Here is a 137,129-nt window from a genome sequence, read left to right as displayed (position 1 = left end):
CAGTATGTAACATTTCGGACTATACTGTTGCCATCAATGCAAAACATGCTCGCAATGACCAGCTGGAAACAGAAAATGCTATTAGTTAGGCCTGTTACAATAATCACTATAACGACTTATCGTTCAATAAATAACACATAATCAATACATTTTTGTGCTCGATATTTATCGTCTGTACATTTATTAGCATTTCCCCCCATATTTTGTTTTTGTAAATCTTTAAGCAAATTCAGTTACATTATATTTCATGTTTATTACAACTTGTGTGGTATTTTAGGATGTGATGATGCACTTTTAGAACAAAGGTTTACTGTCATTGCTATGCCTAAGAGTTGACTAGTAGTGTCTAGTATCGTCATTGTCAATAACATCATTTATCGCGATACTTTCCTGCCTCAATATATCGAACTTCAAATGTGTTACCGTGACAGGCCTACTATATATGGGTGGTCAAAGAAGGAATTTGGATGAGGCCCTGATTAAATCTGAAATCCTTTTGACTTTAGCCTTCGTACATGAAGGAGGTATTTTTAAATGATGAAAATATCTGTCATAAAATAAATGCTTGTATTTCAGTTTTATTTATTGGGCGAAATGTTACGCTGTGCAGCTTTAACATAGTCTTATAATTGTGCAACAAAACCTCCCCGATGCAAGGTACAAGCCTGTGGGTTTGGCTCCTCGCCTGCGTGCATGTTCTCATGTGTCGGAGTGGACCAGACAAACACAATTTAGGCAAATTCTCCTGCGGGATGCTCCTTCCTGCTTCATTTGATCGGTGCAGCTTCAGGACCCACCCTCATCACGACCCGCAATAAAGATATTTATTTCAATTAAAAATTCAAATGTATAAATGTTCTGTTGATTCGAGCCTTGATCATATAAAGGCAGAGTATCATTTTTTGGCAAAGGCTCATGACCTCGTGAAAATAGTTTTGCCTGCCTCCCACTTTTAGGCCCCATTTGAGTGAGTCTAGCACAAAAACACCTCTATCTATAGTGAATCTGCTGTATATTAGAAAGTAGACGCGCTCCTGTGTGCTTTGGTGAGTTTGTTGCTACTTTAGCTTGAAGGAGGCTGCAATGGAAATGTTTGTTTGGATTTGCACGCTGTAACCCGACGCTGCTATGAATAAGTCATGCAGGAAGAAACTGTACTCGAACGCATGCCAAAGGACTCTGCGGGTTACTCTCATTCATACATTTATCCGCTACAGACTGAGAAATACGAGCGATTCAACACAGTATTCGCTGTAGGTTTATGACGTGGTAGAGTTCCATGTCATAACTTCGGATGAAGAGAAAAGGGGCATGTGTACTATGACGGGAACGCAGCCTAATGAAGTTGATTGTACGGGTTGTATTGGATCTATGTATGGAAACTAAAGGAGAGAAATGAGACGATACAGGATATGCAATCGCTTTTACTGCAGAAGTTTGTTAAGTTCATTCACCTTGGTTTGTCACACAGCAGGTGCTAAAATATCTGTTGATGTGTAACTGTGAGAAGTGCTGGCTCTGATAAACGGCGAAGTGAGGGAATGGCTCATGTGTTATCCAGTTACAAGTCAAAGGGCCCCGTGTTATGCTAAATGTACGTTTTTGAGCTTTCAGCCCATGTCTCACCTGCAGCGCAACACACTTCTCCACCTGCTGATGTCACGAGGTGGTGCTCCTCTTCTTCCCCTCGCTGAGTCATCTGTAAGGCGTTTCTCATTCAAGCCTGCATCAAGCACAGTGGAGGAACTTTACACAAAAACTACAAATACAAATAGTTTCACTTAACGCCTACGCAGCTGAAAGCCACACTGCATAACATTTCACCCGAATCGTAACTTCATTCAGCGAAAATGTTAGATCTTGTTAGATGACATCACAACAGCAGAACTATAGAGGGAATGCACATTATGAAGCTAAACAGAACCTTCAGCAATGGACTTTCCACTCAATTTGCTGCTGTTGCCACAAAGGGAATATAATGCTAACTTCCATGCTGTTTCTTTGTTAGGACATGACATCACACACACATCCTCTGGGCAGGTAAGCATTCCCGTGATAGTAACTATGGTGACTGTCAAAATGTAGAGAACTTTCGTCTTGGTTTTTGACAATACTGGAACAATTCATATGATACAACCATGGTCAAAACGCTCAGCATCTCCTCTCTCTTCATTATTTTTGCATAAAGGTGTCCAAAAGTGCTGAATATTCGCATGATATTGGTCAGATGAAAGGAGTTTTAGTCAAAAGTTTAATATGCCAGGTTCATGAATCCAATTACGACCAATGTAATGATCAATTTCAACATTTGTCAATTTTCTTTTTGGAGATTTCCTTCAAAAACGTTCCAAAAAATCGCTTTGTTCACCGCTCTCCATCTGAGATTATGGCGTCGCATTCTAGAACGTGAACTAACATTGGGTTCAAAATCTCCATGCTTGTTGTGAGCAGCTACAGCAATGTCCTTGATGATTTACAGTAGCCAAACAGTCTGGTTCAACCCCTGGAAACAAAGTATAAAGTGCAATGTTCTGCAATGAGGCTGTAGATTTAAAGTTGCATTATGGAACTTTTTTTTTATGTGGGTCACTACTTGACCTTGTAGTGTCCCGGCGGCTATATGAGTGCTTCGCTTTGCGCCTTTACTTGCCGTCCTGGTGGTCTCTAGGATGCTCCGGGATCAGTTGTTATTTAGGGTTTCTGGTAGGTTTTCACTGCTGAATATACATATGCATAACCATGGACATGCTGTTTCCATCAACGGTGAAAACCAACCTTTTTTTTTTGTGCGTGAAAAGTTCCATACTGTACCTTTAAGTACTTCTGTATCTCCCATGGTATTGATATTGATAATAGTTTCTGGTCACGGCACTTGTCAGATCAGCTCATACATTTGGGGAATGTGTGCAAACGTAATAGCCTCATTGAGCTTCTCTGAAATATGGGCCATATGCAAAACGGGTATAGCTCGTGCCAACAGGGAGCATGACAGCACTTTGTAAGCGCTTCACTCTCTTTTGTGTGTGTCCACCAGGGTGATCGCGCGGTCCGGACGGCCGTCATCCATCTCCCGCTCCGGAGCCGAATTAGGGGAAAGAATGAATATTTAAATGGGAGCTGCTCCATCAGGATAAAAACTAATCTGCGCGGCTCGCTTAAAGGTCTCCTGCCAATTTGCCCCCGCCGCGTTTGTGCGAGGGTATGTGTGTGCTGCTGCGGCGGCCGTCCTGTAGAAATATGATGCATGTGGAACCTTGCTCTGGCGTCACCATGGCAACCCCCGTCACGCTGGCAAGTACCACTAAACCCCCCATCTCCCTCTCTCACTCTCTCCAACTCTCGTCCCCTTCTATCAGACTTGTAATGAGAGACTGAGAGGGTTGGCAGCGTGCCAGGACCATTACCCCCCCCCCCCCCCACACACACACACACACAGTCACACACACTCCAACACACACTCACACACACCTCCCCCATTTCCCGGCTAGAACATTCTGAGATGGACAACGGGGGTGGGGGCAGCGACAATTGGACATTTCTTTTGAATTAGGTGGAATAATGCAAGAAGAAGAAGGCAACGCTGCACACATTTAAAAATAGGATTGAACTTGATAATGGACTCGAGAGTCAAATTGGACCCCATTAACCCTTTGGCGCACAACGGCATAGCTTCACTCCAGGCTCCACACAGCCTTTTTATTTTGTACCGTTGTTTTACATATGGGCTGTGCATTGAGTATTTAAACTTGCATAACACTCCTCTCTCTCTCTGTCTGTCGGTCTGTCCTTCTCCCTCTCCCCCCCTTCCCATCACATCGTTCTCCTCTTTGTCATTCACACGTTAGAATCACACTAGCACACGCGCTCCAGCTCGGCGAGGGGTCTCTTGGCCTAACAAAAGACCAGCAGTTCCATGTGGGATGATGGAGGGGACGGGGGTATAGGGCGGGGGGCAGCTTTTCTTGCACTTCTGGAAAAATACAACCCACGCCTTTTACACCCATCCAGTGGCTGTGTCCTGTTAATGTATAATATTCTCAGCTACTTCCCTGGTAAAGTCATTAGGGAAGTAGGTCACTTTGTGTTGAAGTTTTGGAGACTTGACACCGAACACCTAAATAGTTTAGTTCTCAGGCAGTGATTCAAGGAGCGTTTTGGGCAAGTGGAACATGTCGGTGTTGGGAAGGCATTAACCTTTCCAAGTGAATCTTTGTTTTGCCTGGAAAGTCCCACTGAAATTCATAGTCACTTTCCCAGGGGAGGCCAGGACCGACATGGACCGCTGTTGTACATGTTTTTTATCAGTATAAGCCCATAGACACGAGGACACCATGCCCAGGGCTTTCTTGCTTTGAGGACAGACTGCTAACCGCAACGCCACTGTGTTGCCCAGGTGTTTGCCTACCCATTTCCCCAAAACATTAACACACTGATCTTCAAGGCTATTTGTGCGCCAAGGGTTTCCTAGTTAGAAATGTTGTCTTTTGTTGACTTCCTTATTGGAAATGAGAGCACATTATGTGACATGTGAACAGGTGACGGTCTCCTGCAAAATGTTTTAAATATCAAAATCAAACATTACAATTTGCACTTTACTTTTTGCTCATTCATACAGTTTTAATGAAATTCCCTGTTCTCAAGCTGTGACTAATACTGACCAGCGGCATTACCCTGTCAAACTGATTAAGAATTGGAAAACTATAAACCTGTCACATTCAATTTAGCACGTTATTTTTTATTTCCCCGCTTTTGGAAAATCCTGTATTGAATTCTTCTTGTCCTTTGACGTCTGAGTTTAGGGGGGAAAATCCAGACAAAGGCAGTATTTGAAGAACTAACTTATTAGGTTGATTTTGTGTAGATTTATTTTCCCCCATGGCAACAGAAAGTGCCCATTTCAATACAATAAGTATGGACTTTGTGAATTGTGCCTATACCTGTAGAATGGTGCGTGCTCAATGTAGCGTTTTCCCTCATTTACGGTGTTTGGAATCCCTGCCATATTATTCAACTAAGTATCAATGATTTTGCCACAGAAGGTCGCAGTCTGGATAAATGGATCAAATCTAATCTCAAAACTGCTGAAGCTAACAGACACGATGCTGTACGCAGAGGCCAATAAGGAAGTGTATAAACCTGCTCTATAGGTTTTTATGCGGCTGTTCAAAAACTGCCCTCTACCTCGACAAACTTGGCAGGGCGCTCTCTTTTTTACGACGAGGAGAGCTTCAGCGTTTCATGTAAACAGCTGAGTTGCTCTATTCAAGGCCAGATATGAGTGAAACGCAGCCAAGTCAGAACAGCTCTCTCTCTCTGCAAACATGCCTCTCTCAAATGCTCCACTGTCAGGGTTTGCAGGGAGAGAATTCCTGTCGCAATTTGCACCAAATCTTGTTCTTTTTTTCCGTATTGTTAATTGCCTTTCAGTTTAGCATTAAAAGTGCCTAAAAGGTATCGCCTTCGTGCACTGGTTTGCAGTTTGGAGATAATTTCTTTTGCTGTTTTTTTAGCTTGTACAACTGTGGCTGAAGGCACAAAATGGTTCATGTTGTGACTTGCACTTGAAGGCCCCGGTCGTGGAATGAAATGAGTTTTGTCCTTCAGTAACTTGTAAAAGCAGACAGTGGTGAGCGTCTAATTAGAAAGCCTTTTTATCGGTGGTGAACTAATAGCTAGTTGTTGTTGTTGTTGCTCCCTGAAAGTTGTGAAACGTGTATGAACTCATCACCGTGAAGAATTGGGATGTTAATAATGTGTTTTGAAATTTCGGAATAAGTAAAGAAATAACAGAAATGTACTTGCTGTTTGTTTGTAACCAAAAATCAGGGATAGAATCTTTAATGTGTAAAAACGTGGCTCTGTTTCATTAGGTTTTTGGCTAACTTCCTGTTGGCAAAAGACGACTTCCTGTCCACATTTTAACATAAATTAACAATACAAAAATATTTCAAAAACAGAATTAAACTTAAATCAACGTCAAACCAAGTGTGTTCCATAAAAATGAGTTGAGATTGTGGTGCTATTTTAATATTTGTTAAATTAACGTTAGCCTTTAGCTTCAAGGCTAAAACACAAGTATAAACATGGAGTCTGGTGAAGTATGTACATCCTGAGTAAAGTTTTGAACATGTTTTCAGTAGAGATGGGTCTCACAGTGATGTAAAATGAGGTTTGTTGCTGCCAGAGCAATTAAGAAGTCAAAACAATATATTTTGTCTTTTGGATGGTGAAACGTTCTCAAAATGGCATCCAATGAAATCCATCTATACAGTATTTATATCATGCAGTGAAGCAAAGGAATTACACAATTGCATTCTACATTGTACAGTGAGAACCAGATGTTTACATACACTTCATAAAGAGACATATTTTCATTTTTTTCTCACTGTCAGACAGGAAACCAGATTAACTTTTTTTTTTGTGGGTTAATTAGACTTTTGAAAATTATTTCTATTTGTCAAATGCCAGAAGAATGAGAGATACAATTTTCTACACCTTTTTTTTTAATGACTTTTTACTAAACCAAATGTTTACATACATTTCATTAATATTTGGTAGCTTTGCCTTTAAACAGTATAATTTGGGTCAAACTTTTTGGATTTGCTTCCACAAGCTTCTCACAATAGTTGGCAGGAGTTTTGATCCATTCGGCCAAACAGAACTGGTGTAAATGAGCCACATTTCTAGGCCACCTTGTGTGCACATGCCTTTTCAGCTCTGCCCATTCTTTTTCAACTGGATTGAGATCAGGACTGTGATGGTCACTTCAAAACATTGACTTTGTTATCCTTACGGCACTTTGTAACCAGTACTGGCCATATGCTTTGGGTCATTGTCCATTTGAAAGACCCATCTGAGCCCAAGCTTTAACTTCCTGGCTGATGTCTTGAGATGTTGGGCCAATTTTTCCACATAGTGTTCTTTCTTCATGATATCATCTATGTTGTGAAGTGCACCAGTCCCTCCCACAGCAAAACAACCCCACAGCATGATGCTGCCACCCTCGTATTTCACAGTTGGGATGGTGTTCTCAGGTTTGCAAGATTCTCCCTTTTTCCTCCCTTTTTCCTCCCTTTTTCCTTTGGTCATTATGGCCAAAAAAGCATTCTTTTTTTTCCGTCAGACCATAGGATATGTTTCCAAGTCTTTATCCTTTTTTTATTTGAAAACTCCAAACGGAATAAGAGCTTCTTCCTGGCAGAGTTCCCTCTCAGCCCATGTCGGTACAGGACTTGTTTCGCTCTGAATAATGATGAACTCTCACCAGGTCCTTTGCATTTGATCTTAGGTTGATATTCACATTTCAGACACAGCACATTCATCTCTGGGACACAGAACCCACCTTCTTTCTGATCTGTATGATGGCTGATCATTTCCATCATTGTTTTAACCAATGAACGTGGCACCTTCAAGTGTCTTGAAATTGCACCAAAGGATGAACCAGACTTGTGCTTCTAAGGTCACGACAGCATCATCTGGGCTTTCCCAAATTGTTAAAGGTATAGTAATATTAGTGTATGTAAACTTTTGGTTTTGTAAAAAGAAATAAAACATTGGGTAGAAAATTCTATCTCTCATTTTTCTGGAATTTGAAAATTCTAATTGACTTAAGAAAAATAAAAGTTAATTCTGGTTTCATGTCAGACACTGAGAGAAAAAAATGCAAATGTGTCTTTTTATGAAGCGTATGTAAACATATGGTTCCTACTGTATATTTAAAGTACTCATTCATATTAATCTTACAGGAAATTGCCTTTAGAGGATATTAGTGTATGTGAGTATGTGTATGTGAGTTACCTATGAAACATGTCAACAACATCATAATTACTGGTACTGTTCACGTCCATCCTGCACCATCACAACAGCTCTGTCTGTGCTGCTATTCTTCTAGGAAGTTTCTACTCACTTCATGTCTACTCTGTCCTCCCACTCAATAAACAGACCCGACAAAGCCCGCCGTGCTAGTATCTGTGTTCATTGGCCAACCCAGTGTCACCTTTCTGCGCAGTACATCCGTGGATGAATGACATAAAGAGCAGCCAATCACACTGACCTGTGACCACCGATCTGCATGGGTTCCCTGGGTAATAAAGCAGCGGGGCCAGCGTCGGATTGCAAGAATGAATATAAATGGGGGGGAATTTGAATAAAAGGCTCACATCTGAATATGTTAGGGTGGGAGACTTTATCAGGGTGTCTGCATATTCAAAGCCTTGTGATGGATGGTGTGGGCAAAATGAAAAGATCACACAGGCAACACAGATCTGCCAGCTAGTGCTGTTGAGAAGCATGCTCTAAAATGGGAATGAAAGTGAAAGAGGCTATTGCCAGAAGTGGGTAGAGAAGCCAAAATATTTACGCAAGCGGCATTCTTTCAACATGTCAACTAAAACGAGTACTTATATTACGTGAGTACTGTGAAACGGTGAGTGAGAAACTGATCTGTGTTTTGGTCCTTCGACAGACAAAAATATTAACACCAAAATACGCAAAAATATTCAGACAATAGTTATGGGTTTTGTTATAGGATGCAAAATTGTGATGGCGTTGTGATCAGTAGTCCTCTCAAATGCAAAGCAAATGCAAATGAAGTTCAACTAAGGATGCCTCAGAACCAGTGCCAGGCCCATGTGACTCATGGGATTATCTTTTTTTTTATGGGCTGTTTGCTCCTCTCCATCTTTATTTAGTCGAAATATATTTGCACATAATTCAGCATTTATTTAAGTAATGGTGGCAGAGTAGTTCTTTTCCTTCTTTGTTTTCCCCCTCTGTAGCTTCAAGCATGACCATATATGGGCGACTCCAGAGACGTCGTCTGTATATAAAATACGTCACGAGCAGCAAAACTGTTACAAACCTAAACGTGTCAGTATTCGGCAAACACTCCTAATGATGTGGAGACAAACCTACAAAATAAAGCATTTGGGAGTGGACTTGTGTATGCTGTGTTACCGGCAGCATCTCAAAATGGAGACCGGCTGGTGATGTCCCTTCCAGCAAAGTTACTCGGAGAGGTGACCCCGGCGTTCACAGACAAACTTTTTTTTATTGAGTGAAATGTTATGCAGTGTGGCTTTAATGTCTCCCCGGGTGCATTGTGCAGTTGGACAGATTGATTGCGCCACAGAGGACTGTAGAGTGGAGAGGGAGCGGGTTAAAAAATGACTTGGAATGGAGAGGGGGAAGCGACTATAAGAGAGTGATGTATGACAAAGATCACACTCGAAGAAGGCAATGTCAGACTTATTTTTGGTGTTTGCGACGGGCAGCTTGCATGGACATAAAGGACTAAGGCCCAGCAGTAGCCTACGATGTGCACTGCAGCTTAGTCGTTCGCCCGTATTTGTACTCTGGACAAGCCTATTACTACTTGACATGCAAATCTCCTCCCTGACCTTCTTCTGTCTGTCAGTCTGTGTGTCTTCCACATTCACTCTCTCTCTCGCTCCCTGCCCGGCTACATAATCTTGAAGTTCACCTGGCGAAGTTTGTAGCCGCTGTTCCTTGCCTGCTCATTTGCACTCTCTAAGCTTTGGACATTTCAAACCAGCTTTTCCCATGCAGACCTTTTCTTTTTTCTGCTTCGATTCTCATGCTTCTGAAAATAGCTTTTAGTCCTTGCTTTAGCATGGGTTCTCAAGCTGTGGGAAGTGGGCTTACTATGGTGCAGCCAGTCTTTTGAAGTTCATGATTTGGTCCATTAAAAATATTGTATTACGATTTTTTTTTGAGTAGCAATACTAAATATTTGTGCCTTGTGTTTTAAAATCAAGATTCAGTTCAGAGTTCAGTTCAAAGGGATATTTCAGGATTTTTGACATAGGGCCTCATTTCCTTATTATCTAGAGTGTTGCTGGTACCTGGAGATATTTTTTTTTATAATTCATGCAGTTCTTATGTTTGAAGAGTTTCGTGGCGCTAGGCTAATGCAAGGCTAGTGCATTTCTATGGTATCAGCTAGCCTGCATTAAAAACAGTCCGACCCGCTCCACAGTGCACCTGAGGCAAATCACTTATAACACCAGACTAACCATATAAATGTCTGTGTCGATAGAATAATTTTTGGAATACATCACATCACTAACCTGGCTAACGCCAGGCTGCTGTGTGCGCTCGAATCATTTCGAACTGCACAACAGCCTGGGGACCATGGCCGGAATTTTCGTATGGATTTGGGAACCAATCACAGAACGAAGAGGGACGGCAAGATGATGACGAGCTATTCGATATACGGAAGCTTGTAGTTTATTTACCATGGATCTTATGGATAAAAATGAAAAAGTTTATTCACGGATCCAACATGACAGCAGCAGACGCGAGGGTATTTTTCGATCAAGCTTTAGACCTTGTTCTACAGCGGGTACGTCATACGTCATCTTATACGATGATACGATTGGCTATAGCTTCGTGCAGACGCATGATAGACATTCGTAGCACCCAATAAACGACTATGGACGATCGTAAACCACACCTCTCCTACGAGAAAATTAATTGGTGGTCCCCAGACTACATATCACTTGTGATAGTCTGGTGTTAGCCAGGCTATCACATCACATGAATGATCGCATTTTGAGGGACAATTTTCAAGCAGATCGCTCCGCCGCTGCGTAGCTTATACAACCACGAAGCAGATGCTGCTCAAATATAAGGTCTTTTAAATGCAAAATGGTTAAAATTATTCTATCGACACAGACATTTATATGGTTAGTCTGGCGTTATAAGTGATTTGCCTCAGGTCACTGTGGAGCGGGTCAGACTGTTTTTAATGCAGGCTAGCTGATACCATAGACATGCACTAGCCTTGCAATAGCCTAGCGCCACGTAGCTCTCCAAACATAAGAACTGCATGAATTACAAAAAAAAAATATCTCCAGGTACCAGCAACACTCTGGATAACTAGGAAATGAGGCCCTATGTCAAAAATCCTGAAATATCCTTTTAAGACTAAAATATGAACAACTTATCTATAGAATCAAATGTGTTTCAGTAGAGGCTTGGGATTTGGGATTTGGAAGCTAAGCAGGGAAGTGCCTGGTTGGTACTTGGATGGGACATTGATTGGGAACACCAGGAAGCCTAGGGAATGTAGTGATTGAGTGGTTGGTGGTGGTCAGAGGGGCCGATGGCGCAGACTGGCTGCCTCGCTTCCGTCAGTCTACCCCAGGGCAGCTGTGGCTACAATAGTAGCTTACCATCACCAAGTATGAATAGTGCAATGTAAAGCGTCTTTGAGTGTCCAATATAAAACCGATGCATTATTATTATTAGTATTATTATGTAGGATGCACTCTTCGTGATTAAAAAGAACTGAACTTGCCATAAGCTGAAAATGAACACAAGCACAAGTTTTCGCTGTGTGTGAACAGGCTATGTATTTGAAGCTTGCGCTGGCACTAATCATAGGATTTTGGGAGTCGGAGAGAGTCCCTGTATGTTCATTTCCAAACTGGTTTTGGCCAATAAAAAGAAGAAACTGTGTATGTAAAACTTCAAAGAAAATAAATAACTCGACATAACAATTGTTGCTAGTAAAACCATGGTTGGATTTGAAAAAGTGTAACTCTGGGGACACAAGTCATGTTTATCAAATCATTAAAGAAAATCTCACATTACCATTAATAAGATATTTGGAGATCTAAGTACAGTATCTTCAGAGAAAAGAGTATCACTCCCTCGCTATAGCATTAATTTGCCGCTATTCATGTATCAAGTCGCATAATGTTACCGCAGCTTGTGCTTTGTCAGTATGTTCCGATGTGTGTGTCTGTGTGAATGATTAAACAGTGGAGCTGCCCATCAAGGTGACTGCTGTGTTGGAGCAAACTCTGTGACTTCGACACCCTGCTTTTTTTTTTTTTTTTCCATTAAGACCACATACTCTTTACATATTTACGAAACAGGTTCACTTTGAACTTCACATAGGAAAAGGAAAAAGTAGTAGGGGTGAATGTCAAAGCGTCCCATACGTGTAGTTGCCGGTGTATCTTTGAAGACATTGGGGCATTAGAAAACAAAACTGATATATGGAAGCAGACTTTGATGAGACATTTTACAGTTTGATGTACATTGAAGTTGTTTTTTAATCACTCATAGCAGGCTTATTGTTTTTGCTTCTGTTATGAGGCCTTTAACCATAATTCAAGTCGAAACATCTGTTAAAAGGCAAATTCTTCCCTGAAATTCTAGCCTGTTCGCCAAATCAATTTCTGACTCATTGGATAAAATGACATTTAAATGCGACTACACTTTTTTAGTGAATTTGTCCTGTGTGGCTCGTGTGTGCCAAGAGCAATCTAATCCAGTAATACTGACTGCACATGAACTCTGCCTTATGTGCCATTTTCCTCCTTCACTGTCAACACACACACACACACTGATAAGAGAGGTAATTTGTACTCGAGGTAGGGAGCTGTCTTTGCCAGTGGCCGGTCAATGGTCACCGCTACAAAGAGGTGGCCACCCACACACACGCACACAAACACACACACAGACTGGTGCAGGTCTCTGTGGCAGCAGCAGCAGCAGCAGCAGCAGCAGCAGCCTTTTGTCTCTGGTGAAACGTTGGCAGATTCCACACTGTTTGCTTCTCTGCTTGCACTATCAGACCTGCATGCATAGGCCTACATACATACATTTAAAGGACCTGTACTGGATTTTGTGTATGTGTTTACAAACAATGAAGCAGGCAGAGGACATATTTCGAATTGTTAGTTGTGGTTCAAACTCATTCCAGTCTCTCCAAGCATTGTTAATATCTCAATTCTTCACAGGAATCCTACTTTATTAGCACTTTTTACAGCTTTCAGGGAGCAACAGATTTGTCATGGACCCGGTAGTAAACAACAACTACTCCACAATCGATAAGGCCTTATAAATAGATGCACAGCGCCGAATTTAGCCAAATGAAGGACAACCCCAAAATGTTAACACTGTTAAAAGTCGTATGCCCATTTTGTTATTGTAACATAAGAGTGTAGTTTGTTTTCACATGACAATGATCGTTTTAAATGTTTAACTTATGTCAGTAAGTTCAAAGGTGAAAAACTCTTTGAGGTGTGTTGAAGTAACATTTCTACATGAACTTGACTTAGTTTGGTAAGTTTTAGAAACAGACCGGATCTTGTAACCCCACAACCATATTACTGCGCCACACATATAGTGCTAGAAAATAGTATAAAATAATATTCAGCTTTTTTGAGAGTGAATACGTATTTTTAATAATAACTCTTACTGTAACAGCTTAAGAAATGATGTTGGTAAAAATCAATCTGGACAAAACTGGCGGAAGAATACGATCCACATCAGTCCGTCCTATGGTACATTTCAACAGTTTTTTTTTTCAAATGGAGTGGACGTTTCTTCGCTGAGGATCGCGCTAAAGTAAGGAAACAATCTTTCACTTGTGTTTTAGCCAAATATAATATATGTTCAATATCATCCTAAGCAATGTCCTGCCCATATATGGATATATGGATTTTTTTTTTTTTGTAAAGTAAGCCATGCGGTGCTAAAGCTAGCTTCAAAAGGGGTGGGCTATTTGAAGAAAGTTGTCTTAGAGTGGGGTTTTTAATTTGCTCTAAAAGCTTCATCGTGGTCATATTTTCTCGTGTAGCCCAGCAGGCAGCAGGCGAAGTCCAGGCCAGTCTCCCAGAAAGCAGAGAGACGAGGAGAGAGACAAGGAAGAGGGAGCTACTGAGCTAGTGATGCCACAGGTTTCATCCGAGTTCGTGTCTGTGCAAAGGTAAACTACTAAGGCTGTTATATAACTGTTTAGCAAGTACTTTAACCGCTCAAGCAATGACTTTGCTACCGATAATTTCCGCATTACGTTATTGTTTGTGTTGTACAACGCTGCGCGCCACTTTTCTCTGATTTGTGGAGCGGCGGTGCTAAGCTAAGCTAGCAGGGGTGCTAAGCTAAGCTAACACGGGTGCTAAGCTAGCGCAGTTCAAGCCCAAGAACAGGCCGCGCTCTGTGGTCACTGCAAGTGTCTCTGGCCGCAGACCCGTCTCGGTCACTGGGCTGGAAAAGCCCCGTGCTCCGTACGGAGGTTTGAACGTGACCAAGTGATTCTTCCACTGTCAGTGTGGTCTGCGTTTTGGACCAGTTTTACATTAAATGCTCGTCAAACGTCTGTGCGTCACTGTTAAAATGAAATTATTATTCTGTTGTCATTCTGAGTAAATGCTCAGTGTGTGTTTATGATACGTGCGTGTCTCCGTGAACATGAGGTGGAGACAACACGCGTTCACGAAGGTCTGGAAATGCAGTACTATAATAATTATAGATTCACGTTCACTTGCATTGTCAGGGGAGGATGAGAGAGGGGGGGGCACTAGTGCAGTAAAGGCAGAAAGAGGAAATGTGTTTTAATATGTATTTTTATACTAATACATTGTATACATACTTACTGCTTTTAAATACATCTGGTGTGCTTCAAAATGCCTAATAAAGTATGGGAATGAAATTGAGGGAGTAACCCTTGGTTTTATTTATTGGCACATGACAAAAAGTAATTACTTTAATGTGTTAGCATATAAACTTGGATTATAAAATTCCACAACTTGGGTCAACCTGGATATGTAGCAAACGTATTAGTTTCGATTGTGTGCTTTTTATGCCGTATGTTTGAGATTAATGTCAGGTCTTATCTTAACATATTTCAAAAGGAGCCTCAAGAAGTGACTGTGAAGAAGAAATGGAGGAAAACTGGAAGAATATGGAGAGAAATTCGTAAAAACAACCCCATTCATGACAAAACCAATGCTGGGCCCAGTGGAAGAGAGAGCTTGTCAGTGATGAGGTGGTGTAACTGTTTACTGTTTATTGTTTTGTTTTTTTGCGCACTTGCTAATATACATTATTTGTATTTTGTTCTCAGATAAAAGCTGAATTTCAATGAGTGGCTGTAACTGAACTGCTGGCTTCATTTCTGGACGGCCTTGAGGAAGTTTTCCCAGACTGCTAGAGCTTCAATAATGTTCTAGCAATTCCTGGAAGGTGTTTCTCCTTGTGTCATGTAAAAAATGTAAGTATAGTGGGAAATTAAGTTATCCTTTATTAATCTCTGTAGAGTAATCTCAATCCTTAAAACTCTGGAACTTCTAAATGCAGTAGATGCCATTTTATTCCTCAGTGTCTAGTGCTCATAAACAACATTTGTCAGTTTTTGCAGAACACAAGAGGAACAGGACTGCTGCTAAGGTGGTGGGATCAGCACTGCCTCCGAGAAGATCCATCCAGTGTTTTTTGAATGTGTGCGGTGAGTACACTAAATTTGATCTAAAATTAAAATATTAACAACAAAAATAATTACATGCATATTTGTTAGTTCCTGGCTTTCATCGTGAAACATGTTCGTTAAAGGTACACACTAACAATTTCATGGACACATTTCCCCCCAATTACATTCTGCTGCGGTGTTATCAAATGTGTGGTATCGTACAGTATTGTTCTGTCATTCATGTGTCCATGCGTTTGTCCCAACACAATATATCGTCCTGTTTTTCCAGTCGCTATTTTTATTTTCACACGTATCCTTCTGGTTATTGATTTATTGTCTATGGGTAGGATTTACAGGGTGTTTCCTCTAATTTTGGAGCTTATTTAAATATTTAGTAAATCAGCCCTACTAGCTCTGAGAGATGTTGAATGGTCAAGTAAAAAAGTAATGTAGAACAATGTATTGCAAAGGTTAATGGTAAACACTTTAAATTACACTATATTAATCCCAGACATAAATAATTCACACATCATCATGAAAGGTAAAGACGCTTTGATGTTTTGACACTTATAGTATGATTTTTCTTTCTTAAGGACCATTCAAACCATCTGGATGAAGCGAATGGAACTTGGACTGCTTAATATCTATGAAGAGGAGCAGGATGCTGTTGCACATCAGGACTTTGTAGCAGGTGTGGTCACAGAAAGCCTAGTGCTTCACCGTGAGAAAATCAACGTCACGTTTCTGCTAAAGGTCATCATGAAAATCAAACTAGAACAGGCTCCGCTGGAGTACATGGACTGTGCAGGTACAAGATACAAACCATTACCATAGGCAAATGCTGTTGTATTTTTTTTTTCATCCTCGCTCACTCTTCTGAACCATTTTTGATATGTAACAGGCCTGTTTAATTGGCCACTTTTAGAAGTAATTTTAAAATGAGTTATTTTTGTTAACACCAACATTACAGTTTTTGTCAGAGTGGCATCAGAGGCACTGCCATGCCTCCAGTTTGTCTACAACACAAGTGTCGGCCTGTCACAATCACAAAATAACCACTAAAACAAAATCTCAGTAAGCAGTTGTTCTGAAAGTACATGTTAAGAGATCTTCAACACGAGTTGCAATTAACATTTAATTAGGTAAAATGCTAAATTATTGTAGATTTATATGAAGTAGATATATGAACTTTTGTGACAGGCCTACACAAGAAAAAATATACATGTATTTGCTTAAATGTGTAAACAAAATGTGTAAGTTTCATCAGATTTTAACATTTGTAACTTTATAAGCACTTGTATATTTTTTTTTACTGGAAAATTAAAATGCCTTGACTATAATTGTCTCTTGTCACTTGTATCTATCTGTTAACAGGAATTATAAGTAGATGTTCTGTTAACTTAGTAGTGTTTGTGAAGTTTCTGCCATAAACATTTGAGTTCTTTTAACATTAGACTGTAAGTGGTACCATTGTTTAAAAACATAGTATTTTGTGTTATAGTAGCAAATATATTTGGTTTCATTCAACTACAGTGAATGAGTTGAAATCTGTTAATAACTTAACCTGATATGTTCATAGAGGTCAAAACATTGTTTTCTTTTGACATTCAATTATAAGTCAAAGATGTTTTTACCTTAGCCTCGTGAGTTTAAAAAACACACACACTTGCGTTAATATGAAGAAGCAATTCAAGTTTATGGTTGGCACAACAAAACATGTTGGTTTGTTAAAACTGAAACTGTTAAGTTGAAACAATTTATAGCAATGCTTTATGAACCATTTATAACTTACTGGTTTTACTTGATTGAAACAATATCGGTTCCTTCAATGAGCTCAAATCTTTATGGCAGAAAGTTAACATAGAATTTTAAGTTGAACTGCTATATTATTTATTACAGTAATCCACTGCTAGAGAAAAACATTTTAAAAATAATAATCAGAGATCGGGCTTTTATTATTATTATTATTATTATTATTATTATTATTATTATTATTATTATTATTATTATTGTTTTGCTGTTTTATGCATCTGTGAATTGTTGTTTCAGTGGAATTGTGTTCTATGTGCAGGGCTTGTACGACGTCATTGTATGTCTGCGACTTGGGCAGAAATATATTGTACAGATTTATATGATCTAGTAAAAGTAACTACAGCCACTCGCCTAGTTTTTAGTTCGTTTTGTGTGCCACCAGAGGAAGTGGTGAATGTGTTTCCTGCTCCGTCTCTCCTTTCAAACAGTAACCCAGTGGTGTGAAAGCACTTGCAGTGAGAGAGAGGAGGGGAAAGCAGAGCTCCAGCAAAGAAGGTCTGGTCAAATGCGAATGAAGAAAATGGCGATCATGCAGGACGAATGCCTCCCTTCATAGATGCTGCAAAAGCGTTCAAAAAGTCTTTTAGCCTTACAGCCAGCTTTCTATTCCACTCTGTTGCACTTTATACTTCAAAGAGGTGAGTTGGCTTTGCGCTGATCGTGGAAATGTGAGATATCGGTGTCGAGCTTGTGTGCGGGTGTCTCGGAGTCGGAGACCGGAGTGCATCAACTCCTCTCCCGTTGTTTAGTTAGCCATAACCGGGGAAGCAAATTGTGCACATTGTTCCACATAATGAAGCAATCATTCGATGCATGGATAGCACCCAGTCATTGTTCCTTCATTAAGAGAGGCAGAAGCAAACGTGTTGGGGATTTGGTGTGTTTATTGGCGACTAATCTTGTGCTAACGCTAACCACTCGAACGCAAGTTAACCTGCTTAGCCAGCTGTGCGGAATTTGTTCCCAAATGGTTTCTAATCACACAATGTGCAGAACAGCATTAAGTTGGTTTAATGCATGTCCTTATATTGTCGTCGACAACATTTCATTGCTTGTAATAAAATCGGTTGTACATACAATGTAGATGGCACTAGTTTGGTAACTAGCTAGCTTTGTAACGCTAGCCTTGAGCTAATATTAGCACAAATGCTAATTTGACTGCGCAGATTCAATATCGACAACTTTCCTGCATTTATACTGTTATGTAAATCGTTTTTGAAAGCTAGAGGTTGATATAGGTTTAGTCCCAGTGAAATGAAGGTGCATATTTGCGGTGCTGTTTGTTTGGTGTTGATTTTCACCGAGTTAAATATTGCATGTACGAGTTTAACGCCCTCTGTTGACAATGGGCGGTAGTCTTTACTACGGTTTACCAAGTCGTGTGTCTCAACGCTCTAACGAGGCACATTCACACCAAACCACATGCACAGACGGCTTGTTCGTGCATTTCTCATGTGATGAATGCACACGACCACTGGCTCATACATTAAACCTGTGATTGTGAAATTCAGGGATACAGAAGCCATGTTGGTTAAGCTGCAAGTCTGGCAACAGCTGAGATAATGGCCGATCAGAGCCGTGCCTCTGACCTGCACGGGCCGTGTTTGTGTCTTTATCTGTCCTTCTCACATTAGCACTTTCTCAAGGCACTGCGTAAGGCTTGAACTTCAGGGGCTGATAATGTACGTCAGGCAGCTCAACCTGCGCTTCCACACAGGCTGCTCCAAATTCCTTTCTTACAGCTCTTACTGGAAGTCTTTCTGTTTAGAAATGTCCCTGCATAAACTTTGAGGGTGAGGCTAGCAATGTTTTAATCTGTGCGTTAAGATCTTTTGCCCAAGTCATTATAGGAGAGATCTGCTTGTGTTGTGTGTTTGTGTCTGCGTGTCAGTAAACTATAAAACTGACTTTTTAAATTAAGTCATTACAGCATTTTCATTTAACATCTCTATCTTTGTTTTCTTTTTTTCTTAGAGATTCGGAATTGAAAGCTGTTGCCACCAAAGAAACTAAAGCATCTTGACAGGTGAGTAATCATGATGCTCTTTTGTTATAGCTGAACAGTTCTGGTGATATTCTACAGAGCACTTAATCTCTGGAGTATGGAATTATAGAGTCTGGAATAAATGCTATAAATGAAAAAAAAAAAAAAGAATCTGAATCTGAAGGTCACGGCCAAAAGTCACCATTTTGTTGGAACATTGGATAAAACAGTATTAAACGACTCTATCAACTGTCGGGTCAGTGAATAAATGCATGTAACACTAATTCCCTGTACATGATCGATACACCGCATTAATGTTATATGTTTTTTTTTTAAATTACTTAAATTATTCTATTCTTTTTGCGTCCTGAGTTGAACATTCATCCCGTCTGTGGTTAGTAGCACATGGGTCAGAAGGACAGGACCGGCCGCTTCTGTTTATGCAAGCACACGCAGTTCCGTTTGAAATGAATTGGAGGGTCTGGTCGGGCTCGCGCCGGTTGTGCTGAGTAAGCGGTGCTGTTTTAAAATCACTAAATGAGACTCCGGTGCCCTAGTGTTTTGTGCGCGGAGAGGTGTTTGTGTAGCACATTGTGTCCGATACAGTGGCTCTACATGCAGAGAGACAATAGCGCGCTTGATCGCAACCAACTCCAGCGCCCCAGAGTTTTTTTCCACCCTCCTCACATGCTGCACACGGTAAAGGCTCTATATATTATTAGCAACAAGCTTTGGCATTGCTGGTCGATCCCACATATGACACTGAGGATATAATGCAGTGGCGCCTCGGTTTTAGTAGTAAATTGGCACAGTTCAGGAGGAAGAGCCTAGATTTCCAAAGTAACATGATTCTTGCGCACTTCTTAGCTTAATGTCGCCGGAGACTATTCTGTGGCTGCTTCGGCTGACAGTTCACGCTTCACTGTGATTGGCTGAATCTGCTTTTCACTCACTCTGAGCATGTTGTGCTCTGACCAATGGGGGGGCGGGACAGAAAACAGAAGCACTGAATCATGACAAACTGGGAGATGTTTTGAAAGGTGTAGCCATTTTGTTTAGGTTCTTCTGTAAAAATGTGTCTGTAGCAAGATGTAGCTTTCCCTTTTTCTGGCTATTGAGAAGTTGCTTCAGCCAAAGTTAAGATTGTGAGACACTGCTGAAGTTTACAACTCGAGACGCCACTCTTCTGGCAACGTACATTCACAATTCTTTCACTTCCTTTGACACAAGGGATTAAACATAACCACAACAGTCGCCATGAACGAGTTCCGGCTCTATCCTGTATTTTTACTGTCCCCTCTGATTTAAAAGGGCATTCGAGACCCTCCACATGCAATCCCTTTTGAACATATTTTCATTCATCCCTCTCTGCGCGGCTTCTGTCTTAAAATGGAAAAAGTAAGTACATGACTAATAGCGGAATTAACTGTCCAGATCGGTGGTGGTGTGTTTTTCTTTTTCTCTTCACACAGCTCCATATTTAGACTGAAGATATTTTCGAGCAGTATTGTCTTTGAAGGCTGGCAGATGTCGCACACGGTACAGCAGCACCAGCCGGGCCACTCGCCTTTTGTCAAAGCCAAGTATAGGCCCTCTTTTATTTGTTTGAAATGCTCACACGCTGGTGCGGCTCCAAGTTTAGTTGCCTTTAGTTTGTCGTAAATGCCGGACACGGGTCAAACCGCACTTTTGGTCGCGTGTGTTTGTTTTCATTTTCATTTCTGCGACAGTACGTTCCTCTACTTGCTTCGTGTCATTGGGCAAAGCGATAGAACCTTTCCGCTCCTCTGTCGCTCGTGCATTCTGTGACGTGGGTGCGCCCCCCCCCTCCCCGTGTCAGCTGTAGGTGTCGGGGGAGGGGGCGACTGTCGAGCCATTCACAAACAGATGCTGCCCTCTGCGCGCTGCGTGCTCTGTTGTTGTTGAACCCGGAGCCATCTGCTGAAGCACTTGATGGTTGAAGTCGCGGAGGAGGGTTGAGAGCAGGGGAAGTGCGGGAGGCCCCCCCTGACTGGTGCTGCTGACACTCGCGTTACCGCTGACGTACAACTGCGTTATCAGTTGAGCGCTGTTCTCGTAGACGACTATGGAAATGTACAGGTTGAGGTTACAGATTAATACACGCGATATTGAACAGATAGAGTCCAATTGTAGCATTACAAAAAGTGGACAGAAAGCCAGAACGAGCCCAGAGCGTCTGGTCTAAAGGCAAGTGACTATATAGGTGAGCTAAACCTCAGAAAAGGCTGGTCCGAATCCTAAAAGTCTAAAGTCCCAGCACGTCATTGGGCCACACTTTTAGTCAGGGATCTTCGCCATGCTAAACTGATTCTGAATATGTGAGATTTTGAATGTTTGAGTGTAAATGCTGCATATTTCGGCTGTCTCCCTTCTCACAAAACAATGAAATTGCCATCACTGTGCAATGCGTGTCTAATAAGTAGCCCGATAGCGTTTGTTTCGCCAACAATTATTACTGTGCCAGTATATTCTGTACGCACACAAATCTGGGCCAGAGTTACTTTTTGCTTTTCATATTTTTCAATTTGCGCTTCTGAAAATAAAATGAGCCGGTGTCACCCTGGCCAAAAGCGGTTCAGTTCATACCGACAGACACGCATTGTTTTATCATCTTGTGGTTGTCTGCATTTAGCCCGGGACTAGGTGATGCCTGTGGTGTAATCCCATTATCGGATTAGAACACAGCTTTCTCCTGCTAAATGGCGCACCGTCAGACACACACGGGGAGCGCACGTCTGTCTGTTGCGCGTCTCCCCCTCGCTTTATGGTCGTAAGCGCAGCCAGTTTTTTTTTTTTTTTCCCTTCGATTTGAATCCAGTAGCGCAGCAGTAATGTTAGGCCTGCCTTTGCCCGCAGGAAATCCGCCTACAGAACGATCAACTTTGAATGGAAGACGGCGTCACGAGGAAGGCCCAGGTACAGGACAGGACAAAAGGTAAGACTAGGCTCTCTAAACAACCAGCATAACTTCCCCTACAGTTTCTCTTTTATTCCCCAAAGTCCAAACTCCAAACACCATGCCGATAACCGAGACCGACCAAAGATTTAATCAGTTTCCTTAGAACCTGATTAATTGCACAGACTTAGAAATTGGCCAAGATTTGTGAAGGGATTTGTAGATAAAAAAAGAAAGAAAAAGGATCATTGCTTCAACGTGCCTTGAATTCTTTTAGGCGATCATATTGTAGCAGCAGGAAAGGAGGCGACAAAAAAGCAGGATCAGTGCAAGTCAAGGTTGTGAGCGGTTGTTTTGGGTCAATCTGACTCTTGAGTGGACGCCCGGCATAAGCCCCGCCCCCTGAGGCTGGATGTCACGAGCGACCCTGTGCTTATCTGTGCGCGCACTCACCGCTGTTCCAATCTCTCCAGCCGCACACTGCTGTCAGCAACATCCACGGTCCCCTCCAGCCCACTCCTACTTTCACACATGTGCGCTGATGATGTTTTGCGCTGGCTACTCTGTCTTAATATCAATGTGCTGCTGTTAAAAGTTTTTTGAGGAGAATTGGTGAGAAATAACATGACTTCGTTGCATATTGAACCGCGGAGTACGGCACTTTTCCTTCCATGTTTTCATTGTTGCTCCAGGTACTGGATAGGGGGGTGAGTTGGCTCTTTGGCCGCTCTGCGTGTTGGAAACTGCATGTGCATTCCTCCGTCGGGAACTCCGTGGCGTCGCGCTGTTGCTCTACCGCTCCTGTCTACTGTTACATCTGACATCTGCCTCCACTCGTACCCTGAATGTTCACATTTGTAAAGCGTCGGAGTCCGTAGTCCACATCGCTGGTCCCTCCCCCCCGGTCCCTTAACTTTGTAAGACGATAGCAGCCAACTCCAGGGCTCTTTTTTGAAGGCCATTCACAGACGGTTGTGGGGAAAGAACAGTCTGTACTCTGTGCTCTGAAGCTAACCTGTTTTTGATTTGGAGCAATACAGACGGCTCTGTTGAATGTATGCAGCCGGTCAACGGTCCTAAACTTGGTCATGTGCAGAGTCTGTAAAGGCACCAGTTGTGTGGAGAGCGTTGCCATTTGAACTGATTTTGGTTTGGCTGTAATAACTAATCAATTAAATTGAAACATATTTAGTAATGGATCTTTGTCTATTCCATTCACAGACCAAAGTCAGCATCGCAAATAAATCCAAATGACAAAGAATATAAACATTTAGTGATTTTAAGAAAATAAACTTTTAAAATAGTTTTTTGTAAATATTTCTCAAGACCACCTCAGTTGGCATATTTTATATCTGCCTTGAATACAATGTACTATGGATCAGAAAAGTGCAATAATAAGTACACTTTCACCACGGTTAGTGACAGTCCCAATATTTAGGCGCTGCGGCACACAGTAAGAGATTCAAAGACCTGTGCCAGGAAAAGGAGGTTAAAAAAGGTTTCTCGTCCCTGCTCCTTGAAGCATGTTTAAAACCGTTCACGTCATCCTCGCCTCTACCTCGTATGTGGTAAAATAGTACTATTGTCACAGCAGAAGGATATTAAACCGTCTTGAAGGGGCTGTGCCTGCCAGTGCTAAGTTCAAACATTGTTTAATATATCGAATTAAATACTTCTTTATTGCCTGAATATCGGTACAGTTGTCTTACCATGCCCCTTGTTTTTCCCCCTTTCTTTTTGCTTGCAGTGCCAGAGCAACCCAAGTCCAGGCAGCCCTGAGCAGAGCCACGCAGGCCCTTTGCACTCAACACCTGAACACACAAACACTTGAAGACACAGTTGAGTTCAGGTCTTGCGATGCCCAGAAGGCCTGATCAGCCCGCTGCCTGCTCTGCACAGCTCTGCCCCACAGAGGCCTGAGACTGGCCCCTGAACACCTTTGGCCTCCTGCACGTCCACCTGGGAATCACAGCTCACCTGTTTTCTCCCCTGCACAGGGGCAGCCTCCTGAGCAGCACGGAGGTGCATTTACCGACCGCGTTCACAGGTAATGGACAAACACAGGGCAGTGTGAGCTATCGATACAAAACCTCATAGATGTAGCATTTAAGCCTCTTGGTCCTGTCATCTATGCATGTTTTACTTCAAATCATTCTCTAAATTCATCTTCTTTTGCATGCCTGTCACTTTCTAACTGAACCTGAGGTCTTCTGCCTCTCCTGCCTGTTTATACTGTGTCTCCGCTCCAAGTCAGTTTGACAGACTTGCTGTCTCTGTTTTCAGACATGGCTCCCATACGGGACTCCGTCAGCCACTCTCCTAATCAAACAGGTGAACACACAGAGCCTCTTTTAACACGCTTCACTTTCTACTTCTCAATCTGTCTTGGATGTAATGCATTTTGCTGTACAAGTGATAAGCAAATACGTTGTGGTGTTGCTTTGTATTTCTATCTTCTCAGACCAACATTAGACCGAGTTTCTCTCTTCCTGGTGTGTGCTAGTTGTTTCTGTGCGCTGTGAACATTTCTGACTGAAATGTGTTGTTGCAGGTCTGGAGCATGCAGGTTTGGACACGCAGTATGAGCCTTCTTCCTGGTCGTCTGGCTCTCCATGCAGCACTGACGGCAACCCCAACTGGAGCAAAGTCCTAGTGGACGGAAGTATTGACAAATCCAACAGCTCCTCTGTTTGGCCTCCCTCTTCCTCTTCATTTTCCTGCTCTTCATCCTCCTCCTCCTCTGGATGTGGGTCAGGGTCCGACCCGGAGCTAGCGTCAGAATGCATGGACGCTGACTGCAGTTCGTCGCTCGGCTCAGATAAGTCTGCAGATGTGTCGACAGTGAAGATGATGTCGGCGAGTACCTCCTCTGTGTCCTCTACAGGCTCCGCTCCACCTCCCTCCTCCACAGCCTCCACCATGATGATGAGCGTCTCCGTCAACGGTGATCCCAATGGTAACAAGCTGGTGTCCATTAGTGGTGGAAGCGGTGCAAATGATACTCACTACTCTTTGGCTGGGCCCAACAGTATTGGCAGCAATAATATGGGTAACCACAACAAGCTCATCAATACCAGTGGTGTGTGGGGCAGCCAATCAGACAGCAATGTAACCACCCCCTGCATCAATGGAGGGTTAACCCCAAACATGATGAAAATCAATGCCAATCATGGTGCCTGGCCACAGGCATCGCAGGACCAGCGCACCCCTCAGGCCAAACAAGGCCCTCTGCTGGGATGGGGCGGCATGGCAGCTCCAGACAAGATGGAAAGCACTGAGGTAAATACTGGTACAACAAGCACCAAGGTGTTAGGCAGCAGCAGCGGAAATGGTCAGTCTGCCAACCTCAACACTGAACTGAACGGACCAAATAACACTATCATGATGAATACTACTTCAACTACTAGCACCACATTGACCTCGACGCTACCAAACTCTATCGCTTGTTCCTGGGGTTCCATTGGAGGAGGGAATGGGGGTCCGCTGGCCAATGGGAACCACACCCAGCCAACTCAAGGAGACCTGGGTGGTCCAGCGGGCTTTGGCACACCTTGGGGTGCAACTACCTATTCTGGAGACAAACACGTAGACACTGTGAACCACCAACACCCTGCCTTAATGCAGGCCGGAAACCCTCAGATCTCTTCTGCTGCTTTTAAGAGTAATAATAACCACAATAACACTGGGGCCTCACGCTGGGACCAGGGGCCGGCCAGTAACCCCACCCAGTCCTGGGGAGGGGGGCCTAATCAAATCCCTGGCTCTGCCGGTCAATCAGGAAATGGAAACCAAACTACAATGGGCCCTCCTGCTGGCATGCCTCGGCCATGGGGCAGCAGCGGGTCATCCTCTTCCTCCAGCTCTTCATCCTCTTCACTGTCCAAGACGTCTCATGGAGAGTGGGGAACAGCAGCTCCAGCTAACGCCCCCGCTGATGGTACCAGTCAGAAAGGAAGCTCCAACAACGGCTGGAAAAGCCTGGAAGACGATGCCATGGGCATGAGCAGTGGAGGAGGAGAGCATGGCACAGGAGGGTGGGGGCGTTCAGGAGGCAGTGAAGGAAGCGCTGAAAGCTCTGGAGGTCGATCTAGTTCTGACAGAGACAACAGCCTCAAAGGGGGAAACCGTCGAAAGCCCTCTCCCACTGCATCCATAACGTCAGCCGTGACCAGCTCCAATGTGGACCCAAGGGTGTTGTCCAATGCTGGCTGGGGTCAGACCCCAGTACGGCAAAACACGGCCTGGGATGTCAATTCTGCTCAAAATCACCAAAAGGGCCCTCGAGATGGTCCAAAGCATCCTGGCTGGGGCACTGCCCCACCAGCGCCCAGCCAGACCTCCACAGGTACATTCTTACCAACACATCCCTCTGCTGGTTTTCTGTCCAGTGTCTAATGTGATGTCTGTCCACAGGCTGGGGCAGTGCTGCCCCTGAAGGCTGGAGGGAGCAAAGGGCCATGTCAACATGGGAAAACAAACCTTCAGGAAGTGGAGGAAGTCAGAACACCTGGGACGATGGCTCAAACAGCAGCAACACATGGAGCAACAGCATGAGCAAAGATGAAGGGTAAGTGTCATCACATGGAGCTAGTGCCTGACCGTGTGTGTGTGTGTGTGTGTGTGTGTGTGTGTGTCAGTGTCAGTGTGTGTGTTTGATATTCAAAACCTCTCTTATATCAATAAATGCATTTGAATGGGTAAGACACATGAACATAGTTGGAAGCAGTCTGTTATTTTCACTGTGGCCTTGTACCAGACAGCCCAGAGTTCTGGGCCGCGGCCTACAGTTTTGGAACCCCTTCTGTAAAGGATCCACTTGCATATATACACAGTAGTAGGTTTAGAGCATAAATGACCTGTGAATTATGTTTTTAGGTCAAACATGTGGAGTAATACACCCAAGCCTCAGCAGAGCTGGAATGGCAGCACTAGTGAAAGCTGGGGGAACAATGGAGAAGCTTCGAGAGCAGGGGCCAACAATCAATGGGGGGATCCTGCAAAAGGAGCTGGCTCTATGGGCTGGGACAGGGACAGTGACAGTGACCGGTCTGGCTCTGGGTGTTGGACTGAACCGGGCCGCACCAACACCAGCAGCAGCAACACCTGGATTGGGAACGGAGGATCAAATACTGCAGATCAGAGCGCTCCAAATCCTGGCTCCAACTGGGGCGAACCATCCCACAAGCCCAATCCTCTGAGTAAAAACCAAGGCTGGGGAGAACCTATGAAGAACAACTCCGGCATGCAGAACTGGGGAGAACCCACATCTAAACCTGGCAATCCCCCCAACGAGTGGGGCAAGGGCCCAGAGTCCAGCACATCTAGAGGTGTACAAGGCCCCAACAAGCCCTCAGGTACCTATTGTGTGTGTTTTATCTATCATGACTCGGTTTGTTAATACCACAAGGTTAAGTATGAGGAAACTTGATCTTAGGCTGGCTGGGCGGTCCAATGCCTGCTGTGGGTCCAAAAGAAGAAATATCCACCGGATGGGAGGAGCCATCTCCAGAATCGATTCGCAGAAGAATGGAAATTGATGATGGAACTGCTGCCTGGGGAGATCCAGGTAATTATCAAAGTGCAATAAATTGTGAAAAGGATTAAAAGCAAGTTCACCTTTTAAATGCATTCTATGTTATAGGTAAAGGCGGTGGCTCTGTGAACATGTGGAACAAGTCTGGCCAGACTGATCAGGATGGCCCCTCCATTCAACATCCCAGCCATAGCTCCATGAATCCCCCAAAGCCCATGCAGCCTCAGGAGAAGTCCTCTGGGACAGGTACAGCGCTTCTTACATTATTGTAAATAGCGAAACCTTGAATCTCATGTATTGGTCTCGGTACACTTCAGTGTGTATCACTTTGAGAGGTTTGTTCTTGAAATATATAAAAGTAAACTTGAGCTTGTCTTTTCTGCTCATTCATCACTTACATTTAAATGATCAGCTCTCAATGACCCTTTAATTATTTGATTTCTTTTTACAGGATGGGGTGACCCTTATCATCCTCAAAAGGAGTCCTCCACATGGGGAGAGCCGGCTCCTCCTCCTGTGGCCGTGGATAATGGGACATCTGCCTGGGAGAAGCCTGTCAACACCTCTGGGCGGGAGGATTCGAACAGAGATAGTAGGGATAGTAGAGATGGCAGAGATGGTAGAGATGGCAGAGATGGTAGAGATGGCAGAGAGGGACCAGCATGGGGTGGCCCACATAAGCCTGGTATGTTGAATGCAAAAGCTCAACAGAGCAGCTCATGGAAATAGACAAACTGCCGTGCATTGTTCCAGTGCACTTTGTCCATAAATGTTGTGTTTTTCAGCCCACAAGCCCATGGGGACATGGGGAGGAGAGGAGAGCAACAGCTGGGACCAGGAAGAGGAGGTAGAGATTGGAATGTGGAATGACAACCAGCAAGACACTCGGTCACATGACCAGAACACCTGGAATTACAAACAGAAAAACTCTAAGGTTAGATCTGATGCACCATTTCCATTAAACTGACGTTTACTTAATGTGTTACTAACGTTACTGACTTGCGTAGATGAGTAAACCTGTTCCAAAACCAGACGACCCGTGGATGAAACCCTTCATCAACCAGTTCAACCACATGAACTTCTCTGTGAGTAAAATCCTATGGTGATCTCAGTGAAATGACTGAAATGTTTGTCTTAACCATGAGTGTGACCACAGAGGGACTCGTGCGATGACTCCATGAAGCCAGGGGGGATGTTGGATAAGCGCATGGACATGGGCAGCATGAGCGACCTGAACGGAGTCATGGGCAAGAACCTCGGGTCACGCCATCCGCTTCACAAGGACGCTATGGACCGGGGCCCTTACTTTGACAAGGTTTGTGAATGCTTGTTTAACTAACATCAAGGTCACATTGAGGAAAGATAGTGGTTCTGTAGTGCCCCTCAGTGGAGGCTTCAACACACTGCATCTGGATTATGCGTTTCTGCTCAGCTCTCACTAAGGCTGCTGTTGTAGCTAAAGCTCTTTCCCGATTGCTACAAATTATTTTAAGATGAAGATTCCTCAGCTTCAGTGCTTGTTCCTTTTACCTTGTTTCCTTTCTATCTGCATCTTCTGCAAAGTAACCGTTTGATTCTCTCCTCTTCTCTGCTGTGCTTCCCGCCCTCTCTGCACTCACGCTTCTGCTTTGCGCTGGGCCTGGCTTCTGCAGCCGTCTGTTTCACCATCAGCTTACACTAGCCCAGCTTCTGATGAGCAGTCCATGAGCTTTTCTAGCACCAAGTGTGTTCAGTCTGTCCCCTCTCTCGACCACGGCTCCTCTCCTGCCCACTCTAATCCTGGCGCTGCCCGACAGGTAGGAGCCCCTTTTAGGATCTTTCCTGTTGTACTTGGTTGCACTCTAAAAAATAACTGATGTTTAGTGATCTGGGAGCAAAATGTGTGCCTCTAATCTTCTGTGGAAGCTGGTCTTAAAAATGTTAGATGAATGTGTCTGTGTCTACAGACTGTAAAGCCCATGGGGGGTGGCAGCAGCGTAGCACAGGGCAGAGGCGGTCCTCAGTCCCAAGTCCCTCCCCAACACAACCTCCGTAACCAAGTGCCTCCATCCATCCTCCCCTCTCAGGTAGCACACTGCCCCAAAATACAGCTGGATTACCTTTTATATTTTTGTTAAACTGTATTTTCCACCATACCATATAAAATAAATAACAAATATTGATCAATCTCAATTTGTCTGATGTTTCAAATAAACATCAGCTCATACAAACAATGAACACTTTCCACTCCAGTTTTGTTCCTTCAAACAACCCAGTTTCTGTTATTGCCACAGAGATGGTCATAGACTGATAAATAATACAAACATGATAATACACGATTAAAAAGCCTCATGACAAGGATAGAGCTGTTATGATTGTCCCTTCACTCGTGCGTTGTTTCGATGGTCAGGTTATGTGTTGATTGATGAAAGCTTGTCTGGCATAACCAGACTCCCAACTGCATCAGTGTGGAGTCTGGCAGTGCTTCATTTAAACATGTGGAGTCGATGTCTTTTAATCTGTGACTTTAGATCAGCAGCACACATGGCCCTCGCACGGCAACACTAAACACACAAGTTATTGACCGTTTGAACTGGTCTGAGTGCAGATGTTCTTGGTCGTCATTATCTGCACCATCTTCATTGTCTTTCTTTTTTTGGGACAAGGAACATTGTCTAAGGAGCTTTTTCTCCTCTGTGTGAGGCATCATACAAACCATGCGTCACTGCTAAAGTATCTGATTGGCCAACACCGATTGAGGGAAATAGTTGAGAACAACTACAGGACCTGTCTGAATACAGGAGTGTCACCTGGGTAGCCAGGCTTTATGACTCTGTTATTGTAGCTCAGGTTGCTCAGGTCTGTTTTGTGTTTGTAGGTCCCTCCGTCTCTGCTGAAGTACCCGGGAGGTAATGGAGCCTTGAACCCTTTGTTTGGCCCTCAGCAGGTGGCAATGCTCAACCAGCTGTCCCAGCTCAACCAAATGAACCAAATCAACCAGTTACAGGTAAAAGATCAAGTAGACGATATGCACGAACACCTTAATATTCCATCTTTTCCTGACGTACCTGTGTTGTCTTCACAGCGTCTCCTCCTCCAGCAGCAGCAGCAGCAGCAGCAGCAGCAGCAGCAGAAAGCTCAGAGTCAGAGAGCCATGGCTGTGGGGCGACAGTCTGAACAGGTGTGCACCTTTTATCTGTTAACATAATGGACATTTTCTCAATGAAAAACAATGTTAAACAAGTCTTCTGTCAATGCTTAGACACGTCCGATTGGCTCATCACCTTTGATGATGCAGCCTCCGCGACACCTCGACCCCTCTTTGATGAAACAGCCCCAGCCAGCCAAGCTGTACTTGGACAATTACTTTTCCCACAATAACCCCGAGATGCAGAAGGAGGCAGCTTCCCTTGGACCCTTCGGCAACTTCCCTTTAAGTACGTCCCTTAGTTTAGGCCTGTTTTGTTTTCAGCTGTGACCAATACAAATGCATTCATGTCTGACTCTTGTTTTTTCATCAGGTGTGAACTCAAACCTGAATGTATCCATGGACCTAGGCATGGGCAGTGGCAGTGGATCTCTGAACTACAAAGAGCCTCCCCAGTCCCGCCTGAGGAAACTATGGGCCGCTGATCCTCTGGAGCAGAACAGCAAACCTGGTACAGTCTTCTATGTTAGACATTAAACACTAGTTTGACTTGTTTTTACATAAATGTCCATCCATGTGGTGCTAAAATGCTCGTTTGTTGTTGAACCACATCAGGTGCTATGTCTTCTGGGTTGCGTCTGGACGACTCGCCCTTCTATGACTTCCTGTCTCCCGGCCCGTCCCCGCTGAGTCCTCCTGGCCAATCCTTGGGCTCAGTGGGCGATGGCTGGCCTCCTCGTGCCAACTCTCCCCCGCCCCATGGAAACACTGGCACATGGCCACCAGGTACGGCAGTCACACTGAAATCAAGCTGAATAATAAGAAACAGGATCTTTGAACATGGGCTCTGTGGTTGCAGAGTTTCGGCCCGGCGAGCCGTGGAAAGGTTACCCCAACATTGACCCTCAGAGTGACCCTCATTTGACCCCTGGGAGTGTCATCAACAATCTTTCCATCAACACCGTCCGCGACACAGACCACCTCAGGGACAGGAACAACGGTAGGTCACAAACAAAGCTTCCATGGTGAAAGTGTAGCGAGTCAGACCTTCTACAGCCAGTGCACAGCTATTCCACTGCTCTCAAATATACCTTTTGAACACTTGAATTAATGTATGTTTTGCGGTCAATTCCATTCATTGCCCATGAGAAAGAAAGACAGTGTTTAGAAGAGCCCGAGTGTAGATTAATGAACAAAAATAACTTTCATTTTCAATTCACTTTTTTTCAATACACTAGACTGAAAGGAATGTCATCTACTATATATCCTTTAAGGACATACAGGATAGTTGTTTTTTTTTACTTTTTGTTGTTTTACCCCCTACGCCAACCCCCTGGTTGTACCGGCATTCATTGTATTTGGGAGTGTCTTTGTGTCTTACAGCTTATGTTCTGTTTCTGTAGGAACAGTATATTAGAGAAATTGTGGTGCAGGAATACATGTGTGCTCTCCACTACCCCGCAGCAATGTCGCGAATATTGGCAGGAATTTCTTTGCCTCAACCCCTTTGCTAAAGACCTGGAAGCACAATATCAGCCATGAAAGCCATACATGTTCCTTAAAAATAAGCAAGAACTGATTCTAGAATTCTTTTTAATGTAGGTCGTGTTTGTTCCTTTTATTGTAAAACTTTAACAGTCCTTGTGTATTTTAGGGCCATCCTCATCACTGAACACCACGATGCCTTCGAATAGTGCCTGGCCATCCATTCGTGCCTCCAGCAGCTCCCTCTCCAGTACAGCACAAAGCACTTCAGGTGTGTGTCGTAGGTCACGTGTGATCATAGTCATAAGATGACCAATGGTTGGGTAACATACGTTTGTCCTTACAGCCAGATCCGCTGACTCTAAATGGTCACCCGGTGGCAGTTCTGTGTCCAACTCGTCTCTTGCCCATGAGCTGTGGAAGGTGCCCCTGCCCTCTAAAGGCCTGTCTGTGGCAGCGCCCTCCAGACCCCCTCCTGGTCTCACCACCCAGAAGCCCAGTGCCAGCTCTTCGGGCTGGGACAGCTCCTCTCTGAGGCTGGGAGGATGGAGCCCCACTGAGTCCAGATTCACTCCTGGTCAGAGCAAATCTCCCACTACTTCATCCCTAACATTTCCCTCTGGACAAACTGAGTAACTGACTGTGTGTGTTCTGGCAGGTTCCAGCTGGAGTGACAGCAGCTCAGGAAGAACCCAGTGGCTTGTTCTGAAAAATCTCACTCCTCAGGTATGTAGGTTTAGGAGGGTACTACTGAAACGGTCACTTGCACTGTTCTAACTCTTAACTGTCTTAACTGTGTTCCAAAAGATTGATGGCTCTACCCTGAAGACTCTCTGCATGCAGCATGGCCCATTGGACACATTTCACCTCAATCTGCCACATGGTAACGCTGTGGTCTGTTACCGCTCGAAGGAGGAGGCTGCGAAGGCTCAGAAGAGTCTGCACATGTAAGACTTTTAAGCTTCTGTGAGGGCTGCCTTCACCTCTGAACAACTTTAAGTAACATCTGTTTTTTCTAGGTGTGTTTTGGGGAACACTACAATTCTGGCTGACATAGCCACAGAGGAGGAAATCAAAGGTTTCTTTGCACAAGGGCAGACGATGGCCACTCCCTCCTCCAGCTGGCAGACGATTGGCTCCTCACAGAGCAGGATGGAGCAGTCCTTTCCTCGCCGCACTTCTGAATCAAACCAATGGAACAGTGGCGATCTCCACAGCTCCTCCCTTTGGGGAGGACCAAACTACTCCAGCAGCCTGTGGGGGAGCACCTCTAGCACCGAGACAGGAAGGATGAGCAGTCCTTCTCCAATCAGCTCCTTCCTCCCGGTGGATCACCTCACAGGTGCTGGAGATTCCATGTGAGCCACCTGCCAATCAAACAATCTGGGGAAGGGTCAGTACAAATTATCAAGAATCACCTGAAGAAATCTACTTAAATGTAGTTCGAAATGCAATGGCACTAGTCGAACTCTTACAAGTTATTCAACAAAACGGGGTTTCCCCTGTGGAAAACAAGTTACGTTTCTCTCTGCACATAAGTCCACTTTGTTTTAGCCCAAAAACATATCAGTCGAAATACTTGAATCATGCAGGCCAATTCTATAATGTGAATGGATGGATATTTGCTTCCAGGTAGTGCTCTTTCAGACCGAAAAAAGCTTCAATCGAGCTCATTATTATATATTTTTGTTTGTCATGTTTATTACAATTCCAATTCTTTTATTTTAAATTTTCTTTTTATTTTATTTTTTGCATTTGTTTGCCGACAATGTTGGAGTATGAGCTTTTTAACTTTGCACTGAATGTGTGTTTTTCTTGGTATATATAATCTGCAATATAGAGGGAGCAGCCAGTTTTTTCCAGTGTAGCTGTTTACTCATTGAGGTCCTTACCATATGTATGTACGTAAGTGTGTGTGTGCACACAAGTGTGTGTGCGAGTACGCTCCTCTCTGCCTTGGCACGCCTACCTTACTGCGTCGTCGTGGAGTTCAACATCAACAGATAGTTCAAAGAAGATTAAACGCTGACTCAGAAGAATTATCTGCTGATAGTTTAAGTGACATTAAAAAGTATTGCACCAATTTTGTTTTAATTAAAGAACGTGGAGCTCTGCAGTGCAAAGGACTGTAGCCGCAGCTGGGACTAGCAAGCCCTGCTTTCCTAATGTAGGGGGCGGGGCCTATCTAGCAAGCCCCTTGGCCTCTAAGTGGCAGGGGAACAGCACTTTCAGAATAGGCTTTCAATGTTTTGGAGGTGCCACACCGCAACCTCTTGTTTACAAGACTTAGGAGGCGAAAAGTGTGTTCATTCTTCATTCATTTTGATGAAACATGAAAAAAAAAAATACAAAAAATGATACAAAAATGTAAAAAAAAAAAAGGAAAAAAAATATAAAAATAATAAAATACAAAAAAAAATGTTGAGGATGAAGACAATGCTTTGTAACTCTGGGAATTCGGATCAGTGTTTTGGCCATGGCGTTGGTTATTTGAACTATTCCTCTCTGTCTGCTAAATAACCAGCAGTGGTTCTCAGGAAATTAAGCCAGTTTTCCCCCTTTGTAGTTGAACAAAAACTACTACTCCTTGTAGGAAAGGAAAATCCAACTTCTAGCACTGAAAAACTATGTATAGGTCTAAGTTTTTTTTTCCTTCTGCCAAATAACTGCTTTAAGCTGGAGAAGCTCATCACATGCTTTTAAATATGCTGTCTGACGGAGGCCTCTACTTTCGCTCCACTGAGACGAGAATCACGAGTGGGCAGTGTTTGTGTTGTGTGCGTGTGTGACTGTCAGTGGAATCGTTTTGTCTTGTTGGACTTGTAAACCAAGAGAAAGGCAAATCTCTATCTATGCATACTGTAACCTCTCGTAAACCCTAGAGAGACGCGCTCTCTCCATATCTCACAATGTTTAATAATTTCATTGAGTACAACAAAAATGTTTGTTTTTATTGCTCTCATTGCCACAAATGGTGTTTTGAAAAAGTAACATTTAAAAAAGTAAAAAAGAAAAAAAAAAAAAGAAAAAAAAAATCCTTGATTAATGATAATATTTTAACAGTGCAAAAGTCGTCCACATTTCATTGCCTTGATCCTAACTGTGTCCGAAGATGCAACAAGTCAAGTGGCTTCTACCTGTTTACAAATAGATTATGATTGTATTGTACTGTTCATTTCCTCTTTTGGTGGGGGGGGGGGGGAGGGAGGGGCGGGGTTTATTCATCTGAAGTTCCTGTTGCGCGTCTGTGTGAATGCGTTACACTGCTGAAGAGTGTGTGTGTGTGTGTGTGTGTGTGTGTGAGACGATGTTGTGAATGTAATCCCAATAGTGTTCATTCTTTTTTCCCCTTTACTGACAAAAGTACGATTGCGAATACGCGAAATTCGCTCGGCCTCCGGTGATTTCTTGAGTTACTACAATGCACAATTTTGTGGACGGGGACGAACCGAACCTTCAGAGTGCACGAATATACGATACGTCAGCATTAGCAAAGCCGTGGACCTTAATTTTTAATGTGCACACTTCACTTCAAAACAAAACAACAAAAAAAGTTTTGATTTCAACAAATACTGCAGCTTTTAGCCTTTGTTGTGTTTTTAAGTTGAGCCTTTGTCAATTAATTTAAATGAGATGTAGTGAGACGAACCCGTAAGTATTAGCCAGATCTGACGTCGGTGCGTGCCAGTATTGAGCTGCTTTCTACCAAATACTTAAATCCTACAAAATGAATAGTTTACTTAATTCCAGACTTTTTTTTGCTTAAACTATATTTCGTATGTTAATGTTTTCTTGTTGTTTTATCAAGCAGAACAGTCAAACCTTATGTTGAGTATCTTAGTTGACAAACCGAACTGAGAAGCCTTGGATTTTTTGCACTTGGTTGGGTGGAAGGAAAAGAAGCGGCGTTTGCGAGTGTGTCCGTTGTATGGCGAGCCGAGAGTCCCAATACTCATCACTTCTCCGATTTGCAAGTGATGCGTTCTTGGCGGGGGCGGCGATGGCCTGCCATACCGCTTGCCAGTGTTTGCCGTGACTGTGAGACGGCGGTGCTTCGTTTGGTCCCTGTTGGTTTACCCTCTGTTTACGGGCCGGCCGGTCCGCAGCGACCTCGCGGCTTGAACTTGGCCAGAATGTAGCTGCAAAAAAAAACAACGGTTAATCGATTACCAAGCCTTGATCAGCCTCCGTTTATAAAACATTAGATAAAGCAACTACTGCTGAATGTTTTCCTCTTAAGTATTGGACTACTGTATTGAATCCGTCTGGTTGTGGCGACAGCTCGCGGCCTGAGATTGACTGAATGAGGGGATGGTTGCTGTTGACTCGCGAGGTGATGTTTTATGGCTGCTTTATCCTGGCGTCTTCAGGGACTTACACTTGTTTTCTAGCTTCAGGCCTCCTTTTCCAAAACCCTAAGCTAACTACTGAAGAGGAGCCACGTAACTGACAGGGCCAAGTCAACCTGTAAAGTCATTATTCCTCTTTGGCTTTCACTGAAATTATTGTTCACTTTATTGATTGGGTTTCTGGCAGTACATCTCTAAAGGAAATGGTCTGGGTGCATGTTTTGGCCTCATCCTTTGTAAGCATTAGAGGGCCAACGAGCGCCCTGGTGAGACGCTCAGGAAGCAGTGTTGGCCCGCTGTTGGAGAAGGGACAAGCAGCATCTGAAACACTTGGATGTTACTGTTTATATTCCCAGTACGTGTTTTGTCTGTTTTGTGTGTGTGCGTGCGTGGAAGTAATCAGTTTTGTGTGTGAATGCTGATCATATGCCAAAATCAAGGAGTGAAGGTGACAGGGAAGGAAAGGGATTGCGTTTTTACTTGTCGTTTTTGTGCGTGTTTCTGTATTTAAAAAGCTGGACAATGCTAATGCTTGAAGAAATGAGAAATTTGCGAAAGATGGTGTGAGGAAAAAACACCATGAGCAATGTACAATCCCCAGGGCTGCCAAGCAGCTTCCCGACAGGGCCTGACGAGGGGGGGCAAGAGGGTACAGGGAAGCTGGCTGGTGACACTCTACTACTTTGAATATTTAAGAAAAATGTGACTTTCCTCCAAACTTTCCTGTGAGCATATATCATTACTTGTACACCTGACTGCTCCTACTGTTGAACAAAAGTGCTAAGGCTATTTTTTGACTTTACACAAAAGAAAAAAAAAAAATACAAAAACAGAAAAAAAATCTTAGAAAAACTGTGATAATCTGCTGTTTTTTTCCCCCCTCACCTTTAGTATGTACACACAAACCCTGAAAAGCTTTAGTCTAACCAGCACAAAGACTTGGGGGTGGGTGGGATTTCGGGGGGGGGGTCAAGATGGGGTTGGGGTGGGTGTTGCTCAGAGAGACTATGCAGTGGAGTGTTAAACCCAAGATTCCATATCTCCCTTGGGTTTTGCTTTCTTGTCTCAAAATATTTCCCCATAAATTTGAGAAAGCAGTTGGGGTCCCCAACAATATTCCTCAAACATGTGCCATTATTGAATTGTGCTACTAGTACCACAGCTAATAATAAACTGAAAAACCTTTATTACTTAGCAGCCATTGGGCCAGTTGTAGCAGAGGTGAGGAGAGGTTAGGTCTATTTCTTTACTTTCACAGCTTGTCCTCTCCGCGTCGAGAGGAATGAGGCCGGTGAAACTGCAGATTTTACACAAGTACATTTTTATAGAGATTCTATTAACTGTGTAGTTTGATCACCTGTAAACCTATTATGCACATAGCTTTGGGAGACTGTTGAAACTCTAATATATATGAATATAAACATGTCTATAATCAATGAAAGGAAGTCTTTCCTTCAAGCGGAAAGTAACTTTTATTTTCAAATGTCTTCCTTGGGTCATCAACAGATTTTATCTTAAACTTTAGGGGAACTGCACTTTTTGAAGGACAATCTTATTTGTATGGGTAAAATTTGACAAATTAAGAAGTGACATATACAAGGTATAGAAACCAACTCCAGTGTGCTCAAATAATGAATGTCTACTCTGATGCTGTCTTTTTGTTTCATTTAAATCTTTTTATTCTCCTTTTGTTGCTTGGTTTGTTCTGTATTATTTTTTTTTCCTGGATTTTATTGCTCTTAAGAGAATCTGTACTTAAGTGTAAACTAGTAGGTTGTAGGTCTTCTGTTGACTGTACTCTGTACACTGATTACTGTTTGTAACCCTCTGGCTACTGCAGCCAGCATACAAAGCTGTATAACCTGGGTACAACCCTCAATAAAAGACTAACATTATACAACAATGCGGACGTTTCTCTTTGTATTACACCAGTGAACTTGAAATTGAGAATATTAAGTGACATGGCAACCTTCCAGTTTAGTTTTCGGCCTCACATTGAGAGCCAAAAGTCAAAGGTTTTTTTTTAAATTGTGTTAAAAAAAATAAAAGTGAAATAAATGATCAAAAACTTAATCTCACATCTGGACATTTTACTTTTTTTTAGGAGCGTGTTTGACAAAGCAGAGCGGCTTCCCATGATCAAAACAGTTGAGATTTTAACGTTTCTGTTTTTCAATGGTTAAAATCGGTCGTCTGAGAACCAGGCTGTGTAAATGCACACGCGATAATGAGCGAAAGAGATCGATAACACGGTGTTTCTAAACGTGTCAACAATGTTGTCCTTGAAAGGAATATATTTAGGCATTTGCCTCTTCCCATAACGCCAGTGTCCAAAGATTATAGAGAGGAGTTAGTCAGAAACGAGTGTTTTATTAAACACCAATTACACACTAAAAACACTTGTGATTTTGATCAAATGTAGCCTTTGTTTGTCTCAGATTTCCCAGTTTTCACCCACGGAGAGCTCAGAGATTCGTCTTTCAAACGAGCCACAGCACGTGTCTATAGCTAGAATATGCAGAGCCGCTACTGGTCTGGATTGTTGGCCCTCCACAGCTACAGTGCCTCTCAAAGTATTCATACACCTTGAACTTTTGCACATTTTGTCATGTTTACAACCCTAAACATAAAGATTTTATTTTGATTTTGTTTTACTGAACGTTCACACACAAGTAACAGACAACTGTGAAGTGAAAGCGAAATGATACATGATTCTGTTATTTAAAAAAAAAATAGAAAAGTGAAAAGTGGGGCGTGCATAAGTATTCATACAGCATGCATGAATACTTTGTGGAACCCCCTTTTGCTGCAATAACAGCACAAGTCTTTTGGGGTCTGACTCTACAAGATTTGCACATGTAGAGACTGACATTTTAGCCCATTACTCTTTACAAAACAACTCCAGCTCTGTCACATTAGAAGGAGAACGTTTGTGAACAGCAGTTTTCACATTATTCCACAGATTTTCAATAGGATTTAGGTCAGGACTTTGACTGGGCCATTCTAACACATTAATATGTTTTTATTGAACCATTCCATTGTGGATTTATCTTTGTGTTTCGGGTCATTGTCCTGCTGAAGGTGAATCTCCGCCCCAGCCTCAGTTCTCTTGCTGACTCCAGCAGGTTTTCCTCCAAAATGTTTCTGTATTTGACTCCATCCATCTTCCCAACTATTCTTACAATCTCCCCAGTCCCCGCTGAGGAAAAGCAGCCCCACAGCATGATGCTCCCCCCGTATATTTGACACTGGGGATGGCGCACTCAGGACGATGAGCAGTGTCAGGTTTGCTCCATACATAACGTTTTGCATTTGGGCCAAAAAGTTACATTTTTCTCTCATCTGACCAAAGCTCCTTCTTCCACATGGAGCTGTGTCCTCCATATGACTTCTAGCAAACTTCAAACGGGATTTCTTATGGCCTCCTTTCAATAATGGCTTTCTTCTTCCACTCGTTCATGAAGGCGGCAGGACTTCACAGCTCCTCCAGAGTTATCTTGGGGCACTTGGTTGTATTTCTTACCAGTGTCCTCCTTGTTCAGTTTGTAAGTTTACGTGAACGGCCGTGTCTTGGTAAGTTGGCAGTGGTGCTTTACTCTTTCCATTTCTGAATGATGGATTGAACAGTGCTCCGGGAGATGTTTAAATCTTGGGAAATCTTTGTATAACTTAATGCTGCTTTAAACTTCTCCACAGCTTTATCCCTGACCTCTCTGGTGCTCCTTGACCTTCATGATGTTTAGTGACCAACACACTCCAACCACAGCTCTGAGGGCCTAAAAGAACAGCTGAAATTATACTGAGAGTAGATTACACACAGGTGGCCTCTATTTAATGGTTAGGCCAAGGTGTGAACATTCTGGAGTCATTAGGAATGTTTTAAAGGCAATTTAATGCACTCAGAAAATGCTGTATGAATACTTATGCATGCCCCACTTTTCACTTTTCCATTTTTTGAAAAATAACAGAATCATGTATCATTTCGCTTTCACTTCACAGCTGTCTGTTACTTGTGTGTGAACGTTCAGTAAAGAAATCTAAATAAAATCTTTGTTTAAGGTTGTAAACATGACAAAATGTGCAAATTCTCAAGGTGTATGAATACTTACGAGAGGCACTGTAAATCCCCAAAACAGCGCGTTAAAATGGCTCCATAGAAAACTAGGTAATATCCCTTCTAAAACTTAACCTGTGATATGCACAAGATTTACCAGAACAATGGCAAAAGCAGACATGGAAATTCCCAGCATCTAGGATTGAAATGAATGCAAAAACATCTACAAAGTTAAATTGAAAGGTGTCTTTATTGATCTGAGAAATAACATGTGATAGACGTGTTCACCTGTAGATTCAACTAATAGAACTTCGATAGCATGTTTAGCCAATGGTGGTCGTACAGGACAAGAGTTGTAGAGCTGTGATATTGTTCTATTCACTTAAAGTGGTTTGTCTTTATGTCGAATCACAAAGTTGTCCTTCCATAAATCTGTATAACCCAACAAACATTAGCATAGGGTTTAATGGCAGAACACACAGGACAGACTTGCTTTAAACAACAGCATACATTATTCATAAACATCTTTCTTGTCTGCAATATACTGTACAATCTCATCAGGACTCATCAATTTCTCCGCTTCTGCATCTGGAATCTCAAAACCTAAAATGATAATCCAGAATTAGCTCATCACATTTACAAACACTGATTTATTGCACTTAGTGGGAACCACTCACCAAACTCATCTTCCATGGCCATGATGATTTCAACTTGATCTAAGCTGTCCAGACCAAGGTCTTTCATAAAGTGGGACGATACCTGCAACTAAAAGGTAAAACACAAAATGTTTAGTTCTTTTGAGAAGCATTTACCCACTTAAGTCCAAAATCTGTTACAATAAAGCAACCATTTTTCTGTACCAAAATGTATTAAGACTCATTGTAGAATATGTAACTTTTTGTGTAAAAAGAAAAAAAAATAAGTTGATATTGGTGCCTTTACTTTCCATCCCAGTGGCCTGTAAGATGCTCCAGGTCCAAGTGTTTATTAGGCTTCTGGTAGGTTTTCACCGCTCCATAGTTTCATATACATTCAAGGGATTCAACAGATTTAACGGTCGATTCATGAGAATTCCGTTCAGAAAACCTACCAGAAACCCTAAAAAAAAACAGAATGGCCCTTATGATGCTTTTTTTTGTTTAAAGTTGCACAGTGCACCATTAAAGCAGTACTAAGTAACTCTTCCCCCTAGAGGCCATAAGCGCAACTGCAGTTGCAAGCTACGATTTTTTAATTTATTAATTGTCTTGGAGAGTAAATACTACACTGACAGAAAAGGCGAAGGGAGAGAGGGTCACTGTGCATCCAATTATACAATGGAAATATTTTTTTTCCACACAAACTTGGCTGTAAATACTGTTTAAAGTGACGTTAGCCCGCAGTTAGCTTTGCCCGTTAGCATGTTAGCTTCTTCTTCGTGATTCCATTAGTGTGTATTGCTTTCTCCGGACCGGTGGCAGTCAAGTTGCAAACATGGTTTTCTGGCCAGAGACACCAGGGGGAGATGAAAGACCCTCCAATCATCCCATAAACACTTGTATCACCCCCACAGGGACTACGAAACGGATTTATTAAGGTAAACACGTTACTTAGTACTGCTTTAACATAAAAGGACAATGACTAGACACTAGGGGGGGTCATTCATCACAATAACAGGTGTTAAACCGCAAGTGCAACCTGGAAAATAGCATGTTGCACCACATTTTACATTTGCAGTTCTGATATGAAAACGAGAGAACCCTGTAAATGGTAAATGATCCCCTTGACGACGATGGGAAAATTATGCTGGGGTTTGAGCTGCCAGAGGAGATGTCGACAATGGTTTAAAGCGGACATAAAGTTGGTACTAAACTGTTAAACTGTTAAATGATGTTTTAAAGACATATCGCTCACCTTCTCTGGATTGATCTTGTCGTAGAGTTTGAGCACATACATAACCCGCTCTTGAATGCCGCCTAAGGTAAGAGGAGGCAGGTCCCCGTACTGTCGACACGAGACACTCAGCGAAGAGATCTGGGGGAAAGAAGGTCGTCGTTAGAACATTGCACATGTGTTTATTGTATATATTGTTACTGTTCTTGTATAGCACTTTGGTCGACTATAGTTGTTTTTAAATGTGCTTTAGAAATAAAATTGACATTGCACGGAGCAAAGTAAACACAAGTTTGAAGTGAACTGCAAAGTGAAGGGAATGAAATTCAAGTCCCAACTGAGTGAAGAACAGCTTCATCCACCTTCCCTCCCTCTGCTGCCCCCTATTGTGCACAGAGGCATTTCATTTTGCTCTGTATACAGCGTTACCTTACACACCAAGGGTTTGAGAGCTACACACGATGCTTTACATGTGCGTTAAGTGTAATAGAATTAACTGCAAAAGCTCATTTCATTTGATTTAAATATATAGGGCCTTATTTCATCTAGAGATAAACAGCACTTTACGCAACACAGGGGCACAGTTAATAAATAATAATGTAATACTTGCCGACGTTGTATTACGGTGTTAATTCATTGTAATGTATTTGACCAATTGTAAAACAGCTGTGTGATCCCGGAGAGAAAACCTTGTGAACTTTGCTAGCAAGCTAATGAACCACCCAAAACACGAGTGCTCTTCAAAATCTAGATGACAACGCGTTACGTTAATCTCAACAATGACTTCACACGTGCATCTTCGTCTCCGCATCTAAACCTAACGACGAGCACGCGATCGTGAAGCGTGGCCGGCGGAGTTTTTTGCAGACAGGTTTGAAAGACGTCGCTAGGTCACAGCCTCAGCGCCAGGCCGAGGGTGCTCAATGTTACCCCCTCACTCACCCGGGTCTGGTCGAGCCACCGCGTCCGCGCGCTGTCCCCGGCGAAGGAGAGGCTCCGATGGGGCGCCGTGCTGGAGACTGCCGCGGCTCTGACCGTCAGGTTAGCCGAACACAACCGGAGCGAAGGCCGGGCAAGAGAGCGGACACACTGCATCAGGACACGGGCCGCCATGACGGATTACAGCGACTACTCCCAGCATGCACCGCAAAACAAGAAACAGAGGTCTGGGCAGGACACAAGCTGCGCATGCGTAATTTATTTGTTTACTTTTTCCCTAACATGTTTCTTAAATGACGCCTTTTCCACGCCGTAAGTCTTGTTACACTTTACAATGATATAAACTATGGGCATGCACTGAAACAATATGTTTCTAAATGACACACTTTGTGCCGTTATGCCCTGGCTCGAGGCCAAAGTAATCGATTGCCGGCAACATAGAGCCTACAGTACATCATCACATTCAAATGTCTTTGTTAGATCACCACGTTCGCCACACCATCAAGCCAAAGGCAAAGCAGACGACATAAAGGGCCCATACGTTAAACATCAACAGTCAGTTCTTTTTTTTTTACTTCACAGTTTTAGTGCAAATGTGTGACGTGCTGGTCTGTTATGATGTAGCGATCCGATCCACTCGATTCGTTCAGTCTAGGAAAAGCAAACCCAAAGATTGAAGAATCTGTACGCCGACATCGGAGCAGATAAATGTGTTTGATATTCTAATCGGAAACGTGTGCTGTCTTAGTTTCCGACCATGGAGTTGTCCGAAATATTGTACAATAAAGCGGAATACATTGAAACGGTAATATGTGTGGAGCTCCAGCTGCTAGCTAGCTTGTCAATGCTAACGTTAGCTGCTCGGCTTTGGGCGTTGCTATCCTTCGTGCACTTTTTATTGTTACTTATCGAAATGTCTTTACGTTTATGTTCACACTTTTGTCTCTTAAGGCGTCTGGCAATAAAGTGAGCAGACAGTCCGTGCTATGTGGCAGCCAGAATATCGTTTTAAATGGCAAAGTAAGCTAACCTTACGCAGACTGCTTCCAAAGTGCACTGTTTAACAACTGTTCTTCTCTTGCAGGTGATTGTCATGAATGACTGTATTATCAGAGGCGACCTGGCAAATGTCAGGGTCGGCAGACACTGTGTGGTGAAAAGCAGAAGCGTTATCCGACCACCGTTTAAAAAATTCAGCAAAGGGTACGTTTTCACTCTATAGCCATGAAGAAGTCAGAATATTACTCTTAAGTTGGCTAATTGCACAGGATAACATATGTGTCTTTGTTATTACAATGGAATACAATAGACCGATGTTTCTCAAACTTTTCACACAAGGCAAAAAAAATACCTCTAACTACTGCCAATAACTGTTGAAGCTGAAGTTCCACCACTTGTACACATGCCACAGTTTGAGAATCACTGTAATATAAGGTTTATTACAGGATATGGCAATGGAGAGTCTGTGTTGGTTATCAGCCTTCGTACCGTCTCACATTGGAAATGGTATCTAAACCCTCATCTCTTTTTGTTTGCCTGTAGGGTGGCCTTTTTCCCGCTGCACATTGGGGACCATGTATTTATAGAAGAAGACTGTGTGGTCAATGCGGCACAGATCGGGTCATATGTTCACATTGGGAAGAACTGTGTTATAGTGAGTTGAAATCTTTGCCTTGCTTTTAGTCACATGCTCATCAGGCTCGAGTCACCCAGAAGAGAAAGGCTGTTTGTTGCTAGGCTTAGAGCGTCCAGGCTTGTTTTGAAGACGTGTAAGATCTACTGTAGCCTGTATTACAAAGTGATAATCCATCTACAATACAGAAAAAAGTCAACGTTGTCATAGAAGTCCGACATTTTCCTGGCAATGATGTTTATAGATTAATGTTAGCGTTTACGTTTTAAAAATCTACATTGGTTTATTATAGAATGCGCCAGAATCCCCCAAATTTGAGCGGTTTTGACTATGTAATCCTGAGCTCGATTGGGTGTAACACGGTTTGTCTTGCAGGGGCGACGCTGCGTGCTCAAAGATTGTTGCAAGATCTTAGACAATACTGTACTTCCACCGGAGACAGTGGTTCCCCCATTCACGGTCTTCTCTGGCTGTCCTGGTCAGTCAAACGCACACTATGACACTCGCAGTGAAACATTTCTTACTTTGTCCACACGTCATTTTGACCTGTTTCCTTTTCCAGGTTTGTTTTCAGGGGAGTTACCGGAGTGCACACAGGACTTGATGATCGATGTGACCAAGAGTTATTACCAGAAGTTTTTGCCCCTCAGTCAAATTTAAGTGACACTGACTGCGGACCCCATGCAGCTCAAGCCGTGTACGCAGCACTTAGGGTCAGTTCCACACAGAATAAAGCTGACAAAATGTTTTATAGATACATAAACGTCTGGACTTTACTTAGGACTATTTTAATACTGTCTGTCAGATGTTGAAACTAGTTAAGATACTGCTTTATTGGTAAAGGTATGTAACATGGAGTTTATTAGTACTCCCAAAATGTTGGACCAAACCCAAATATTGTTTTTTTGTTTTGTTATTTATTGCTCGCCTTCAAATTTCATTCAGTACTGGGTAGCCAAATATGCTGGACCATATTAAACATACATTACAGAAATAAAATGTATTTTCTTTTACTAGAGCTGAGGTCTTCACCATGGGGATCTTGGACACACATTAGAGTCACCATATTGTGATATATTTACTGATAATTCAGAGCCCCCTTGCTAAAACTTGAGCTTCGTTCTGACTCCAGGCACATATGTCATTGATATTAGTTGTGCTCACGGCCTATACCTGTGTTTTTTTTAATAGTAGAATTTAATGCATTTATCCACCTTTAGTATATTCGTAACACAGAGATTGGGTAAAATACTGTGGATTCTAAAATATTTGTATCAAATTCATGACCCTGCAGATTATTTTTTGTTAGCATTTCTGTAACCGTGATGCTGAAAGTTCTGAAACTTACAACTTCTTCCTTGTGAAGAATCGGTAGTTTGGATGCAACAATTTCATTTACCTTTTCCCTCTTTCATTGTTTCTAAAAAAAAAAAAAAAAATCAGGTACAAGGCCTTTAAGGACAGCAGAGCTGATCAAATTCACCAATTTATAACTCATTTTGGTGATTTGTTTTTGTCAGTTCAGTCCGTTGCAGACCCCTGCCTAAAATGGTTTCAGATTATCCTGCTGAAGCAAAACAAATTGAGTGAAAAAAAAAGTGTCTCTAGTTCACCTCCTGGTCAGTTTGGAGCCTTGGCCTCACATGTTGAAGGGACTCCTGTGTGGATCAACATTGTAAAGCGCTGTGTTCGCCTTTATCTCTGACGGACTCCTCCGTTAATGATGTCATTTCACAAGGAAACACTCAATAAAATGACAAGTAGAATTTGATGGTTCAAAGAATCTGGTCACCTTTTGGCACCATCTTGTGGTATACATGAAAATGCATCTGCAAATACATTTGTGAACAACTGAAGAAGAAAAAGTCAGTCACACCAATCTCAAACTCAGGTCTCAAACGTTTTATTTTACAAACTGAACCTCACATCAATTAAATGTTAACTTCTGAGATTAGCCATTTTTTTTTCCTTTTCAACAATTTCCATAAACCAGATACATGTGGCACAACTCCAGCCTGGCAAGACCAGAGTGATACCCCTCTGTATTTTCTTTATACAGAGGGGTATCAATCGCTGGTACAGCGGTGAGTCTGGTTTCCAGGCACGCACAACTCAGCCTTTTGAAGGAAAGGCTGACAAATGGCTTAGACACACAAACCTTTCAGTCAAGGACAGCATGGCAGGTCTGTTTGTGGTTTTCAAACATGGTAGTTAAGTTTGTTTTGGTTTATTCTTGCTAAAAATAATAATAAAAACTAAATAAATGTGATCGGTATTCAAGCCAATAATTGTGATTTTTTCCATTTTTGAAATGCTTTTCAAAGTATTTCTCTTTATTTCTCCATAGTGGTAATTTTAGACACACTAAGATAAACTTTACTCATACAGGGCTGCAACAACTCAAGTACCTCAAATAGTTGATTTCTGAAATGAATAATACACTTCCTGTGGTTTTCAGATTGAATCATAGTTTTTGTTACCATAACTGAACAGGAAAAATGAAAACGTAGACATTACGTCTTAACCTAGTGCACCATCTGTCTTGAAATGCACTCACTGCTTTGAAATATTCCAAAAATCCAAAATCAACGCGTGAACACTTAAAACATTCCGCTATCTGGCCCAAGCAGAGTAGGTGGACAAAAGCAGTAATTACTAAATATTTGCCATATTACCATGTGATTAGTTCTTTACTTCACTGACAGGGGCGGCCGGAGTGCCCAGTATGTTTATCATTTTGATTGTGTATCAGCTGAATCGATACACTCATGTACTGCTGTTTTTCCAAGTCAACCTTTACACTTAAAGAAATGTTTCACATCAAAGCGATCCATTAAAGATTTTAATTTACTGCTTAAAAATTAATTGTGTTGATCAAGTGGTATCGTATTGTTGCTTAGCCTGGTGTAAATGTTGATTTTTCAAGCAGCCTGATACCGGTATCCAAACAAAGAACCTTTGTTACTCAATCCTATGAAATGAACATGGTTATAAATTATTACCACTCTTTATCACATGCATTAGAAATGGAATAAACCGCCAAAATAAATTAAATTTGACTAAAACATAACAAATTAAAAACCAGCATGTTTTACCAAACTTAAAGTTCAAGTTGAAGAACAAGTCGATTAATATTAAGGGAACATCGTCACAACATTGCCAATTGTAGAAAAGTTGACCTCTGTTAACTCTAGCTTTCTTGATATAATGAAAGCATACTTCATGACCAAAAAAAAGGAAGAAAGAGCGAAATTTCACTCTACAAATCATACACCAAACTTATGTTGTACCTGGCTCATAGAAAAACAAGCACTTTTTATGTTTATTTTGATGTACGTTAGGGACAACTTTTTTCCTATCCACCATCAACTCATATTGGAGTTGTGCGCGTGTTTAAGCTAATAATATGGCTACAACTGAGAAAGGAAGAGCTGATTAGATTGCATGACTTAATAAAAGCTGAAAGCAAAGTGCCAAAAGTCTTATTGCAAAATAATCCCACAGTAAATCAGCAGTTCTGAGGGCAAGACAAGGGCAAAGCAGGTCATTTTACTCTGTAAATTTGCTTTAACTAAAAGCAGGGGGGGGTACCATGACCGTTTGCAACAACTACAAGCTGCAACAATTAATAATGTAACAGAAAATATTTGCAAGTTGAAGTTGGTTGACAATGACATAAGGGTGTGTCTAGAATGAATTCAAATAACTGATTATGGCCCTCACTTCCTTTTTCAAGGGAGTTGGTGAGAATGGATGACACACTGGGAAAGGGGCACAAATCAACATTATCAAGTGGCGTCAACTTTCACAGCAACAAAATGCAGAGAACACCTTTAAAGTGACTCAAAGTTTGTCACTCCTTCCCAAACAGAGTTGCCGTTCAGGGGGAAATGTTTCTGTAGTGTGTATTTGTCACATCCATGACAGATTTTAATCTAATGGTTGAACCATTTAAAGAGTACCCCATAACAATCTCTGAAAATCATCTGTAACACTCTGTGTCTCAGTCTGACGTTCTTTGTCTCCTTTCCTGAGAAGTGTGTGCCTTTTCCAAGCAGCTGTTTGGACACTTATGGTTCTCCTTGCTGTCAACGCTTTTTAGCAATACCACAGAGAAAGATGACAAAAAGAAACGGCTAACAACTAATATTTGAAAAGCAGACTGACTTTAGCCGATGTTCTTGTGCGCAGCAGAGAATCCAAGCGGCTTTTAGTTCTTAAGTCTTGGCTGTCAAGCGCCCTACTTCACAAAGAAGCAGAAAGAGCACATCAGATCATCCTGTTACGTTTATGTGTTGGGGAGTCTGTGATGACATCACTACATTGATTGGAATTTCGTTTCCTGGTTCCTCCAGCAGAGGAAGAGTCCAGATGCAGAGCCATCTCTTCCGAGATGAAAGTATTCAAGTCCACATCCTGGAGGCCATTGCGCCTCGAGCGGCACACCGGCCCTGAGCCAGACGACCCACCTCCACCAGCTCCTGCGCCATTACTGCTTCCCCCACTGATGTGGGTAGGAGACCCTGGAGCACCAGAGCGCACACTGATACTTGCCATTGCTCCACTTAGACCTAAAAACAGACAGCAGTTAGGACAAGACCCTCGAAAACGTCACCATTTATTCTCGCTGCACTTTAAAGTGATCGCCGGTTTCCCAAAGCCCAGCCTTCAAGGCAGTGCCTTCAAGGCAGTGCCTTCAAGGCAGATCCTTCAAGGCAGTGCCTTCAAGGCAGATCCTTCAAGGCAGATCCTTCAAGGCAGTGCCTTCAAATCCAAGGCTTTGGTCCGGCCTTGGTCCAAAAGGAGCTGCTAATGGAGCACACTTCAGAGTTAAACAAAGTGACCTCACAAAATAAAAAGATATGTTTCATCTGGGGGAGGGGGGATTCTGATGGGATCAAATAAATTATATTTTTTAGTGAGTAAAGTAGGATTCAAACTAAATTATAACAAGCAGTTAAAGAATATTGAACCTACATGTTCTCCTAATGTTCTTGTCGGCTAATAAATACTAAATCGAAAGGGGAATAAAAACAATAGTAATCAATTAAATCCAATGCCCAACAAATTTGAACTGATAATGTTATATACACTTTTAAAACATTTATGGCTGGTGCAAGGCAGCGAAGGCTACACTGATGTATCCTTTGCAAATAGGCCACACTCTAACCATAGGCAGGACACATGCCTCTGGACAACTTGAACATTGGAACAGCACTTGGGCACCGAGCGATGATGCCTGACCACGCCCACTTAAGACCAAGGCAAGAAGAGGTACCAAGGCTTTGGGAAACAGTCAGAGGCTCTTTCTGAAACCTTCCTTTTGCTACTCACTTAAACTAATTCCTCTATAAAGGCATCTACAGGAGAGCACTTGGAGCTGTGGCTTTCAGACGCGCTCCTTCATCCCACGAAACAGACGTGTCCCTCTACTTCGACAGCGCCTCTAACGTTACAAGAATGACAAGTTCGACTGATACTTTTAACTGAAAATATATATTATGTTATATTGACACTTCTTCCTCAAACTTGCCAGTAAAATTATATTAGCTCTCATTGCCGCTTTCTTTTCATTAACAAATATCTAAATGTCTTAAGTTGTTTGGAGATCAGCCCCACGTGCAACATGCACCAAGCACCAGTGTAACACAAACCTGCATCGATGCGGACTTGTTAGAAGAAGCTTATAAGCCTCTTCCACTCACTGCTCAGTCTGTTTCAGACAGACCTTTCCTGCTCCCTTCCTGACTGAACCAGAATGCCACTCCTAGTTTGCAAAATGAGGAGAGCAAGAACAAACTTTCAAAAGTGAACTATCAAGCTCCCTCCCCCTTCCCTCTTGATTGGACCCGACAGGCCGGTTCACAGGAAACCTTGCCTCATTGGTCAAAGTCATATCCCAGGGATTCTGATTAGCTGCTGAAATCCGCAAAGGACTAAAGGAAAAATAGGAATATTTTATATTACGTCAAATTTCAGACCCAGGCGCTTAATTATACGCAATCAAATAAATTTATGGAACATTTAAACTTACAGACTAGCACTTAAGACTGTGAAATCCTTGCCTAAAACACAATCTCTCAAAAACCTTAAGTTCTTAATGGTACAATTTTAACATTATTCAACACTATAACTGTCATTTCACAGATCAAATTAAGTGTAAAAACATGTTCTAACTACACTGAGACTGATGTTTCCGTCATAAACAAAAAAAGAGAGGAAAAAACACAGAGGACCTCTCAACCATTTCCACAATATCTCTACACACATGTAGTAAAATATGGTCACGAAAGACAAGTGTGTTGTCACTTTGATGAGTGGTTCCTGTTTTTCCTTAATGACCCCACGCCACACACGGCAGGAGACAGGTGTCTCCGACAAGGTGTCTCCCCGGACACCTGTCCAAAAGTGCAGTCTCCATAAATACATCAGAGCATAAAACATTTAATTTGCTTAAATAATGTATGTTCCAAGACAGTGGTTGTGTTAATAAGACAACAAACACATAGCTGTGAACGCCTCCAAGATATTAAGAAGGAATAAGGTGCATTAAATAGCCAATCCTTACCATGAAGAGCAATAGCCTCCCTGAAAGGCTGGAGATCAGCTTCCACAGAGGAGCCAGTCTCTACTGGTGAATTGGCACGACTAGGAGCTACCATAGTCAGACGTGTGTTGGTCCTGCCACCCCTGTGCGGTGGTGCTTTGCCGCACAGAAAGCTAATAAGGTCCTCCCTGCGGATGGTTCTTCTGCGCTTTTTCACCCAAGCTAACATGTCCTGAAATAGTTAGAAGTTACAATTAAAAACACTTGAAGTTTTGACAGAATAAAATCCCCTTAGTTATGACTTGCCTTATTTCTACGCTGATGGCCTATTTGAATGCCACAATCAAAGCTCCGCTGATGAGCTTCTATACTCTCTTCAAAGAGAGTGAATGACAAAAAATATTAGTTTTCATCCACAGAGAATATGATCCTGTCTCAGTAGGATTTACCTTTATAGAGGTTTGTAACTGCTGTAGCAGCATTCTGAAATGGCACCCACAATGACAAGCCTTGTTGATGACATACTCTATCTGTGGAAGAGACACATTTCTATCAAGATCACACATGTATGATTACAAAGGAAAGGGAATGATTTAAAATTAAATGTTTTATGCCCAACTTAACAAGGTACAATTTTCATCATGTATAAATCGATATATTAAAAGTCTGATTGACATCGACAGGTCTTTTCAGATTATCTGAAAACATACAGCTCGTGCCTCAGCTGTCAAAATGCACGATTGTGTCAAACGCTCTCCTGTAGCCAGACCGATGTGATAAGAAAACTAAAACAAAACTTGATATTTTACGCGATATCCTCGCCATTTTGTATTTTTATGCTGGTCTGTGCATTTCCAAGAAATTCGCCCACTCAGCTGGCAGCTTATTTTGAGTTAAAGTGCTTCATAAAAGGCTTTAAGATACTCCGTGCACATTTAAGACATTGTGTGCCTAAGTGACGAACATTGAGTTACATCTGTGGAGTTTAGTTGTGTCTGTTGATACTCTCGCCATTTTGTAGCTACGGTAGCTTTTCAGACCAGTTTTCGAAACCACTGTCTTGAGTGTCAAAAGCACGTATGTTTGCCCAGTGCAGACTTTACTCCAAGTTTAAATATAATTCATAAACGCCAGGTAGAAAGTTTGAAGAAAAATAGACACATTGTCGAACTTGCACCGCAATCCTCCCAACCCCTGAAAATACACAAGACACACGAATCAGCTGTAAATGCTATCCAGTTAGCTACCGTCTCTGCTAACTAGCTGACATTTGAGCCACTAAAATTGACAGTGTGTTCGTTTTACTGAGCAAACATTCTTTGTTTTACAAGAAAAACAGAGTAAGTATCAGGAACATCCCGCTGCACGGTGTACAAATATGTTTAGCCGCTCAAAAATCTATAATCGACCTTAAACGAGCTCACAAATAGGCATAGATGTACTGGGACGTAAAATAACAAACAATAAAGCGATGTCTTTAAACAATGTGCAGTAAAGGGTGAGAGTGAGTCTAAATGTGGCCCTGCAGGAGGTGTTGGACACAGTCACAGATCACAGAGAAAGCGTGTTGAACCTTTGTATAGCTGCGCTACGGCGGTGGCCGAGTTCTGAAACAGATGCCAGAGTTTATCCTGCGCCTGCTCGGCCTCTTCCTCGCTGGGTTCCCTTTGCTCGGCTTCGGCCAAACACTGCCGCTCCCATTTTGAGAACCAGTGTTCAGGTCCGTGTTCCTGTATCTCCGAGTCTCCCTCTTCCTTCTTCTTCTCCTCCATTTAATGATCACAATTTCGACGATGCAACTGTGCAATAAAGTGTCAACGCTAGTGAGAAAGAACGACGGATGATAAATCTTCAACACTGTCAAAGCAGCAACTAGTTCGCACTACACGCGATATTTGGTAAGGAGTTGGACGCTCTCGGGAGATAAGCTTGGCTAACTGTTTTTCTTAGTTGCCGACGTCGAGATATATACAACACAACTATCCTGTTATGCGCTAAAGCCCACCCAATGCTCGGAGATGCTCGATGGGATTGGCTGACGGCACAGCACGAGGCGGGCCAGATCGCGGTCATAAAACCATGATGTTTATTAACATGTCTATCACATAATCAACACACAAAAACTCCCTGGAGGTTCAGGTTTAACAGTGTTTTGCAGGAGGAAAATAATACTACTAATAATTGGGGAATATACATTTAATTTGAAATACACAAGTGCCCTAACTCACAATGATAGCATTTTAACTGGTTCACTCATGTCACGCACACTCGGTTTATTAGTAAATACATTTGCATTTTCAAATCTTTCAGTAGTCTATAAAAAACACACACAAAAAACACTTCGCACAGTTTGAAAAAGAGAGACGGGTAATAATGACAGTAGGTGGTGCTATTTTTCACTTTAGCACTGCAGATCATCATAGGCCCTTAATGTAGAGCCTGTAGAGTGGAGCAAAGGGCCCCTCTATATGCAAACTGTAAAGTAATCTCTTATATGACACAAATGTGTGTGAATGGACCATTATAGACTACGAGATTAGGCTAGACAGGACTAAACACATGCCACGGTAGTCTAAAGCAGCGGTTCCCCTCGGGGGTCGCGAGGCCTGAGTGGGGGTCCCCGGATGATTTCGAGAAGGAATGCTGCACTGCAAAAGTAATTAACTAGATTAGTATAAACATCTCAATTTGAGCATAATAATCCAAATTTTAGTTGTTTTGACTAGGTAAATAGTTCTTGGTCATTTGTCCTAGATTATTTCACTTGTTCTGAGATGTTTCTGACTCGTTTCAATACATTTCGTCCTTATTTCAGGTAATTTTCTTTGCCAATGGGGTAAGGAAATTGGTCTTATCTCATTGGCAATTTTACTTTCTTATTTCAAGCGAGATTTACCTTAGAACCAGTCTGAAATGTCCTCAAACAAGCAAAGTAAACTTGGTCCGATCAGGAAAAATGTCTAAATTAGCACACACAAAAACGCTCAAAACAAGATATATTTCCTCAATTCAAGTCATTTAAGACAATGCTTGATATTTACTTTTTGCAGTGTGCTGTTTCTAGTATATTTGTGAGTGTAAAACAGCACATAATTTGTTGTATCCATTCAAATACTTAAAACAAACAGTTTAAATCCACATTAACTGGATTCTACAATTTGTGTCTGTCCTAAAGTAACATAAAACAGAATAATTTATACATTGGGGTTCCCGAGTTGTTGAAGTGTCATTTTTATGGGGCCCCTACCAAAAATGTTTTGTGAACCCCTGGTCTAAAGAATGAAAAACACATCATCTATGACTGGATTGTTCTTGGTAACAGTTACACTTCCTGCATTGTGTTTTAATTATTGGTGGTGCCTTATCTTTATGCATTTTAAGGTTAATTGCACATTCATCTTTAATCCATTTCCTCAATTTAATTAAATTTTGTTGATGTTTTGTTGTTTTTAAACGTTTTTCCACAATCTCTCCTACTCCCATATTAAAGATAAGCATATTCTTAACTGAACTTTCCGCATGTTTTAAGCTACACACTTAAAACCCATCGCAGCGGAGCCGGGCAGGGACGGGCCGTGTTTGGATCATCATGCTCCATGCGGATGTGACATTTCAGAGAAGAGCGCGACCGCCATTTTGAGATTTACTTGAGACTCAACACATCACAAACCACGGGAGGAGCGGGCTGAGAGAGAGCTGCACGGCTTATGCTAACGCTGTATGACCGGGCACAATACTCCTATGAAAAAAACAGAGATCCGCTAGAAATGCAACAAGCTGCTGCATTTGAGTGTTAGCGTGTCGTCGGGGGGGAGAAAAAAATTGTTTAAATTCAGGCCGCGAGCTCCGCCGTAACGTTTGTGTTTTTTTTTTCCGTTTTGGAAACTGGATTGAATGGATAGCTTTCTCCTGCGCTCTGCCCCAGACGAGGGACAATTGGAGGAACGCACGGACTGGGCATTTTGCAGGCAAAGTTGTTGAACGGCAATAGCAAATGAGCCATTGTTTTGATTACTGTTGTACCGATATTGCTAATTGGCTGCCTAGTATAAGGTAGCTTTGTCGTCCGCCATACACAGAGTATTCGCTCATCTAAGTGCGGGTCGTCTCTAAAGTTGTCTCGTTGCCCCGCATCTCCCGGGGTAAAGCCTGACTGATTTAGCTAAATTCAGCGGGCCTACCTCCGTGGTTCAACTACAGCTCCACGTCGCCATCAGACAGCAACTTGCACCCACCAACGGCGCCGAGATTGGGCGAATAGCGAGCAAATACGTCCGCGTTTCTTTACCCGCTCCCCCGCCGACCTCCCCTCCTCACTCCCCGGCGCTGACAGCGGACAAGGCCGAGGGCGCAGCAGAGCAGGCCCGGCCGCCGAACCTCGACCTGTCTACCCCACCACCGCCACCTCCGCACCATCCAACCACACCTCACCAGCAGCCGCCGAAAGCCCGCGCCGCGACCGAACCGACTTCGGACACCGCCGAGGGGAACAAAGATAGCAGAGAGCCTCGCACCCTAAGCTCCGACACCACAACAAACGCTGCCAACATGAACCACCATCACCACACACAGCAGCAGAAAGCCGGCGAGCAGCAACTCAGCGAGCCCGAGGACATGGAGATGGAAGGTGAGCTCAGCAATGGCAGCGGTGCACGTTTAGGGCAGAAAGTAGATTGGCCGGATCAAACGTACAACAAACTTCAGATGTGCCTTTGGTAAACACAAGGCCCGCCGCTAGCCCTGGTAGCCGGCTGGATTTCTGCTGATTTTGCGTCCATTGCAGCAAACTTGTGTGGAGCTGACCCCATTTTGCGCATGTTTATGCACCTATTTATGTGTAGTATTGCTTATTGTATTTACTGTGTAATAAGGGGGGTGATTTCACTGTGAGCTCTAGAGAACGGAGATGAAACTAGTGTCTTTATTAATATAGTATAGCTTTATTATGATAACTGCTTATTGAAAGTTAACCGTTGAAAGTGTTTACAAATATCCATGGTATTTTGGTATTATATGGACTTCTAACCCCCGGTGAAACCAAACCTGAGATTGTTATTTGATAAATGTGTTCATTATAAAGGTAAATTAAGCTTTCTGGAGATAACAATTGTGGCAGCGGATCCTTTGAGCCTCCAACGATTACACTAAACGCCCCTAACTGTAATTCTCAAACGTCTGTTTACATTAACACATGAAGATGTTTTATTTCAGTGCTCTTTACGAGTCACTAGCACAATCTCTGTTCAATATTGTTTATTGTGGGCCTGTGAGGATGGGGGAAATATGGGGACGATCGTAGCATGCCATTACACTTAAAATGCCTTTCTTGAGTTTTAGCCTTAATATGTTGTTATTCTCTGAAGTGTTGCTGCAAAGTCGAGCAGGCTGCTTTCTGTACTTTACTAAAGTAATTAGCATCGCATCTTATTTTGATGCGTGCACGATAGCATGCTAGCTAGCACCTCGGCTAATTCTCGCTGAGGGGGTGTGTGGCGATCCAAAATGGTGGCCTGTATTTTGTTGCGTTCATAGTTAACGTAAGTCAATTTGGAACCACGATTATCATTGGGTATATTTTAGTAGTTCCAGACGTTTTCCACGGCGTAGTAGCCAAAGGGGTTGATATGTTTTTTGTCATTAAGTAGCTTGTTAGCCGGTAGGCTATCTGTCATCCTAGCTAATGGTAGGTTAGCAATAATGGCCTCTGCTCGAAAGCGCTTTGACTTGTATTTTCAGCGAGCCACTGTCCGGGAGTCGTCCGTCCCTTTTCTTAGTGTTGTTAACCAGTCTCTCTGTTCCTGTATGTGGCTATACTTACTGTGTTATATGATGTTTTAATATTTTTCATTACCCGTTCAGTGCTGTATGGGATCGTGTTGTGCAATGTGCAGCAATGCTGGCATGTATCGATAGTTGCCGCTGCAGATCCAGCCAGGCCCACAGTGGCAGCGCGGGGATTTGCTGCTTCATTGTATGAATAGCATACGGCATGGAGCTCGCCATTTTTAATGGTCTATGTTTGTGTTGGATTACTATGCGTATTTTTTGCCGTGTGTAAAAAACAACGGAAAAAAACCTTAAGATTTCCTGGCCGCATTCACTGCTACTAACACTAAGATAATGTGAATACAGAAGGTCCTGGGCATCACTGCGTCATGTCGTGTCTATTACGGCCTGTGGGCTGCGTACGCTTGCAGTAGCTCGTTTTAACACTTCAAAACGAAATCATCCGATGAGAATTGATGCAAGCTCATGGCATAGCTCCAAGGTACAATAAGTAAATGTTTCCAGCTGTGCAGGTGCACCTCTAGACCCGTCGGTAGAAGCGCCACAATTCATTTTAGTAAGTTTAACAACAAACAATTATTACACGGAGTCTATTGAAAATTCGACTAACAAAATATTTTGTTTTGTTGGACAGTATTGTAGAAACATGAAATGAGGCTTTGCTGCACTGTAGTCCTCGTTTATACTATGGAAGTGTGATCACTATAACTACTTGGACATGAATCTCATCACGTGCATAATCAAAGGCCAAAGGATGTGCCAACAACTAACAATTTTATTGACAATGTTAAAATATTGAAAAAGGAAACTAATGATACATTAACTGGATGTAATCCTCTTGAAGCAAGGTCGGGCTGATCGCCTCGGGGGAATGTAAAAAGTTGCAGTAATCTAGATGGGTAGAAAGGGTATTGGACATTAGAAGTCACATTAGAATTGTTCTGTATACATTTTCGATGTGAAGTCGATTTGTTTTCATAACACACATCCGCATTCATAGATACTAACTTTATGGTCGCAAGTCCCATCTAAACAAATCGTTTTGTTCTTCAATAGCTGGAGACACTGATGACCCTCCAAGAATCCCTGCAAACCCAGTCATTAATGGTAATGTGGCAATGGCAGACGGACACAACAACACAGAAGAGGAGATGGAGGATGGTGAGGACACATGCCTAGCGCCCGTCCTTCTTTCAGAAACAGATGTGGAGTGATTGAATCTGATTTGGAATATTTCAATGTGTTTCGCAGACACGAGCTGGCGTTCTGAGGCCACTTTTCGTTTTGTCGTGGAACGTTTCAGCCGGCTAAGTGAGTCGGTCCTCAGCCCGTCCTGCTTTGTCCGAAACCTTCCATGGAAGATAATGGTGATGCCCCGCTTCTATCCTGACCGGCCCCACCAAAAAAGTGTGGGCTTTTTCCTGCAATGCAATGCAGAATCTGATTCCACGTAAGTTCTAAATAATAAGTCAAGATTCGGGTAAATTGTGCTGAATGTCATTTCAGGACAGTCCTCAGTACTAGTTTTTCCTCTTCCTCAAAATGTGTTGTCTTTGTTCAGGTCGTGGTCATGTCACGCTCAGGCCATGCTGAAGATTGTTCACTACAAAGATGACGAAAAGTCTTTCAGCCGTAGAATCAGTCATCTCTTTTTCCACAAAGAGAATGACTGGGGCTTTTCAAACTTCATGTCCTGGAGCGTAAGTACAAAGAGAAATGGAGAACGTTTTAACACTTGTTTGACTGTGTCTTGCTGTAAATTTACCGACATGGTTATGTATTTTAGGACGTGACTGACCCAGAAAGAGGCTTTATTGAAGACGACAAAGTAACTTTTGAAGTCTACGTGCAGGCAGATGCTCCCCATGGAGTCGCGTATGTACCTCCCTAAATTTCACAACTGATTAATTCTCATCATGTCTGAATATTCATTCTTTGTCTTTGAACAGCTGGGACTCAAAGAAACACACAGGCTATGTTGGTCTGAAAAACCAGGGAGCTACATGCTATATGAATAGCCTGTTACAGACCCTCTTTTTCACTAACCAGCTTAGACGGGTATGTTTATATTTCCCTCTGCTATAACCAAAGAGGACCCTAGATAACAATCTTCTCGCTCTTCTCAGGCGGTGTACATGATGCCCACAGAGGGTGACGACTCATCTAAGAGTGTGCCCCTGGCTCTGCAGAGGGTTTTCTACGAGCTGCAACACAGTGACAAACCTGTCGGCACCAAGAAACTCACCAAGTCCTTTGGGTAAAGAAGATACAGTTTATACAGGGTTCCAGTATTAAGTCTTTATTTTAATGTTGTTTATATTAAGCTTGTATTTTAAGACTAGGACTCTAGGTCAGAGGCTGACACTGTTGGCCAGGGTTCCCATCTCCTTGTTCTATATCTTGTTTCTCTCACTTTGTACTTTCTGAGGCAGCTGTAACTCTGTGCTCAATGACAGGAGCCTGATTCAGATTGGCTTCATCCTCAGCATCGCGTGGCCAGTCATTTAAAATGATTACATCAATGTATTAAAGATCACTTGTTTGTTGTGTCTGTGCCCCCCTCTGGACAGTCGTTACCTTTGCGCACCAGGATAGTCTCTTGTGGCAATTGATTTAACTTGTGTGAATTGAACAGTGAACTCTGTGAAAGTGCTAATAATTGAGGCGTTCTTCCTGCCGTTAACTCCACTGTAGCCCATTTGGATTAATCATTTTTCATTGATCTAATACAGACAAAAGGACACATTTGGCATAAAATCTACATTTCTATTGTTGCAAATCAAAGTATTATGTTATAGAAAATGCTCCTCTCCTTCCCTCACTGCTTATTTTCATGCCCATTTGTTAATTTATATTCTGCTGGTGCCTTGTTTCTGTTTTTTTGTTCCATATCAGAAAAGGTGTTCGGGTGCTGGAACCCTGTTAGTTCTATAAATGTGTGTATTATCGATCTGTCAAATTGCTTGATTTTCTAACGACTTCATTTTTCTCTCCTGAAGTTGGGAAACACTCGATAGTTTCATGCAGCACGATGTACAGGAGCTGTGCAGAGTGGTGAGTTCTCCTCTTAAACTTGTGGCTATGTGAATGTCCACTTAATAATTCATGTAATGTGTGCATCTGTTTTGCAGCTCCTGGACAATGTGGAGAACAAAATGAAAGGCACTTGTGTTGAAGGAACCATCCCTAAGCTCTTCAGAGGAAAGATGGTGGTACGTCATTTCACACTCACCTTAAAATAAACTCAACACTGCAGTGCGTTAGGAAATAAAGAAAGTCGCGTCTTCCGTGTAAATGATCTGCATCTTTTCATTTTTTAGTCATATATCCAGTGTAAACATGTAGACTACCGATCGGAGAGAATAGAGGACTACTATGACATTCAGCTTAGCATAAAAGGAAAGAAAAACAGTAAGTTTTATTGTCTGTCATTTTGAAGTTGATTTGAAGAGATGTTTGGTGTCTTTACACTGTTTTGATCCGTTTTCAGTTTTTGAGTCCTTCAAAGACTACGTTGCTACTGAACAGTTGGATGGAGACAATAAATATGACGCCGGGGAACATGGACTTCAGGTCAGGGGGCTTTTTTCTCTATATCCATCTTTTGGTCAAATTAATAAATGTCATTACTGAGTCAGTGATTCTCTTCATCTCAACAATGCAGTCTCTGAATCTCGATGTAACGTCCAAATCATTTTTCTCTAGGAAGCAGAAAAGGGGGTGAAGTTTCTTACTTTTCCTCCAATCCTTCATCTGCAACTGATGAGGTTCATGTATGACCCGCAAACTGACCAAAACATCAAGATCAACGACAGGTAAATACTTTCTAACAGCAACAAAAAACTCCAGACAAGGGTAAAGATCTCTGTGCTTGACTTTTGACCCGTTATGGAGGAAATCTAGTGTTAACAAATAGCCACATTTTAGGAAAAATCAGACCGATGTAAGGGGTTAACTGGGAGCGTGTCGATGTGAAACGGGCTGTACCTGGGTTATCCACAAGTGCTGCTGTGGACGTTCTAATTATTGCTAGTCTAGATTTCCCAGCGCACTATTGCAACTGTTCACTCAGAAGAATACCCACATCAACATTAACTCCAGGCCGTTGATCTGCAGATAGAATGAAACATTTGAGTCATTTCTTTCTTCTGTTCTTCTTCAGGTTTGAATTTCCTGATCAGTTGCCTCTTGATGAGTTTCTTCAAAAGCCTGACTCCAAGGATCCGGCTAACTACATATTGCACGCAGTGCTGGTGCACAGCGGCGATAATCACGGAGGTCACTACGTCGTCTATCTTAATCCAAAAGGAGACGGCAAAGTGAGTCTCAATGAACCAATAGTGAGAACAATTTTTTTTATTCTACATCTTTCACCAAACACTGAATAGGTTTAAGGCTTTCCAAACACACATGTCTCTCCTTTAGAAACATCTTGTATATTACAGTGCTCCTGCATTGTCTTAACTCTTACATTTTGCATCAAATATTAGTCGTCTTGGATGTGTATGATCTTAAATGTGTGGCCTTTTAAAGGTGTTAGTCTTCTCAAACTAAATGTGGCTTGTTATCAAACATTATCTAGAAAACCAATCTTATCGTATTTTCAAGGTTCTTGTTGTCTGCACCTACACCACGTAACTTAAGCACTTCTTTTTCCAGTGGTGTAAGTTTGACGATGATGTGGTTTCGCGATGCACTAAGGAGGAAGCAATAGAACACAACTATGGTGGCCATGATGACGACCTCTCAGTGCGTCATTGCACCAATGCGTACATGTTGGTTTACATCCGCGAGTCCAAGCTCAGTAAGTCGCTCTCGCTCGTCACACTGTCTAGTATCCTTTCTGTTTATATATGTGTACTGATCATTATCCTATGTTTCAGGTGAAGTACTGCAGCCAATGACCGATGTAGACATCCCTCAACAGTTAGTGGAGCGCCTGCAGGAGGAGAAGCGAGTGGAAGCACAGAAGAGAAAGGAGCGGCAGGAGGCGCACTTGTACATGCAGGTCCAGGTATGGAAACGTGTGGCCTTAGAGGTTCATCTTTAGTTATTATGACGTTCACAGTTTGAAATATTACTGTTGATGTTTTCTAAGATGGTGACAGAAGACCAGTTCTGCGGCCACCAGGGCAACGACATGTACGACGAGGAGAAAGTCAAATACACCGTCTTCAAAGTCCTCAAGAGCTCAACTTTACAAGAATTTGTCCAAAACCTGTCCCAAACCATGGTAAGGTCTATACTTCATGCCATGAGGGTCTACGGTTTGCCTGACTCGTGCAGTTACCTGCCCAGACACTACACACAGCTTCTGCTCATCAGTTCATTTATAAACTCTTGTACTGCAGGGTTTTCCACAAGACCAGATGAGGCTTTGGCCAATGCAGGCTCGGAGCAACGGGACCAAACGGCCGGCCATGCTCGACTACGAGGCCGACTGCAACAAGTCTGTAAGTGGCTGACCGAAACACACTTTCCAAACACGTCCCTGGAGTTCTGTTCCAAACATGGGTACTGTTTCAGATGATCGACTTGAGCGACAACGAGAACCCATGGACAATATTCCTGGAGACAGTGGACCCTGAGATGGCGGCGAGTGGGGCCACATTACCCAAGTTTGATAAGGACCGTAAGTATTGGGCCTGAAGTGCATCGTGACCAGGAAGGCTGTGATGTCTGTATTCTCTATAGACTTCAATTCCCTCTGATAATTGTTTTGAGCCAGAGAAGTATTGTTAATACCACTTTGTTTTCCAGATGATGTCATGCTATTCTTGAAGATGTATGACCCTAAAACCCGAAGCTTAAGTTATTGTGGACATATCTACACGCCTATATCCTGTAAAATAAGTAAGTTGTGCTGATTATTCTGAATATCCCTGCAATGTCTCTGTACGACGCTAACTGTGTGGGTGTACAGGAGACCTGCTGCCAGTCATGTGTGAAAGAGCGGGCTTTCAGCAGGAAACTAGTCTTATCCTCTATGAGGTGAGCTCTTTGTGCTTCACTCACTTGTTTCATGTCACTTAATTGTAATTCATGATGCCTTGTTTTCTCATACCACGTCCCTGAAACATCACTGCTCTCTTTCTTCTTCTGTTGTCACACTAAACATTAATACGTTTTTTTTGTTGTTGCAGGAAGTAAAGCCTAATCTAACGGAGCGGATACAGGACTATGATGTCTCTCTAGACAAGGCCCTGGATGAGCTCATGGATGGCGACATCATTGTCTTCCAGAAGTACGGCTCCTGTGCTTTAGTCTTGTTCATCTCCTGTTGTTCATTGTGTAACTACATTTCCTGCCTGTGCCGCTCCTCAGGGACGACCCAGAGAATGACAGCAGTGAGTTGCCCACTGCAAAGGACTATTTCAGAGATCTGTATCACCGAGTGGACGTCATCTTCTGTGACAAGACTATCCACAATGACCCCGGCTTTGTGGTCACACTCTCCAACCGCATGAACTATTTCCAGGTACCAATCGTTTCCTCCTTCACACCTCGGCCTCATGCCTGACAGGGGGAAGTAACTGGTGATGTCCATTTTCCAGGTGGCCAAGACGGTAGCGCAGAGGTTGAACACAGATCCCATGCTGCTGCAGTTCTTCAAGTCACAGGGGTAGGAGGCTTGTCTCATCTGCACTAGTTCAATCATGTCTTCAGGCGAACGGGATGAGTTTCCTGCTTAACCCTAGCACTGCTCCTGATACTGCTAAAGTGACTTCATACAGTATTTTAGTAGTCGCTAGTCGTAGGGCAGGTATCCCTAATGCTTGTGTAATTGAAGCATCTTGTATCTGTATTGCCAATGCCAGTAGAAAAGTGACGTAACCTGTCCCCCCCCCACCTGTATCTCTTGTCTTGTTCCTATGGCTCCTCCCCCTCTCTCCTTGTCTCCACTGGCTTCTCCCGCTCATTTTTTCCTCACATTTTGTCATCCATCCTCTCCCCCTCGGTCCTCCTCCCCCCTGCCTGGTGGTGTGGTGGCTAGGTACAGGGACGGGCCAGGGAACCCTCTCAGACACAACTATGAGGGAACGTTACGGGATCTGCTGCAATTCTTCAAACCTCGGCAGCCGAAGAAACTGTACTACCAGCAGGTGGGAGAATGTGCCCCAGGCCGAGTGCTCTGACTGACAGCTAAGCTCTGACGCTGGTTTGATTTGTGTCTTTGCAGCTGAAGATGAAGATCACGGACTTCGAGAACAGGAGGAGTTTTAAATGCATATGGCTCAACAGTCAGTTCAGAGAAGAGGTATCTCCTACACTGACTCGATACTTTTTCCTGAGAGACGCGTGTTGTGACCCTTAATGAACTGATTTGTGTCTGCGCAGGAAATCACTCTCTATCCTGACAAGCATGGCTGTGTGCGGGACCTTTTGGAAGAATGTAAAAAAGCTGTGGAGCTCTCAGAAAAAGGCTCTGAAAAGCTCAGGTGTGGCAACATTTTAAATGTAGTTTTTGCTCCATATTTGTGTTTATGTCAGAAGTTGAAGTTCTCGTCGCTGCGCTGGGTTTCTATTAATTTCGGGGGAAATTCCATAAACTAGAAAACTGTCTAAAATAAAAGATACAAGTACAGGCCGGCATATTCAAGACGCCACAGCTTCAGTGCAGCTGCCAGACTCAGCCAATCAGAAAAGCGTGTGGTGTTAGTGAAGGGGAGCGGTGCCTGAGGTTTCTAGCCTGTTGCTTAAGATCATATTGCGCCGGTGTTGGTGTGGATGCGCTGTTTTTGTTGGGAGGGAGGGGAACAGCAACAGGCTGTACTTCATTTGTTTTTGTAACTTTTCATTAAAGTATGTCGTTCGCATGTCGCTCTCCCTCTTTGGGAAAGGGCTGAGCAGTGAGAGGCGAGAGTCTGAGCTCAGAGCAAACAGATGCAGGTGACACACATGTTATTAAAGTTAAAATAAGCAACAGAAGCACACTCTTCAATACCGCCTCTTTGTCTGCTTATGCAAGTTCCAATTTTGATTCTAAAGCGCTGGTCTTTATGAGTTTACTGACCATTCCAAAGTTCAGCCCCGTCTCACTGTTCATGAGAATCTTGTACTTTCAGTGTATTTAGGAGCGTCTCCTCAGTCCTGCAGGCTTACCTACTGTCAATGTCAATTTTATTTAGAAAGCATATTTAAAAAACAACCTCAGTCGACCAAAGTGCTGTCCAAAGTACTGTTCTTGTAGACATGTCTGAGAAACAGCCGTGTGCTCAAATATAGGTGCTCCTCTGCGTTACACAGAGTTAGGCAGTGACACCTGGTTTACATTCGAGCGTTGTTGCTGCATCTTAAATGTCAAAGTCTCAGGAGTGTGTTATCTGTTCCTGACTAACGCGTTGTCATATTAAAGTGACGCACTTCCTAAAAGCTCTTCTTGTTTGTTTTGCAGGCTGCTAGAGATAGTAAGCTATAAAATCATTGGAGTTCACCAGGAGGACGAGCTTCTAGAATGTTTATCTCCGGCTGCAAGTCGCACCTTCAGAATAGAGGTGAGACTTTGATGATCAGAGCTCTGGACTGACTGCCCTCTGATCAGAAGCACAAATATAACAACCTGCAGTATGTTTTACTGGCTCGATCATTGGCGTAGGTCTGTGCAATAATCTAAATTCTATTGTGTTTATTTCACCCAATGATTCCAACAAAAGACAATCAAGAAAAGAACTAATAACACTAACTTTACAGTGTGTTAAAAGCACGCCCCCGTGTTCTGCTCCTCTCACAGCGGGCGCACAGATTCAATGGCTGTTCAGGCGCAAAGCGCTGCATTATTTTACAAAAGTGAACAAACTTGCTACTATTTGCACCTTTTTATAATTGTTCAAATTGTATATTTTTAGTTTGTGTGTGTTTTTTTTTTAAACAAAGGCAGCCTATAACGAGACTAATGACTGAAATAATGGTGATATTTTTTCCTTTAATCGAGCAGCTGCATGCACTCAGTTTGTGTGTGGAGCTTACATGTGCACTTAAGCACATTAACTTCTTGCATATGTTGTCATGCTGTTCATGGCTTGAATAAACCGACATTGTAATTCTGCGTGTGTTGTGTTTCTAGGAAATCCCCTTGGACCAGGTGGACCTGGACAAGGACACTGAAATGCTCATTCCTGTTGCTCACTTTCACAAAGAGGTCTTTGGCACCTTTGGGATCCCCTTCTTGCTAAAGATTCGACAGGTGAGTTTACATGACAACAGCGCTAAATATAGTAGACTGCAAAGCATCATGGGACTTGTGGACAGAATTTCATCACATCATTGCTTCACTCCATGCCTTTACGAGACCCCGATGTTATTATTTAGCTTTTTGTCCATGATGCAATACTGAAACGGGACAAAGAGTGAACTGCTGTTGGGGATTATTGAATGGCACGCTCCCCAGTGAAATTACGTAATACAGTCGGGCTCAATGGGACAGTGGATGATTTTCAGTTCGCAACATGGTTTCCAAAATGAGCAAAATGACTTCAGACATGTGCATTGTATTTGACCACACAGACCATCATTGACATGTTGTCAGTGGTTGTTCAGGGTCGTCACTTGAGGCACATTCAGAGTAGTTCAATTCTGCTAAATGTAAGGAGCTCAAGGAACATGACGGCTGCATATTTTTCTGTTAGGTCAGCTAATACTGTGTCCTTAAGTGTGCAGATGACCCGCTGATGGCAGGTGAACACAGGCTTGTAGATTCACTCTATTCCTGCATTAAACAGATCAGTGTGTGGATGCAAAACAACTTTCTCACTCACCTCGAGTCTCAGGGTATTAATAGACTCATTGCCGAAATCAACAGAACATTCAAAAGGCTGATCCTCATGTCCTGATTAGAAAGAGGAAATAAGACCATATTACCATAGTCCAGTGCTCAGGTATATGTCATGCAGAGAACAGACTTTTAAACCGCTCTGGCAAAGGCCATGAAGAGACTTATTTTCAAGCAAAGTAAATCTCTGTCATGTTAGAGCCATTTCAGCTCTGGTCCCAGAGTTGGACTCAACATGGTGAGGCTCTGTTTCAGTTTCATGCAACTTAAGTCTGCCTGAAGATGTGGGACAAGCCTCGACTTTGAAATGTCCAAGTCAGGCTCTGTACGTTTTACTGACTTAACTCTTGTTTTCCTCCAGGGAGAACCCTTTCGGGAGGTGATGAGGAGGATTCAGACCATGTTAGACATCCAGGAGAAAGAATTTGAGAAGGTACAGTAACTACATAAGAACAAGTTGGATTCTAAGAGTAAGAATACATCACTGATGTATCAATATCATGATATATCATAGTTATACAACCTGCAATTTGACCTTTTTAGGAGGTTTTGGACATAATCCTCAGAACAAAGTTGAATTAAGATCCTGCGTTGCAGCACCTTTTTTTAATCTTGAGCACAATCTCTCGCTGTAGCGCGCTTGTAATGCAGCGTGTTTTCTAATATCCCAAACATCATATCTTGGGTCATTTCTTTTCATAAAGAATTATGTGATTTATACCCCTACCAGAAAATAAACTATAAACCATTTCCAATTGTCGAATCATTAAACGGCAGAAGAGCAATGGGACATTGTATACTACAGATAATCTAATCTGTGTTTACTGTCTTTACGCTAAAGTCCATGACTTGATGTGTTTCAGTTTAAGTTTGCCATTGTGATGATGGGCCGGCATCAGTATATCACTGAAGACGAGTACGAAGTTAACCTGAAGGACTTTGAACCACAGCCAGGTAATAACTTACAGTACATTTACACAAAATGAGGCCAAGTAAGTCAGTGGGTATCACCCGCATTACTGTTTGCAAATGATGGTTAATTGGGGAACAACACATGTTTATATACAATGTCCTCCTGGCTGTTTAATGGTTTAATGTTATAAATAGTATGTGTTTAAAGAGCCATGTTCCACAGAAGGCTGAGCACTGCTCTCACTGCTTTCACCTTTGACTGTTCCGTAGGTAACATGTCCCACCCGCGGCCCTGGCTAGGTTTGGATCATTTCAACAAAGCTCCAAAGAGAGGCCGCTACACCTACCTGGAGAAAGCAATCAAGATCCACAACTAAAACAGCCACTCTCTGTTTGTCGCTCACATAGTCCTCCTGCTCCTCCCGACCTCCAAGGCACCATAACCACAAACTGTACCCGCGAGTGCGAGCGTGTGCATGAGAGTGTGTGTGTGTGTGTGTGTGCGTGTGTGTGTGCGTGCGTGCGTGTGCACTTTGAACACCCCGCCTGGACACCTCAACAGCTCCACACGGGCACATGGTCTACAGCTAAACGGATGTTCGCTGCAGCTGATGGATTATTCTCCAACTCCAAAATGAACTGCACCAAACCCCCCCCCCCCCCCCCGACTCCTCAGTTTAATTAGTTTTTTTAACCGTCTGCCTCACTGTTCGGCGCATTTTTGTGTGATTTTTTTTTTTTTCTCCTTTTTTTTTCTTCTTTTTTTTCTTTTTCTGGCTTCTACCTGTTTTTTGCCTGTGTGGAAGCGAGACGGAATGAAATTGGGATTTTATTATCAAATACACCGCAGAGATGAAGTGGAGCACAGTGTGAAAATATAAATATATAAATATATATGTTACTTCTAGGTTAGGGAAAATATTTTTTTCACCTCACCAGCTCTTCTCCCATTAGATTTTCGGGGCTGTTTTTATAATTTTTTTGTTTTTTTTTCCCTTTTTTTTTTTTTTTTGGGAAGAGGCATTACGCTGCTGTGTGGAGCTTTGCCAGGAGGATAAATGTGGGGACAAACACAGGAGGGACGGTAAAGTCTGACCTCTCTAACAACTGTCTCAGCGCACCTCAGTTCGAAACGGCCCCGCGTGGCGAAAATAGATCGAATGGCTTTTTCCTGCTTTGAACCTTTTAGCGAAAAAACCAGTGTTCCCATGTCGGCACCACATTTCTCTCTATCTCTCTCACTTAGTTTGGTTGCAGGGGGATATGATTACTTTGTGTCTAATCTGCAGATCTTGTATATTGAAACTCCACAGCATCTGTTTAAATAAATGAGGAAAACAAACGGAAGAAGGCTTGTCTGTATTTCATCTTGCACATTTAGCACTTAACATCAGAGGACGGAAGTTCCTCAGGACCGACCGATGTAGAAGTGGGGCTTAGCGAGTACGTTCAGACACGCCGGGCATCTTTTAGGCTCTTTTTGTTTTGTGGGAAACTGACGTCCTCCATCATTCCTAAAGTGCGCACACATTATTTGTTCTGCCTCTGTACGTTCGTCTTTCCCTGTCGTGAGTTTTGTCGCCCTCTGCTGGTTGGTTGGGAGCAGTAGTCCGCGCTGTTTAGGCTTTTTAGGTTCTATTAGGGAGCAGCTGCAGATGACTTCCGCAACAAGGGGGGGGGATTGTGTTGGGAAGCAAAACCAGCATTGTAAGGATCACTTTTTGCATTGTTTTCTTTAAAAGCACAGGTGGAATGCTCCCTCTTCTTTCTTTTGTTTTGCTGGCTCTGTAAAGACCACGTTTAAAAATTGTATATTTAAAACTATTAACGTGTATAATTGCAGAGGAACATGCGCCTTTGTTGTTGGGTACAGAAGGAGCCAGGTGTTCATATTTCTTGTGTGTAGGTTTTTTTTCCTTTTCCTTTATTTTCTTTTTTTTTTTTTTGCGTTCCTGATGTACCATTAATTATTTTTTTTTCTGTTACATTTGGATTTTGCTTTTAACTGCATTTGGTTTTTGTCTTGTTCAAAAAAATAAAGACTGCAGTACAAAAATGGCCTGCAGAATCACACGACTTAATTTGATCTTTTCCGGTTTAAAGTCCTCAGTGTAGCAGCAGTGTACGACAACTACTCCTGTATATTGCCTTTTTGCTGGAAAATGTATGTTGAATAAAAAATTTTCTATAAAAAACAAAACTTATTAAAGGTTATTTTGCTGCTTGTTCAAAGGGTGCACTGACTGAAACTTCTGTCTCCTTTACGGTGTTGATTATATGGAGCCCCTAAAGTTCCCTAAAGGGAAAAAAAAAAGCTGTATGCTCCAAAAATATCTTTTTTTTTCTTTATTATTCCTTATTTTAAGAAAATGTATATTTTTCATTCAGCCCTGTTGCCATGTCATTTTTTTTTTAGCATCCGACTTTTTTTTTCTCTCTTTAGGGAGCTTTAGGGGCTCCGTACAATCATGACAACACAAGCTAATAACTAATTTGATTGAGCAATTTTATTTTCTATGTATAATCTTCATTTTGTTTGCAGTTACACAGTGTGATGGGGTTTTTTTTTTGGCTGCCTGGACCTGGCGGTTGCTGCAGTGTGTCAGGTCTGGGTTCAACATCTATTTGGTCAAAGAATAAGTAAATAAGTGTTTTACTCGGCTGGCTTCACTGTTCCTCTGAAACGGTGCACCGCCTCCTGGGTTTGTCCCTGTTTCAGAGCGTGGTGTCCTGCACTGGTCAGCTCCTCCACCTCCTCCTTCCACTTCCTCCTGCGCAGCTCCCTCCGCTCCACAGCTTTTTTACCATGTTCTCCTTTGTCCCTTTTTTGTTTCCTGTTGTGCCTCTTGTGACGCCTCCACTGTCCTGCAGGGTTTTATTTTTTTTGGCATTTCCCAAGATGACAATGCCATGATTGTGCAGGTCAAATGGTGAAAGGTTCAGGAGCAACACCGTTTTCTCACATGGAGTTCAGCACATGTTTGGGTTGTGCTGTCAACGCCTTTGCGCACTGGTCCAACTCCCCAATCATCGATACACTCTCTGCACTCTTCCTGCTTCAATAAACTCTACTTGCATGTTCTAAAAAGCCTTTAAAGGTGCACTGTGCAACTTTTTATGGTGACCTATAGCGCCTTAACTTACCATCACGGTGGCCTGTTGGACGCTCCAGGATTAACTGTGTTTTGTTTGGTTTTCACTGCTGATAGATACAGACGGCATCTCTGGAATCGCCCATATATGGTCATGTTTGAAAACAGTTAAGGGGGAAAACAATTTTGAAAAAATGTATATTTTCTCTAATTATTCAAAAACTACTGTAACAAATGCTGAAATATGAACATAGTTTCTACTAAATAATGATACAAAGACATGGGGAGGAGCAAAGTGGTTCAACATCCCATAAATTCATGAATAACGGAGAATGCTAACTTGATGCTACATGTTAGCATCGGGCTAATGTTAACGGTTAGCTCACGCTAGCTACAACTGCCATTTTTTCACTTCTACAGAACAATCTGCTCTGAGAAAACATCCATATGGACCTGACTTACACTTGACTTTATTTGTGTGATAAATCAGTTTATATTCCACCAGAAAATGGCAAAAAAGAGGGAAAATTGTGTTTCTCTAAAGATTCTATTTTCCCCCTCAGCGAAGCCACACCCCCTTCTATGACGAGATGCCGTCTGTATCTATTGAACCGTCTCCATGGTTACATATACATTCCATTCAGAAAACCATCCAGAAATCTGAAAACCTGAAATAAAAATGATCCTGAAGCATCAGAGGAGCCGCCGGGATGGAAAGTAAAGGTGCTAAGCTAACCACTAACTTTTTTTCCCTTTTTTTTTTTTTGCATTAAAAGTTACATAGTGCACCTTTAATTCCGGAAGCTAGAACATTTAAAATCTTTTAAGGGAGGGAGCCAAGTGCGTTTGTTTGTAGGATTTCTGATCCGGACGTGGGCTTCATGGGCATCATGGAGATCATCTGTTTTTTTTATCCCCTTTGGACACAAAATGTTATTTTGTGCTGTGTGTGAGACCAGCAGCACCAATGACAGCTCCCAGAGAGTGAGTAAATGATGACATACAATAATTATACAATAAATCAGATTTATTGAGAAGAAAAGTTTTGCCATGTATATTTATTTGAGAAATAACGTGATAACATTTATACAGTGAACATCATGTTACAGATGAGAGAAAGAGCAGGTGTTTTGCATCACTGTGTTCGTTGTAAGTCTAGTTATTTTCAATTAAACTTTTTACATATTTCAAACAGTAGCCTAAGTGTTATAATGTTATAGCTTGCGAGTAAAAACCCATTCCATTTTTTTCTAATTCTTTAAATATTAAAGTCAAAGCTAAAATATTGCAAGTAACTAAATTAAGTTACTCATTGATCGTTTGTCGTGCAAAACGGGCACAAAAAATACTAAAAGAAGCAGGTTTAAAATGTTCAAAGGAACATTTTCAAATAAAATTAAAGTATTTGATTAATTCTATTTACAAACCTTCATTTCAGAGTTATAAAGTGTTTCAAAGCATAAGAGAGGAAGAGTATTTTTCTGCTGGAACGCAGAACGCAGGGGGATCTGGGAAGTGTTTGTTTCTGAAGCTATAATGCAGTGGTTTATCCACAGTAACAAGCAGGACGGACCCCCAGGTATAATCACGCCCCGGGCCTCGTCCCCGTGGATCCGCTGGTGCATCATGTCTGTCATTTACAGCACTTTCTCTTCTCGACGTGCAGCACTCGGTTACAGCGGGGGCACGTGTGGTAGGCGTCCTTGAACTTGTTCATGAAGAAGGGGATGAGGCAGCAGCACAGCACCAGCCTGTGGAGGCATCACCGCACAGTCAAGACACAAGGCTCTGACCAGGTCTGTTACGGACTCACGAGGGGCAAAACCTTTAGGTCATCATACTGTTGTTACTGCTGTTGACTTTGAAGCAGTTTGAATTGTTTTCTATATATTTCACAAACCTAAGTGCTGATCATTCTGATGCTGCTTTGTAGAAACTGAACATGTTTATATAATACAAGTATTGTTTTATTTATACAAAACATTGTAGTGATGTGGTTGCTGGACCTGGGGCCTAAAGGGTATTATCCTGGGTCCAGAGAGGGTACATGCCAACATTTGTATATTTATTTTTAATTTTGCATATTGTACCGTAGTGCTATTTACTATTACTATTACTATTACTATTACTATTACTATTACTATTACTATTACTATAACGTCTCTTGAGATTGACTCTCTTCAGGGGAGTCCTAACCCCAAAGAGGGCACTACTCTACAGACGTATGGGGGAAACAGACTTTGAAGTTCTCTGCCTGGTCCAGGAGTCAAACCCTTCAAATAAAATTACCTGTGAGGCGAGAGCAGTAACTGTTGTCTCCACGATCCTTTCAAATAAATATAAATTGTATGTAGTACCGAATTTCTTTGCTCTACCGCTGTGGTGTACAATGTAATACACTCAAAAGGTGATTTGTTTAATAAAGTATTACTGTTGATTTGGGTGAGGTGAAGATGAAGTATTTTATTTTATCTGAGCAGAGCCTGACGCATCAAACAAGTGATTTGAAAGTGAAAATCCCGTGACGTACCCGAGGCAGATGAAGAGCAGGCACATGAGCCAGGCGTATCGGCCGGCTTTGTAGGTGACGTTGCTCATGACCTGCTGGTTGCAGGAGGGGCAGGAGGTCATGCCGGGGTTAAAGCCCAGGGCCGTGTCATAGCTCACAAACTTGTTTTTGGAATCATCAGCTGGGCCCGAAGAGTTTAACCCTCCCGTGTACACTGAGGAGAGGGGAGACAGATGGAGGTGTTCAACAATGTAATAATGTTCCCTCGTAGAAAACATGTCATTTTTTGTCTTCCATCTTTATTCTGCACATTGAGTAAGGGGTCAAAATATTGGACATTTAAAGAGAAGTGTTGAGTTTTTACCTGGCAGCTGTGTGCCCTGGCTCTCTGGAGGAGTGAATGGCGAGTGGAGATTGTAAACCGTGACTCCGCCGCCGCTCTGACCGTCCACTGGATCAGAGAGAAAAGGTCAGTCTGGCAAAGACACCTTTGTTCATAGCAATCACTGCACTGATCGGGCCACTTACCGGGCAACATATAAGGAGGAGCATCCTTCCTTCCATCCGCACTCATTGTGCCACTCTGTAAAACAAAGCACAGTGTTTTTAATATTTGTCCTGTGAGTCTCACTGCTCTCGCCTCACGTGGTTTCGAGAAATGATAGATGAAACTCTCATGTCCTCTGATGGTGATGCTGAACTATGGCATTTCTACACAAATATAAATATACCTGGATTTTAAAGGAAATACTTTATTTTCTACTGGTGCAGATGAAAGCCTGAGGCAGAGGTGTTTGGTACTTTTCTCATTCTGATCGTATCAGTACAATGTGACAATATTAGAGGCAACATTTGGTTTAAACGTATTGTATAGTTATACAGATAAAACGCAACACTGGTGGGCTCATTCGTTCTTGTTCAGAAATATGAACCATATTGTTGTGAAACAGTTTGTTTAGCAGCTAAATATAAAGAGACCATGAACAAGAGGGTAACTGCTCTCCCAGAAACTATGAGATATAATACCTACAATAACAACAATAAAGTCATGAATGAAACAGTGAATGAAAAGTGTTTGCAACAGAGTGTTCCTAAACTGTGGGCGTGTGAAACAATTTGATACAAATTGACACAGCCGTGGTGTGTGGCTTTTGTCAAATAGTTGACAAAAGCCACAGTTGACCCTGCATTGCATTGCATTGTACCTATTATCAACAATATTATTATTACAGCCTATATAGAGGGGTTTGTGGCACACAATTACAGCTGGAGTGTGCTTCCTCTTATATGAATAATCAGAAGTGAAAAAGTTTCAACATTAATGGAATGAAGCTGGAGCAGAACAATGAGGCAAGTTTTCAAGGTCTTCTTGATGGGACGCAATGCTCAACTCGACCAACCAACCGCTCGAATCCGACACTGTTGCGTCGACACCTCAACACTAGTTCACTAGTCAGATGGTAAATTAAAAAAACATCCACTCCTCGACCCCTGGAGTTGTGTTCCGCTGCAAACATCTGTGTTGATAAACCCTGTACCCATTTCTTTTACTAGTATTGATTGATAGCATTGAATTTGTTTTGTCCTCCTTCTGTATATTGAATATACAATGGTTCATGGAAAACGACTGTCCATGTGATCATACCATATGAACTTTTGTCATCATGTGTTAGCTTGCAGGCTAGTTTTGGTTAGCGTTAGCATTAGCTGTGCTGTGACCAGGAAAAGTGATCATGACAGTTGTGAAGTAGTTTATAAACTCATCTCTGTGAAGAATTTGGATGTTAGAAATATGTTAAGAATGTCGGTAATACGTTTGGACACAATTAACAGTTTATACTGTCACTCCCTCATACTGTTGGAAACCAACCAAAAAAACAAGTCATCTTATCTCCGCCCACTGTTTCTACCTCCTCCTACTCAAGGCAGTACAACACTCAGAGGGCGCTCTCTGAAAGGAGTCTACTCTAGCACTAAACTTGCCTGGCCTGCCAGACACTCCTCCTTTCTGTTCAAAAGAAGAACAGTCTGGGCGGCGGCTCGCAGGAAACCTTTTCACGATTTACCCACATCGCTCCAATCACGCACCAAGAGAGTCACCTGTCACCACCATGCACATCATTTGGAAAATATTAAATCCCTAAAACCGGAGCAAGAAACAGCGTTGGAAGCGTTTCTCGTGAAAAAAGGACGTTTTTGGAAAGGCTTCCTGCCCATTGTTACTGCGACGTATCTAGCATTGCTCTGATTTGTTGATGCCGTTTGTCAATTGTTGAGATCATGCTTGCTCTCAGACTATGTATTTCAAATATCAATGAAAAAGTCTGTAGTTTGGCAGGCCAGGCAAGCATTAAACCTAAAGTTGAAGAAAGTAAAAAAAAAAAAAAAAGGTTTTACTTCAAATGGTATCGCAAAACTACACTCTGGCCATTTGCTGGGTAGAAAGTAAAAAGTATGAAACTTTATTTGCGCTTTATTTCGCTGTGATATAATTGTTCAGTGAGGTACATTCCATCTTTGAGCATGCTACGTGTCTATGAACCACTTCACAAAAAAGAAACATGCTATGACAGCTGATAAAGCAGTGTTCCCAGATAACATGATAGACTCGCATGTTCAAAGAGATGTTATGCTTAAACCAACCAAACGACGCACAGATCAGTATCTCAAATTACAGCCTGCTGGTGTAAATCCCTCAGCTCATGCACTCCTGTTTAACACTTTTCCCGGGCATTTAATTGTCACGCAGCCACACTGACCAGCTGCAGTATTACAATTGCACAGCAGCTCAGGTAACAACTGCAGATGCTTGTGAAGCCTGACCAAAGCTTTGCTCTTTGTCCCGTCTGAGCATTGAGCGCAGGCACTGAGGTGTAGCTGCTGCCCGTGTCCCATCATCATGTAGGGCTCACATAGATGACAGACTGCTTTGTCATCTACTCACACAAGAGCCTGTATCCACCCAGAGGAATGCAGTCGAGCTGCATGGTTCTGTGCTCCACGGGTGTGTCTCCAATCTGAGCATCCACAGCACTTTTCTTTTGTTCTTCCTGAGGTCCCACTTTACATTAAGTCTATGAAACCTGCCATGTCAGTGTTCAACAGAGGACAGTATATAGTCTATATGTGTGTAAAGAGCTGCTGCAGGTGCCCCATTGAGAACTGAAATATTCATGTTCAACATATTCAGTTCATTTATGCTTTAGGATTGCATTTGAATTAGCTGTTTTTTTTCTGGTTGAGACATTGTTCACAACCAGTTTAGTTTAGTAAAATTTTGGTCTAGCCTATTTTCCCCCCTAATCTATGTCTATACGTGCGGTTCCCTTAAGGTCAAATGTTTTAAATGAAGGCACTTGGAAGGTTAAATTGCCTTAAAGGTTTGAGAATCACTGATGTAGAGGATTGATGAGCGGCCCATAAAAAGACACTCCCTGAGCTCCAGAACACAACAGTGTGTATAGTGTGAGCATCAATCAGGTACAGGATAGAGTTTGACTTATGATCCAGTGGCCCGCTTTGTCTTGGGTGAACCCATGACTCCAGTGTTAATCTGTGTATAATTCATGATGACAGGTTTCTCTCTGTAAGGTGTGTCCCTCTGTGCCGGTCGGACCAGCCTCTGGACTAGATATTCACTGATCCAATTAGTCCCATCAGAGTTGGACTGATCTAAATCACATGCCGACAACTCAATAGTTTAATCAAAGCTGTTAAACTCTCCGTATTTCAGTTTCCAGCATTAAGATACAAACGCAGATGCCTCAATGTGCATTTCAAAGTGCTCAAAAAAGCACTGTTTCCTACATTTCTACATAAAGTTAACACCAACTTTTCTCCAGAATACACATCCAACTATACCGACTAGACAAGAGCAGAGCAGTAATAGTCTTAACTGCACAAAGTTGCAGCTTTTGAAGTCTGTCACGAAAGCACTTGATGATAACCCATTTTCCTTAGTCACAAAGTGTTAAAATAATCCAATCATCCTCAATTTTCCTTTGGTGCCGTCTTACCTGCTGTGTTACTTGTGCTCTGTGCGGTGGTGGGGTTCGGAGTTGGCTGCTGCTGAGGTAGATCCCAAAGTGTGTTGTGACTGACACCTGCAGCCGTTTCACCTGTACCTGAGTGTAGCCCCGCCCCCAGCCACTCCCACCTGCTTACTCCCGGCCCATATGCGTTCAACCGGGGCCTTAGTCATTAGGCGTAGTTTCAAAGGCAGGATTGGACTTCTTTTGGCTTTGTTCTCCCTGTCTAGGGGACACACACTCCCATTCAGGGAGTGTGTTGCCATGTCTAACCAGTTTTTATGCTTTATGTTTCGTGACCCGGCTATTTGACCTCAAGCGCCGCAAACGAGTGGTCAGGCTGACGTTTGTTTATGCACATTTATACGCGATCAGCGCCTGAACAGCTTCCATAAGGTATCAATACAGAACAACACCAAGCTCATTGATAAAACATGGTATGTGAATCTCAAGGGCTCGAGATAGTACCAAGAGAATACTGTGTATAGCTGCTGCTCATCTTAATGCTGCAGCTACTGTCTCATTTCATGTTGCTACTCCACTCCTATCAAACATTTACTTGCAAAAGAAATATTATTTGTGTACCACTTGACACAATCCTCCAGCCAGGTGTTTCTGACCACCAGCCTGGCTCCACAACATGGAGATGGGTCCCTGAGCGCCAGCCCACGCTGACAGCTCAGTGCTCCTACAGGTCGCCCAGTGATATTGAGGATGGGTCAAATGCAGAGACTGTGCAGCTGTTAGCATACATTTCCCATAGACTAATATTAGATAAAAACAGTATAAAAAGCTGTGGAACGACTCTGTTAGCTGATGAGTTACTGCTGGTAAATACATCCAACTCACTGTGGTGTTTTAATGTGAACAATAACCCCAGTATTTTAACTTCTAAAATCTCCTTAGCCATATGACATCACATTCCTCTCTCTAAATAAATAGTAGTAGTAAAGTAGAATGAAAGTGCTGCTGCACAAATTTGCACCAAAGGACCCTCAGAGCAACCAGCCCTGTAATGAAGTAAGGAAGTATTGCATTATGTTTCCTCTCGATTCTGAGACTTTATAGATAGGCTACTGCAAGAAAATGTATACACAGTTCGCTGTGCATTTTGCTTTGGTTTCTGTTCGAGAGTAAACAGTTAATGTCTGAGAGGAGAGATGAAGCATAAGCAGGAGTCTGGATGTCTTATGCAAGATAATTTTATTTACCCTCAGTGCAGGAGGATATTAGCTCAAGACATAGTTGCCGTTTAACTATTCAAGTCTGGCTATGTTTACATGTAAAGAGGGATAAATACCCTCTGTTGTGTGTCATACTGATATGCAAGCCAAACATTCAGTGCCTGACAGTAGGTGCCTAAGAACCACAGTTATGGCTACACAACATGTTGGACTTTTGAATCCTGCACTTTAGGTTCATGTGATTGGATTTATTTAAGCAGCTGGTTAATACTAGTACAACTGGTGACAGCGTCTCAGGCGAAGGAGTGGTTGCAACCGAAAGCTTTTATAGTTGGCACTGATCACGGCACACTTCCATTGTGTCCTTGGGCATGACACTTCACCCACAGTGCTGCGCCGTGTATGACTAATGGTCAGTCTGTCCAGAAGCAGCTTCCCACTGATGTGTGGTGTGCAGAAAGTAAAGGAATGTGTGCAAAACATCTCTCGGCTTACGTGCACAAGACCACGACATGATAATTGTTTGCTATTAACCTTCTAACCTTACATTTTGAGCCGGAAACGGACAAACCCGCTTCACCCTGAAAATGTGGGGTGGAGGAGAGAGAGTCTGCAGGTGTGGTTTGTGCCTATAGTATGAGCACAGACCTCATAGCTGAAGTGTGCGTCCGCAGTGTGTTTCGATGAGCTCGATCAACAGCATTCCAACAAAACAAACCAATCCTTACAGTGTGTTACATTCCCCTGTTCAGGCCGTCTTTAACCCTACAATGATACTGCGCCTTTGTATTCAATGACACATATTTTATAGATGACAGGCACTCCAAAGCGGATTATTATGAAAAAAAACACATGAATCATGGTGCTTTTTGACAGGGAAACACCACAGGAAATGTGAGCATGACGAGTTATTTATTGCTACATGGAACTTTAAGGCCACACTGTGGATCAATACAGGTTATGTTGTTTTGTTACAAGAGCGACTAAAACTGAATGGAGCATTTAGAGGAGGACCAAATCTTGACCTCATGTTTTGCTCCCTCGTTGGTGGTAGTTGTGGATGAGGTTCTTTATTTTTTTCTGATGGTAAAGTGGCCCATTCTTCTTGGCAAAAAGCCTCCAGTCCCTGTAAGTTCCTGGGCTGTTCTGCGTGAACTACACTTTTGAGCTCTCCCCACAGTGGTTCAATGATATTGAGGTCAGGAGGCTGAGATGGACACTTTTGAGCACAATTGTACATAGAAACGAGCTGGTGTCCGGCTCCCAGCAAAGTTATCGGGCTTAGAGGTGAGGAAAATCACAATGAAGACACATGTTTTCACCAATAAATTAAATGTTTCTATTTCATTATGTTCTATTTATTGGGGTATATATTGGTGGTGTGGTTTTAAAGCAGTACTAAGTAACGTGTTTACCTTAATAAATCCTTTTCGTAGTCCCTGTGGGGGTAATACAAGTGTTTATGGGACGATTGGAGGGTTTTTCATCTCCCCCTGGTGTCTCTGGCCAGAAAACCACACTTGCAACTTTTCCTGCCACCGGACCAGAGCAACCAATGCACACTAATAGAATCAACGGGCAAAGCTAACTGCGGGCTGGCGTCACTTTAAACAGTATTTACAGCCAAGTTTGAGTGAAAACAAATATTTCCATTGCATAATTGGATGTACAATATCCCTCTCTCCCTTCGCCTTTTCTGTCAGCGTAGTATTTAATCTCCAAGACAATTAATAAGTTTAAAAAATCGCAACTTGCTACGACACCTGCAGTTGCGCTTATGGCCTCTAGGGGCAAGAAAGGTAAGTAAAAGGGATAAAATAATATGACAACAGAGTGTGTTTACCGTCACAGTCCTCCTCCTGTACACTCTTTTTTCCCTGAAATTGTGGGTTGCCATATAAACAACAAAAAATAATAACATACACACTGCGCATATTGGTTTTGCTTCTTTTCACAGACGACTACATTTTCAAATATTCTATATGCAATATAAAGGATTCTACCCAGCCAAAAAAACAAAACATAAAACGGGTATAGATCCTTAAAGATCAAGCTACTGAAATAGTGAGATAGAACTCTACACTAAGCATTGTGCTGTGAAAACGGCCTTATGTTTTTTGCCCCTTTAAGTCAACACAGGCTTGTCATTCTGACCTATATGTTTGTCTTAACACACACAACGTCACCCGATTTGTTTCCCCTTTGGCTCTTTTTATTTTATTTTGCCGTACTCTGAATATGGGAGCTGACTCCAAAAACCCAGCCAAAATTGCTAGCATGAACGAGCTTCAGTTAGCCACCCTCAGTTCAGCTCAGCAGACACTACACAGATTTTTAGCCTGTGGCTATTCTACAGTTTATGAAGCCTTGGATGGCATAGAGAGCAAATCCTGGCTCCCGTGAGTGAGCCAAAAAAGCACTACAGAGAACTGATGCATTAGTTTGATCACCACAATAACTTTAATCAGTATTAATCTGTGCTTATAAGTTGGTATCAATACCTGAGGAAGGCTTTGTAATGTTTTGTAAATGATGGATTATATATTTATTATTTTAAAGGCTTAATAGTGTGCGTTTTGTGTTTCTGTATGCGCTTTTGTCCTACTCTCACTAACTATTGCATATTTTCCAGAGATACAGACTATGATTATAAGGTTGTCAGAAAAGAAGAATGGGGAAAACACAAGGGATTTAAAAATAGACTCGGCCTTACCCCTATTTAAGGCCGGCACAAAAGAGAAAATGTCAGTGACGGAGAGAGTGAAGCACAGTGCGGAGTCCTGAAGCACAAACCTCACAGACGCTGTATGTTTTTCAAAGAAATGATTTTATACTGTTGAGAGTGACAATCACAATGCTGTGTTTTGTAGTAAAAAGCTATTGGCAGGTTTTGTGATTAGAATTGCAACAACATTTAAAAAAAAAGAGAACCAACCATTTTTAATATTAGATTTAACTATATATAAAAGATGAAAAATAACAGCTAGACAGAGCAAAACCAATCGACAAACAGACAGTTACTCAGGGCTTCAGAGTCGGGGAATATTCATAAATATTCAACATTCACAAGCCGAGTGGACTGATAGAGTTGGGGATGCTCCAGGAGTGGTAAAAGAATCAGACAGACTGACAGTGTGTTGTTATCAGCAACACGCCTCTAAGTCACGCTTAGAAAGACCTTTGGGGCATGTCGCCGGGCTTGTTCAACCTGCCAGTAATGTACACCACAACACAGCAGGGAGCGATAGGCTGGTTCTGCCAAACATATTTGATGCATATCTTATTTATTAATCAGCTTATACACTGCATGTTTTACTACGTCTGTTTCAAACAACTTGCTATTACAGGGGTGTGGAATAACTCTTGATTCATATGTTCTGGGAGCCCCCTGGACGCTGACACACGCCACTAGTTACACACACTTTAATAGAGTAAAAAAGGAGTAACTTATTCTAAATTATCAGTTTTAAACAGACCGCTCTTAGATGTCCTGAAGTTTTTCATCAGCAAATATTTTCATCAGCAAATATTTTTAAAGTAGTCATCTGGACTGGGATATTTAAGTTGAACATGTTTTGTTTCTCATCTGAGAAGCTTATTCATGTTTATCTGTTCATCATGAGAAAGCAGCGCTCTAAGGTGTGAAACCGTCACCACTCCCTGTTGTTTGCCAGCAGAGGTGGAAGAAGTGCTTAAATTGTTTACTTAAAGGCACACTGCGTAACATTTTGGATTTTAATGTTGGCCGTAAAGCAAAGCATGGTCCTAATGACCAGCGAGACCACAAGAAATTATATTTTTGATGTAGCTTTAAAGGAATAGGCCACCGTTTTTACATACTAAGATATGTTCTTACCTAACCTTAGACCAGTTAATATATCCCCGTCTGGTCTTTGTCCGTGCGCTCTGCCAGGCAAACGGAGCACATACGCAGCCTCTCCCACATGTCATACAGCTCCAAAAAAGCTCACGATAGAAGCTACCAAGCTCTTCCACGTGTTCCCTATTTAAATAAAGTTACGTGAAGTGTTTTCATGCGAAGTATATTTACACAGAAATGTAACATGTCGATTTTATAAGCAGATAAAAAGGGGTACTATATTGTGAGGCGTAATGATACGAGGAGCAAAACGTCCGCGCAGTAACTCCTAAAGACTTCCCCCGCTCACTTCCGTCAATAGAAGCTGCGTGGAAGAGCTTGGTAGCTTCTATCGTGAGCTTTTTTGGAGCTATATGACATGTGGGAGAGGCTGCGTATGTGCTTCGTTTGCGTGACAGAGCGCACGGACAAAGACTAGACGGGTATATATTAACTCGTCTAAGGTTAGGTAAGAACATATCTTAGTATGTAAAAACGGTGGCCTATTCCTTTAAGTAAAAGTACAAATACAGGAGGATTTTGCTTTAGTAATCTTGTTTACCTTAATCAATCCTTTTCGTAGTCCCTCTGGAGGTAACATAAGTGTTCATGGGATGATTTGGGGGTCTATCTGGTGTCTCTGGCCAGAAAACCACACTTGCAACTTTCCCTGTTCCAACCCGGGAGCTCCAATACACACTGATGGAATCACTATGACGAAGCTAATGGGCTGACGGGCAAAGCCACATAAACAGTATTTATTTCATTTCATTTCATTTCATTTTATTTATTCTTTTTTCAAGGTAATGCAACCTAAAATAAAGCAACAATCCAACAAAAAACAAACAAACAATACATTCCATGAAAAGAAGAACAGGAGTTGGATGAAGAAAAAAAAATCTTATAAACTCCAACCCCATTCTTGAAGAGAAACTTACAAACTAGATGGCCTAACCGATGTAAAAAACAGCAACAACAAAAAACAACAACAATTACATATACACATACATACACATATACACACATATACATACATTTACACACATATACACACAATACACACATATACATACATTTACACACATATACACACGCAAAAAACAGATGTAATCAACTTTCGATTTTAACTTTTTCTTTTTTTCTTTTTATTATTATTATTACTATTATTATTAATGATTGTTTGCTAAAACAACAGTGATGCAATGGTGACAACAGTGGCAATGGAAACAACGACGAGGCCACCAGACCACACAACGCACACCCACACACGCACACAGGCAGGCATGCACGGGCACACACAGGCACACACACAGCACACACACAAAAGGAAGAAGAGGATGTATGGATGTATATGTGATGAGCCCTATGCTGTGTATTGCATTAAAAAACAAGGTTTGAGTGGGCATCTGTCGAAAGATGTTAACCCTCTCACAGCTGCCCAGCACCTGCTTGTCCTACATTTGTGATTGACTGTGTGATGCCCTAAAATAGGTGGTGTGTTTAAAAAAGAGACAGGAGTTAGCAGAAGTCCAGAGGTGCTACGCCCCAGACATTCCCCCACTCCTGCTTACCCTGTACTGAGGAGGCTGTGTATGTTCGTGATGAGCCCTATGCTGTGTGGTGTGTTAAAAAGCCAGGTTTGTGTGGGCAGATGTTGACAGATGTATGACCTCCCACAGCTGCCCAGCACCTGCTTACCCTGCACTAAAGAATCTTTAATGATTTTATTATTATTGTTTTTTCCTCTTTATTACTTTTTTTAAATTATACTTTTGTTTCATATACTGTAAGCATACCCGTATGCACCCATACACACACACCCATACACATGCATAGGTACACGCCACACAACCAGACAGTCCCGCCACCGCCCCCATCACCACCGCCGCACCACTACATCACCACCATCATCATCATCATTATTGTTGTAAATTTTAACGTTTTTCACATTCGTCTTTGTACAAGTTAAGTGTCCTCTGTTTATACTTATATTTAAATTGAAGAATATTTGAACAACATTTTAGATCATTTTCAAGAGAGTTCCACTGTATCACACCAGATACTGAAACACACATTTGTTTAAGGGTTTTTCCTGCGAAAGGTTGTTTAAAGTCATTATTTCTTCTGCTTGTCTCACTATTTACTGTAAAAAGCGCTTGCAGTCCATGCGGTAACAGGCAGTGTTTTGCCTTGTGAACAACTAATAAAGTTTGTAAAGAAACCAAGTCCTTCAATTTGAGTAGTCCTGACCTCAGAAACAGTTCTGTAGTATGTTCCCTTGGAGCAACTCCATTAATTATTCTTATAGCCCTTTTTTGTAAAATAAATAAGGGCATTAAATTTGTAACATAACAATTTCCCCATACCTCCAAACCATACATTAAGTATGGCAAAATAAAGGAGCAATATAGGATTCTCATTGCCTTATAATTCAACATAAACTTTACTTTACTCAAAACTGCAATGTTTTTACAAATTTTATTTCTTACGTAAGCTATGTGTGACTTCCACTTAAATTTATCATCAATGAGGACTCCTAAAAACCTAAATTCTGACACTTTCTCAATACTTATTCCATTTAAAGTCAAAGTAACACTTTCAGGGCATTGTTGATTTGTAAACAACATAAATTTAGTTTTGCTTAAGTTTAAGGACAATTTGTTTTTATTAAACCATTTCTGAAGTTGAACCATTTCTTGTTCAATAGTTTTCATTAATGTTCTTAAGTTCTTCCCTGATACAAAAAAATTTGTATAAGCTAATGGGCTGACGGGCAAAGCCACATAAACAGTATTTACAGCCAAGTTTGAGTGAAAAAAATCCATTGTGTAATTGGATACAATATCTCTCTCTCCCTTCGTCTTTTCTGTCAGCGTAGGATTTACTCTCACGGACAATAATGAGTTAAAAAACGCAACATCCTGCGACACCTCCAGTGGCGTTTATGACCTCTAGGAGCCTGAGTTAATTAGTTCTGCTTTAAGTAAGAGAATAAAAGGATCAACTTTGAAGTGCACTTTAATTATTTGACACAGATTTGAAAACAATTTAAAGAGTAAAATGAGCGTCATTCTTATGAAAAACTGACAATGATGTTTCTTATCAAAACTACTTTATTGCAGCTTTTACATTGAGGTCACTATATGAAAATGTGTTTAAACCACATTTGACTTTTGATCCATTGAGGAGATGTAGTGGAGTAGAAAGTACAGTACCAACACATTTTTCTGTTGATGTACTTTTTACTTTGTTATTTTCAACCAATGCCGTTTAGTGAAAATACTCACAAATAAAAAACAGTTCAATCAAAAAATTACAATAATTTGCTGTATTGTACAGCAAAGCCCATACAATATTTTTGCTTATGAGTTTTTAAAAATACTCAGAGAAGGTAAACAATGTGATATGGAGGTTTGGATTCTATAAGGGGTCTCTGATCTTTCTGGGCTGATTTATCCATCTTTCCAATCAAGACATTGCTAATACATGTACAGATATGGGCCTTTCGCAGAATACATCCTGGAAGCACAGTTTTACAAACAAGAAAATGAAATAAGTAGAACATCAAACAAAGAATTCTGCTTGTGAGAATTTAAAGCTGCTGATCAGGCTGCATCAGGGGCAGGTCTTGAGCAGGGCACGGGTCAGTTGTGGATTCTGGTCACTTCAGGTTTAGTGGGATCTTGTCCTGAGCGCTATAAAGAGATCTGTCTACAACTGTGGAAATCCAGCGTTGTTCATGTGGACTCCAGCAGAGAGGTGCTGCGACTGCCGATGGTGAAGGAGCGCCCCGTCCTGAAGTAGTTCTCGATCTCCTCCAGCGAGCGCCCGCGAGTCTCTGGGATGCACACGGCGTTGAAGAGCAGGCACAGCACGCACACCACGGTGAAGAGGAGGTAGGGCACGTACAGGCCGAGGTCCAGAAGGTGCGTGAAGGCGTGAGTGAGCGCGAATGCAGTCAGCCAGCTCACCGTGACGCACAGCCCTGAAGCCACACCCCTCGCAGCGAGGGGCAACACCTCGGACATCAGCAGCCAGGTGATGGGACCCCAGCCCATGGCATATCCTAGGAGACAAGTATTTTTATTTTGGTTTGCAACAGTACTTTTAAGCACATTAGCATTTCATGTTTTATACATGATTATGTCACGCATAGTTACAGCCGCCATTTTGAAGACTGAAGTGTGATTATGCTGGACTACAACATGTAGCAATACCGCTACGCAGGACAACTGACTGACTCTTACCCCTGTCACATGTTCCATTCAAGGCTAGATCTTTTCTCTTGGAGAAGTTTTAACAACTTGTAGCTCAGCAGCTTTATCCATGTTCTCCAGGGCAGGCCTTGCTACTTTTAAGTGGTGTCAGTAACTCCAAAGGCAATTCATAAGAATAAAAGTTTTTGGTTTAATCAGCTTTGCTCATCGACATGAGGTGCACTATTTTGGATACAGCATCTGAGATGCATAACTTGGTATGGAGGTCCACAAGATGGCGGCCATAACAACAAAACAACAAAAGTCATGTGATTGAAAGGCACGTGTAGGCGTAGACACTCACCTAAGATAAACACCATGGTGCTTATGACCGGGATGAGGCCGCCGCCTGTTGTACCACTCACAAGGGCATTCTGGGAGTTGTCGTACAAGGCAGTGCTGTTCAGAGGGTTGGGACAAGGAGTGGTGTGGGAGGTGATGGTCAGTGTCAGGGAGGAGAGGAACATGAGCATACTTGATGTGTACAACAGAGCTTTACGCCCAGCTTTGTCCATCAAACAGGCTGCCACGAGAACAGAAAACAAGCGCACCACACCCACCAGCGCAGCGTCGTACCTGAAGATGAGATGTGTGTCAGTCAAGGCGAAAGGGAAAATGGTTGATTTGAAAAGTGTATGAAGTCACATACTCTGGTGACAAGGAGACTTTGCTCTTGGTGAAAATGGTTTGCAGGTAAATGAGGATTGGAGTGATGCCTGTCATCTGCTGGAGGAACCGCATCCCCACAGAAATGAGGATGGGTTTGTAGTACACAGGTGTGGCCAGCTGGGAAAAGGTCACTTTGCTTTGTAGGTTGACGCTATGCTAAAATAGAAAACAAAGATATATAAAAAAATAAAAAAACATTAGTTGACTTAAGGCGGCATGATGAAAATTGCGATAATGACATTATTGGGATATTTTCCTAAACTGGTTCAACATAGTATGTTACATTAAAAAGACAGTAACGTTGGAAATCTGGACTAAAACAGAGCTTATACACATTTTTTAAGTTTAATAATAGTAGACCCTTTCATTTACAATGCTTTCTTGATACTCTAAGCTCCTAATTCATAATTCACCGTGATTACAGTATTACCTGTATTGCACTGAGCTCTGGGTTGACGTCATAGTCCGGTCCCCTGAGCCAGCGCAAGGCCTGCTCCGCTTTCTCCTCTCGGCCCAAAGACAGCAGCCTCCTGGGAGAGGACGGCATGCAGCACAGCAAAGTGACCATGAGCACCGCCGGCACTCCTCCGGCTATGGCCAGCCAGCGCCAGGGCACCCACAGACCTGCACAAGATCACCTTAGGACATTGGTGCACAAGCCAGATGTTGAAATGGTCTGAAGCTTTCACCTACCCAGAACATACAGAGTTAAAGCTCCAGCCACTGCAGTGATCTGAGGACATGAGCCCAGTGCACCTCGGACTCTCTTGTGGGAGATTTCAGAGATGTAAACCTGCCATAAACAATGAAAAAATACTGCAATTGACAAATGACATGATTATTTTGCAAAGTCCCAGTATAGATGAAAACAATGATTTACAGTAGCATATTTAAACCACTACTGTGCATATAAAGGTCAGTTGAAACTCTCTGTGGAGTTAGGCATCCCCACAGTAGCTTAACTTAAGTATTCTGTGACTTACAGGTATGGACGCTGCAGTCATTCCTCCTGCTAAACCTGTAAGGAATCGTCCCACATAGAGCATTAATAGGTTAGAAGCCCCGCCCATCAGCATGTACCTAAAAGAAGTGAAAATATGCACTTTAATGGAGAGGCGCATTCATGTAACATCAGGAATAGTGTTTCCCTGGACACACCCTATAGACGACGGCACTGCTGACAACATAATGCTCATCTTTCTTCCAATCATGTCATTGGACAGCATGGCCCCCAGGCCCCCGGCAGCGGCCCCCAGAGTGTAGATAGAGCCAAAGAGCGCAGCCTCCGGGGTGTCCATCTTCAGCCGGGGGTCGGCATCAGGGCCCTGCAGCACGGGCAGGACAGGGGAGGGGTACACCATGGAGTAACCAAAGCTGAAGTTTCCCAGGACAGCAGAGAAGACAGCCAGGAACAGTCGGGCGTTCTGGATCTGGAAGTCAATTATAAAAGTGGCTAATAGATTAACTGCATTCAAATTCATCTGGTTGTACACAGATGTAAGACGTTGGCCAGTGTTAGAGTTTACGACAAATGAAAGCACATAAGAAAACAATAGCTGAGATGGTACTAGGCAGTGCTCACTTTTTCCATTGTTTGTCTTGTTTTATGGCATGAATCATAACCTAGTATAAAGAATGTAAATTACCAGGTAATGTGGCAAGTGTATTTTCTTGGTACACAATGCCTTGCTAACACGACTTCTCATGCTATTTCCTTGAAAAGTAAATAAAATAGATCCATGCCAGCCACAGACAGAGTGACTGATTTTAGATTTATCTTCCATTCAAGCCCCTCACTACTAAATCAAAGTGTTTATTTAAACTGATTGCCTGTCTTTGTTATTTGGTCTATAATTATGAATGATTGGTCTTGTAGTCAATGGCAAATTCAACTCAAAAATGTTAAGTCAAAATGAGACAGTCAGTGCTCGTCATAGACATTTTCTAACCTTTCACTACTGCTTTGCTTGGTTATTAAGACTCAAATGTGGCACACATCAAACATTGCACCAAAACAATAAAAACAAACACATACCTTGCCTGGTCTTTGGCGCAGTAGTGGTGTCTCTTCATCTTTAGCCATGTCACAGCAGAATCAGAATATCCAATGTGTAGCTTTGTTAAGAGTGAATCCTTTGAATGCATAAGATAATTCAAATGAAAGTATGGTAGTGTCTGGTCATGTCTGTTCGGTCAAGTGTTCACTCACTAAGGCAAAGTGCTGGCCTTGATGTTGTCACTTATGCTATTCCCATAGTTGGTGTGGAAAATGTGATTTCCAGTTAGTCATTGTGAAAGTAAAACCAAACCATCATGAATTTGGGCAAACTAAAAAAAAAAAAAATCTAAAGCATGGACTGATTGAAAAATACATTTGCCCCTTTTAGGTTCATAGGCTAAATATAACCCAGTAATTGTCCAAAAGGATTTTTCATCTTTTGATAAACTGGTCAACACAAATGGACCCCTTTGTAGTCCTATATGAAAAAGGAATTAACTGTGTAACTCCTGAATTGGGACATAGTATGATAAAGCAGAACATCTGCAGCAGAAGGCTTCCTGTTTCCACTGTCACCACATCTCTGTCGCACTATAGATAATAGAGGGATCATGGAGTTACACAGGGTCAAATTGAGCAAGAAGAGGTGGTCATTTTAGCTTTTAGCCTTAGATTGTCCATCTATAACATGAACAGCTTTTACCAGGGGACCCCTGCTGAGCTGTGTGGACAGAGAGGCAATTCCACTTTGTTGTGATCTAGCTGGTGATAAAATTGATATAATAATCAATTTTAATATTCTTAAATAGTTTGTTTTATTTTTGCTGTTATCAAATATACAAAATTCAGATACATTTGGTGAGCTAGTTGGAAAAGAGGTGAGCAGCTACAGATTGGAAACGCCTCGACAAGGGTCATGTTAGTGCGATCTTGCCCTGAGTGCTATACATGCGTTTCCAATGACATCACGCATAGTTCCGGCCGCCATTTTGAATAACGAAGTAGAATTATGCAGCGCTACATGTACCATTGTCTCTACTCAGGAGGCAAATTAAAGACAACTGATTGACAGTGGCATTTTTATGTACTCAACAGAGTCTCAGTCTGAGTCAGTGTTTAAGCTGCTCAAGACGTTAGCATGCTACCGGTTAGCAACTGTCATCATTCAACTGTCAATGGCTTCAACAAGTGTGGCTCACATCTATGAACACTGAGGAACTACTACAGTAACAGCTCAGCTCTGACCTCTGTCACATGTTGTATCCAAGGCTAGATGTTTGGAGTGTGGTTCAGGGCTTTCTCTTGCAGAGGTCAGAGCTGAACTGTTGAAGCTAAATGCTAACCAGTAGCATGCTAACGTCTTGAGCAGCTTTAACACTGACTTATGCTGGTTTCTTCACATAAACGTGCGTCTCTGGGGCCATGTTTTTACTGTTGTCTTGAGCAATGATTCCGAGTACATAAAAATGCCACAGTCAATCAGTTGTCTTCCATTTTCGTCCTGAGTAGAGATATTGTTACATGTTGTAGTACTGCAGTATTCTACTTCAGCATTCAAAATGGCTGCCATAACAAAAAAAGTCATGTGACTGAAAGGCACATATAAAGAGATCTGTCTACAACTGTGGAAATCCAGCATTGTTCATGTGGACTCCAGCAGAGAGGTGCTGCGACTGCCGAAGGTGAAGGAGCGCCCCGTCCTGAAGTAGTTCTCGATCTCCTCCAGCGAGCGCCCGCGAGTCTCTGGGATGCACACGGCGTTGAAGAGCAGGCACAGCACGCACACCACGGTGAAGAGGAGGTAGGGCACGTACAGGCCGAGGTCCAGAAGGTGCGTTAAGGCGTGAGTGAGCGCGAATGCAGTCAGCCAGCTCACCGTGACGCACAGCCCTGAAGCCACACCCCTCGCAGCGAGGGGCAACACCTCGGACATCAGCAGCCAGGTGATGGGACCCCAGCCCATGGCTTCCCCTAGAAGATGAGGAGTATTTATTATGAGGTCCTACCTCTGGCTTTATTTTGATTTGTATGAGTACTTATGGGCACATTAGCATTCACATTTTATGCTTTAATAAATGTTTGCCTGATTATGTCACGCAGTTTTGAAGACCAAAGTGTAATTATGCTGTATTACAACATGTAGCCATATCGCTATGCAGGACAGCTGACCGTTTATGTGTATATGTGTATGTGATTGTAATCACTGCTCAAGCTCAACCGCAAAAGTAGGGCCACAGAGAGCACATCGCTACTTGGAAAACTCTTATCTTTAATGTTTTTAACCGAAGAACACAAAACATGATGATCTCAGTTTTGTGTATGTTTACAGAATGGAAAAATTGAATTAAACATAAAAGACAGCAACCAGTGAAAACATTCACACTACACAGTTTCTTATGCAATTTTATATATGTTATCCATTTGTCCCATTTTTCTTTAAATTCAGCTTCTTTCCATCTAAGAATGAAGGTCATTCTTTCCATAGTGAATATTTCCTGCACAATGTCCATCCACTGGGTATGGCTGGGGGGGCGCAGGTTTGAGCTAACTTCTCATTAGTGCTTTCCTCCCTGTCGTCAATAATATCTTATCCAAATATTGATCATCTTTCTTCACATTAGAGGCCCAGATACATTGTGGTAAAAGTTAATAGTACAGAATAGTTCAGTACTTTGCATAAAGTAAGGTGGACAGATGTCCAGTAAAGGTTTTATCTCAATGCAGTCCCAGAAAAACATGTGTTAGCATCAACAGTGCCACATTGCCTCCAACACATTTTTTGGGTGGCCAGTTGTTTACTTTTAATAGATGGCGTGATAAAGAATCAAATGAAATTAGACCCAATTGAAATTATTCCTCCGTTGATCCAATATTTGAACACTGGGTTATGCATTCTTTAATATTATTCTTCCCTTCCTCCATTTTGTCTTACTACGTTATACCAAATTCCCATTGTGAATTGTGCAATCAGGGCAAGTAATTCTGTCAGTTATTCAGTCAATCAGTTGTTTTTGCTCCAATAAGGATCTGAATATTAGGCTTTGCTACTTTAAAGTGGTGTCAGTAACTCTCCAGGCAGTTTCTAATAATAAAAGGTTTTGGTTTTATCAGCTCTGCTCAACTACATGAGGTGCGCTGTTCTTGGATGTAGGATCTTGACTTCAGTCAGTGAAGCTTGATATGATACACACTAGCCAAGGTCCCCAATATGGCGGCCATAACAACAAAACTCATGTGACTGAAAGTTTGTATCGGCGTAAACACTCACCTAAGATAAACACCATGGTGCTTATGACCGGGATGAGGCCGCCGCCTGTTGTACCACTCACAAGGGCATTCTGGGAGTTGTCGTACAAGGCAGTGCTGTTCAGAGGGTTGGGACAAGGAGTGGTGTGGGAGGTGATGGTCAGTGTCAGGGAGGAGAGGAACATGAGCATGCTTGATGTGTACAACAGAGCTTTACGCCCAGCTTTGTCCATCAAACAGGCTGCCACGAGAACAGAAAACAAGCGCACCACACCCACCAGCGCAGCGTCGTACCTGAAGATGAGATGTGTGTCAGTCAAGGCGAAAGGGAAAATGGTTGATTTGAAAAGTGTATGATGTCACATACTCTGGTGACAAGGAGACTTTGCTCTTGGTGAAAATGGTTTGCAGGTAAATGAGGATTGGAGTGATGCCTGTCATCTGCTGGAGGAACCGCATCCCCACAGAAATGAGGATGGGTTTGTAGTACACAGGTGTGGCCAGCTGGGAAAAGGTCACTTTGCTTTGTAGGTTGACGCTATGCTAAAATAGAAAACAAAGATATCAAAAAACAAGCTGGCCATTAGCTGACTTAGGGCTGCATGATGTGAAGGAAAAAAAAATTGATAACTGTCTTGCATATTGCGATAACGATATTATTGGGATGTTTTACTAAACTGTTTCAACATGGTATGATAAAAGTAACTCTGGGAATCTGTACTTAAACAGAGCTTAAACACATTTTAAGTTTCCTTGCGTTTTTTGTTGTTGAGGTTGTTCTGGAAAATACTTAAGTATCAAAAGTATAATGTACAAATTTGCAGCTTCAAAAACACAAAAATTGCACCCAAATTAACTACGACAACACAATGGTGATTGACGGAACCAGTCTGCGCCATCGGCCCCTCCGACCACCACCAACCACTCACTCACTCACTACATTTACCAGGCTTCCTGGTGTTCCCAAACGGTCTCCCATCCAAGTACTGACCAGGCCCTTCCCTGCTTAGCTTCCAAGATCTGATGGGACTGGGCAGAGCAAACTTAAGTACAGTACATAAATAAATGCACTTGTTATTGACCTCCTCTGACTGTGCAGATCTGATTTGATTTATAATAATAGTAGAACATTTCATTTACAATGCTGTCTTGTTACTCTAAGCTCCTAATTCATAATTCGCTGTGATTACAGTATTACCTGTATTGCACTGAGCTCTGGGTTGACGTCATAGTCCGGTCCCCTGAGCCAGCGCAAGGCCTGCTCCGCTTTCTCCTCTCGGCCCAAAGACAGCAGCCTCCTGGGAGAGGATGGCATGCAGCACAGCAAAGTGACCATGAGCACCGCCGGCACTCCTCCGGCTATGGCCAGCCAGCGCCAGGGCACCCACAGACCTGCACAAGATCACCTTGGGACATTGGTGCACAAGCCAGATGTTGAAATGGTTTGACGCTTTCACCTACCCAGAATATACAGAGTTAAAGCTCCGGCCACTGAGGTGATCTGAGGACATGAGCCCAGTGCCCCTCGGACTCTCTTGTGGGAGATTTCGGAGATGTAAACCTGCCATAAACAATGAAAAAAAAATAGCAATTCACTAATGACTATGATTATTAAATGAAATTATTAAATGAAATAATTATTTTGATAAGTCCAATTTCCCTCATTTACAATAGTATATTTAAACCGGGCCTTCTGGAGTCCCTGGGAGGGGTACTAAATGGTGCCCTGACTGGGGACTCAATTGTTCTACTGGGGGGCTTCAGCGCCCCCATTGGGGCAATGACATTGAGACCTGGACAGGGCTGATTGTTAAGAATGGCCTCCCTGATCTGAACTTGAGCGGTGTCCTGTTATTGGACTTCGGTGCAAGCCACAGTTTGTCCATAATGAACACCATGTTCGAGCGCAAGGGTGTCCATAAGTGCACGTGGCACCAGGACACCCTAGGCCGGAGATCTATGATCGTCTTTGTGTCATTGGATCTCCGGCCGTGTGCCTCGCGTGTGAAGCGAGGGGCTGAGCTGGATCCACAGGGGAGGAAGCCGGTCAGACCTGGCAGGCCTAAATGTGTTGTGAGGTCTGTTGGGAACGTCGGATGGATCTTCTCCAAGATCTCGAGGGAGGTTGGAGACTTGGAGTCCAAGTGGACCTTGTTCTCCTCCTCCATTGAACATGGTGGTGGCGCCCAGCAGTAAGGGATGCCGTCAAAGAGGGAGTCCTACTTGACCGTGTTGGCTTGTGGGACTCCGGAGGCCGCTGAGAGGTACCGGCAGGCCAAGTGTTCTGCAGCTTGTGTGGTCGCAGAGTAAAAAACTCGGGTCTGGGAGGGGTTCAGAGAAGTCATGGAGGAGAACTATCGGTCGACCTCGAAGAGATTCTGGCAAACCATCTGGCGCCTCAGGAGGTGGAAGCAGTGCTTCACCAACATTGTTTACAGTTCGGGTGGTGAGCTGCTGACCATGACTGGGGATGTTGTCAGGCGGTGGAAGGAGAACTTCGAGGATCTCCTCAATCCCACCATCATGTCTTACGATGGGGAAGCAGAGGCAGAAGCAGCCGGGATGAGGATCAGCAATCCGAGGCCATGGTTCGCCACCGGAAAAAGGTGGCTTCCCCTCTTCAGGTCGGTGGAGAGTCCTTGCCTCAAGTGAAGGAGTTCAAGTATCTCTGGGTCGTGTTCACGAGTGAGGGACGGATGGAGTGTGAGATCGACAGACGGATTACCGATCGATCTATGTTCCCACCCTCACCTATGGTCATGAGATCTGGGTAATGACTGAAAGGACAACGTTGCGGATACAAGCCGTCAAAATGAGTTCCTTCTCAGGAAAGAAACTCTCACCCTTCGCACCTTTCAAGATCGGGTTAGGAGCTCAGTTTCCCAGGAGCTCAGAGTAGAGTCGCTGCTCCCTCACGTCGAAAGGAGCCAGCTTAGGTGGCTTGGGCATCTGTTTCGTATGCCTCCTGGTTGCCTCTGGGCATATTGGGAGGAGGCCTTGGAGTCCCCCCCTTGGAGTCCCCCCCCAGAACAGCTGGAGGAGGTGTGTGTGGATCGTGAAGTCTGGGCATCTCTGCTCAGACTGCTGGCTCCGTGACCCGGCTCCAGATGAAGCGGAAGGAAATGGATGGATGGATATTTAAACCACTACCGTGCATATAAAGGTCAGTTAAAACTCTCTCTGTGGCATCTCCACAGTAGCTTAACTTAAGTATTCTGTGACTTACAGGTATGGACGCTGAGGTCATTCCTCCTGCTAAACCTGTTAGGAATCTTCCCACATAGAGCATTAATAGGTTAGAAGCCCCGCCCATCAGCATGTACCTATAAAACAGTGAAAACATGCACTTTAATAGAGAGACACATTCATGTAACATCAGGAATAGTGTTTCCCTGGACACACCTTATAGACGACGGCACTGCTGAAAACATAATGCTCATCTTTCTTCCGATCATGTCATTGGACAGCAAGGCCCCCAGGCCCCCGGCAGCGGCCCCCAGAGTGTAGATAGAGCCAAAGAGCGCAGCCTCCGGGGTGTCCATCTTCAGCCGGGGGTCGGCATCAGGGGCCTGCAGCACGGGCAGGACAGGGGAGGGGTACACCATGGAGTAACCAAAGCTGAAGTTTCCCAGGACAGCAGAGAAGACAGCCAGGAACAGTCGGGCGTTCTGGATCTGGAAGTCAATTATAAAAGTGGCTAATAGATTAACTGCATTCAAATTCATCTGGTTGTACACAGATGTAAGACGTTGGGCAGTATTAGAGTTTACGACAAATGAAAGCACATAAGAAAACAATGGCTGAGATGGTACTAGGCAGTGCTCACTTTTTCAATTGTTTGTTAAGAGACTTCACCAACCAATGTCTCGTTGTTTGCGTCCGAGAGATTCAATGCTGGTGTTGGAGGCGCAGATTGGTAGCCACGTCTCTGCCCGTCAGCCATAGGGCACTTGGTTACATTTTACAGCACAGTTTTATGATGGAAATCGGATGATACTTGCAATTAGTTTTAGATTGATTTTATGGCATCGTAATTAATCGTAACCTAAAGAATGTAAATGACCAGGTAATATGGCTAGTGTTTATTTAAACACGCATATGTATTTTAGTTCTTCCAAATGTGCCTTTCTTTGTGATTAGGTCTATAACTGTATGAATGATTGGTCCTGTAGTCAATAGCAAATTCAACTCAAAATTTTAAGTCAAAATGAGACAGTCAGTGCTAGTCATGGACATTTTCTACCCTTTCTCTACTGCTTTGCTTGGTTACAGCATTAAGGGCACCAAAACAATAAAAACAAACACATACCTTGCCTGGTCTTTGGCGCAGTAGTGGTGTCTCTTCATCTTTAGCCATGTCACAGCAGAATCAGAATATCCAATGTGTAGCTTTGTTAGAGTGAATCCTTTGAATGCATAAGATAATTCAAATGAAAGTATGGTAATGTCTGGTCATGTCTGTTCGGTCAAGTGTTCACTCACTTAGGCAAACAAGGTGCATGACTTGACTTGATGTTGTCACTGACCTTTTCCATAGCTGGTGTGGTGATTTCCAGTCATTGTGAAAATGAAACCATCAAAAAGGACAATTTGGGCTAAAAGTAACATACAGTTGTGTTCAAAAGTTTACGTACCCTGGTAGGATTATTATTATTATTTGGTCTTTTTTTTAGAGACACAAAGATAACACGAAAAATTCACTCATAGTTAGTGGTTGTGCGAAACCACTTATGATCAAACAACTGAGTTTACCCTTTTTAAATCATAATGATTATTGAAACTGCCAAAATCCCTGATCAAAAGTTTACATACTCCAGTTCTTAATATGTGTTTGCCCCATTTAACATCAATGACAGCTTGGATTCTTTTGTGGTTGTTGTGGATGGTAAAACTGGCCATTCTTTTTGGCAAAAAGCCTCCAGTTCTTGTAAATTCCTGGGCTGTCTTGCAATGAGAGGTCGACATGGCCTTGTGCTTTGGATCGTTGTCATGTTGGAACGTTCAAGTGCGTCCAAGTGCGTCCCATGCGCAGCTTCCAGGCTGATGAGTGACACTTTTCCTCCAGTATTCTTTAATAACTGCTGTCATGGTGAAAGCAATTTTGACCAAGTTCCCTGAAGCTCACACATCCCCAAAACATCAGTGATCCACCTCCATGTTTCACTGTAGGAATGTGTCACGGGCCTTGTTGACTCCTCCAAACGTAACGTTTAAGGTTATGGCCAAAAATTCCAATTTTGGTTTCATAATTTCAAGTGACATTGTTTCAGAAATGTTGAGTCTTGTCTCTGTGCTGTTTGTCATATTGTAAGCGGACACATTGTAGCATTTGCGAGGTGATGGCCATGCAGCCCATTTTTCATCAAGTGCCTCCTTATTGTGCATCTTGAAACAGCTGCACCACTTTTTCCTGTATTTCATCTTTTTTATAACCCTCTCCCATTTTATACATCAAGCTGGTGAGAAATTGATTGCGGATTAGTCAACTTTAATAGTGTTTGTTTTTGTTGTTATTATAACTTCATTTTGTTTTTCTAGCCTAACGAATGTTCTGGCTACACTAGCAAGAACATTACAATGGCAGATAATTTTTAACCCACCAAATAAATTTAAATCATATCTGTCGCTTTTCAGGGCTGAACATGAGTGAACTGAACGCTCCATTTTGCTGAGACTGCAAGTCCCAGAATCCAACGCGCTCGGCTTTTTGGCCTTCCGCGCTATCCGTAGACGTCACGAGTTACGGGGATGATCATGGGGAGTTGAGGAAGAATAACAAGTCGCCACTGCAGTTCATGCATTTGCCAAATTAAAAAGACTGCGCGCAGAAACATGGCCAACATCACCAAGAAAGTGTCGTGGTCGAGTCGGGCCGATGACTCTGCGGCGGCGGCGGCGGCGGCGGGAGAGGGGACGCCTCTGCTGAACGGCTCCGAGCAGCCCCGCTCCTTCAGACAGGTACAGCCTCTGGGTACAGCCCATTGTACAGCCGTATGAGTGCAGCTAGCATGGGCCACAGCTGTTAGCGCAGCATCAGCAACAACAGCCCCTGGGTCTGGCTGAGCCCGCTTGTGTTTTGAGCATGTCTGATGGAAGCGGCAAACGCAAAGCCCACGAGTCTTTGTGATAATGGAAATGTGATGAGAGTGTGGCTATAATGACTTCTGTGAGGCTGTAAGAAGTGCCTGTCATGGAGATCAGCACTTGACATGTCTACTTTATCTGTTAGCGCATCATCCCAACATCATGGGACATGGCCTTTCAGCAGAATGTCAGTTTGCAATTAGAGCTAAAGGATTTTCGATTTTCTAATAGAAAACTCGATTTACGATTCGATACGATTCCCATTTAAAACAAAAATAATAATAGTAATGCACTTTATCTGTATAGCGCTTTTCTAAACAACAGTTACAAAGTGCTTTACAGAAAAACATACAAAATAAATAAAATACATTATGAATGCAATTTCTCAAACGCCTTACAATATATAAATGTGTTAAGCAACAATTTAAATGTTGTAAAAATTGTATAAAACGAGAGGGAGTTCCACAAGGAGGGAGCACGAAGCGTTAAAGAGCTGTCTCCTCTTGTGACCATTTGTGAGCTGGGCAGTGCAGCCTCACGACCCCTCCTCGGGCAGGGGTAGATGGCAGATAACCTGGCGCCTGGCCATTCAAACATTTGAAAGTCAGCAGCAACATTTTTAATTCAATCCGGAACTTGATGGGCGACCAATGGAGTGAAGCCAAAACTGGGTTGGGTAATGTGCTCATGGACGAGCTGCAGCCGATGTACTCATTTGGAATCAAGGCCAAATTACTGCTGGCTGTAAATACATTTTAAATACATATATATTTATTGTTTTTAGTTAAAGTGCATCAACAAACACAAAAAATAGCAAAGGCAGTCACTGTGCAGTGTGTAGTTTTTGCCCAGCCCTGTCTGCAAAAACTGATGGTTTTAGAGCCATATGTGTCCGTATGTCTCTTGGTCTTGTGGCTCTTTGGATTACTTGTCTAAAGAATATGCTTTATAGTCCTGGACTAATCTGTAGTCGGTCCTCATTTAGACCCTAGAAAGTCCTGGTTTAGTCCTGGTTTGAACCTGGTCCATTCCATACGGTGTAAATATATTAAATGGGCATCCAACTTCCTGTCCCTGAGTTCACCCCAGAAACTCGATTTTGTAATTATTCAGCCTTCTTGAACTCTTGTCAAGCTGATTATCGTGTTCATGAATGAGTAGACATGGCTTTTTTTTTTAACTGTCGTGGATTAATGGGTCAATGGGATATATACATTTGTCTGTGTGGCCCTCAGCACGCTGCAGGTGGCAGTTTATTTCAGATAGGCAGACTGACCACGGTGGAGTTGGAGGAGGAAGTAACAGCAGACGAGGTAAAATCCAGCGAGACGCCTCCCATCTTCACGCTCTGTTTACGTCCATCGCCTACTTCAGCTAAGCCTTTTTCAGTGTCCGACCTGTAGCGTCTTTCCTGCTTGTAGCCCACTCTGTAGAACTGAGCTGAACCTTTGATTACACATATGCTGACATGTGTCAGTATGTGGCTTTGAGCCAGACTGCTATGTAACCTAAAGAAGTGAACATTTGACTCATTCAGTGTGTGTGAAAGGCACATGACTGGGAAACCACTGTCATCCCTGCAATGCGTCTCTAATGTACTTGATTCATTCATAGATAAGATCCATGCTTTTGTAAACATCACAAAACCTTGTGTTTTGTTTGAACAGTTACTTTACTCAAGCTAAAGAAGAAAAAAATCTATCCAAACACACACAAAAATCCAGTTTTTGCGTGACATTAGGGCAGCACGATGTGAGAGAAACATTGTGGCAGACCTTTGTGAGGTTTTACCGCGATAACAACGATATGTTGAGCAGCCCTCTGTAAGATCATGATAGTTGGTCTCTCTAAGTCAGTCATTAACAGATATTTAAGATGGGTTTTATTGTTTTGCATGTGATCTCCATAATACACCTTTATGTCTCCGTCGACAGCGTTAGACATTTTTGTTGCAGTTCCGCTTGTTGGTTTTGTGCAAAGTCCCACCGCACGCTGCATGATGAGAATCACCTGTCGTAGCTGGCTGTGTGCACTGCATGTTACCGCTCGCCTGCACTGTAGGAAACACCTTTACCAACTTTACTTTACAGTATTGTGGAAGCACTTGTCTCTGGAGTATATTTGTCTAAAACAAGCTGATTTCTGTCCAGCTGTGTGCTTTTATGTACTGAAATGTGCCCTCTGTTTCCTTTTAATACAGGATTCTTTAAGAGGACAAGCCAGAGAAATCCCACACACTGAAAAGCTTTTGTCACTTAAATATGAAGTAAGTCTCTGTCTGTATTCTCTGCACTATTAACTGTTACAAAAATAAGACGATCTTACAAGCATATGAGAAATTTGCTGTTAACTTTATTTCTTTCCATCTTTTCAGAGTCTGGACTATGATAACATTGAGAACCAGCTGTTTCTTGAGGAGGAAAGACGCATGAGTCACATGGTGCGTAACCTCAACAGAACTTAAGAATTAAGTTAACACACTTTTTTACTTATCTCTTTCACAGATCACATATCTCTGTCGGGTTTTATTACTTTTAAAACCTGCTCGCCCTGTAATGTAGACATGCTCGTAATAGTTGAGCAGTTCCTATTTCAGTCATCTCTGCGCGAGTCTCATGTGTGGAATAAACTAAATCTTTTCATTTCAAAACAGAAATATGTTTTGTTTTTTTCTCTCAAGCCCTACGTTAGGTAAAGCTGTTCCCGCTTGTGTGTCCGTAGAGTTTCCGATGCCTGGAGATCAGTCGCTGGGTGGTTTGCGGCCTCATTGGCTTGCTAACAGGACTCATCGCCTGCTTCATAGACATCGCAGTGGAGACGCTCGCAGGCCTGAAATACGAAGTTATCAGAAGAAGTATCCTCATTTCATTTCCTGCTTCAGTATTCTCATCGTTAGCGCATTGGGTGTGTTATTCGAAAATCGCTTTACAAAATAAGCGTCCATTCCATCGTTACTCACCAAAAACAGCTTTCATCACCGATATAATAGCGCTATGTGACAGGCTTCTTGTTTTCCTTCTATTCAGATTTGCCAGGTTACAGTATCAGCGGCCAAACTTACCCAATAGTGGCTGAAAACCCGCAGACATTTGCAGCAGCTGTAATTAGTTTATAGTTTCTCGATGTCCTCTGACGACCCGGACCTCACCCCGCATTCTTGCTCTCACGTGAAGAGCAGCTCTGGATTGAAGTGTTTTACTGTCAAAATAGGGACTTTTATTAACAACTAGGCTAGAATTTAAGTGTCATATGATAAATTAACTTTTTTTGAGCATTAATCCAAGTTATTACGTTGTTCCCTTATCAAACAGTATTGCGTAAATGCTCCATACGCAATTAAGCGGCACGGTAGCGCAGCGGTTAGTGCTCTCGCTTCACAGCTAGAAGGTCCGGGTTCGATTCCCACCTGGACGGGGCCTTTCTGTGTGGAGTTTGCATGTTCTCCCCGTGTCTGCGTAGGTTTCCTCCGGGTACTCCGGTTTCCCCTACCACTAAAAACATGCACAATAGGCCAGGATGAATGATGTGTGTGAGTGAATGTATGGTGGTGTCAGAGGGTCCGTTGGCACAGACGTGTGTAGTCGCGAAAGCGCCTCTGACAGTCTCCCCCAGGGGAAACTGAAGCTACAAACGTAGTTTCCACCACCGGGTATGGAGTGAATGTACAATTGTCTCATGTAAAGCGCTTTGTGACTATATGTCTGTGAAAGGCGCTATATAAATAAAGATCTTCTTCTTCTTCTTCTTCATAAACTGCCCTATTCCCACAGACCTGGCAACCCTGCTTCTGTCTTGAAATCCTCTCTGTCCTTGGTCTAACCGGATGTGAGATTCCAGACATTGTAGACATTCCTTGACCCTTGACCCTCTGACAGATATCGAGAACTTCACAGAAACGGGCGGACTCTCGATCTCTCTCATCCTCTGGGTCGGGTTTAACGCCGCTGTCGTCATGTTGGGATCTATACTCGTAGCCTGCTTCGAGGTGAGACTGTGGTGTATTTTATAAGCAGATATTTGTGGAAAACGGACCATTGGATGCTATGAAGTTACATTTTGAGCTGAAAGTTGTTTATAAATTCAAAAAAATCAGGTACAGGGCCTTTAAAGTGTTAAGTTAAATTTGAACTCATCACTTCAAACCTAATGTAGTATTTGTAATTTGTCTGACTTGTTGCTGTAATCCTCTGCCTTCATGGCTTTCTATAAGAATATAAGAAGTGAGAATGTCCTACATTTAACCACTATATGTTGTTGAAGTGAAACTGGCAAAAAAAAAATCCACTTTGTGCAACAGTGGAAATAGTGTCAAAATTCTTCCTTGTTTTGTAGTTTCTGATTCAATTAATGTCCAGCAAATTATTTCGCCCTTGCGCCACAAGCTACAAACTTTGCTTTGAGTGGTTTTCTCCTTAGCGAGTTTACTAAACCGTAGATTTGTCGTCTCTAGCCCATTGCAGGAGGAAGTGGAATCCCTCAAATTAAGTGCTACCTCAATGGAGTGAAGATCCCGCGAGTCGTGCGTCTCAAGGTAAATGTTGCAAATGGAAGAACAGTCCTGACACCGCTTATAAATGTTGCTTACATCTTCTTTCTTTTTGTCTGACAGACTCTAGTCATAAAAGTCTTTGGGGTAATCTGCTCTGTAGTCGGCGGTCTCGCTGTAGGAAAGGTGAGTAAAGCAATGTCGTGAACTTTATAACAGTGGGTCACAAAATAATCCTTTTTTCTAAAAATACAAAAAGAAGGAACTGGTTTAGTAGAGTTTTGTAACGCAGTTGTAAATGTGTTGTAAACCAGCGGAACCAATGTGGAGGAAAAAGTCTGTGAATGCAAAAGGTGCAGATGGATAACAGGCTTCATGTTCATTCTCTTCCATGCTCAATCGTATTGTTAAAAATGTTCTAAGTCAGACATATTTAATTATATTTTCTACTTTATAGCAAAAATAAGTAAAAAGAAAAGACAAAATTAACTGTAACTTAAAGCTACACTGTGTAACATTGCACTCCATAAACAGAATAAAATACAAGCGTTCACTTTATTACAGATATTTTTGTCATTGAAAAATACCTGAAAATTAAACAAGTAAATATGTGTTTGTTGTGAGTGACTCGCCTCTCCCAATACCTGACTGTACCTTTACTGGGAGCGGGACGTCTCCAGCTCGTCTCCATGGAGATGTTGACTAAAGGCGGCCAAATATGAGTTTTAAGTAGATCAGATCCTCATCCAATTATCCACTGCTGGTCAGGCTGGTCATTAGGAGCATGTTTTGTATTACTGTATTATCCAAAATGTTACGCAGTGTCCCTTTAAGTTCAAACTCCTCCCAAACTGCAGACCCACTTTTCTGTGTTTTCCATGTAGTTACTTCATTTTAACATGGGAATTAATGGCGGCATGAATCCATTGTTTGATCCCTTGTTATTTGTAAAGTGCACCTGCTACTGAATTGTAGTTGCGTGTGTTATTGTCTCGTGTTGATCTTCATTCCTTAACTCTTACAGGAAGGTCCCATGATTCACTCGGGTGCTGTTGTGGCGGCAGGAGTGTCTCAAGGCAGAAGCACATCCTTAAAGAGAGACTTTAAAGTAAGAACCTGTGCCCTTTACCACACAAAAGCACATCTTTACTCGCCTTGTTGTACTTGAACAGTTGCTAGGTCAAGCATAACCGCCTTCTCAATAGCACAAAATAAATCACATGCACTTTTGTCTGCAGATGTTTGAGTATTTCCGCCGTGACACAGAAAAGAGAGACTTTGTCTCGGCCGGAGCTGCTGCAGGTGTTTCTGCAGCCTTTGGAGCGCCCGTTGGTGAATACCCACTTCTTTCTCACTAATCTGTCCCGTGGACCTTTGAGCTCGAGTAAATCTACTTTTCGGTCCACAGGTGGGGTGCTTTTCTCTCTGGAGGAAGGAGCATCTTTCTGGAATCAAATGTTAACATGGAGGATAGTAAGAGACACTGTTCAATAGTTTCTCCCTTCTCCTCGCCCTGCACCGACTGTCAGTTATAGTTGCTAAATCGCCTTTTCCATTATGGTGTTTTTTTTTGCCTTCCAGTTCTTTGCATCAATGATCTCCACTTTTACTCTGAACTTCGTCTTGAGCGTGTATCACAAAAAACCGGGCCAGCTCTCAAATCCTGGTCTCATCAACTTTGGTCGCTTTGAAATTGAGGTAGGACCAGTATTCATGATGCTCTGTAAACATTAAACTCTTTATTCCACTATTAGCAGAGCCCTCAGAACATATTTCGGTTAGGGGGTGCCGAGGGACAAGATTGTGCCCAAAACCGTACATTTTTATTATATTTATTGATATTGCCTACAATGCTCGAACTATCCACCAGGGCGTGCTGCAGCATCCTCGGCACCCTAGGTTCCCATGGCCTCGACTATTAGATACTTGTCTTTCTGAGATGGAAAAGTCATGGTTCAATCCTCTTTATGCTTTTGCAAACATAAGATTTCCAATATCTATTTATTGCTAACTAAATGTGTGCCTGTTTCAGTCACTGGAATACAGCTTCTATGAGATTCCCCTGTTCATTGCTATGGGTGCTATAGGTAAGTACAAGCTTCATTTTTTTAGACCCTTTTCAGTAAAGGTACCCAACACTTGACTCATTAAACTCTGTCTTTATTGTTTCTACAGGAGGATTACTTGGAGCTTTGTTCAACTTTCTGAATTACTGGCTCACCATTTTCAGGATCAGGTAATTGATCCAGAATGTAAGAAATGCGGGAACAGCTTGAACAGACTTTTATGTGAAGAGCTAGTTTGTGTCTAATGTGCCAACAAAAACAACATAGTGGCATGTTGATGGCTGTCAAAGGCTGGGTGGGGTTTTGGAGAAGGAAGTTTTCAATGGCACATTCTCAGAAAGAGCATGTCGTGATTAAAGTGTGAGAACTGGTCGAGTGACTGACAGGGAGGAGAACTTCCTGCAGCACAGTAACCGTAATGACAGCTGCGTTTTAAGCTACGCTTTTTCCTTGTGTTGAGCTTGAAAATGCCCTCATTTGTCAGGGGGACGGAGGACAGAGGCTCACCTTGCTTTTATTTGTCCAGCTTTTTATAATAGCTGTAGCGTTGTAGCTGTAGAAGTCAGTTGAACATTTTTCAAGCAAATGAAAATGACAATGAAAAAAAAAGGTTTTAAATAAAAAAAATGTAAACAATTTCCATTAATAAATTTAAAAAATGTAAAATGTCTTTCTCCCTCGGTTGTGTAGTCACATGAATAAGTACCTGTCTGGAAGGCTTAATCAAAATAAATCTTTCGATGTCTCATCTGACACATTCAATAACCAGAACTGGATCTGCAGCTGTAGCTGGAAGGCACTAGACAGATTTTCCTCAACACCTGCTGTTTTTGGCACCAGGGAAAGTCCAAGATACTACGTAATGATTTTATATATGTATGTTATATAAAAGTCTCTTATTAAAAGTAAAGAGTTTTTATGTTTTGTTTTATTTTTTTACATACAGTCAACAGTATCACAAACGCACAATGAATGGAAATTGCTGAACAATCTCTGTATAGCAATATTATGTAAAAATTCTGTGTCGTGTGTTTGGATTCAGGTATGTTCATCGACCCTGTTTGCAAGTGATGGAGGCTATGCTCGTTGCTGCGGTAACGGCAACAGTCTCATTCACAATGATTTACTTCTCCACCGACTGCCAGCCCCTGGCTCCTGAGAACAGTGAGGAGTACCCTCTTCAGGTGCTGAATCACGACAGTGTGTTATAGGTCATTAACTTAGCTGTGCTAAATGTGTGCTTTCCTTTGTTCTTCAGTTATTCTGTGCTGATGGGGAATATAATGCCATGGCCACAGCCTTCTTCAACACTCCTGAGAGAAGCGTCCGCAGCCTTTTCCACAATCAGCCAGGTCAGTCTGCTGCACTTACACTCAATCACAGACAATTTGGCACTGCATTGTTTGAATTGTTGAAAATAAAGCTGATGGCTTCATGTTTGACTTAGTTTATTACCTTGCCATTAATCTTTATTTATTCGGCCGAGACGGTGCATGTTAATGAACGCACACGGGACACATACATGTAAACAGAATTGTGGCCATGGACTAATGGACCGTTGTCCCCCAGTCGCACTCTCAAGCACACTCTCCTTAGCCTATTGTACATGTTTTTAGTGGAAGGGGATCCGAAGTACACTAGGAGAACATACAAACTTCACACTAAAAGGCCCCGTCCGGTCTGGGGATTGAACCCAGGACCCCCCACCCTCCCTGTGAAGCATGTGCACTAACCGCTGCGCTACCGTGCATAACAGAACAAAAAAAAAAACATTGTTTACACTTTCTTTGTTTATCTGGCAACCCAACTGAAATGCCATGTAATTATCATACGTAAGCACTGCCTAGTTGTACATACATTATGTCCAAATCATTTTTTTTTTTTCAACTTGAATTACTCAACAGTTATCTTTTAGTATGTCATACTTAATTAAGGGTGTAGTAGGTGTGGCTGTGATGCGTTACGGAACACACCTTTGTTCCTGTGTCTCATCTAAAGCCTTTGTCTGTGTCGCCCAGGTTCGTACAACCCTCTCACCCTGGGCCTGTTCACCCTCACCTACTTCTTCCTGGCCTGTTGGACCTATGGCCTGGCGGTGTCTGCAGGGGTCTTCATCCCCTCTCTGCTCATAGGGGCTGCCTGGGGGAGACTGTGCGGCATACTGCTGGCATCCATCTCCTCCTCCGGCTCGGTTAGTCTTACACAAAACCTAGTCATCCAAAGATGCCGTTTGTGATTTTTGTTGAAGCATTAAGAGATTCGTAGTGCTCATTTGAAACTTAGAGCATTGACATCTGAGACAAGACTGCAATAAGAGAATCACATGCTTTTCAGATGTGTGTAGAGGTCTAAACTACAAAATTAAACATGAAAACCCAAAGTACCTCTTAAACAAATGCAGTCTTTGTGATTTGTTAATTAATTCCGCAGCCCTGATATTTAATAGAATCAAGCTGTCCTTGAAACATAATGTACAAAAGGTTCCTGATTGTGGCTTTACCTGTTCTCTGTAGCTCTGGGCTGACCCTGGTAAATACGCTCTGATTGGAGCTGCAGCTCAACTGGGTAAGTTTTGAAACAATTATGCAAAGTAATATTCATTTATATTTACTTCAACATGCCTTCCTCTTGTCATATCGCAGGTGGCATTGTGAGGATGACGTTAAGTTTGACAGTCATCATGGTGGAGGCTACAGGAAATGTCACGTACGGTCTCCCGATCATGCTCGTGCTGATGACCGCCAAGATCGTCGGGGACTACTTTATTGAGGTAAGCAAATATATGCGCTGTACACAACGCGTATTGATGTGACCTTCTCCCGAGCAGGAACGGGGAGTGATGTCTATGTCATTTCAATACTTGTACTAGTAAAAGCACAGATACTATTGGTTAAATAAGTGTTTGCTGTTGAAAATGCTAATGTTTTCAAAACCGAAACTACAATTCCGCTTAAATACGAAAACACAAAAAACCTGTTACCCTCTGTACGGCAAGATGACGGGGACAAACCTCCCTTGTTGTGAGTCAGTGAGACTGACGTTACATGAACAGCGCCACATACTGTTCTTTGCATTTCAATGCTTTTAAAATTACCAAAGCATGCAAATACTTTTTACTTTGGTGCGTTTTATAGAAATCTAGTGAAATAGAAAATATTCTATAGATTTTTCCAATATGGTGGAGCAGGCTCATGCAACATTTGTCCTGAGTCGTCCCCGTAACTGTATTTTTTGTGAAAGGATTCTGAATCGATGCAGCCTTGTAATCGGGATTTAATAATTAGCTTGCCTTTTACATGGGCTTTTCTAGCTATTGAATTTTTTTTTGCGATTAGGCAATGGTAGATATACAAGGATTACGTGGTGGTAAGATACCTAGACATGTTTTATAATCCACAAACCCGCAGACTGCACTTACTGGTGCTGCAGGTAGACGTGTCCAGGTCCAGGTAAAATCTTTTTTCCAGGGTTAAATATAACGTAAATTGTCCAGGAAGAGCGCCCAAAGCAAACGATGAGCCTGTACGTGAGCCCAGACAGCGGGTCACAGATGGGTAAACTATAGCTAATATAAATTACTTAACCTTTCGGCTTCCCCTTACTTTATATTCATTAGCAGTTATAAATAAAATGAATTATAGAAACGTAATAGAGCCGATAGATACAAACAATTATTAGATTATTTTTACCAGTAGAAAATACATTTATACGATTCATGACATGACAATACAACAGAAGTAATTTTGAGATCTGAACTGTTTCTGAAACCTCTGTTGGCATTCCTTAACAAAAGGTTTGCAGTAATGTTTTTCTGTGTCCTCAGGGTCTTTATGACATCCACATCAAGCTACAGAGTGTTCCCTTCCTGCACTGGGAGGCTCCTGCCACCTCTCATTGGCTCACGGCCAGGTAAAGCTCTGTCTTGAAACAGTAAAGCGCCGCCCTCATTCTTTCTAAATTACCAAATCTCTGGCCTTTATCTAGAGAAGTGATGAGTTCCCCAGTGACCTGTTTGAACCGGATAGAAAAGGTCGGCACCATCGTGGACACGCTGAGCAACACCTCCACCAATCACAACGGCTTCCCTGTGGTCATGCAAGTCGCTGGGAATGATGAGGTGCGTCATAAAATAGGCCCGACTTCCTCCTTGAGATAAATCTAGTTTGGAAATGTTTAGTCGTGACTCAGAAGGGAAACTACTGCTGTTAAAGCGGACATATTTAAAGTGGACGCTATAAGCATTCTGTAGAGCAGCTCAGCATTTTAGAAAGCAATGGAAACGTTTGTTTTGATCTGGATTTCAAGTTGGCTCTGGAGCGGAACAGAAAAATGGAAACAAGGTTTAATTTTTAGCTAACGGTATGCTAGCAAACCAATTCCACCATAAGAACACATGTCTATAAATCCAGTAATGATTTATAGACTTTGAACGTGTGGAAAACGGTTCCAGGTTTGATCTTTTGTGTCAGAAAAGTTCCAGGAAAGCGCTGTTTACACGGTTGTAGACGAAATCGCCTCAGGAAAGAGCATTGTTCGCACGTTCATGAATGAAGTGAAATATTGCTCTAGAGTCTAGATATGTTTCCAATGAGGGAACAATGGCTAAAACATTCCCTATTAGTTCAGTAAGTACATTGAAGTCTATTAATAATTGCTGCCCATTATCCATTAGAGAATTTCCACAGATGAACTCACACATTTGGCTTTGGCTGTTTATTTTTGCTAATCCGTGTGTACTTTGTGCCCTCGTCTCACAGCCAGCAAAACTGTGCGGCCTCATTCTTCGCTCTCAGCTCATTGTTCTCCTCAAGCACAAGGTATGAGCGCACAATGGCACGAGATTAAAAAGAGCTCCGTCTTTTAAAATGGCATTCTCGCCGCGCAGGTGTTTGTGGAACTGGCCCGGTCCCGTCTGACGCAGAGGAAACTCCAGCTCAAAGACTTCAGGGACGCCTACCCGCGCTTCCCCCCCATCCAGAGCATCCACGTGTCCCAGGACGAGAGGGAGTGCATGATGGACCTCAGCGAGTTCATGAATCCCACACCCTACACTGTCCCACAGGTAGTGCAGCGTAAACGACAGACATCCCTATGTGGCTGTTTTAGGTTCTAGGTTCTACTGCCCTCTGCTGGTTCAGGCCCCTGTTTATGACGTTTATGATCATTATCAGAAGTCCTCTTTTAATCAGATAATGTTTTGACAGTACATATTCCTTTGTTGTTCTATCTAGAACCTTCCTCGAGTGGTTTAGGCAATACGAGAACATAAATCTAGTAAAATCACTTCTGTCTTTTTGCAGGACACGTCGCTTCCCCGCGTGTTCAAGCTGTTCAGAGCGCTCGGACTCAGACACTTGGTGGTAGTTGATGACGAGAACAGAGTAAGTCAAATGTTTATAAACCAAGTAGTTCATAGTGCGAAAGCGAAACTCATCCGTCGTGTGGTTTTGTCTCTTGTGAAGGTGATCGGACTTGTGACGAGGAAAGACTTGGCCCGATATCACCTGGGGAAGCATGGACTGGAGGAGCTACAGCTGGCGCAGACATAGCACCGACAGACCGATAATAAACTCAATTCACCCGATGCCGTTACGCTGTGGTCCGCCAGCTATGCAGAAAAGTGAGAAGACGGTACAAACTCCCCTGAAACGAAGAATGTGCGGCTATTTTGTCAAAGAAATAACCATTCGACGCCACCAACGTGGTCATTTAAAGCCGGTGAGACGTAACAGGGTTTGACATTAACACGAGCCAAACACTGGGACATTTAATATTAGAAATCTGTTTCCGAAACATGCCTATTCTAGCTCTGGTTATGCCATGTGCTTCTGCGCCATACAGTGTATATTCATCGACAACAATCATCAAGAAGATTTTATTTATTAAAGGGGAGCTAGTTAAGTTTCCATTGATAATTCTGGTCAAAACACATTTCATATTTTCATCCCTATTCCTCTGGTATTTCATGTCATGATTAACAACTTCACTGTGGCTTGTAGAAACATTAAGTAATAACAAAATGTTGTGTAGTTAATTTTACTGCATAACTTTGTCAGATATACAACAATGTCACACATTTAACTACAGTTTTGGCTGAAATTGTAACCATTATTTGCTCAAAAGTTGCCCGTTGTGTCCAATTTTACTTGTGAATATTGAAATTTCCTTTTCATGCATTAGAATCTAGTATTTAGGCATTAAAATGACATTTAAAAGCATTAGATTTGACCTGCTGCTGTGTTAACCCGGGTCAATGACAAGCCCTCATAATGGTACTTTGTTTCCAGCCCGTGTCATCGTGACTCTCATCCTTTTTCAAGACCTTTGTTAAGACAGTGTTGGCACATTCGCATCATTGCACTGACAGAATATTTATTGTTCAAGATTGATGAAGTTTTATTTTAAATTATGTTTGTTTGTTTGTTGTTTCTCCTGAAGATGTCGAATTCTTTCCATGTATTTTTGTGTCCGCCAAAACTATTCACCTCATTACTATTTTATACACTTACACATAAAGTGTTTTATTTAGGAAAAAACTCAATTAGAAAGTCTCAAATCTGAAATATTTGATAACATAATGAATTACTAGTTTTGTTACTTTTTATACTGGTACATGGCGACCTGCTGACGTAGATTTTTTTCTATTCCCAACACTCGATTGTCTGTGTCCAATATATGTGCACTTTGCAAAAGACTACTGTATGACTATAGACGATGTTCTATTTTAAAACCAGTGAAATTAAGTTTTGGAATTTAATAAAATATGAATGTAGGAAAAATCGTTGTCGTACCAGTCATTCTTTGAGGTCGTCACTAGATGGCAGCGTCGCAGAATTTACATTAATGCTAGAAAGAAGTGGGACTTACAGTCAGCTTTGAATAGATGGCAAAAGAATCATTGCGTTTAACTCTCACCTGAACCAAGCACATTTTCTCCAGTTTGGCTTTGCCTTAATTTTTAAGCTTCATGAAAATAGCAACAAAAGAGCGATAAAAACGTGACAAAAATGTGATGAATAAGTGACAAAAAAAAGTGACAAAAATGTGATGGTTAATGGTCTCAACTTATCAAGCGATTTTCTACCTTCATTCGGCCCAAAGCGCTTTACAGCAAAGAACCAGTCACCAATTCACACTCTCATTCATACACCAATGTACAGAGACACTGGAGGCAAGGAGGGTGAACCTTCCAATCATGAGACGACTTGCTCTACCATCTACGCCTCACTGTTGTGATGAATAAGTGTCAAAAAGGCCACACAAGCAACAAAAAGAGCAAACGATTAAAGGGGGGTTTTATGCAAAATCGACTTTTTCAAGCTTTACATCATGTTATTATGTCATTCCCTCATTAAAAACATGCCTGAAGTGTTGCCTTGGCACATTCACATATTTTTGAGTAATCTGTAAAAACTCTGATGGCGGCCATTTTAGGGATAGGTTAGCCTAAGTCCTCCTAGGAACACCCCCACCTCCTGGAGACTCCTCCGAGCTTTCGTCACCAGCCGAGTAACCAATCACTGCTCCTCAGCAGAACCCCCTCCCCACTGATGCCACAGACAGCGTGTGGAGGGGGCGTGTCGGAAAGGGTCAGAGATTCTTAAAGAGACAGAGGCCTATTTCAAGACATTCACTACAGCCATTTTGAGAGAGCAATTTTATACAAGGCAGTTATTCTAATTTACTGCATTTACAGACCAACAGAAGGTTTCGTCATCATTGTAGTGAGATATAGACTGGTGCTATGTGATTGAAAAAAGCATAATACCCCCTCTTTAAGTGACAAATTTTCAAATGAGGTGTATACTGGCTTATAGGCTCTAACCTTCCAGATTTGAGTAATGCTGAAGAAAATGCACTCAGTTAAAGCTGTTGGTCAGAGGTGAAATGATTTCAGTTCAGCTTTCATCATATTCCAGTGACTCTCGTTTGTGTCGTTGGCATGTGGATGTCTGAGGGTAATGTGTCCACACTATAAGGCGGCGCTAGTTGGACAGTCTCCAAAGGAGCAGGTTATTCTCTCCCCCTCTCTCAGATAAGCGCTCCCCACCCACCGGCCACTGTGCTGCCTGAATACCATTTAGCCGGCGCTCCCAGAACCGAGCCCTGCTGTGTGGCTTACATACTGTATCTGTGTCCGGCAGAGAAAAGCCAATTACTGCAGCTCGTGGGCTGCCGCCTAATCGAATAACTTGGCAAATCAATGCAATTACACTTGCAAATCCGTGTGATATCAGTGTGGGATTCAATTTGAGGAGTGTTAATGTGCTGTAACTGTCGTCCGCTACAGGGGCCGACACGGTTCATACTAACTTGTTGACATGTCTTGAAAATCTAAAAATGAGAGTAAGCTTGAGTTTCAGAGCTTTTGTTTGAATCAAAGGTAAACCTGGACAAGTTTCCCATTGGGATACTATTAGTGGGTCAACACAAGTGTATTCAACATAGGGGCTTCATGCACTCTTTCATAAAAGCAAATCATCAAATAGTATGTGTTTTGCACGATTCGTATTATTTTAGCATTTAAACGGTGAAGTAGGGCTGGACTTTTAATCTAAATGTTATCTAAATTTGCACTTTCTACTTTGAGTCAGTCTCAATAGTCGTCATAGGACCCTATAATTGTCAGGTCTACAACCATTTCTTTGGCAGAAACGGCACCTAGTTTTTAAAAATTTTTTAGACGAGACAATGGAAGATTTTTGTGCGTTAAATGAAACTGAAGGAAAGTGTTTGTTTTGTTTGAGCTAAGGTTTGTATAAAAGGTTGAAATTCATGAATCAGCAACATTAATTCATTTTTAGTATGAAATAATAAAATCTAATCAAAAACTGAGAACGATCAATATGAAAAAAAATATATATATATATGATTATCATCCAGCCCTATTGTGAAGCGTTTTAAAGTGATAGTCTGTAAGTGAGGAGAGATAGAGTGAAATTTGAAAGTAGTCAATCAAATTCCTCCCCTCTTTAAGCAGAAAGCCCTTCTTAGATTGCAAAATTAGGACAGCAGGAACAGAATATTCAAAATTAAAGGATCAAGCCCCGCTCCCCTCCTGATTGGACCTGACAAGCTGGTTCACAGGAAAAGCTCGTCTCATTGGTCAACGCGGGAGGATACTAGACTCTGATTAGTTGCTGAGATCCGGGAAGGAGGGACTTTACAAAAATAATATATACATCAAATATACATACAAAAATATATACATCAAAATAATATATACATCAAGACCAGATTTAGCACATTTTATAAAAATGTTAACACATTTAGACTTCCAGACTATCACTTTAAGACATACTTCACTAATATAACTGCAAGGGTATTTTCATTCTTTACACTGTTGGAGGACACACCTGGCCTTGGAGGATAGCTAGAGATGTGGAGGTTTTAACAATTATTTTCAGTAACGAGCATTTTGCACAGAGAGGGTGTTACGACATGCAACTATAATCCAGAAAATATGCTGGATTCAAAACAAGGACTAAGCAGACACGAAAAGAGCCTCTTACCTCTATACTCTATACTAAGCTGAGTAAGCAAAAGAAATGCGTATTTTCTGTCATTCTTCTACCTTATGTTAATGAAACATAATTCCTCTGCAGACCCAGTAACAAGTGCTTTCTGTATTGCCCTCTTCGAGTCTAAAAGTGTGTCTGCTGTCTGAGCCTTCCTCAGGGGAGCACTTCACTCAGACAGGCTTTATGACTCTGTTCAGGGCGATTTTTTTTTTTTTTACCCACGCCATTCACTGCACCAGGGACCGCTGCAGCAGATTTATATTTCCATAAAGCAATACAACTATAATAGCTTTACGGCTGTGCTTGCTTTAGGACAGACGGTGAAAAGATCCAGCGCCGGCGGGGACAGGGGTGACAGCCGGGGCAAGGCAGCCATATTCATTTAGTATTACAGGGCTGTGCGACTTCTGAATTTATGCTCGAGTGTCAGGAGTTTTATCACTCCATGCGAGCAGCCTTGTGAACTGTACTTACATTTAATAGTCAGATAGTTGATTTTACTGACACTGAGTACAGAACAAGACTTGGAGATGTGGACTTTGAGGGGAGAAAATTAATGACTGTTGAGAGTGATCTTTACATCTGAACATTCATTCATAATAATAGGTATAAAAGTATTTATTTTGCAATTCACACTTGATATGCGTCTATCGCCACAGCTGCCCTGGGGCTAGCTTCTACAGATATACAGCTGCATTTCAGCTCAAACAGGCCTCTCCTTTACTCACACGGAACATCCATAAGAGCACGATCTGGGAAGTCACATGCTCAAACTGAGGCTTATTTAATTAAGGCATTTGTTGGAGCTGGGGTCGCCAATTTTCTCATTCTAAGGTGAAAGCTCTCACATTTTTTTTCACCGGGGGCGACACGGGTCCAGAGGTTGCTGAGAGGCTATTGGCGCAGATTATCAGCCGCGTTTCCATCAGTTAAACCCCAGGGCAGTTACCACAATTCGCTATTATGAATATATATGTATAAAGTGGCCACTACCGTATTTTCTGGACTATAAGTCTCACTTTTTTTCATAGTTTGGCTGGGGGTGCGACTTATACTCAGGTGCGACTTATATATATTAAAATATATAATTTCACATGTTCGTTATCTTCAGCAGCTAGAGGGCGCTCAAGGCTTGTGTACCAGTATCTGCTATACTCCTGTTCTGTACCACCGAAGGTTTCAAAAACGGTAATCGAGCGAGAAACCTGTGAGGGACTGGCGAAAAGCAGAGGTTACTCTTCCTGCAATGAAAATAGCAATGAAAGCTAATCACGGGCTAAAAGCTAGATGGCCACAGTGAGAGGAACGAGTTCGCAAATGGTGCGACTTATACTCCGGAGCGACTTATAGTCCGGAAAATACGGTACAACATGTTTTCATTAAATTGTAACTTGCTTAATAATGATGGCAATTTCGTCCATGTTTCAATCATACAATTCTGCCCAGGTCATAAAAATTGCAATGAAATGCGGTATCAACAGGACCGAGTGTAGCATTTGTTGAATCCACAGCATCTTTTCCAGAATTGTGAAACATGCCCTGCTGCATTCCTCGGTTTTACTTGGATAGGTACAAAAGCAATGTTGCCAGGGTGTGGTCACTAAAAGCAGGCGGGAAAAGGGGGGGGGAAAAGAGAACAATGTGAGGATGGTGAGAAAGGGATGGATTGGTGGGAAAACAGTGGGGCTAGAGTCAAATCTGTGGGCTGGGGGTTCATGAGAGGGAGACAGGCGGCGGAGGAGGAGGAGAGAGAAAGAAAGAAAGAAAAAATGCTGAAGGGAAGGTGGGGTGTGTAAAGGATGAGCTCATTGCAGTCTCCGGGCTGATGACAGTGAGTGGAGGCTCGGGGGGTGGGGGTGGTGGTGGTGGTGGGGAGCGCGCAGCACAGCCCGCGTCTGCCGAGTCGATAACTGGAGAGTCTGACGCGCACAACTCAAGCCACCGGCACCGGCTCGCCTTCCTTTTTTAGCCGCAGCGCGAACTCCATCTCCATCAGAGTTACAAACACAGGGAGAAGAAGTTCAAAGCGGCGAACCAAGCGCGCTGCCTGGCTTCGTCTCCCACCCTTTTGTGTGTGTGTTTTTCATCTTGTCTAACGCGCACCCACGCCCACACCCCCTTTATCTCCTCCTCTCCCCCTCCTCTGTCGGCATCACCATCACGCACGGCTCGCAACTCCTCGTGGATGCTCGCTGATCTACTTTTTGGGTCCTACTACTACTACTACTACTACTGCTTCTGCTGCTACCTGTGGAGGAGGTTTTCCCCCCCCGGTTCTCGTGTCCTCTTTGGCCGGTGATCGTGCAGACAGCAGCCCTCCCCAAACGGAAGAGCGCCATGCTGGGAGTGGACGCGTGCGAGTTCGGGGGACAGGTGCTGGAGGTGCTGTGGATCGCCATGTGCTACAGAGGTAAGGGGACTGGGGGAGCCGGTAGGAAGCCACCAACAGGTCGAGGCGTGACTTTGCACGTGTGAATGAGCCGGGGATCTGCAAAGGAAGCACGTAGGGGTGCTTCAAAATGTGGAAACATGCTTCAAGAGTTACCAACTTGCCTGATACTAGAGTAAAAATAGCCAGCTAGTCAAATCTAGATGTAGTTTTTTGTGTTGCTGTAGTAATATTTTTTTTGGTAATGTTTCTGAATTAATTGCACGCAAGACGTTTGGAATAGGGGGGAAATTTGTGAACCACAAGTCGATAAATATGTGGAAATTGCGCATCTAACCAAAAACATAGATTTTTTTTTTTTGCTTTTTGCACAAACATATCAGTGCTACTATTAGGTTAAGGCAGCCATGGGGCCCCCTTCAGCCTGGGGCTCTGGATGACTACCCAGTTTGCCTCCCCCATTGTGACGCCTCTGCACGAAGGCCTAGACATATTACAACATTTCTTTTTTTCAAATTTTTCTTCCACATTTGTTGTTTAATCCTGCTAATAGTCTGTGCAGTGCCGTCTGTTGGCATAAATTCTTGCTTGGCGCAACCGACTGTGCTTTTGTAATCAAGAATCAATGGTGGCTTTTTTTGTTTTTAAACAGTCACTTATTGGTTGGACCTCCCTTTTTTTTTGCCTGCTACAGCATTTTGCGACTCCAGCCCCTTGTGCCGCTGTCCGTCTCCATCTGAGCGGCCGTGGACATTTTTATGCCCAACATGAGGCTGTGCCAACACAAAGGTGGAAGATCAATAGGCGTATTGATCACATCTTATGCTGTTTCCACATGTGGGCGTGGGAGAGTGTGCTTGGCCGGTTGCATTATTCTGTTCATGAATGTTTTTTATTATGCAGTAATGTGTAATAGTCATAACATGGGCATTACCAACAGAGGCGAGTGAGTGATGACACAGCTTTAAACACCAGCCCTAATGATGTCACCTCCTATACGTGGGTCTGTGTCGGTGGCGTCTGAATAGCTGCAGTAGTTAACGCTGAGTGGGTCCAGATGGTGGAGGAGTCCTGGGGTTTCCCCTCGCCCAGGTGTGAGTGAGAGGAGAGAGTGAGACAGGAAGATCACATCACGATTACAAGACAGCAACAACAAAAAAACAGCCTGTCACATCTGCAGAGCTACAGAAAGCTGGTGTAAACATAGCAAGACCTCATGAAAAAGGATGATGTACTGGCTAAATAACAGCCAATTCAAACCCTATTGATCACTTTAGGCTTACAGGATGAAATCTGAATAAAGAGTTGTCTAAAAGAGGTGTCTGCTTAATAGGTAAGCATTATAGGTCCCCGCCCACTGGTGTTTTGTGTTGTCACATAATTCTAAGTTTCATTACTGCTTGATGGTAATACAGGAAATCACATGAATTGTAAAAGTCACAATCGGGAGCTGAGCGGGATCTGGAAGCCTCTATTTCAGCAGGTTGTGAGGTTGTTTGAGGTTCACACTGTTGCGTTCTCTCTTCCATCTGTGTTGCCACTGCACACAATGGCGCTGGTAAAAAAAAAAGCGTTTTGCAATCTCTCCCAAAAGTACTGATTCGATGAAATTCATTTGGAGGCGTGCTGGTGTCACATTATAGACATGACAGTGAAGGAAGCGTCTTCGTGGAAAGATAAATGGCAGGAGACCGTGCGTAAAATGAAGCGAGGCAGAAGGAGAGGGAGGAGGTAAAACGCGTGGGGAAGGCTCTCCAACTGTCAATCATCCACCACCACCCGTAATGAATGTCTTTTATTGCAAGTTTATGGAGTCAAAGTTTTGAGCTATCATTTCGGTCTGATTTAGTCTAGATTTAGCTTGACTTTGACCTGGTTTAGCGTTGATTTAGCTCTAATTTTAGTTATGCATTGTGTATACCAAGATGTGATCATACAGTAGTCTTTACAACCTCCTATACCCAGGTCACGTTCCTCTGCCTCTTCTCTCACACTCTCCCCTCGTGTCAGCTTGTCAGATGAGCGTCTTTAGGAAACCATCCTGGATTTGCCACCTTATGCCGTCCATCTTTGTTTCCCCCTCCCCTGCTTCTTCTGTTGCCGAAGTGATAAATGAGGTTGAGCGGGTGAGTAGACACAGACAGGACCCATCAAGTTAGTCAATTAGACGAGCGGCTGTCTCTCTCTGTTAACAGGATTGACAGAACAGCTGGGGACACTCCGCCGGCCTGTGGCTGCCTGAACAATGACTTTTTAATTGTTGGCACGTAATGGAACATGAAAGAATCATTAATTTTACATCATATTCAGTCAGGAGGGGGGCTATACTTGGATGTCAGGAAGATTGAAGCCAGACTCATTTTGCGTTCATGACAAGCGTTTTGGCAGCATACAGTGGTCAGCGCGCTCACCTCGCTCTCTTTTTGATTTGTTTGCAATGTGTGTATTCTGTGAGTTGTCCATAACCAAATAACAACAATACAACTACTAAAAAGAAGTATAATAAAAGAGAGTTACACCCAACACAGTAACACCCAGTCATATACATTTCTGTACATTGTCCACGTTCTCACAGTGTCTCACAGTTTCCATTTAGTTCTAGTTTCAGATCATTAACGGGAACATCATTTCTCACTCTCTACTCTGGACATCACTTGTACTGTATGTCATCTGGTACATGTCTCGTAGTTCATGTATGTTCTGTGTTTGGTGGCTTGTTTTTTACCCATGTGGGACTGCAAATGGAAATGAGCTTTGAGCTAAATCCACAGCACTAGTTCGCTCCGTTCATTAACATGCATTGTCCCATTCAAATAAATGAATAAATGAATTTCATTTCATATTTTATTCATTTCAATCATGTCAGTTTCTTTCTCTCACATTATTTCATGAATTGCTTTGCAGTTTCATAAAGGCTATGGGTGAAAAAAAAAAAATCCTTGTACTTGCGCAACTGAATACAGGTGAATAGAAGCCCAGTGCATTGTGGGTATTCTATACCTGTGGAACTGTAAAAGAGGTCAGTGATGGTTAAAGGGTATATAATATGCTGTGGTGCTGCGGATGAAAAATGTAATATGGCAGATACAATATGATATTCTCCTGTTACATTTCCTCTGAACACTTAAGACACTCTAAACTGTAAAACCTGAGCAGAGATAGGGCTGAAAATACATCTGTGTGCCAGAACCTTAAAACATGGTGTTGTACTGTTGGCCTTTGTGTCTCTTGTGTGTTCCCCCAGTTTTTGCTTTTATTCTAACAGTTGGATATTGTTTGCTTTAACAGCGATGTGGAGGGTTCAGTTTTATCTTCTGCGGTGGGCCCTTTTCTCTGCTATACAGCCTGTGTGTGGTTGAGCGTCCCAGCGAGCTCATTATAGTATTAGGAGGAGCAGTGACAGCGAGCCACAAAGGACTATAAAAGTGCAAATCCCTGCTTATACGGCAGGAGGCTGTGGTTTCTTCACAGTAAGCAGTTATCTGGGTTGGGGGGGGGGGGGGGGGGGGACGAGGATGCCGCAGCTGCGATAAAGGAGTCTGTTGAACATTGTTATAAATTCCTTATTGAGAAGAAGGTGGGTACAAATTGGATCTTTAGAGATTATGTATTAAAAAGAAATGTACTTTTAAGGTGCAGTTTATTGTCCCTGTAGGGAAATCTGTCCACTCTGAATTTGACCCACCAATCACACAGAGACAACCCTCTAGTTTAAAACGCCATCACACTGAATATTATCTAACATTGTTGTTTGTGTTCATCAGCCTCGCAGTTTCCCCCCAAGGCCCTGCCTGAATGCCAGCCAGATTGCCATGTTGATTTGAGCTAAATGTGTTTTGTGGCAGAGCTTGCCTTGAGCCTGTTTGTCACACTCCCAAGAACGCGTGATTCACAAAACATGCTGTAAAAATCCTCTTGGACTGAGTGAGTAATGGCTAATAATGATCGCGGCAGCTGTAGGGTAATGGGGCAGGAATATAGGCATCAAGCAAATGTTGCAGATAATGTCACCGCAAATGGAGACTTTCTCTTTTTTATATCGGAAACCTTTTGCATGTTATTATTTTCAACCTCTTTTAATCTTTATTTTTTCATAATGTAGAAGTTATATACTAAAATCATACACACGCATTTTCTATTGGCTGAGAATCTACACTGATTACCATACAACAATACAATAAAAGTAAATATAAGCTATAGGGACAAGTATTTTTATTTGGTGATGCCGACATGCTCCACTGATATTTTTGACTAATATTTTTGACCGATTTTTCCAAATGTCTGTCTGTCTATAATCCTGTGATAACATAAAGACTTGGCCACTACAGCAGTGACCGATTTCATTTTATTACTTTGAGTGATTGAATGTTTCTGTCCCAGTCTTGATTTGCCGCTAGCATTAGCACGCTGCCGTTAGCATTAGCATACTGTTGTTATGTTGCTAGCCGCGGCATTTTGCGCTGCGATCAAAAATGCAATTTAGGGGTTAAAACTAACAAAGCGATTGAATTCTCCAGGTTATGTACTTCAAAGTGACATGCAGCATGTCCATATTGACTGAGGTTTAGTTGGTGAAACTTATATTTAACAAACTTGTACCAATTTTCATCGCACTGTTTATCTGTTCCCCTGAGGCCTAGGGAGTCAGGGGCTCCTTTTAAAGCAGCTGACTTTGTTCTTTCCAATGCAAAAAAACAGGAAGTCTCTACCACTTTTGGTCCAGGAGATATCGGCTTTTATCAATACAGATAAAAGCCGATATTTTAAAATCCCCAAATATCGGCCTGATATATTTGCTGGTCGATATATACAGTATATGACTGGTTGACCTCTAGTTTCAACATTCATGCAATTTCAGGTCTGTGGTAGATTCCATTCGTTGCTCATGATATAGAAAAGTGCAGCAGTTCAGTATCAGTCCTCAGTAACATGAAATAAACACAGTTGTATGAATTCTTTCAGTATCCACTACTATTGTGTAAATACTTTATTTTAACTTTACTTTTAAGGCATACCTGCAAAGCATTTACAAACAAACTGTTAATCATGAACTAGTAATGAACCAACTATGAAGAACTTATGAATAAACGTTAGTAGTGGAGTTATTGATAAATACTATAAGTTGTCCGTCGTTGGTAAACCTTTATGAACAGGCGTATTTGCAAAGCATTAGTTTGTTATTGGTTCATGAATAACTTGTGCTTGTAAACCTTATTATACAGTGTTGGCTCTTTACATGCAGATACTCACCTCCCAGCCCTAGTGGAGTGAGTTTTAAGTGAATGCTAACGAATGCGGCTAAGTGTGACAGGTCAGCAGAGTGCAGATCAAAAGGGAAGAGGGATTCATACCATGAGCTCCGGCGCACACAGTTAACATGCAGGGTTTGATATGTAAATACAAAGACAATCATCACAAATATTGGTCTCTTTCATGTTGAGATGCAAAGGTTTACACAAATAGTAAAAAAAAAAGAGAAAAAAGTGTGTTACTTAAATTACTAAAGAAATGTTGGTGTGTCTAAGTTGCCTCCGAAACCACAGTAAGTCAATTTGCTTAAAATCTCTCTGTTGCATTGCACCACAGAAATCACTTACAGGAACTGTCCCTGGTGCTGATCTGGTAAAGCTCATCAGCCAAGGTGCAGCTGTAGGTCACACCAGAAGGCTGTACTGCCAGTTTTCTCAGTTTCATTTCTAGCATTTTAAGAGTTGGATCTATTGAAACAAATCTGGTTTAATCCAAATGTTATTTATGCAACAACTATGAAGTCCAAACTAAAACACTCTCCAAATGCACTCTGTTCGTCTTATAGCTTTCAGCTGGATGCCAAAGGGCCTCTGATCAGTCAAATAGAGGCTAATAAGGATAAGGAAAGGATTGGAGCTGGAGCTGGAGCCAAGACTTGCTGAAAGATTTTATGAAGGGCATTAAGTTTGATATGCATTAGATGAAATTGCTTGCCATTTGCTCAAGCTGATTATCCACATTTTTATTTCCAGGAACTGAGCCGAAAACCACTACAACCGTGCTTTAAGTGGTCAATCATATTTTGGGCCTGGCCAGTTAGTAACACACTCACGCTTATGGGACAACACAACATGATCTCTGTTGACAAAATTAACAAAGCCCTAGATTTGTCAATTATTAATTTATTTATTTCAGTGAGTCCTTTTGTCACCAAGAGTTGCCAGAGCTAAACAGCTTCATAATTTTTCATTGCTTTTGTTACCATGTACATTGTACACATGTGTCAAGGTCAAGGCCATGAGATGATTTAATGTGGCCTTTTGAGGAGCATGAATTCCTGAGCAAGACCAGCCCATTCCTGTGCGGATGGATTTTTAACGAAGGAAGGAAGGAAAGAATTCCACACGTGTCCAGCAGAGGACGCTGACATAATAAGAGATTAAGAAATAAACAGCATATTATTGCCACGTGGTAAATGGTCAGTCTGCCCCAGGACTACTGTGGCTACAATAGTAACTTACTGCCATCGAGTGTGGACTGATTGAATAATGGATTTATGTAGTACTTTGAGAAACATGTGACACAGCCTGATGAAGCGCAATAAGTTTAAAGGGGGGGTATTATGCAAAATCAACTTTTTCAAGCTTTACATCATGTTATTATGTCATTCCCTCATTAAAAACATGCCTGAAGTGTTGCCTTGGCACATTCACGTATTTTTGAGTAATCTGTAAAAACTCTGATGGCGGCCATTTTAGGGATAGGTTTGCCTGAGTCCTCCTAGGAACGCCCCCACCTCCTGGAGACGCCTCCGACCTTTCATCACCAGCCGAGTAACCAACCACTGCTCCTCAGCAGAGCCCCCTCCCCACTGATGCCACAGACAGCGTGTGGAGGGGGCGTGTTGGAAAGGGTCAGAGGTTCTTAAAGAGACAGAGGCCTATTTCAAGACATTCACTACAGCCATTTTGAGAGAGCAATTTTATACAAGGCAGTTATTCTAATTTACTGCATTTACAGACCAACAGAAGATTTCTTCATCATTGTAGTGTGATATAGACTGGTGCTATGTGATTGAAAAAAGCATAATACTCCCTCTTTAAGATGTTATTTATGAGGCCACAGTCCTTTACAATACTGTAAATGCGGCCCGCGACCCAAACGAGTTCGACACCCATTGAACTTGCCCAAGCCTGCCTCATTTTCCCTCAATTCTTTTCTCATTTTTGACCCAATTTTCTTCCTTGTTTTCCCATTTTTCCCCAATAATTTTTGCTCATTTTTATTACAAATATTTCCCCTCATTTTGTCAAATTTCCCCCCAATTAATTCCCCCTTTTTCCCCAAATTATTCCCCATTTTTCGACACATTTCTTGACATTGGAGATGAACCCCTTATTGCAAATTTGCAGATCTTCCACACATTATTGTTCTGTTCTCTGATTAAATATTCTAGATTACGAATATTTTAGAATAGGCATCGAGAAAAGAATTGTTCAGGTATCGGCATCCAAAACCAAGTATCGTTAAAGTTCTGGTATTGAAAAAACAGTTCCAAGGCCTAAATAATGACATGAATAACTAACCTCTCATTCAAATTAAAATGCGTCAAGTACAAGTAAAAAGATGCCGTGTGATTATTTCAAAACGTTACACGAGCGAGTGCGGCGTCAAGCTGGCCTGTAGTTTGACTTGTGTTTCAGAATCGATTCTGTTGCATTGCTCGATGGCAGCAGAGAGGAGGTTTTGTAACTAAAGCGAGCCTGTCCTCCTGTGTGTGCAATTACAGAGCCGTGAACATCCTGTGTCATCCAATTACCTCCAAACTAGACAACTGCTCTGGCTGCTGCAGGGACGCCGAGCTGCTGTCATTATGGACAATAAAAACACTAGCAAGGCCTATTATATCTTTCACAGCACGTTGGCCTGCATTTGTCTGGGCTTGAGATAAGTGGATTTTGCTGGGTTTGCTTGCGAGACTCATGTAAGGCCGTAGTAAGTCATTCTGGTGGTGACTTACATTATATTTAACCTTCAAGCTGTAGATTTTGATAGTACCTTAAATCGAACAGGCCTCAGAAACGACCTAAACTTCATTATTAAACATTGACCTCCCCCTTTCGCAGAACAATTCATTCTTTACTTTGGATGTAGCATAAGTTTTCTCTTAGTATCTTTGCTGCACTGAAGCTGAAATTAAATTCAAGCCTTGCCGAGCGCACTATCAAATGTCTGTACAATCCAATAATGAAGCATATTTCCCAGATGAAATCAACCCATAGCCGTATTCTGACTGACCTACATAAGCCCTTTTATGCTTACGGTGTAATATCACCTATATACTGTATTGGATGAATTAACAAAAGTTTATATTTGAATACTCCTGTTAAACTACTTACTTTACATTGGGGGTGTTTATAAGTCCTAAATACTGCCTCTTACACATTTCTTTGGTCTCTTTGGTGTTATGGTGTTTGTTATAACGCTTAAGTGCTTTGATATTGCCGTATCCCAGTACCTTGCTGGTAACACAGTACCTTCTGCCCCTGCATGTGGACACAGGTCTCGTTGGTGACGAGGACGACGCTCCGGTTGAGACTGTGTCCTTCAAAGCTCCGGCGCAGAAGACTCTAGAGGAGATTCAGCAGCTGGACGACAGTGACGAGAGCCTGATCCGGTACAAGCAGACTTTACTGGGACCGGTCTCGTGTTGCCCAGGTTTGTGTCCAATCATTAAAGCGGAGGGCAAGATAATAGAAGATATAAGAGAGTACAAAATATATAAGTGATATTTCTGCTCTTCAGTTTATTGTAAAGCCAACACACACTCACCTATAGCCACAGTGCGCAACTTTCCAGGCTACACTGCCAATTTCCCATGATAAGTATATAATATTCGGCTTTTGGCCACACATCCATAAATGCTACGGAGGCTACCGCTAACGTCCAAAGTAGCAATGAGGGTAATGATTCTTTCATTTTTTTTACCCTAAAAATATTTATACATTTGCAAATGGTCAATGACCTCTGAAAAATCTGGCCCAGTAGTAAATGTAATTGAATAGCCTTTGACTAAAGTATTCAAACTCAAGACATAAACAAACATTCCAGAAATCGTGGTTTCTCAATATGAAAATGAAGCATTTGGAAGAAACCTAATGTATTTGAATCAAATGTTTTGCTGCCTGTATTCAAAGCAACATAGATGCAGACGGCATGTTTGGGAATGGTAATAAATGGAGGAAAAAGAACAACTCCTTCACCTGCTGCTCCAACACTACTTTCACAAAGGCTGAATAAAGGATGTATTTTCTACCAAATCAAGCTACGTAGCTAAGGAGCTGGACAAACTGGTTCAACAGCTCAAATATGTTCATAAAACAGGGAATAATAATAACCATGATGCTAACGTTAGCTTCATGCTACATGCTAATCGCTAGCTTCGAGTGCTCGTTTTTCACTTCTAGTGGACAAATCTGTTGTACAGAAACCTTCATTTGGACCTGACTTTGACTTGACTTTATTTGTGTGGGCTAAATATGCTTTTAGTAACAGAATTATATAAATGATTCCCTGAACCCACTTCCTTCCCTCTCACTAGACCACGCCCTCTAGTATGACACAGTACTATCTGTGTCTATTGCAACTTTCCAATGGAGACGGGCTGGTGATGTTTTACTCCCAGCAAAGTTACAAGTCAGGTCTGATAAGAGTCTAACCCTCTCAGATTATAAAAGATTTGAAAATATATTTTTCACCAATAAAACACCAGCAGAGAATAAAAATACTTGTTTCTTATTCTATTTATTGGGCGAAAAGTTACGCAGTGTGGCTTCAACCTCATACGATTCGGATAAATTGTTACAGTAAGAAATGCTTGTGTGTAGTTTCTCCTTACAGGCCCATATCTCTGCCGCAAAAATAGCCCAGTGTGCGGGAGGGAGAAGCAGAGATTATTGTATTTGATCACAACATTAGAGTCCATCTCAGCTTGAGTACCTGATATCACAGAGTAGTGTTTCAGTGTATCAGAGCTGTCAGGGAGATGCTGAGACAAGCAGCTCTGTGCGCATGTGTATGCATGCAGCCACAGAGCCTGACCACAGTGGGACTATGCTCTCACAATGAGTCAGTGATATTATAAGAGCAGGTTCCAGGGTGAAATATATAGTGTTATAAAAACGTATATCTCAATATTCTCATTCTCAATGAATAAGCATTTATAGCTTATAAAAAGGCAAGAGTAAAAGACGAGACCACATCATGAAGAAAATATACACATTAAGTTGCATTATGCATGTTTAGGAAGAAGAATACGTGAATTAATTTACTGGACAGAGACGCAGCTGAGGAATATACGCACGGCTATAGCCCTCGTAAACCTGCACTAAAATAACATGTTTTGAGACTGACTATACGTTTATGAGACTCAAACAGCAATTCAATTTAGAAACATCAAATATGGGCGAGTATGGAAAACATCAGGGGTGGGGAACCTCAGGACCATTTGACCAGGCCCCCCAAGGCATTATTCATATTTAATATAGTACAGATGAGGGTCATGAGATTTTACGTGATGTATCGCACGGCAGTGACTGACTTGAGTGCTGCATCATGGCAACTGCTAAGAAAAGGAAGGTGGATTGTTATTATTTTAAATTTCCAATCAATATGGCATTACAAACTATTTTAAACTAAGTGCACAATAGCAGTGCAACTTGAGATCATATGAAATGAAGAAAAACAGTAGCTGCTTTAGTTTTTTCTTAAATTGCAAAAATTCATTGGAGTGAATTTGGAAGAGTGGTTTGACCTTCAAAAATTTACATTTGTGAATATGTTGTTTACTTTAAGAGTAGGAAGGTGGATCTTGAAAGCCGCGTATTCCAGGAAAAATAGACAAATAATTTCTTCTTTGTTTAAGTGAAAGGCCAGTGTGCCTCGTATGTGGCGAGGGGCTGCAGTGATGAAGAAGGCGAATCTCGAGCACCATTACACCTCGAAACAAATGCGTTTGAATAAAATGAACGCTCTTTGTCGGCGTTGGGGGCGAGCAGCTTTCACAAGACTGACCCAAACTTGGAAAACCAGCTTCGAGTAGCATCATCATCGCTGCAGCTGATCATCAGACGTCTCAGCAAAGATAAACACTTGACTTCAAATCATAACAATGGCGCCCAAGAAGTGACTTCCTGTTTCAATCCAACACACCAAAATAAAAGCACCATCTTATTCATTAGTTTAGCAGTTCATTAGTTCAACTTTTTTTCTGCCTAACTATTAACAGACAAAACACTTATTATAACAATTATATTCTTGTAATGTTGCAAGTACCTGTTGAACTAATCAATGAGACGAGCTGTTGGCTTTTATTTTGGCGTGCTGGATTGAAACAGGAAGTCACTTCTTGGGCGCCGTTGTTATGATTTGCAGTTATGCACAATTACAGCCATCGCAGTGTGTGAGTCTGACATAGAAATGATGATCCTCCAGACTATCAGTCCTACCTCAGTGTTGTATGAACTCTAGAATGTTTTTCGCTTAATTGCCAGGCCCTTGGAGAACTTAATACAAATGGATTTGGCCCTTGATGTGAAAACGGTTCTGGACTACATAATGCATTGGAGACCTTTTCCTCATGAGTGTCTCCTAAAACTGAGTGCTTAGAAAGTAAGATACTAAAACATTATAGTGGCAATTATAGTAATTATGCTATGATGTTCAAAATCATCCGACTAAAGCATTATTTACTTATTTTAATAAAGTTGCAAAGATAGTTAAATTTTTATCTGAAATTCCAAGTGTCAAGTGCTTGCCTGCGCCTCTGGTTTGGAAACACTGACTGGAACGACAAATGTAACGTGATGCAATGCAATCCAGCTTGAGATATTCACTCTTGACTGTTCATTTCCTCAGGAGATGTCCCGACCGTGCAGGTGACCAGCATGACTTTGCTGTGCGACGAAGCCCCTAAACCCCTCACTATGGATCTTACAGGTACATATTTACTCTACACTTACTGCATATCATGACTATGGATGTGCTGCATTGGGTGTGTCCTTCCTGCTGAAAAAAAAGGAGGAGAGAAAGGGGACAGTGGAGGCTTGCTTACTTGGGCAGTATAGACGTTATCCCCAGGGTGCAGCGAAATGTCATGTTGAGGGGAGAGGGAGAGGGAGGGGGGGGGAGGGGGGTTCACATGTAGACTGTGGTGTGGTGCACCTTTTGTCTACTGTACTTGGGGTGTGTCCACTGCACGTTTAATCGCAATCGAAGCAAAGGGAATTTTAATGGCAGAAGTGCAAAGACTGAAGAGGAAGCAGTGTCCTTTCCATGAAACATCATTGTGTACAAAAGCCTCTAAACCTTGAAACCAAAATATGTGGAATTTTTTGCATTTGTGTACCATATTTCAGTCTTCCCTCTGATGTTTATACTCACAGAGATGTTAAAAATGAATCTTACTTTGAAAAAACGTTGCAAATCTAATTACATATCGTCACTATTTGCAAGGTATTTGTAATGTCTTATCCCAAAAAAATGGTTGCTTCACTAAAACAGAAGGTCGCTGGTTGCTAGGTGATAGTCACATCCAGAAATCGCTTCGAGTACGGGAGAGATCTTTGCAGTGAGCTTTTTCTTAGTATATTTCTTTGATACGATGGAAATGCTCTAGTGTCTGTGTAATGTAGCTTATTGTGCACTAAATCCATCGTCCAAATCCATACATAAGCATAAGGTACTAATCTGTGGCGTCATGTTACGGGCAGACAGTCCTGGCGGCTCCAGACTGGATGAGAAATGGACTTTCCACTGGTGGCTGAACGCATTAGAGAGCTCATTATAAACTGTAGGCCGCTCCACGCGGAGCCTCGTGCCCTCGGTAATGGCTGGCACTGATGTTTTCGCTGTGCATCTGTGTTTGAGTGTGATGATGGTTAAGTGGAGAGGGATAAGCGCTGATGGAGAGCTTTCGTTACCACAGCTAAATATCTTCATTTTGTTGTTTTCTTCATGTGGGTCGATGTCTCAGCATTTGCAAGCAAGACCGCTCCCTCTCTCTTACCGTACCGTTGTCACACAGTATGGCTGATTAGATTTAAAATTAACTCGCAATCCGTTTGTTTTTCCAGCAAATTGTGTCTAAACGACCACCACTCTGGACCATACCATGGGATTTGCTCTCATTCCAATCAACAAGCAGTAATTGTAGCAGTGTAAATGGATAATGATACCGTTGGATTGGGGCTGGTTTAAAGCAACGCTCAGGAACACACTGTTGTTATTGTGACACAGATCACACAGTCACGGCCTCATGCATTAGTCCGGGTCTGAACTGCTGAGAGCGCGACAGTAAAAGATCCTAATCGAGACTTATTATGGCACACTCCACCTGTGAGGAAGCTGATTTGTGTGGCGCCTTTCACATAGGTCGCATAGATCTAGTTGTCGGGAGCTTAGTCGGAGAACAAAAGACGCCCAGATGTTGTCCTTGCAGCCCGGAGCAAATAATAACACAATATCCACAGCTGGTTTTCCACTGCGCTGTCGTGCCCTATATACAACGTAGTTAAACTTTCATGCTATTGCCGTTTATGTTTTGCTGACCTTGCTCTCTGCTACACATCCATTCACCCTCGTGCTCTGCGTTGAATTAAGATCACCTTATTAACGCGATGGAGCGGCAATGCTAGGAACACACACTAATGTACAAGTGGAATTGAAGTTTTCTGTCCATAATATTTCTTCTTTGGTTTAGCCTTTTACCACTCGACTATTCCGTTTATGTCTCTCTGTGTGCATTTCAAGACAGTGGTAGAAAGCCATCTCCATCATGACCTACTTCTTGAGACAGACGCTCTCATGGGGCCACACTTCCTCGTCCTGACCGCCACATCTCCTGAGACAGGAACTCAATCAAGGGGAAAGTAATCACAATGTACCGGTCACGATTCAAGGATAAGGACGAGTGCCACGGACAATGCCACAAGTGCTTTGTTTCATCTGTGATATTTCATTTCTGTTGGAATTTTACAGCAGCAGTGAGTTAAGTGAGTCAGACCTGGCTGAAGAGGTACAATAGATTAAAGGATTAGGCTGTAAAATGGAAAAGGCTGCATCCTTCTGTTACATGTACCATTACTACTACTGCAGGTACATTAATGGTCTATAGCTAGATGCTAGATTACAATATATCATTCTAAGCCTGGTACGTTCACGAGAAATGGTAGCAGGAAAAATTAATATTGTTTTTTTTTAAATGTTTCTATACCGGTACTTTAAGGACACTTGGTTTACGATACTGATATCTACTTTTTTCGATACCTATACTAAAATATTTGTCATCTAGAACAAGAAAACAGAACAATAATGTTTGTATGATCTGCAAATTTACAATATCGATCCAATGTCAAGAAATATGTGAAGAATTTGGGGGGGGGGGGGATGGGGGAAACTTTTTTGTCGATATTATACTGGTATCGTTAAACAGAACCCAGCCCCAGTCATCATTTTTATGTTTATTATGGACATGCACTCATTATTCAATCATTACTGCCTGCTACTGAAAAAGCCTACTTTAAAGCAGAACTAAGTAACGGATGCCCCTAGAGGCCATAAGCGCCACTGCAGGTGCCATAGCATGTTGCGTTTTTTATTTTTTTATTTTTTAGAAAAGACAAAGGGAGAGAGGGATATTGTACATTGTGCCACAACCCAATGACACAATGGAGATATTTTTTTTCCACTCAAACTTGGCTGTAAATACTGTTAGCTTTGCCTGTTAGCCTGTTAGCTTCTTCTTCGTGATTTCATTAGTGCGTATTGCGCCTCCGACCCGGTGCTGGGAAGTTGCAATTGTGGTTTTCTGGCCTGAGACACCAGGGGGAGATGAAAGACCCCCAATCATCCCATTAACATTACCCCCAGAGGGACTACGCAAAGGATTTATTAAAAGATCTGTATCATGCTATTTTAGCCATTCCAAAGTTAAGTATAGGCATTTATATGAATGATTGTACCTCTACCACTATGGAGCACTCATTTTTGTGATAAATATAAGTGTTTTCTGGAGGTATTTTTCAAACCTGGAAGAAACGCTTTGATTCAGTTAACTCCGCCCCCTCTCTCCGCACATACAACTTTACCGTAATATAAATAAACAGCAATAAGTGAAGATACTTGACAATGCAGTTATACGGAGTTGACATCTGCAACACAGCTTCATAAATGGCTAACACACAAGCTAATATGCTAACCCGCGTTTGGATTGACTCACCACTCTGGTCCATCGCTGTTTACATTATGGGACTCGCGTTGGTTATAAAAGTTAATCCACTTTGATTCTGGTGAAGGTTCACCAAACATCCATCAGAGACAGTCACAGAAAAACAATATTTTGGTGAAAGTCGCTGAATCCCGGAGAAAAAAAAAACTTCAGATGAGTGGCCTCTTTAGGAAGGTTGAATCATAGACTGTATATACTCCTGTCCTCGTAGCCAAACGCGCTTCTTTTTCTCCGTGACATTATTGTTAGTTAAGAATAAAGAACAGGTGTGTCCAGAGTAGGTGACAACGAGCTCCATCTTCACAGCTGCAGCGCAATCATGACGTCTGTTCAGACGCTCAGGGGATGTGTTTGTTTTGGCCACAGCTGACCTGGAAGCACCTCGGGCACATCCTTTTTTTTTTTTTTTTCCTTTATTCATTTATTTCTTACTACAGAAATAATGAAAAGGGTGGTTTACAAATTAAAAATCAGGCCGTAAGCATAGAATTAAGACATTACAGACGTCGAGCACTTCCGTTCTGCTGTGACGACACAACTGAACACTCAGTTGGCGGAGCAGCTGCTCAGAGAGCAGGATTCAGGAGAATTACTGAGAGCTGCGTGAATGAAGCCACAAACCACTCTGGGGGTGTTTTTGATAAGGAAATAGCATAACTACATGGCTAAAAGCTCCAAAAACTCGATTTTGCATGATATAGGACCTTTAAAGTGAATAGATGCAAGTTGGTCATTTTATGCTCACTACTGCCACCTCAGGCCTTACTCGTAACTGCAGTCTATATATTAAGCTCATGCATTACAGAACTTCGGACCCGAAGTAACTACATTTTGAGTGACAGTGCAGGATTATAGAGACAGTTGTGGTGAAACTATCATTCTACACATTAGGACATGGCTGGAACATGTAGGGGGATGAAAATACTTAGTTTTCACATTTTTAAACTCTCTATAGTCCCTTTAAGGCAAACAAGTTACTTAGTTCTTCTTTATTTCAGTATTTCAGGTTTCAGTCACATGATTATCGTTGCCCTAGAGTTGAAGTCATATTGTAATATTATGTAATATATAGTGAGGACTTGCTTTGGGGACTGAGATTATGAAAGTAGGATAATTAAGGTTAATAAGGTTAATTTCTGGTTAATAACTGGTTTTAGCCAATGTAATTAGCAATTGCTATCAATAAAAAAACAATATTTGAACACCTCAATTTCACAGGCACAGCCAGGTCATGTCAATGAAAAAACATACACTATATATTCTATAAGCTTCTAGCTCCCATTTCTATGCTGAAAATCAATAGCATTTACTTGCTCGCTCACGCTACAGTAGGAACACATGGCTTGGTTTTAGGTGTGCGTCTTATCTCCGGTCCACTTCCTTCCTATCCTCTGCCTCTGCGAGCGTATCTGAACACATCACCACCACTGGCCCATTCCCCTATCTGCCCTTCATCTCGCTCCTCTTCCTCCCTCCATTAGAAAGCACTCCGGCCTGATGCGCACTTTTAAATGGACGTATAAAGTCATTAGGCGCTGAATGCCTTTGTGATTGTGCTGGTTCCACAATGCTCCTCCTCCGCCCTTCATCGCTGCATTCCCATTGCAACACAATAGGGCCAATTACGCTCTTTAAATATCCTTTATTTGAGGAGAAGTGAAATGTCTGATGTACAACAATGTAACATATTTAAAAGAGATGCCATGAGGGAGCGTTTGATCGTCTAATACTGTACAGTAGTTTCTAAACACATTTTGAGGAATGATACCAGTATTTATGTGCTTATAAACGACCGACAAACGATGAAAAATGCTTTGTAAGTGTTTCCCAATGCTTCACATATGTATTACCTGGCGGTGTTATTTTAAGCTTATGTAAACGGCCTGGCTGGACAAAGAAAACAGTGCTGACCTCATGTTGTGAGTCATTTAGCGCTCATCTCTATTTGTAGCTGCTGATTTACTGCAGCCTGTATCATGCCTCGTGTTCACAATGTTAACTGTCTCTGTGTGTGTGAGTAATGCTTTCTTTTCCATGTGTGTCCATCAGGAGACCTCAGCAAGCTCAAAGACCTGACCCTGAAGGAGGGAGTGCAGTACAGAATAAAGATACTCTTCAAGGTACGACAAATAAAGCATATTTATGGGTTTGGAACATGCACAGTGCTAATGTTCAGTTCACTTTTTATTTTATTTTAAGAATCTATTCCATCCATTCATCCATCCATTTTCTTCCACTTGTCCATTGCTGGGTCATGGGGGCAGCTGTTGGAGCTTCCCAAATCACATTGCACCAGCCCCGAAAGGCTACTCCTGCAGGTGGTGGGTCCACAGAAGGACGGCCTCACGATTAAACAGGCCTGTTGGTCTCACATAAGGGGTTTCTGAACCCGCTCTTTGTCTGAACCGTCACCTAGGACCTGTCCAGCTCCCAGGATCATTCGGGCGCTCAAACCCCTCCACCACGTTAAGGTGGCGGTTCCAGGAGGGGATGAATCTATTCCCTATTATGCAAAAGAAACCTTTTTAGAGCTTTTAAAGATAAGATAAGATATCCTTTATTGATCACACAATGGAGAAATTAACTTACATTTTTACCAGTGTTCGTCTCTCCGTAGTAGCTTACCACCACTGAGTATGGAGTGAATAAATAATGACTACAGTGTTGCGCTTTGAGAAACTTGGTAAAACAGGCTTGAAAAGCACAATTCAAATGTGAGCCATTATTATTATTATTATTTCTTGCCATAGCGTCTATATGGCTGAACGGTGTGTTTTTTTCCTCTTTATTGAAACACCTGCGCAGCGAAGGGTAAAAAGGTTACTGACAGAAGTGAAATCAGTGGATATTTAATTTCAGCTGTTTCAGATCAATATTGCATTTTCTAACCAACAAAGTGTAAGATAGAGATAAAGATGTTTTTGATAATTATCTGCAAAAAGCATAACACCCCCTCTTTAATTTGAACACAATTGCCTCAGCTACAGGTCAGCAACAAAAAACTTACTTAACCTTCCTTTTAATGGTAAATATATATCCATTCATAAATGCTCTTCATGCTGTCATGTTTTTTGTTGTTAATAATTAAGAGAGAATACTGTTTATCAGAGCAACTGTAACATGTACAAGTCTGTTGGTTGAGCCATGTTCTTAAAGGAGTCCTCCGAGAGCACGGCTGCCATTACCTGCCTCAAAATGTGGCTAAAATTACAGTCTAGCATGTTTTTGTTTCACATTCTTGTTTCTTGTTCTTGTTTTGCACTGGGCGAGCCTATTACAGCTGCACACTCCAGCATTTCAGTTTATTTGTCTGTTGGATTGGCAATTGCTAAGTTCACAGGAAAACAAATGTACAAGTACATGTCCTCGTTATGCAAATGCATGAATGTGTTTATCTGCTCCTCAATAGAAGAGTTGCTGTATGTAGAAAATAATGACATTTCACCTTTGCAGCGAGGACCCCTGCTGGACAAATAGGGATTCTCCACCCCCCATAAGTAAAACAGTAAATGTTACCTTTGTGTCGTTTGCAGGTGAACCAAGAGATTGTTTCTGGACTAAAATACTACCACGTCACCTCAAGACAAGGATTAACAGGTAATTAGAATTAACATATGTGAATAATAAACATTTGGAGTATTTATTTTAGATCTCATTATTTTTGCTTCTTTCAATGCAGTGGATAAGGACGCGTACATGATGGGCAGTTATGGACCCCGGCCTGAGGAGTACGAGTTCCTCTCTTGTCTGGAAGAAGCCCCTCAAGGGTTGATGGCACGTGGCCACTACAAGATCAAGTCGCGCTTTATTGATGATGATAAGAACGTTCATTTGGCTTGGGAGTGGGGCTTAGACATCAAAAAGGACTGGGAGTAACTTGGGGAGAGCTCATCGTGTAGCGTCTCCATAGTGAAAACTTCACTCCAGCAGGGCGGTTACCGCAAGATGCAAACTGGACTTTGACAGAATGATAGATTTATTTCCTTTTTGTCATGTTGGTCATTGGTAATGGTAAAAAGGTCAATTTAGGTACTGTCTAAATGTGTTTATGGGCTGAACTGTGTCTCACACTATGACATATCATCAGGGTATGCAGGTAGGTATCAGTAAAGATTCCTCGCTTTTACTGCTTTTTTGTGCAGTTTGAATAGTTAATTGTATGCTTTAATTGCATCAAGGCTTACATTATACTTCCACAATTTCATTTTTGTAAACAGCAAATGAAATAAGGCATGACAGACAAAAAGCAATCTGGGCTCACGGCAAAAAATGAATTCTTTTTTGATAATAATCATCTGGAAGCCTTTTTTATTAGAGGTTTGCTTCTAAAGCTTTGGTCTGAGTAAGCTTGTGTGTGCCATAGAAAGAGATGCATGTAGTTTATTGAAATTGGATGCAATTTCTCAAATTAATCTTTCCTAAATTTACTCTTTAAAAAAAGGCTTCTTAGTACTACAAATGCACTTCAGCATTTCATTAGAAGATATAAAGACGGGAGATAAATAAAAAGATAAAAATGATTCATCTTTTGATTCATCT

The 137,129-nt window shown here is 42.2% G+C and overlaps 10 protein-coding genes across 15 annotated transcripts in view; 5 read left to right on the top strand and 5 right to left on the bottom strand.

Annotated features, from left to right (window-relative positions):
* Positions 1-17,477: 17,477 nt before the first annotated feature.
* On the top strand, positions 17,478-36,239 carry LOC306969134 (trinucleotide repeat-containing gene 6A protein-like). Its single transcript, XM_079564734.1, has 27 exons — positions 17,478-17,676; positions 19,013-19,064; positions 21,900-21,978; positions 23,687-23,986; positions 24,223-24,270; positions 24,491-26,284; positions 26,353-26,506; positions 26,815-27,293; positions 27,374-27,505; positions 27,581-27,718; positions 27,924-28,157; positions 28,258-28,406; positions 28,480-28,557; positions 28,629-28,787; positions 29,125-29,268; positions 29,419-29,538; positions 30,330-30,458; positions 30,537-30,632; positions 30,714-30,888; positions 30,973-31,110; positions 31,215-31,385; positions 31,459-31,599; positions 32,254-32,355; positions 32,431-32,661; positions 32,743-32,810; positions 32,892-33,031; positions 33,104-36,239. Exons 5-27 carry the CDS (start codon positions 24,225-24,227, stop codon positions 33,444-33,446), a joined length of 5,361 nt encoding a protein of 1,786 aa, XP_079420860.1. The 5' UTR covers positions 17,478-17,676; positions 19,013-19,064; positions 21,900-21,978; positions 23,687-23,986; positions 24,223-24,224; the 3' UTR covers positions 33,447-36,239.
* A 4,490-nt stretch (positions 36,240-40,729) lies between these two features.
* ndufab1b (NADH:ubiquinone oxidoreductase subunit AB1b) lies at positions 40,730-43,523 on the bottom strand. Of its 2 annotated transcripts, XM_079564849.1 has the most exons (5): positions 43,302-43,523; positions 42,381-42,500; positions 41,165-41,252; positions 40,998-41,090; positions 40,730-40,919 (listed from the first exon to the last, which is right to left on the bottom strand). In XM_079564849.1, the coding sequence occupies exons 1-4, from the start codon at positions 43,470-43,472 to the stop codon at positions 40,999-41,001; spliced, it is 471 nt and encodes a 156-aa protein (XP_079420975.1). In that variant the 5' UTR covers positions 43,473-43,523; the 3' UTR covers positions 40,730-40,919; position 40,998. The 2 variants fall into 2 exon arrangements, with proteins under 2 accessions (XP_079420975.1, XP_079420974.1); XM_079564848.1 differs by having other exon boundaries at positions 40,730-41,090.
* Positions 43,524-43,953: 430 nt separating this feature from the next.
* dctn5 (dynactin 5) lies at positions 43,954-45,984 on the top strand. Its single transcript, XM_079564232.1, has 6 exons — positions 43,954-44,103; positions 44,250-44,318; positions 44,383-44,501; positions 44,841-44,952; positions 45,307-45,409; positions 45,494-45,984. The coding sequence occupies exons 1-6, from the start codon at positions 44,056-44,058 to the stop codon at positions 45,589-45,591; spliced, it is 549 nt and encodes a 182-aa protein (XP_079420358.1). The 5' UTR covers positions 43,954-44,055; the 3' UTR covers positions 45,592-45,984.
* Positions 45,985-47,468: 1,484 nt separating this feature from the next.
* On the bottom strand, positions 47,469-53,479 carry hapstr1a (HUWE1 associated protein modifying stress responses a). Its single transcript, XM_079563869.1, has 5 exons — positions 53,052-53,479; positions 51,928-52,008; positions 51,785-51,852; positions 51,500-51,710; positions 47,469-49,502 (listed from the first exon to the last, which is right to left on the bottom strand). The coding sequence occupies exons 1-5, from the start codon at positions 53,248-53,250 to the stop codon at positions 49,201-49,203; spliced, it is 861 nt and encodes a 286-aa protein (XP_079419995.1). The 5' UTR covers positions 53,251-53,479; the 3' UTR covers positions 47,469-49,200.
* A 2,152-nt stretch (positions 53,480-55,631) lies between these two features.
* On the top strand, positions 55,632-69,988 carry usp7 (ubiquitin specific peptidase 7 (herpes virus-associated)). Of its 4 annotated transcripts, none has more exons than XM_079565402.1 (31): positions 55,632-56,105; positions 58,322-58,426; positions 58,517-58,715; positions 58,827-58,965; positions 59,052-59,140; positions 59,215-59,323; positions 59,392-59,522; positions 60,265-60,319; positions 60,397-60,477; positions 60,586-60,676; positions 60,756-60,838; positions 60,971-61,080; positions 61,428-61,605; positions 61,925-62,069; positions 62,149-62,279; positions 62,364-62,498; positions 62,617-62,718; positions 62,792-62,897; positions 63,026-63,118; positions 63,189-63,256; positions 63,409-63,509; positions 63,590-63,743; positions 63,820-63,887; positions 64,260-64,368; positions 64,446-64,523; positions 64,604-64,704; positions 65,661-65,760; positions 66,330-66,449; positions 67,396-67,467; positions 67,898-67,988; positions 68,217-69,988. In XM_079565402.1, exons 1-31 carry the CDS (start codon positions 56,027-56,029, stop codon positions 68,321-68,323), a joined length of 3,330 nt encoding a protein of 1,109 aa, XP_079421528.1. In that variant the 5' UTR covers positions 55,632-56,026; the 3' UTR covers positions 68,324-69,988. The 4 variants fall into 4 exon arrangements, with proteins under 4 accessions (XP_079421528.1, XP_079421527.1, XP_079421526.1 ...); XM_079565401.1 differs by having other exon boundaries at positions 55,892-56,105; positions 61,428-61,584; positions 64,266-64,368; XM_079565400.1 differs by having other exon boundaries at positions 55,892-56,105; positions 61,428-61,584.
* Positions 69,989-72,167: 2,179 nt separating this feature from the next.
* litafd (LITAF domain containing) lies at positions 72,168-77,622 on the bottom strand. The gene is made up of 5 exons (XM_079564268.1): positions 77,564-77,622; positions 74,076-74,130; positions 73,912-73,998; positions 73,569-73,761; positions 72,168-72,789 (listed from the first exon to the last, which is right to left on the bottom strand). Exons 2-5 carry the CDS (start codon positions 74,119-74,121, stop codon positions 72,672-72,674), a joined length of 444 nt encoding a protein of 147 aa, XP_079420394.1. The 5' UTR covers positions 74,122-74,130; positions 77,564-77,622; the 3' UTR covers positions 72,168-72,671.
* An 8,450-nt stretch (positions 77,623-86,072) lies between these two features.
* On the bottom strand, positions 86,073-89,812 carry LOC306969435 (solute carrier family 2, facilitated glucose transporter member 6-like). The gene is made up of 8 exons (XM_079565056.1): positions 89,579-89,812; positions 88,702-88,973; positions 88,527-88,623; positions 88,237-88,336; positions 87,974-88,167; positions 87,524-87,699; positions 87,179-87,450; positions 86,073-86,684 (listed from the first exon to the last, which is right to left on the bottom strand). The coding sequence occupies exons 1-8, from the start codon at positions 89,624-89,626 to the stop codon at positions 86,356-86,358; spliced, it is 1,488 nt and encodes a 495-aa protein (XP_079421182.1). The 5' UTR covers positions 89,627-89,812; the 3' UTR covers positions 86,073-86,355.
* Positions 89,813-90,461: 649 nt separating this feature from the next.
* On the bottom strand, positions 90,462-97,268 carry LOC306968599 (solute carrier family 2, facilitated glucose transporter member 6-like). The gene is made up of 9 exons (XM_079564026.1): positions 97,098-97,268; positions 96,191-96,462; positions 96,015-96,111; positions 94,250-94,349; positions 93,987-94,180; positions 93,156-93,331; positions 92,811-93,082; positions 91,143-91,513; positions 90,462-90,484 (listed from the first exon to the last, which is right to left on the bottom strand). The coding sequence occupies exons 1-8, from the start codon at positions 97,143-97,145 to the stop codon at positions 91,185-91,187; spliced, it is 1,488 nt and encodes a 495-aa protein (XP_079420152.1). The 5' UTR covers positions 97,146-97,268; the 3' UTR covers positions 90,462-90,484; positions 91,143-91,184.
* Positions 97,269-98,513: 1,245 nt separating this feature from the next.
* Positions 98,514-111,196, top strand: clcn7 (chloride channel 7). Of its 2 annotated transcripts, XM_079565125.1 has the most exons (25): positions 98,514-98,746; positions 100,108-100,185; positions 101,073-101,138; positions 101,247-101,312; positions 101,594-101,726; positions 102,748-102,857; positions 103,323-103,403; positions 103,482-103,544; positions 104,383-104,466; positions 104,597-104,690; positions 104,767-104,831; positions 104,940-105,056; positions 105,391-105,445; positions 105,534-105,594; positions 106,467-106,608; positions 106,683-106,776; positions 107,443-107,615; positions 107,938-107,989; positions 108,067-108,194; positions 109,248-109,333; positions 109,409-109,541; positions 110,182-110,241; positions 110,310-110,486; positions 110,725-110,805; positions 110,887-111,196. In XM_079565125.1, the coding sequence occupies exons 1-25, from the start codon at positions 98,621-98,623 to the stop codon at positions 110,971-110,973; spliced, it is 2,412 nt and encodes an 803-aa protein (XP_079421251.1). In that variant the 5' UTR covers positions 98,514-98,620; the 3' UTR covers positions 110,974-111,196. The 2 variants fall into 2 exon arrangements, with proteins under 2 accessions (XP_079421251.1, XP_079421252.1); XM_079565126.1 differs by lacking the exon at positions 100,108-100,185.
* Positions 111,197-116,784: 5,588 nt separating this feature from the next.
* Positions 116,785-137,129, top strand: part of LOC306968610 (rho GDP-dissociation inhibitor 1-like) — a 20,670-nt gene continuing 325 nt past the window's right edge. Inside the window, exons 1-6 of the mRNA XM_079564039.1 lie at positions 116,785-117,355; positions 125,867-126,022; positions 129,221-129,301; positions 134,640-134,710; positions 136,124-136,187; positions 136,270-137,129. The exon at positions 136,270-137,129 is cut by the window's right edge and continues 325 nt beyond it. Of these exons, the coding sequence (XP_079420165.1) occupies positions 117,283-117,355; positions 125,867-126,022; positions 129,221-129,301; positions 134,640-134,710; positions 136,124-136,187; positions 136,270-136,466 (642 nt within the window). The 5' untranslated portion in view covers positions 116,785-117,282 and the 3' untranslated portion in view covers positions 136,467-137,129. The remainder of the gene's footprint in view (positions 117,356-125,866; positions 126,023-129,220; positions 129,302-134,639; positions 134,711-136,123; positions 136,188-136,269) is intronic.

This window comes from Gobius niger, assembly GCF_951799975.1.
Source record: "Gobius niger genome assembly, chromosome: 10".
In the NCBI taxonomy this organism is placed as follows: Eukaryota; Metazoa; Chordata; class Actinopteri; order Gobiiformes; family Gobiidae; genus Gobius; species Gobius niger.
The sequence above is the reverse complement of the archived record's forward strand: the minus strand, read 5'-3'. Positions and strand labels throughout refer to the sequence as shown.

Bases quoted from the DNA above. Each gene is read 5' to 3' on its own strand.
- hapstr1a (XM_079563869.1), bottom strand. From the start codon at position 53,250: ATGGAGGAGAAGAAGAAGGAAGAGGGAGACTCGGAGATACAGGAACAC. The intron at 52,009-53,051 runs GTTCAACACGCT...TCTCTTCCACAG, and splicing joins CGTAGCGCAGCTATACAAAG to ATAGAGTATGTCATCAACAA. The intron at 51,853-51,927 runs GTAAATCCTACT...CTCTCTTTGAAG, and splicing joins AGTTACAAACCTCTATAAAG to AGAGTATAGAAGCTCATCAG.
- usp7 (XM_079565402.1), top strand. From the start codon at position 56,027: ATGAACCACCATCACCACACACAGCAGCAGAAAGCCGGCGAGCAGCAA. The intron at 63,510-63,589 runs GTACGGCTCCTG...GCCGCTCCTCAG, and splicing joins GACATCATTGTCTTCCAGAA to GGACGACCCAGAGAATGACA. The intron at 64,705-65,660 runs GTGTGGCAACAT...TTTGTTTTGCAG, and splicing joins AAAGGCTCTGAAAAGCTCAG to GCTGCTAGAGATAGTAAGCT.
- ndufab1b (XM_079564848.1), bottom strand. From the start codon at position 43,472: ATGGCGGCCCGTGTCCTGATGCAGTGTGTCCGCTCTCTTGCCCGGCCT. The intron at 41,253-42,380 runs GTGAGCGATATG...TTTACCTTTTAG, and splicing joins ACAAGATCAATCCAGAGAAG to TTGCAGGTATCGTCCCACTT. The intron at 41,091-41,164 runs GTGAGTGGTTCC...TTATCATTTTAG, and splicing joins GGCCATGGAAGATGAGTTTG to GTTTTGAGATTCCAGATGCA.
- LOC306968599 (XM_079564026.1), bottom strand. From the start codon at position 97,145: ATGGCTAAAGATGAAGAGACACCACTACTGCGCCAAAGACCAGGCAAG. The intron at 96,463-97,097 runs GTATGTGTTTGT...ATTGACTTCCAG, and splicing joins TGCGCCAAAGACCAGGCAAG to ATCCAGAACGCCCGACTGTT. The intron at 93,332-93,986 runs GTAATACTGTAA...TTTCTATTTTAG, and splicing joins CAGAGCTCAGTGCAATACAG to CATAGCGTCAACCTACAAAG.
- LOC306969435 (XM_079565056.1), bottom strand. From the start codon at position 89,626: ATGGCTAAAGATGAAGAGACACCACTACTGCGCCAAAGACCAGGCAAG. The intron at 88,337-88,526 runs GTAAGTCACAGA...TGTTTATGGCAG, and splicing joins TGACTGCAGCGTCCATACCT to GTTTACATCTCTGAAATCTC. The intron at 87,451-87,523 runs GTATGTGACTTC...TCTCATCTTCAG, and splicing joins AAAGTCTCCTTGTCACCAGA to GTACGACGCTGCGCTGGTGG.
- litafd (XM_079564268.1), bottom strand. From the start codon at position 74,121: ATGAGTGCGGATGGAAGGAAGGATGCTCCTCCTTATATGTTGCCCG. The intron at 73,762-73,911 runs GTAAAAACTCAA...CCCTCTCCTCAG, and splicing joins CCAGGGCACACAGCTGCCAG to TGTACACGGGAGGGTTAAAC. The intron at 72,790-73,568 runs GTACGTCACGGG...ATGCCTCCACAG, and splicing joins CTGCTCTTCATCTGCCTCGG to GCTGGTGCTGTGCTGCTGCC.
- LOC306969134 (XM_079564734.1), top strand. From the start codon at position 24,225: ATGGCTCCCATACGGGACTCCGTCAGCCACTCTCCTAATCAAACAG. The intron at 26,285-26,352 runs GTACATTCTTAC...GTCTGTCCACAG, and splicing joins GCCCAGCCAGACCTCCACAG to GCTGGGGCAGTGCTGCCCCT. The intron at 33,032-33,103 runs GTAAGACTTTTA...TGTTTTTTCTAG, and splicing joins GCTCAGAAGAGTCTGCACAT to GTGTGTTTTGGGGAACACTA.
- dctn5 (XM_079564232.1), top strand. From the start codon at position 44,056: ATGGAGTTGTCCGAAATATTGTACAATAAAGCGGAATACATTGAAACG. The intron at 44,319-44,382 runs GTAAGCTAACCT...CTTCTCTTGCAG, and splicing joins ATATCGTTTTAAATGGCAAA to GTGATTGTCATGAATGACTG. The intron at 44,953-45,306 runs GTGAGTTGAAAT...TTTGTCTTGCAG, and splicing joins TTGGGAAGAACTGTGTTATA to GGGCGACGCTGCGTGCTCAA.
- clcn7 (XM_079565125.1), top strand. From the start codon at position 98,621: ATGGCCAACATCACCAAGAAAGTGTCGTGGTCGAGTCGGGCCGATGAC. The intron at 104,691-104,766 runs GTGAATACCCAC...TTCGGTCCACAG, and splicing joins AGCCTTTGGAGCGCCCGTTG to GTGGGGTGCTTTTCTCTCTG. The intron at 110,806-110,886 runs GTAAGTCAAATG...TCTCTTGTGAAG, and splicing joins TAGTTGATGACGAGAACAGA to GTGATCGGACTTGTGACGAG.